General features: G+C 53.0%; 4 protein-coding genes and 1 long non-coding RNA gene across 10 annotated transcripts in view; 3 read left to right on the forward strand and 2 right to left on the reverse strand.

Moving 5' to 3' along the window:
- The first annotated feature begins 964 nt into the window (after positions 1-964).
- Positions 965-37,310, forward strand: PC (pyruvate carboxylase). The gene is given in 22 exon segments (XM_031943622.1): positions 965-1,131; positions 15,522-15,645; positions 15,776-15,960; positions 16,040-16,205; positions 16,279-16,424; positions 16,559-16,676; positions 16,780-16,931; positions 17,844-17,962; positions 18,603-18,748; positions 18,751-18,764; positions 22,257-22,439; positions 33,227-33,371; positions 33,529-33,618; positions 33,704-33,925; positions 34,179-34,285; positions 34,529-34,924; positions 35,016-35,265; positions 35,418-35,662; positions 35,802-35,981; positions 36,104-36,352; positions 36,423-36,563; positions 36,728-37,310. Coding segments are annotated over 22 exon segments (3,630 nt in total). The 5' UTR covers positions 965-1,128; the 3' UTR covers positions 36,977-37,310.
- A 129-nt stretch (positions 37,311-37,439) lies between these two features.
- Positions 37,440-40,590, reverse strand: RCE1 (Ras converting CAAX endopeptidase 1). Of its 4 annotated transcripts, none has more exons than XM_031941689.1 (8): positions 40,299-40,587; positions 39,975-40,077; positions 39,787-39,870; positions 39,626-39,704; positions 39,158-39,325; positions 38,974-39,004; positions 38,830-38,892; positions 37,440-38,752 (listed from the first exon to the last, which is right to left on the reverse strand). In XM_031941689.1, the coding sequence occupies exons 1-8, from the start codon at positions 40,481-40,483 to the stop codon at positions 38,431-38,433; spliced, it is 1,035 nt and encodes a 344-aa protein (XP_031797549.1). In that variant the 5' UTR covers positions 40,484-40,587; the 3' UTR covers positions 37,440-38,430. The 4 variants fall into 4 exon arrangements, with proteins under 4 accessions (XP_031797549.1, XP_031797550.1, XP_031797551.1 ...); XM_031941690.1 differs by having other exon boundaries at positions 38,974-39,045; positions 40,299-40,583; XM_031941691.1 differs by lacking the exon at positions 38,830-38,892 and having other exon boundaries at positions 40,299-40,590.
- Positions 40,591-41,136: 546 nt separating this feature from the next.
- C6H11orf80 (chromosome 6 C11orf80 homolog) lies at positions 41,137-105,773 on the reverse strand. 3 transcript variants are annotated; one of them, XM_031941679.1, is made up of 16 exons: positions 105,581-105,773; positions 103,083-103,224; positions 100,934-100,987; positions 86,516-86,619; positions 59,195-59,278; positions 58,149-58,204; positions 57,864-57,935; positions 56,168-56,360; positions 52,552-52,699; positions 50,513-50,653; positions 47,899-48,020; positions 47,242-47,352; positions 44,446-44,529; positions 42,921-42,990; positions 41,348-41,535; positions 41,137-41,236 (listed from the first exon to the last, which is right to left on the reverse strand). In XM_031941679.1, the coding sequence occupies exons 1-16, from the start codon at positions 105,602-105,604 to the stop codon at positions 41,159-41,161; spliced, it is 1,671 nt and encodes a 556-aa protein (XP_031797539.1). In that variant the 5' UTR covers positions 105,605-105,773; the 3' UTR covers positions 41,137-41,158. The 3 variants fall into 3 exon arrangements, 2 of the variants coding, with proteins under 2 accessions (XP_031797539.1, XP_031797540.1); XR_004230048.1 differs by lacking the exon at positions 41,137-41,236 and having other exon boundaries at positions 41,506-41,535; positions 42,921-43,274; XM_031941680.1 differs by lacking the exons at positions 41,137-41,236; positions 42,921-42,990 and having other exon boundaries at positions 41,378-41,535.
- A 1,623-nt stretch (positions 105,774-107,396) lies between these two features.
- On the forward strand, positions 107,397-112,776 carry LOC116419758. The gene is made up of 2 exons (XR_004230055.1): positions 107,397-108,180; positions 109,461-112,776. It is a non-coding gene; the product is annotated as an uncharacterized LOC116419758 (long non-coding RNA).
- Positions 112,777-124,635: 11,859 nt separating this feature from the next.
- SPTBN2 (spectrin beta, non-erythrocytic 2) overlaps positions 124,636-138,286 on the forward strand; it is a 17,229-nt gene continuing 3,578 nt past the window's right edge. Inside the window, exons 1-26 of the mRNA XM_031943623.1 lie at positions 124,636-124,764; positions 125,634-126,023; positions 126,114-126,287; positions 126,449-126,540; positions 126,626-126,706; positions 126,947-127,062; positions 127,648-127,760; positions 127,996-128,183; positions 128,274-128,391; positions 128,644-128,802; positions 128,942-129,244; positions 129,398-129,551; positions 129,642-130,512; positions 130,765-130,902; positions 130,989-131,745; positions 132,019-132,221; positions 132,347-132,437; positions 132,909-133,055; positions 133,769-134,032; positions 134,301-134,525; positions 134,673-134,762; positions 134,849-135,118; positions 135,201-135,331; positions 135,600-135,804; positions 136,077-136,451; positions 136,607-136,637. Of these exons, the coding sequence (XP_031799483.1) occupies positions 124,636-124,764; positions 125,634-126,023; positions 126,114-126,287; positions 126,449-126,540; positions 126,626-126,706; positions 126,947-127,062; positions 127,648-127,760; positions 127,996-128,183; positions 128,274-128,391; positions 128,644-128,802; positions 128,942-129,244; positions 129,398-129,551; positions 129,642-130,512; positions 130,765-130,902; positions 130,989-131,745; positions 132,019-132,221; positions 132,347-132,437; positions 132,909-133,055; positions 133,769-134,032; positions 134,301-134,525; positions 134,673-134,762; positions 134,849-135,118; positions 135,201-135,331; positions 135,600-135,804; positions 136,077-136,451; positions 136,607-136,637 (5,815 nt within the window). The remainder of the gene's footprint in view (positions 124,765-125,633; positions 126,024-126,113; positions 126,288-126,448; positions 126,541-126,625; positions 126,707-126,946; positions 127,063-127,647; positions 127,761-127,995; positions 128,184-128,273; positions 128,392-128,643; positions 128,803-128,941; positions 129,245-129,397; positions 129,552-129,641; positions 130,513-130,764; positions 130,903-130,988; positions 131,746-132,018; positions 132,222-132,346; positions 132,438-132,908; positions 133,056-133,768; positions 134,033-134,300; positions 134,526-134,672; positions 134,763-134,848; positions 135,119-135,200; positions 135,332-135,599; positions 135,805-136,076; positions 136,452-136,606; positions 136,638-138,286) is intronic.

Here is a 138,286-nt window from a genome sequence, read left to right on the forward strand (position 1 = left end):
CCGCAGTAACCTTGTTCTTTTTCTCTTCCAGTTCCTTTCCTCTGATACCTACTTCAGAATTCCTCCTCAGAATCTCTCCTTCCCTCCTCCTTTAGGCCAGTCCCAGAGGAAGTTAGGTGACCTTCCTTTCTGCCCTCATCAACTAGAGGAAGGGTAAATGGAAGATGGCCTCAGACCTTGGGAATAAAATGGGATTTGATCTGAGCCTTGAAGGTTAATCGAACCCATTTATCTCTACAGGCAGGTTTTCCTGATGAATCTCCCCAGGTCTTAGCCCCTTAGCCCTCTGTGGCTTTGTACTTACTTCATCCATTGCCTGTGTTACTTTATCCAGGACATTTTGTTTCCTCTAGTAGAATGAGCATAAGCACCTGGAGGACAGGCACTTCCTCACTTGTCTGGGTCCCCGGTGCCTAGCATAAAGCAGGTAGGTGCTTAATTAAGGCTTGTTGAGTGTAACTGCCTTGTCTTCTCCCTCCCTTGCTAAATAATAATAGTGATTAATAGATAATGTCTGACAACTTCAAGCTCTGACTCAAAAAATCGAGCCTACAGGGGAGGGAAAGGGAGAGAGGAAATGGTAGAGAAAGAGAGGGGGAGGGAGAGGGGGAGAGACAGACAGACTGAGAGGCAGAAACAGAGGAAAGGGAGCCTGTTGTGTTGGTGCTTCCAAAGTGGAAGGGCAGAGTTCCAGGTGCCCCAGTACAGCTGGAAAAAAGCAGGGTACTTTCCCAGCCCTCCCTTCGGTGCCGGCCGCCCTGCTCAACCCTTCTCCTTGGCTGCCTCCTTGGCGCCCTTTGTTCTGGTTGGAGAGTCAATGGTCTTCCAGGGGAAGGACTTCCAGGCTGGGACTGGGGAAGGCCCTTCTGCCAGCTCGCTCTCACCCCTGACCTGGTTTTTTTTTTCCCTCTCTCTTAAAACTGACTTTGCTCAAGGCCTGACCCTCGGCCTGAGATTGGATTATGGGCAGCAACTTTCTCCTCCCTAAATCTAGGGGAGGCCTTCCAGCATCTGGGAAATCATTGAAAGGGGCTGAACCTGGAGGGAGGCAAGTTAAAAACGGACCGTGGGCCCCAGAACACCAGCCTCGGCACCGGCAGGCACCTCTGAAGACCCTTCCTTCCTGCCATGGTAAGGGGCCGGGCTTGGTGGGTTGGCGGGGGTTGTGAGGGCATCGGTGCGCCTTAGCCAGGTCTGCTGCTGCTGCCCTTGCCCGCTCTGCGGCTGGCTCTCTTCCAGGATCTCTGGAGGTGAGAAGGCATGTGTGGGGCAGATGAAGCCTTGTTTATTAGGAGATCTGGGCCAAGGAAGGGTGGTAACTGCTGTGACTCTAGCTGGCATTCAGAGGGCTTTATCCCCTCCGAGGCTGATCTGCAGGGAGCTCAGGAGCTCGCGCTGCCAGGAGACTCCGGGTTAGTGGGAACAAGAGGTCGCTGTGGGATTTTAAAGCCTCATCATTGGGAGAACAGGCAGCAGGGAAGTGAGCTTTGGGCCGGGCGGCCACACTGTGGCCTTATTAGGAGGCCAGTGGCCCTCTGAGCCTGCTGCGGCCTCTGATAGTGACTGTCTGGTTACCCTGCGAACCAGGATAGGAAGCTGAGGAAACCCTGGGAGTTTTTCCCCAAAAAGAGAATGTTTTTTTAAATCTTGTAGAATCACAGATGGCAGAACTTGCTTCGTTAGTGACAGAAGAGAGCTAAGGGCTGGTCCCCTATCTCTGCTGAAGGGAGATGGGGGGACACAAGCAGCCGGGAAACAGGGTGAGCTCTCTGACTTGTCCACAGCTCAGAATGGCTGCCTTTTCACCGGGGGGAAAACAAACTGGCCACCTACTCCTCGTCCGGGTCACTCTGGGAAGGACAAGCTGATAAAGGCTTTCCCTTTATCTCTCACTACAAATTAACATGGCTCTGGGGGACAACTGGAGGAGAGCAACTGCTGGGGCTGTTGGGTGTGATGAACACATTGTACCCCCTAGGGGCAACGTGCAGACAAGCCGCCGCTGCTGTGGGAGACGTGTTCTGGTACCTTTTCCTCTCCCTCTGACCTGCCTGAAGGCAGGGCCTGGACCTCTCAGGGGCCCCCATCACTGCACTTTGTCAAAGATTTAAGGTTTAGAACTAGCAAGAACTCAGGAAACCATTCACTCTTCTACTTCTATCATTTTACAAGTGAGGAAACGGAGACCCAGAAAAAGGTGCCTTTCCAGTGAGGGGCAGAGCACTAGGAGGCCAAGAAGTAAGGGCTGTAAGGGCTTTCTGATTCCTGTCGTTCTTACTGCTCTCCTGGTGACCTTCTTCTACCCCATACGGACACCTGCCGTGGCCTGGCTCGGTTGCCCAGATTCTCAGCACTGGGGTGGAGCACCCCCTCCCCCTCTCCCTGCAGAAATCATATCTCTGGAATGCCTTTCCCATCCTTCCAGTCACCTTGGCACTAGCATTGCCCCGTCCACCGTGGCTGTCCGGCTCCGGGCCCAGCGTGCTCGGGATGCCTTAGCTGGCATCCAGGGCTTTTCATTTTCCCTGCTTGTCCCACTGTCCCCCGTTTGCCTGTGGTTTTCTTGGTGATAGGGACCCTTTGTACCTTCCCTAAGCATCGAGTGACCTTTGACACTCAGACTGGACGGAAGCATTTGGCTTTTAGAAGAGAATTGCAGGGAAGAAAGGGGCGGATGGCAGTTTCTAGAAGGAGAAAAGGCTGAAACAGAAGAGTGACTTCAAACTGGTCAGAGAAAGTAGATGACTTCTTTGCCGTAGGGGAACAGCCTTCAATCAAAGCCTTGTTGGTCTGGTTACAACTAATTCTCCCCAGTGAACAAGCCTGTACATCAAAAGCCTTTTCCTGGTCTTTGTGTCCTCCTTGTTTCCCACTTGTTTACCCCTCAGAAAGTTAGACCCTAACCCTGCATCCCTTTTATTCTGGTCAGATGCCAGCAAAGAGCAACCATCCTGCCCCGTCTCTTCTCTCCCGACACACCAGCCTATGATATCCCAGAGATGTCCTCCAGAACTCCCCTAAATCCCCAGATCAGTCATTCACCTTAATGTGGACCCTCTCTGCAGAGGTGCTGGTGCCTCTTTATTCTGATTCTGCCCGAGCGCCTCTCCTCCGGCGGGAAAGCCCTTTGCTGGATTCCCAATGCACAGCTTTTTGGTTGCCCTCATCCAGGCCCTGAGGCTTGCCCACCTCCAGCAGAGGGGAACACGGAGGGCGGGCAAAGATCTGCCCTCGGCTGGTCTGGACCATTGCCTGCTCTCTGGCATCATTTCCCCCGTAGCTGCCGATTCCTGGAGCGGGTGTGGAAGGAGCACCCCCACACACCTGGCCTGGGCCCCTGGCACTCTCAATCTGCAGCTTTTCTCACCTGCAGAAGTGGCAGGTGAGGTTCTGGGGCTGTGCGGAAAGTGAAAGGGCTGCAGAACTGGGGGTCCATTCGGGCCTGGCGTGTGACCCTTTCCTACTCAGGCACATTTCTAGATATATTCCTTTCCCTCCCCTCCTCAAGGAGCCATCTTGTTTAAAAAGCTATGAGGAAGAAAAAGGAGAGAAAAAGACCCTTTAGTAAGACTAAGGAGCACTTGCCCCAGGCTGGCAGTCCCTGCAGTGCTCCGGCCCTCTGCCCTGGGAAGGAGGTTTCCTTCTCTCTCGTCTCAGACTGAGCATGGCCTCCGGCACTGACCTGATGCCCAGGCCGAGTGGACAGTATTTAATGAGAAGCGGGGCGGGGGGGGGGGGCTGTTTCTGAGATGTTATTGGAAGGAACGGGAAAATTGAGGGCAAAGGGAGGTGACCACAGGGACAGGAGAACGTGTCTGGAGGAGGGTAGACTGAGGCATGAGTCATCCACATGGGGAAATGAGCTGTGGCTGGTCTTTAAAAAGGAAATAGGCTTTGGACAGTCTGCCCACCCGCCTCTGGGCTGGGTTCCCATATAGACAGTCATAACGAGGGCCACTGCAAGTCCCCGATTCTCAAACAGCCTCGGGAGTACAGTCATCTGAGATGGGAGAGGAGGTCTCGAGGACGGGAGGCCCTGCCGAGGCCGCCTTGGCTCTTGGTCCTCAGGAGCTCCTGTAGGCTTTTCACCTCTGCCCCCTCTCTCATACTCAGCATTTTGGGAAGCAGTTTGCCCAGAGAACAGAACAAAGTTTTCCCACCAAGCAAAGTCCAGCATTTACTTCTGTGCTTGGGATGCTGATTTCTGGGAAAATCACACCGGAGGCCTCCCTGGGCTCGGGGGAGCCACGCCTTCTTTCTGGGCAGAGGAGTTAAACATTTAGTCGCCAGAGCACAAGGCATTTTGGGTCTAAGCCGGAGGCCGGAGAGGACAAGGCCCTACTCAGCAGCTCCTGAAATGCCGGGAGGTCCCCAGTCTGTGGCCCCAGAGCTGCTCTTGGTTAGTCTGCCCCAGGGATGTTCTGTAAAGGATGCTCCACCTAAGGGATGCCCAGGGAGCTCTGGGAAGACACTTTCTGAGCTTTCCCAGCAAGTCCTACCTCATGACCCTAGTCCTGGTGGGAAATTCAGACAAGGCTAAGTGAGAACATAAGCCCCTTCTCTTATGGGTGATTTCCCCCAAGAACCTCCAGACCCACCATCCACCATGCTCTGGGCTTCGCCGTCTGTACTCCTGGGTAAACAGATGTCGGAGGCAACATGGGAAAAATGAGACACTAACGGACAGTTGGTGGGATTGTGAACTGACCCGACCATTCTGTAGGGAGATTTGGGGCTAGGCCTAAAGGGCCTAAAACCACATGTACCTTTGACCAGGCAAAACCTCTGCTGTGTCTATATCTCAGAGGAATCAAAAAAGGGGAAAAGGCCTCACATGTACAAAAACCTCTCCAGCAGCTCTTTTCTGGAGGTAAAGAATTGAAAATGTAGAGGACGCTCATCCATTGGGGAACAGCTGAACAAAGTATAGTGTGTGATGGTGCTAGAGAACAAAGTGTAGTGTGTGATGGTGCTAGAACACGGTTGTGTTGTAAGGAACGATGAGCTTCCTGTAGGAAAAGACTTCCCTGAGCTGATACAGAAAGAAATGTCCTTGTATACATGCTATCTGGCATCGTGGTCCGCTGTGAATGGCTTAGCCGCCCTCAGCAATACGGTGACCCCGAAGGACTTAGGAGGATGAGTGCCAGCCATCCCTAGAGAAAGAAGCAGATTTATTCTTTAAACTTCCTCTATTTTTCCTGAAGTTTTTTTTTTTTTTTTTTTTTGGGGGGATGCTGTTTTCTCTCACAATGTGACTAAAATGGAAATAAGTTTTGCACAACTGTACACCTGTGTGCGCTCTTCCCTTCCCCCTGCATGGGGATGGGAGGAAGGTGGAGAATTTGGAACTTACAAGTTTTAAAAGATAATGTTCAAAATGCTTCACATGGAATTGGGGGGAAATAAAATCCAAATCAAATAATACTCCCAAAGGGCTTGGAAGATCGGTGAGGGCAGGGACTGCCTTTTTTTGCTTGTACTTTTTTTCTCAGCTCAGTGTCGTTCTCATTTTAAGACTTAATAAACTCCGGTTGACTTTAGGGGAAAGGAAACTGAAATGTGGGTCTCCATCTCATCTGGAAAGTGGAAGAGGGGACCCCGGCTAGGGGTCTCCTTGTGGTTCTGATCGCCAGAGAAAGGCTCGTCAGTTCCGGTATCCTTGTAGCAATCATTAAAACCTGAGAAGGGAGTGCTCCTGGCTTTGTTACTGCTCACTCTGGCCCCAGCTCTGCATGGGGCAGGGCCTTGTGTCTCATGAGTGAGACAGCTCAGCCCTTCTGTGGGCTCGCCCCTTTGGGAGACCCACGCGTCCTCATCTCTGATCTGTTCTTGTCGATTAAATTCCTGTCGCTAAAAGGATTTGTATTTTATTCCACAGAAAGCCCTTTTTGTTGTAAGTTCCCTCCCCTCCCCAAAAAAGTCTCTTTTGCTTTAAAAAAAAAAAAAAAAGAAAAAGAAAAAGTAAACTCTGCTTTCAAGCAAGGCAGAAATGTTTAGGCCGGTGATTCTCAGCTGCTAAACGTGTGAGCTCAAGCCAATTGACTTGACTTCACAGGAGGAGTCCCAGGGATCTGGCCCGGGAAGTGACCTTTCCGCTAACCAGAGCCTTTGCTTCCACCCAGCGGCTCACACAGAGCAGCGGCTCGGGGGCCCCGCTGACCTCTGCTCTCGCGTTTCACTTAATGGTTAACGTCAGTCTTCCTGGGGCACTTGGAATCGGCCCGACTTCCCGGGTGCCCCAGCGGCCCGTCACTGTGGAGAGGGAACTTTGCTCTTCGGCCCCTGCTCTGGGAATGGGAGTTTGAGCTGGGATCCCGGGTCTCCGAGCAGCCGCCGAGCTGGGCCTTGGGGAGTGGCGCAGGCTTACTACTCTCTGAAAACCGTGGTTGGGGGCGATCCCAAAGCCCCGAGCCCCCCTTCCCCCCTCTGGAGACACTCGTGCTCTTCCCGAGGCAGACTGTGGAGTTCTCTGACACTTTGTTAGCCTTTTAGTCATAATTCATCTGGGAATGACTCCCAGTGACCCCCTTTTTGGGGCAGAGATACTAGAGTGGTTGGCCATTCCTTCTCCATTTTGCAGATGAGGAAACTGAGGCAGATGGGGGAGCTAGGAAGTGTCTGAGGCTGGATTTGAACTCAGATCTTCCTGATTATGGACCTCTTGAGATCCACTGGGACTGTCTAGAGTGAGGGCCTGGGATAAGAAAGGCAAGTTCCCCACAGGAAAGACTTCCTCCGCATTCTTGCAGGGATCTGCCCCATCTTGGTCTCTGACCAATAGAGAGCCCCACGTGAGCCTGTCATAAAGTCATAAAACCAGCCCCATCGGCTGGTTCCTCCCCTGCTGCCCACAGACAAGCATGGGGGTCTCTCCCCGCCATATCTTCTTCCCAAATCCTCTTCCTCCCCCCGAGATGGCAAGCGTGGGGCCCCATGATGTCTGACGTGCTTCCTGATGTGCGCCCACTTCCCCGGGACTCTGGACCACCCGTCCTTGACCGCCTGGCATCCGGGCCTTGGGGCCAGGCTGAGGGGAGGGGGAGGGGAGGAACCTCCCATGGGGGGCCCCACAGCCACCCCTGGCCCGGCCTGGGAGAGGACGGGCAGGCAGAACATAAAGAGAGACGGGCTGTTTGGGGGGCTCCCAAGAGAGCTGGGAGCCCCCTCTGCGGCTCCAGGCAGACCCTTCTCTGGGTCTCAGTTTCCCACTCTGTATAACCAGGGGGAGAGCTTAGTCTTTTTTGTGGAGGGGAGTCTTCCTTCTTGTCTGCAGGGGGGCCGCCATTGCTTCTGGTGGGCACTAGGTGGCAGTGTTGGCCCTGAAATCCCCGCCCTGCTCTGCTCCTTTTCGTTGGCTCCCCTTGGACGAGGTGACCGCAGTCTGGCCGGTCTGAGTCCCCGTCCCTGTCTGCCCACACCCCGGGGGGACGTGCCGAGGGGCCATCCCTCTAATGGAGCATTAATCCCTGGGCCACGGCCAGGAGCTGGCATCCATGACCATTAGGGCCAGCAGCGGTCAGTCAGCCTGCAAGTAGGAAGGGCCTACTATGTGCCTGGCACAAGGCTGAGCTAACCTGGAGCCCGCAGAGCCTCTGCCCGCATGGGGCTGTGTGTGGGCGCCCGGGCTCTGTGCTGCCTTCCCCCTTTGTGGGCCGTGGCCCCTCCCATTCTGGGCCCTTTCCCCTTGCCCAGTTCTCAGTGGCGTGTCGCTTTCCCCAGAAGACCAAAGTGTCCCCTGACCTTGAGGTGGGCGAGGACTTGCCTCCCTTCCACGTGGAGACCCTTCCAGAAGCGCCATCTCTTTCCCTCCCGTTTGCCAGTGACGATGGGGAGGCCGGTGGGGAGGAGGGGAGGAGGGGAGCTCCCACAGCTGCCATCACTTCCCGAGCACCCCTCAGGGTGGCCCGGGCTGGCCGGCCGCCCATCGCTGGCCTGGATTTTCAGCCCCTTCCGAGGGTGCAGGGGAGCGTCTCCAGCCTCCTGTGGCCTGGCCAAGCCCTTCCCCAACTGCACAGAATAAGGGCCCTGCTGGCTCTAGGCCTGGGTCCTGCCAGGCCCGGAGAACTCGGGCAGGAGAACACGGCACAGGCCATGGGGGTGCAGAGCCCCTGTTTCTCCTGGAACCACCTCGGCCTTTTGAGTGAATATGGTGTGTGCTGAGGCCAATCCTCAGAGTGCGGCTGGGCCTGAGCGGCTGCATGGGACCTCCATCCGTGGGTTCAGGCCGGCTGCAGGGAGGGGCAGCTGGGTCACTGCAGGCGAGGGAGGCGCTGGTCCCCTTGGAGGGGCCGCTTTTGGTCAAAGCTGGGGCTCTCTACCCTCGCCCTGCCTCAGTTTCCCGGCGCTGCCCCACACTCTGTCTGAAGCACAGGGTGACGTGGGATGGCTCTGTGGCCACACTGGATGAGAGCTCGGCCGGGCAAAAACCCGAGGCCTGACAGGGGGCACAGGGCAGCCCCTCCACGGCAGGTCACTTCTTTCCCCTCCCCCCCAGGCATTAGCTCTCTGGAGAATAAGACAGGCTGGAGGAAGTGCTGGTGGTTGCCTTTCCCTCCTTTTTAGAGGAGTGCCCAGTTTTCTCCCTTGGCAGCAGTGGGAAATGTCACCCGGGGCCGGGGGCCTGCCTTCTTACCCTGAGGAAGACGTTGTAGCCATTTCTAGGCCTGTTGGGGGGCTCTGGGTCACTAGTAAGTGGAGAAAGGCAACGTTGGACAGCTCTGAGGTGCTGCTTCTTGCCTCTGAGGTTGGCCAAGATGATGGGAAAGGACAGTGAGGGGTTGGAGGGGATGGGGGGGGGGGGCTGCAGCGCGGTGCATTGTTGGTGGAGCTGTGAAGTATCTGGCCGTCCTGGGTTTGGTGACTGTGGGCCTCTTGGTCCAGCGCTGTCTCTGCTGGGTCTTACCTGGAGGACATCATAAAAGAGGGAGGGGCCCCTTTTGTAGTGGCGGGGAGCAGAGGGCGGGGGGGGGGGGTTGGCTGAGTGGGTTGGGGTGTATGAATGTGACAGAATGTGATTGTTCTGTAGGAGGTGATGGGCGGGCTCATGTTGGGGGGCCTGGGGAGACTTGGATAGACCGGGGCTAAGTGAAGGGAGCAGAACCAAGAGAAATGACAAGACTGTGTGACCATCACCCGCCATGGGCTTGACTGCTTTTGACCCCAGGGATGGAAGGATCCACGTCTGGAGACAGACCCGTGGGCCTGGGGAGGGCTGGGGCGCGCTGCTGGCACCTTTTTGTCTTCGCTGGTTTGTTTCTGTCTTCTTTGTGTTTTTTCACTTTCAAGCTGATTTTTCTTGTGTAGCATGACAAATGTGGGAATGCGTTGGGAAGAATTGCACGCGGTTCGCCTGGGCCGTACGGCTCGCTGTCTTGGGGAGCAGGGAGAGAGAATAATGTGGAATGTGAGGTTTCCGCAGGAGTGAATGTGGAAGGCGTCTTTGTGCATGTTTGGAAAAACAAAATACTATTAAAAAGGAGGAGGACAAATGTCCTTCCGCGGTGACAGCCTGGCGCGTCTGGGCTTTGGCGTGATCCTCTCGGGCTCCCATCTTGGGCGCCCTCCTGGGGGCCAATCAGATTCAAGAGTTCCTCTTCCCAAGTGCGGCCCCAGTATCCCACCACACTGATCTGCTCTGGCCCAGAAACGACAAACACAGAGATGGTCTGGACAGAGGTTAGCCTTAATGACTCCTTCCGTGGGCTCTGTTTACCAAGGTCGGCCCCGGAACACTAAGAAAACAGCCCTCACTTCTGCTGGGACCCTCAGAAACGGTCTTTATGCATAACATGTCCTGAGGGAAAGGCCGGCTTCTTCATTTGGTGAAAAAATAGAGCTCGGGCCTGACGGCCAGGGGAGTTTCCAATGGCAGCAGCCCCCCCCCCCCCCGAACTCCCAGAAGAGTTTGTTTAAATCCTCCAGATTCAGTGTGGTGCCAGGAAAGGTTGGGTCTCCCCCAGGAACGGTGGAAAGAACACTCGGATACATCAAGACACACGAAGGGTCTGGTCCTGGCCCCACCACCAGCTCTCTGTGTGAACTTGGGTTAGTTTCTGAGCCCTGGACCTCAGTTAGGTCATCTGTAAAATGGAACATTAACATCCTTCTTTCTTGCCAGGTTCTTGTGAGATAGTATGAGTGAAAGCATTACACAGATGGCCTCCTGGCAGCTTCCTGGGGGTTTCCAGACTCCGAGTCAGCCCAGACACTGGGGGCTGTGAATAAGGACCAGCCTGCAGAACACAGCTTTCTTTGGGAACGGGTTTGGGGGGGGGGGCAGGCCAACTAGAGTTTAAAAAGGGCTCCCAGTGGTCCTCCAACCCTCCTCCAGCAAGCATAGGGAGGCACTAGCTGGTTATAGCATCTCCTCCCTTATACATTACAAGAGCCTTCCCACCCATGAGCATGGCTCAGGCCAGGCTGCCTCTACCTGCAGAACTCGGCTTCCATGATGAGTAAATGCAGAGTAAGCAAAAGGGAAAGAGCCTGCCAGGGAGCGAGAGGATGTGTCTGTGCTGGGGAGACCCCAGGAAGTGGCACTTGAGCTACATTAAACTGGACAGCTGGATGGCAGGGTGGGAGCCTCAGGGGCCGAGGGGAGGAGAGAGGGGGCTTCCTGTCGGTCTGGAATGAAGAGTGTGGAAGGGAATGAATGTGAAATAAGAAGGAAGGAAGGGAGGGAGGAAGGAAGGAAAGAAAAAAAGAAAGAAGGAAAGAAAAAGAAGGAAGAAAGAAGGGAGGAAAAAAGAAGGAAGGAAGGAGGGAGGGAAGGAAGGAAGGAAGGAAGGAAGGAAGGAAGGAAGGAAGGAAGGAAGGAAGGAAGGAAGGAAAAAGAAAGAAAGAAAGAAAGAAAAAGAAAGGAGGGAGAAAGAAAGAAAAAGAAAGGAGGGAGAAAGGGAAAGAAAGAAGCTTTTGAAACCAGTACACATAGTCAAACAAAACAAATGGACACGGTGGTTATGGGCAGACCCTTGTGTCTGTCCCCTCTCTGACCAGACCTGGCGCTGTTGTCCTCGTCAGTTCTTTGCCACCATGTCCCGGATTTCAGGTTTTCGGGTCCTCACTTCACTGTGCAGCTACCCATTCATACTACCCTGGATTCTCTGGAATGGCGTCTTTCCTCATTTCTTACTGTGTAATAATATTCTGTGACATCCACATGCTCCATTCTGATTGGCCGTTCCCCTGTTATCTAAAAGGCGATCTAATCCTCCTCCCCACTGAGATTCAAGTTCTTTATTTCCTCCTTTAATTTTGTAGGTGCTTAATAAATGCCAGGTGACCCACAGTGTCCACCTGACATCATCTTCCCTCTTAACCACCTCCTCCCTCTTCCTGCTTTTTTCCTTGTTTGTTCTGGTGTCTTTCCCTGGGTGTGTATGTTCCACCTTCCTTTGTCCATTAAAGATGAGAGCGTTCCACCTGATGTTTCTCCAGCACCCCTTCTTCTGAGTTTGTATATTGTTGTTCTGGAAGAAGATCATGATGTCAGGGAGGTGATGCAGATTGAAGCAAGACAGGGCTAGCCAAGGTCACCAGCCTCATCTTCCCCTCCGGAGCTATCTGGGACCAGTGGCCAAATAGGGATCAGGACAACGGGAGAGGGCCCTGGATGCACTGGGAGACCGCGGCCTTTTTAAGCACAGGTCCTCAACAGGGCTCCGTCTGACTGATGCAAGGCCCAATCAGTGATTAAGGCCAGGTGAGAAATGAGTCTCAAGATGGCCTCTTACCTAGTAAAACCAAAGCAGTCTGGGAGAGAAGGCCCTTAGGTTTGGGGCCAAAATAGAAGCCCTTGCTATTTCCATTCACTCTGAGCCAACCAGGGCTCATATAAAATGTTTGTATATTCTTCTTCTCATACACTCTAATTGTACACACTATACCCAAGGATATTAAATCTGGGCAGTTTTCACTGTAAGATCCTAAGGTCAGTTCCCATGAGTCTTCCCGTTTCTCCAGAACCAGCCCCTTCAGTTCTTGTGGCACAGATCATTCTGTTGCTTTCCTGTGGGGACGTCCTCTTGTTTTGTAATTCTTCACAACTACAAACCAAGCTACTATAATTATTTTTGACCATATGGTATTTTTCTCCTTTATTTCCTTGGGTCACAGACCTTTTAGTGGTATCGCTGGATCAAAGGTTATGCACAGTCTAATGGTTCTTTGGGCCAAGTTCCAGATTCCTTTACAGTTTTGCCAACAGTACATTTTCCCACAGCTTCGGTCAGCTTTGCCAGTCTGATGGGCTCCGGGGCACCAGCGCAGGGGATACCTCACAACTGCTTTAATGACCATTTCTCTCGTTATTCACAGCTCTCTTTTTTAAAATACAGCTATTGCTAGCTTGGATTTCTTCCTCTGAGAGCAGCCTATGTCTTCTAACCATTTGTCAATTGGGAGACGACTCACAAATTTCAGTCAATCCCCTATGTATCTGAAAAATCAGACTTTTATGAGAGAAACATCGTCAAATTTTCTCCATATTTGCTTTCAAGTCTTCTAATTTTACCTGAATTGATTTTGTTTGTGCAAAAACACTTTAATTTTATATAATGAAAAACTCTTCATCTCAACCCTTGGTGAAGCAGATTTCCCATCTCTAGATATGCTGCACACTTTCCTCCATGTTCTTCACCATTTGTGCCTAAATCAGGTACTATTTGGAGCTTATTTTATTATATGGTATGAGCTCTTGATCTCTACTTAGTTTCTTCCATTCTGCGTTCCACTTTTCCCCAGAGTTTTGGCTGCATCGTGAGTTCTTGCCCTACTGGGCAGTCCTTGGGCTTCTCGACCATAGGTTTCCGATCTCATTTGTTTCTGTATATCGTATACCCACTTGTTCCACTGATCAACCTCGCTATTGCTTATGGCATCAAATTGTATCAATGATTATGAGTTTGTGATAGTTTGGGATCTGGTCCTGCTTTTGCTTCCTTCCTTCTTTCTGTTTTTTGGTTCTTCCAGATGAATTTTGCTATTATTTTTCTTAGTTCGGGGAAGTGATTATTTGATAGTTTTCTTGTAATGGAACTTGGCGTACCCTTGAACAATGAGCATTTCTCCATTTATTTAGAGCTGCCTTTATTTGGTAACTGGGCCCGCATCGTTCCTAAGAGTATGCATTTGACGGCCGGGTGGAGGATAAATGGCAGCGGGACCGGTTGGGAGACCAGCAATAGGCCTCTGGGCAGCTGGGCGAGACCTCAGTTGGCCAGAGGTTGGCAGGGATTCTTCATCTGCATCTATAAATTTTTTTTACAACGTTGATAATTCCAATATAATTGGTTTCCTAAATTTCTTACACATTTGATATTATTCAGAATAAAAGTAATGTTAGCCGGCGTTAATACAGCCCTTGGGATTTTGCCAAGCACATTAGGGATGTTCTCATTTGCTCCTCACCATGCCCCGGTGAGGAACACTGGGATTATGCTCACAGACAGGAACCTGGAGGCTGAGAGAAGCTTGAGGGGTTACATCCAGGAAGGGTCTGGGACAGGATTCCAGGGTAGCGTCCTTCCATTTCCCCAGACTGCCAAAGGGGCCCTTGATCGACCCCCTGAGGGAGGAGATGTTCCCATTTTACAGATGAGGATATTTTAGAGCAGAATCTGTACCTTGGCCAAGGTTACACAAGCCAATGTTCGAATGCAGGTCCCCTTGCTCCCAACACTTTTCTTCTCCTTTAGACTAAGACCCTCACACTCCTCCTTAGCTCTTAGGGACTTTAAGGAAGCAGTGGGCACTGCCTGGTCCCTAGCACACGTGGGACCATATCTTGGGCTGACTTTTTCCCTGGAAGTGGGTGAAAAGGACCAACTCGGGGGGCTGAGGAGTCCCAGCTCAGTTCCTGCAAATTCCAAGTGAAGGAGAGGTTTCAGGCAGTCCCATAGGCAGTTTTCCCTAAAGATTACCCATGGATCCTCAGGTGCCGACTGGAAGAAGAGAGGCCCCGGGAGGGCCGGCAGGTTCGGGGCTGGGCCGGAGGGCCCTAACTTGGCTCCTGACAGGAGGGAGAGGGACTCTGGGAGCTGGGCTCGGCTAGGCAGCCCTCACTGGTATGAGACCTGCCTGCTGGGGCGCTCCAGCTTCTGCCGGCACCCCAATAAGTCAGGTGCTTTCCTTTCCCTGAGCAGCCCACCCCCGGCACTATGGCTGCTGCTCAGTGGGCTCTGTTAGAGCTTCCTTGGCCTGCCTTTGGCCCCAATGGGCCCGCCATCCGCCCACCCACTATCTTCCCTCCCTCCAAGGGCTCTGGCCCCCACTGGCGGCTCTGGCTGCCCCAGGACGAGGACAGGGGACAGGAAGTTGCTTCAGCAGGGCCCATTCTCCTGATTTAACTCTTGGCCGGGACCCAGACTTTCAGTTGTCTACTGGGCAGCTGGACTTTGAGCCCTGGGGCCAGTGACCACAGGCAGATCAGGAGCTCCTGGTGGGTGAGCCCCAGGCGGCCCCCAGCCCCAGCCTCCTTCCCGGCAGAGGCAGCTCCGTTCTCTGGCCCTGACTCTGGCCCTTGGCGGGGTGAGTTCTTTGTTAGCTGGGCCCTGCTGGTGGCGGGGACAGGACCTCCTGTGTCTGTGGGTGAGTGTGAGTGTGTGAGTATGAGCGTGTATGTGAGTGTGTATGTGTGTGTGACTGTGGGTGTGAGTGGGTGTGTGTGTGTGTGTGACTGTGACTGTGACTGTGGGTGTGAGTGTGAGTGGCCCGCACACATTAGGGAGGAAGCCATCACCAGGTCCCCTCTTCCTGGTCCCTCAGTGAGCCTGCTGAGTGTTGGTGGGTCACACCGGAGTCAGCCTGAATCTGGACGCCTCTGGGTTCCTGTGGCCAGGGGACCCCTTCCTCCTGCCCCCCCTCCAAGGCTCCTGGATGCAGCTTGGCTCTGGGGCGCTTCCCTCGGCCCTGGGCCTGGCCTGTTTCAGCAGCTTCTGTGGGGGGGCTGCCCGTGTCTGGGTTCCCGGGCCACCCTCCTCTTGGACTTCCGGCGACCCTGATCTCTGACCCCCGGGAGCCACGCGCTCCCTCAGCAAACATTTCCCACGGCCCGTTCTCCGGTTAAGGCGGCGCTGCTGGCCTTTCAGTCCCTGAAAGCGAAGGGCCCCCGGGGTGGGGACCCCTGCCGGCTGGTCTGCACAAGCTTGTCTGAGAGGGCTCAGCCCCCCCACAAAGGGACTAAGGGAGAGCCGGACAGGGGTGTGGAGGCCGCTGCTGGCGCCTGCCGAGTGGCCCGGCCCCCTCCCCCCTGGCAAGAGACGCCACGCGAGGTCGCCCCCTGTAACTTGGAGGGAGGGTGTCTATCCTTTGGGAGCCCGCCCTTCCCTCCGGGACCTCTGGCAGCGCGGGGCCACTGTGGGGGCCGGCATCCCTTGTCCACTCGGGCCCCTGTGGCCGGCCCAGTGGAGACCATCGGAGGGAGGCCGGGAGGCCTCTCACCACCCGGCTCTGGGGGCCAGCCTCCTTGCTGGAGCCCTCGGCTCTGACCTCGGGCTCTCTCTCCCTTTCTCTCTCTGCAGATGTGGAGGTTCCGTCTGGCCCAAGGGGGCCTGAGGCTCCTGACTGTCCGACGTGCCTACAGCTCCAAAAGCAGCCACTACCCCGAGTACAAGCCCATCAAGAAAGTCATGGTGGCCAACCGAGGTGAGGGAAGGAGCCCCCTCCCCTCCCCCCCCCCACAGCCTGCCCCCCTCCCCCGCCCAGCCCCTCCATGCCCCCCCCCCCCCCACACCCTTCCTGGAGCAGAAGCCGAGCATCCACTTCCCCCTGGCAGGTGAGATTGCGATTCGAGTGTTCCGGGCCTGCACGGAGCTCGGCATCCGCACTGTGGCCGTGTACTCGGAGCAGGACATCGGGCAGATGCACCGGCAGAAGGCCGACGAGGCGTACCTCATCGGCCGGGGGCTGGCGCCCGTGCAGGCCTACCTGGACATCCCCGACATCATCAAAGTGGCCAAGGTAAGGGGGCGCCCGGCGGGGGCTGTGGGCTCCGGCCGCCCGCCCCACGGCCCCCGTAACGGCCGCCTTCCCCGGGCAGGAGAACCACGTGGACGCCGTCCACCCCGGCTACGGCTTCCTGTCGGAGCGCGCCGACTTTGCCCAGGCCTGCCAGGACGCCGGCATCAAGTTCATTGGCCCCAGCCCCGAAGTGGTGCGCAAGATGGGGGACAAGGTGGAGGCCCGTGCCATCGCCATCGCCGCAGGTACGGCCCGCGGGCCCGCGGCGGGGGTCTGGCCTCACGGCTGCAGAGGCCCCACGCTCCGCTCCCCCCACAGGTGTCCCCGTGGTTCCCGGCACCGACAACCCCATCTCTTCCTTGAACGAGGCCCGGGAGTTCTGCAACACCTACGGCCTCCCCATCATCTTCAAGGCCGCCTACGGGGGCGGGGGGCGCGGCATGAGGGTCGTGCACAGCTTCGAGGTACACGGAGAGGGGGCAGGGCAGAGTTGGGGGTCTCTGGGCCCCAGAAAGCGGGTCACGCCAGGGGCAGAGGGTAGGGCGGCCGGTGGGACCCAGAGCCCGGGGGAACCCCCTCTCTCGCTGCCGTGCTCCAGGAAGTGGAAGAGAACTACAACCGCGCCTACTCGGAGGCCCTGGCCGCCTTCGGCAACGGGACGCTGTTCGTGGAGAAGTTCATCGAGAAGCCGCGTCACATCGAGGTGCAGATCCTGGGTGAGTGGCCCGGGCCGGACCCTTCCCCCCCACCCCCGGCAGGGCAGATGCAGGTCTTGGGGGCACCTGAGGGGAGACTGAGCCCGGGTCCCTGCCTCCCCAGGCGATCAGTTTGGGAACGTACTGCACCTCTACGAGCGCGACTGCTCCATCCAGCGCCGGCACCAGAAGGTGGTGGAGATCGCCCCGGCCACCCACTTGGACCCCCAGCTCCGGAGCCGCCTGACCAGTGATTCGGTCAAACTGGCCAAGCAGGTGCTGGGCCGTGGGGGCTCCTGGGGGGGAGTGGAGGAGGGGAGCGCCCCTCAGTGGCAGAGCGAGGAGAAGGCCACGGGGGCCTTTGGGGCCGGGCCAAGTGCTCTGGGGCTGTGGGCAGCAGAGAGCCCCAGGGAGCCAGAAGGTCCTCAACTGCGGTTGCTGCTCCCCCTCTTCCTCTCCTCCTCCTTCTCTTTCTCTTCCTTTTATTCTCTTTCTTCCCCTTCCTCCTCCTCTTCTTCCTCCTTTCCTTTCTCTTCCTTTTCCTCTTTCTCTTTTTCTTCCATTTCCTCCTTTCTCTTTCCCTTCCTTCTCCCCTTCCTCCTCCTCTTCTTCCTCCTTTCCTTTCTCTTTCTTTTCTTCTATTTCCTCCTCCTCTTTCTTCTCTTCTTTTCCTCTTCCTCCTCCTTCTCCTCCTCTGCCTTTGAGCCTCCCTCACCCCATGAGTCCCACCTGGGCTTCCCTAAAGGGTGGTACTAATAAGCCTCCTCCAAGGAGACCCCAAAGCCAAGCCTTTCTCCTACCCCCTACCCCCTACCCCCCCCATCAGACTTCTCTGGCCTCATTTTCTGCCTGTGCCCGTAGGCCACCCCCTTGGCCCAGTTGAGCTGGCAGGGCCCTCTCCTCTTTCAGAGCCAGCGAGGGGCTCCTCCAACTCCAAAGCTGGATCTGCCCCTTCCTCAAAGCGTGTAGCCCACGCTACAATGACCGGGGGTGTGTTCCCAGCATGCTCAGCACCAGAGCAGGTGGCTCACCACCCTGCCCCCCTCCTGCTTTTCTCCCTCTCTGTTCCCTCGTGTTGAGCCCGGTGGGCACGGCAGAAGGGAAGGCGCCAGCCCGCCGATGCCAGGGGATGCCCACCTCCTCCGCCCTCTGGCTGCCTGGGCCCTGCTCACCGGGTTCCCCCCACAGGTGGGCTATGAGAACGCTGGCACGGTGGAGTTCCTCATAGACAAGTACGGCAAACACTATTTCATCGAGGTCAATTCTCGACTGCAAGTGGAGCACACGGTCACCGAGGAGATCACCAAGTGAGTGTGGGGGAGGGCGAGCCTGTCAAGTGCCAAGAGAAGGGGCCCTTGGGGGCCCGCAGCCCCACCCAAAGTCCCCGGGGTGCCTGAGAAGCCTCTGACAGGCCCCAGGCCTCTGGGGCCAGCAAGGAGCTGTCCATGGGCCTCAGTGCTGAAAAGCCTGCCCCTCCGGCCCACACAGGGGATGAGAAAGGTGGCATGGGCCTTCAGTCCCTCTGAGGCCCCAGACAATTCCCAAAGTCCGCCCATCCCAGGCAGCTGAGCTACTTTCCCCAGGGTTTGCGGGGTCGAGGGCCTGCCCTTCAGTGGGAGGGGGCTCTTGTTGGGACGGGCCTTTGGCCCCCTGGCGCCTCTGCCTGGCGCTTCCCCCAAAGAACTGGGCACAGCTGAGCAGCCTGGCAGTGTTACGGTGGCAGAGATTCTCAGAGGGAGGAGGGGGCGCCGAGTAGAACCTGGGAGAAGAAAGGCGTCATGGGGTGGGGGTGGGCACTGGCACACGGGGAGAGCTCCTTTTTTCCTTCAATTTGGCTCCTCTGGAATCTCCCGGTGCCACGGTGGGAGGCAGGAGGGGGAGGAGCCAGACTGGGGGGGCGCAGGGCGAGACCAGGCTTCCCTTCCTCACTTGGCCGCCCTTTTGCAGCGTAGACCTCGTCCACGCCCAGATCCACGTGGCCGAGGGCCGCAGCCTGCCTGACATGGGCCTCCGGCAGGAGAACATCCGCATCAACGGCTGTGCCATCCAGTGCCGGGTCACCACGGAGGACCCAGCCCGAGGCTTCCAGCCGGACCCGGCCGGATTGAGGTGAGGAGGCTTCCCTCCCCGGCATAACATAAGGGACCCAACTCTTCTGGGTGCTCCCTTTGAGCTCTTACTTCTAGAGCTGCTGCCCCGTGCCACAGGAGCCTCCAGGAAACATGAGGTCCTGCTTGGGCCCCCGCCTGTGCTCGAGCTGGGGCCACGGGAGGAGCCATGTCCTAAGCCCAGGCCTACCTTCCCGAGCAGGCGGCTCTGGGCCAGGGCCCAGAGGGGGTGCACTGCCCCTCGGAGCTGGCGAGCACGGTGCCGCCCCCGGCGGGCGCTCTGGGTTCTTCCAGGCTGAGGCCCAAGCTGGGCCAGGCTCAAGAAGGCTTGAGAAAATGCCTCTTCCTTTCTTCCTTGTGCAGGCGGGGGGCTGTGGGCACGTAGTGCGGTGTACACTGTCAGAGGCAGGGAATGGGCTGGTTACTTTTGCTGAATTTGCTCTCAAATGTTTGTTCCAAGAGTGTGGAGGAGGAGCTAGAGGGGGGAGGGACAGAGATTAAAGACAGACCAGAGGATGCCCCCCCCACCCCCCAACCTGAGGCACGTGGAGGCGCCTGGGGCCAATGGGCAGAGACGGGCCCAGTGAGTGCACAGGGGTCCGGGTGGTCACAGTCGGGCCGTCCCATCATTGAAGGGGCTCACCCGGGTAGCAGCAGCATCTGCTGCTCCTGGCCTCAGTTCTCCACCTGAATTGGGGTCACACGGAGGGGCAGAGCTGCCAGCAGGAGCAGAGCAGTAACGCGTGCCCCGGGAGCCGAGGGAAACCAGGCCGGGAGCCTGGGGGGAGGGGGAGCCCTCGGGCTGGTGGGGACAGAGGCCTCTGTCTCCAGGCTCCGGCCAGCCTGAGAGATGTGCCTGGCCCCACTTCCCTCTCCCTTCTGTCTCTCACCATGGCTAAGAATACTTGTATATTCTGGGTGTCAGCGGAGCAGCTGCCGTCCCATCTCCTGACATCTTCCCATCTGGCCCGGCCCCTCAGGGAGGAGAGGAGGCTCTGCAGAGGGACCCCGGGGCCCCAGAGGAGCCAGGGCTGGCTCCCGGCTCGGGGCATCTGGCGTGGGGGCCCCAGAGGGAGGCCGGGAAGGAGCTCTGACTGCTCCGGCCCCGGCCCCAAGAGTCGGCCTTGGCTGCACGGCTGCTCCTCCTCCTCCTCCTCCTCCTCCTCCCCGCCTGCTTCACCACAAAATATTTTTAGCTGACAGCTCCTGCGCGCACTTGAGTGCTTACCCTTAAATATTTCATTAAGTTCCTCTTTATTGAACACAACAGGCCTCTGCCCCTGGAAGATGGCGCCCAGTGCCTTGGGTGCCTCCCCCGGGAGTCACAGGCCTGACGCCCCCATGCCCGTCTGTCCTTCGGCCTCAGTCCCTGCCTTGCCCACATCCCCGAGGCCCCTCCGGCCCTTGGAAGCAGGCTTCTCTTCATCTCCCAGCCCATGAGCCCCTCTGCCCAGCCCCGAGAGCCTCTTCCTGGGCCGCCTTCAAAGGCCCTCCTTGGAGGCTTGCCCGGCCTTTTCTGTCCATCCCATTCAGACTGCCCGCCCCTGGCCCCCCTTTCTCTCTCCATCTCCTTCCCCCTCTTTCTCTTTTGTTCTCGTCTTTGTCGGGTTTTCTCTGTCCCCTTACTGGCAAGACATCCGAATGCAAAGGAAAGCGCTCCCCCTTCAGCCTCCAAGGGCCCGGCCTGGCTGGCTGTCCCCCCTTGGTCTCTGTGTGACACGGCCGACTCGGCTCCCGGGCCTTGAGGAGGGGCTGGGGAGACACTTAGAGGGGGCCTGAGCTCAGCGGGACCCGAGACACACCAGGTCCCATTGGGCCCCAAGAGAAGCGACCTTTCCCACTTTACAGAAGGGGAGGGAGAGGCTGGAACGGTTCAGTGAGTCCTCGGTCTCATCAGCCCAGTCTCATGACCTTGGCCCTCCAAAAGGCTTCCGTCCTTCCTGACCTCGGCAGCCCTGGACGCCACTGGTCACCTCTCCTGGAAATGCTCCCTCTCTGTCCCCCGAAGAGCCACTGGATCTTAGCTTCCCCAGGGTCTCTCTGTCTCTATCTCTGTATCTCTCTATCTCTCTCCTCTATCTCTGTCTCTGTCTCTCTCCCCCATCCTCTCCCTCTCTGCGTGTGCCTCCCTCTGTCTCTCCCTCCTTCCCCTCTCAGTCTCTGTCTTTCTCTCTGTCTCTCTCTCCTTCTCTCTGTCTCTGTCTCTCCGTCCCGAGAGCTGCACGCTCTCCTGGGCTCCAGGCCACTCTCTCCAGGTGCTCTGGCCCGAATTGCCCCCCCCCCCCCCCCCCCCCCCCCCCCCCCCCCCCCCCCCCCAGTCTCTGATCTGCCTCGTTTGTACTTGTAGGAGGCAGTGCCCGTTAGTGGGCGTGGAGCCTCCTTGGAGCCCTGCTTCTTAGCCCAGTGGCTGGCATGCAGTAGGAGCTTACTGAATGCTCGGGGGGTGCTCTCCTTTGCCTGCTTCCTTGGGGCCTCGGCTAACAACTCCCTGCGGCCACAGGTGGCTCTGAACCCTCCGCCCATTGCCCCGCTGGGTCGTCTCTGCCCCTTGCCCCCGTCAGCGGCGGCTCCTGCAGAACGGGCATAGACGTTGCCTTTCGCTTCCCCTCTGCCTCCACTTCCCCAGCTGTCAGACACAGCACCCGTCTCCCAGGGACCCCATGGGGTTCAGTGAGCACGCTCTGTAGTGCCCTCAGCACGGCGCCACAAGTGTGCCAGCTGCATGGGCATCCAGGCAGCGGCGGGAGCCCAGGGGCCAAAGTCCTGCCTTGGACACTTGGGATCCTCTGCCCGCCACGGCTGTAGACCCCCCCGAGGTGGTTGGCAGAGCAGCTAAAAACATATTTGTAAACAATCTGGCACGTAGTAGGTGCTTTGTGAAGGCCTCCTCCCTTCTCCCACTCACTCACCCAGCCCTTGGCACAGGGCCTGGCACCCAGTAGGCCCCTTGGGCCCGGGCTGCCCCTGGCCATGCCATGTGGAGGCCCCAGCCCAGCTCGCTCCCAGCTCCTCCCACTGAAGGCCCCCCTGTGTCTGCTGCTCCCCCCGTCACCCCACTTCTGGCTTGTGTTGGGGGCCGCTGAGAGAGCAAACAGGCGGGTACCCAGAGGCCAGCGTGGCCGGATGGGAGAGAACCCAACTGAGCAGATGCTGCCTTTGGCTCCTGGGGGGCACCGTTTTCTGCCCCTTGTGAAGCACAGTAGGTGCTTCCTACGGGCTCGCTGACTGCTCGCTGGTCCCTGGCCTGGCTCTTCTCCGGGAGCTTCTCCTCCCCTCCAGGCTTCTCCCAGGGAGGGGGCGGAGGATGTGCGGGGGCTGGGGAGGGGGGGCTGGGCACCCGGGTTCACTTACAGAAACAAGCTTGCCAAGTGTCACGAGCCAGAGCAGAGCAGAATTAACCCTTGAGGGCCCTGGAGCCAGCCGGAGCCCCTCCCCGGCACCGGGCTTTGCGGCCGGTTCCTCCTGCCCCCAGCCTTGCCCTCCTTCCCCCCAGGTGTTCCGCAGCGGCGAGGGCATGGGCATCCGCCTGGACAACGCCTCGGCCTTCCAGGGGGCACTCATCTCCCCGCACTATGACTCCCTCTTGGTCAAAGTCATCGCCCACGGCAAGGACCACCCCACGGCTGCCACCAAGATGAGCCGGGCGCTGGCCGAGTTCCGCGTTCGAGGAGTGAAGGTGAGTGCTGCGCCTTGTTCTGCGGTGGGGTCCGGGGCAGCGGCCATTGTCACGCCCCCCCCCCCCAGCCCGGTGGCTCGCCCACACTGGTCTGCTGGAACCGGGCTGTGGCTGCGTGAGTCTGACCCCCGGAGGGAGGCTGGTGGGTTCTGTCGTACCCCTGGGGGCTCGGGACGCCCTCTCCTTGGCAGCTGTTCTCAGCAGGGCCTGATGGGCACTACTGGGGGCCCAGGCAGAAGTTCCAGGGAAAGGACGCCGCCCTTTGGTTCTGTGGCTCCCCCCAGAGGCCCCCGGGGTATCTGGCTCCGGGCGTAGTTAGCGTCAGGCCCCTGCAGGCTGGGGGAGCCGACCCCCAGGGCTCCGGGCTTCCCTCGTGCACACCAGGCCCGAGGCTGCCTGCCCCTCCCTGGTGCCCACGCTGCCTGTGGGACTTTCCCAGCCGAGGCGTGGCCATACCCCACTGTGCATCCTAATGGGATTCTCTCCCCTCCCTGGGACCCCTGGAGGGGCCTGTGCTCCCCTCTGCAGAGGTCTCTGCCCTCTCTGTCTCCTTGCATCCCCTCCCTTCTTTTCCTCCTGGCACAGTTCTTGTGGTGCCACGGCCTCCCCTGCAGAGATTCACCTGTTGGCACAGCGTGCCGGTAGGAATGGTGAGGGCCTGGGGACCCCCCGGCATGTTTGCCCAGCCCCATCCTTGTAGCCAGGCACCGATAGCACCGCCTGTTGTGCCCCACGGCCTCGGTGCCCGCTGGCGCTCATCCCCACGTCGTCCCACTGCTAGATGGCACGATGGTGTCCTTGGCCCCATCTCACCATCCCTGCCCTGCACAGGGTGACTGGATGGGGGTCTTCTTGTTTGCCCTGAAGCCCTAGAAAGTTTCCCTCTATCAAGAGTCACCAGGTTGAGATAGGCCATGCCCAGGGGAGGAGGGCAGAGCAAGGTGGTCATGGCCCAGGAGCAGCCAGGCCGTCTCCGCTCCCAAATCTCTCTGGGTGTAGGGAGACTCCCCCAGATCTCCACGAGCCGGACCCCCAGGTCCCTCCCCCAGCTGCCCAGTCCCCATTCCTCTGGAGCCCATCAGTGACCACAGAGCCCCCGCTCTGGCCCCTGTTCCTTTTCCTCCCCGCTCTGTTCTTTTGAAGGCCCCGTCTGGTTTTTCCCCCATGGCAGTCGGCGTCGGGGTCCGTGTGGGTGGGTCTGGCCTCGGGCACGGAGGCAGGGGGGCAGCCAGATGTGTAAGTGTACACAGGCAGGTGGGGAGGGCCGCACCAGCCAGGTGTGCTCGGCCTGGGAAGCAGGGGGAGTTCCTGTTCCTGTTCGTGGCTGAGCTCCCAGCCCCCCTCCTGCAGATGGGATCTCAGGGAGAATCAATGGGGCTTTCAGACCCCGACTCCCTTGGCTCTGGCAGTGGCACCGGGCATGCTGGGAAGGGCACGGGCTGGCGGCTTCTCCCCCGCCATACCCCGGCTCTCCGTGCCGACGGCTCTGCCGACGGGGCCCACCCCGGCAACCTCCGCACTGACTCTTGCCCTCCTAGCGCCTCTTCCCCGCCCGGTCCCCCCGGGCCTCCGGAGCGCGCTCTCCTCCCCACACGACAAGGCCGGAGCCGAGGCGAGGTGTCCCTGGCATTTTTATTAAGAATAAAAACAAGAATCCAGGTCGGTCCCTGTAGCCCATCGCCCCACAGTGCCGCGAGCACCTCTTCTCCATGAGTTCCCTCCCCTCCCCAGGTCCTGGAGAGCGGGACGGGGTTAGGGAAAGGCTGTTTTCTTCCCCAAATTACAAAGGGGGAACTGAGGTACAGAGAGTTAAAACTGGGGTGAAAACCCAGAATCCCAACTCCTCAGCCAAGGAGTGCTCCGTCCACTCCCTGGGCCGCTCCAGCGATGGCCGCCCCGTGTCCCGAGGCCCCCTCTCCTCCAGAGGGCCCGGAGGGAAGAGCTGCCGGCTCCGGCCCGGCCCCAGCCTCAGACCACGCTCTCTTCCAGCCGCTCCCCGCTGCCCCCCGCCCCTCGGCACCCAGCCCCAAGTAAGCCGCCGTGGACCGAGTGGCTCCTGCGCGTCCAGGCTCCCCCCAGGCGCCGGGCGTAGCCGTAGCAGCCGCCCGTCTCCCCCAAGTCCAGAGAGCAGCTGCGCTGTGGGCGGGGCGGGGGGCTCCGGGGGGGGTGAGGCTTCGGGCCGGGGCTGGCGCCTCCGCCATTGGTCTGGGAGTGCACGTGGCTGAGCTTGAGCGGGAGGCGGGCGGCCCCGGTGCCCCGGCCCCGAACCAGCAAGGCCACCGTGAAGACCAGCAAGGCGGCCACCAGGACCCCCCCCACAGCCACCGTCAGGGTGCCCCCGAGCACGTGGGCCTGCAAGGCGTGGCACAGGGGCATGGCTGGCAGTGTAGAGAAGTGGGCACAGCCCAGCAGCCTCGTCGCCGTGAGGTCGGAGGGCACAGCAGCAGGTGACAGGGCCAGGAGGCAGAGGTCGTAGTCAGCCCCAGGGACCAGGTGCTTCAGCAGAAAGTGGCGGCTGGAAGCGGGGATGATCCTGTAGGGAAGGGGCAAGGTCAGTGCCAGGCTGGCCTCCGCGGCCCTGCCCTCTCAGTCTGCGCAGGGCCCCGGCCCGGTGTGCCCCTGGGGGGGACCTGGCAGCCCTCAAATGGCTCTTGTGCGTGAAGACACACAGAGAGATGCATGGGTGTGGGTATGGCCAGGGAGGGGTGTGTGTGTGTGTGTGTGTGTGTGTGTGTGTGTGTGTGTGTGCGCGCGCAAGTCAGTGAGTGACTGTATGTGAAGCTGAGAACACTCAGCTCTCCTGGGATGCTAATCTTTGCTCCATGGAATCATTGGCAGAGGCAGACAATGTGTATGTCTGTGAGTGTGTCAGTGTGAGTGTGTAGCACGAGTGTGCGTGTGCACAGACCCCGAAACAACCCCAGAGCCCCGCAGGCAGGAGAAGCATTCACCCTCGGCTCGGCCAGCAGCGCGTGCAAACAGACGCCAAGACATGGATGGAGAACGCGCCAGGAGCCCCCCAACGCCACCATGCCCTTCCTCCCTCCCCCTGCCAGCTTGGCTCCGGGGCAATCTCCCCAGACCTAATTTTCATTCCCCGCCCCAGCTTCCCCACCCTGGTCCCCTGCCCTCCCCCCTTCATCTCACCGCGGTCCCCTGCCCTCTCCCTGTCCCACCGAGCCCACCGCCCCTCGCCCTGCTCTTCGCCCAAGCCAAGCCCCTCTCTCTGCAGCTTCCCGGAGCACAGGGGCTGAGGAAGGAGGGCCCGCAGGGAGAGCGAGAGGCTCGGCGGCCGTAGAGCACGCGGCGTGGCCCTGTGGGTGGGGAAGCAGAGGAGCCGGGAGGTGATGGGAGAAAGGGGCCGCCCCGTGTGCCGGGCCCGGCCGGTGGGCTCTCACCGGTAGATGAGGGTCTCGTCCTCGCTGCTGTTGTACTGGATCTGGAACATCCAGACGGGCTCGTTGGGCCTGCCGGGGCCCCAGCTCACCAGCCCAGACGTGGCCGTCCCTCGGCCTTCCACCCGGGGCCCCCAGCTCCCGCCCTGCCCTCGGCTTGATCCGGGGCGGAGGGCCGTTCCGAGGCCGGGCCCGGCCCGGCCGGGCCTTCCCGCCCGGGGGAGGGCCCAGCACCCGCTCGACCTGGCGTGGCCTCCCCCCGCCCGCGTTGGTGGCGTGCAGGGTCTTGGGCGTCTCCGGCCCAGTCACCCCATCTCCATCCCGTTGGAGGCCTGGGCCGGGGAGGTTTCCCCACCGTCTGCGTCGGGCCCCCCAGTGCATTGGGCAGGGGTCCCCGGGCCCGACACGCCAGGCCGCTGGCCCTCCACACCCGAGCCCTGCGTGTGGCCCGGTGAGGCGGCTGCCCGGGGACTTCGCCTCGGGGCGCCCAAGTAGCGGCCGGCCAGCCCGGGCGGGGAGGCGCAGGTCTCCAGGTCATCCGGCCGGGCCAGGCGCCGCAGCCACAGCAGCTCGCAGTTGCAGTGCAGCGGGTTCCCCCCGAAGCTCAGCACCAGGGGGCTGGGGGAGGCGGCCGTGTCCAGGCCCCGCGAGAAGATGGGGTCGGGGGCCAGCGTGGCCAGGCGGTTGGAGGTGAGGTCCAGGCGCGAGAGCTGGCCCAGCTGGGCGAAGGCCCCGGGGGGCAGCGCGTCGATGAGGTTGTGGTCCAGGTTGAGGGTGTGCAGCACCAGCATGGAGCCGATGCCCGCCCAGGGCACCTGCCGCAGGTTGTTGTAGGACAGGTCCAGGTCCTCCAGGCTCTCCAGGAAGTCGTCGAAGGCGCCGGCGGCGATGCTGCCCAGCTGGTTGCCGCTGAGGATGAGGTGCTGGAGGTTGACGGGCCCCCGCAGGCTGCCGGCGCCCAGCTCGGCCAGCCGGTTGCCGTCCAGGTGCAGGGAGCGCAGGCTCTCCAGGTCGCCGAAGGAGCGCGCCCCGATGCGGTGGATGGCGTTGCGGGACAGGGTCAGGTCCACCAGGCCCGTCATGTTGCGGAAGTCGGGGGGCCCCAGGGCCTGGATGAAATTGTCAGCCAGCCGCAGCTCCACCGTGCGCCGGTCCACGTTGGGGGGCACGAAGAGGAGCCCGCGGTGGGCGCCGCGTGCTCAGAGACTCAGAAGGTTCTGGCAGGACAGAGGGGGCCCAGGGCCCCGCCCGGCCGCACAGCAGGAGGGAGGGTTGGTAGGCCCCCGGCGGGGAGGGAGGCAGGCGCCGGCCCGCGCCGTCCCTGGGGAGCGGAAGGCGGGAGTGGGGCGGGGGCTGCGGGGGCTTCCCCGCCCCGCCCCCACCCTCAGAGCAAAGGGGATCCCAGAGGCCGGACGGGCTGGAGCCCGCCAGGGGGGCTCCCCGGCAAGCTCTGGGGCGGCCAGGCCACCCCGGTCCCTCTGGCATCCTAGACTGGGTTCGGCCTCCCCGCCCGGCCCGGGGTGGCGCCCCCCCTTTCCTTTCCCTTTTTCTCCGCCCTTCCTCTGCCCTCCCTCCCTCCCCACCCGTGGCCCCGCCCCCCCCCGCCCTGCCCCCTCCCTCCCTGCCCTCCCCAGGTCCCCTGCTCCGCCCCCGCCGCCCCTCACCTGCGCTGTCCTGGCGGGACTGCCCCTCCCTCCGGGCTCAGGGGCTGCGGCGGCTGGGCCCGGGCGGCCAGGCGGGCCAGGCTCCCCAGGGGCCTCCCTGCCGGCGCCGGAGCGGGGGCGGGGGGGTTCTGGGGCTGGCCGGCCCCCCGCACGGCTCGGCCTGGGGTCGGCCCTCCCCGGCGCGGGCGGGCCCCGGCCCCTCCTCCCCCTGGCTCGCTCGCTCCGGCTCCGGCTCCGCTCGGCTCCGGGCGCGCGGGCGGGGGCAGAGGGCGCGCGGCGCGGCCACGGAGCGCGCGCACTGGGTGAGGGGCGGGACCGCGCCAGGATCCACCCGTGCCGTGCCGCGCCGAGCCGTGCGTGCCAGTCACAGCCGCCCGCCGTCACCTGGCCGCGCACCTCCCGCCCCGGCCCGCGCCGCAGCGCCCTGCGCCCGGCCCGGGCCGCCCAGCCCCGCGATCGCGCCCGCGCCCGCCGGCCCGTGCCGCAACCTCGCAGCAGCAGCGGGCCCCGCCCGCTCCCGCCGGCTCCCGGCCTCCGTCCGTCCGCAGTCAGCGCCAGCGCTCCCGGCCCGGCAGCAGCGGCAGGGAAGGCGAGGGAGGGCGCCCGGCGCCCCAGCAGCAGCCAGGCCGCGTGCCCCAGCCCGCACGCACACTCCTCCAACTCCCTCTTGAAGGTCACGATTGTTCTGCATCACTGAGTCACGTGGTGGCACAGCCAGGGCTGGCTCACGCACGTTCCGCACCGCCCGGTCCACGTTCCCCAGACTTTTGTTCTCCTCTCCCTGGCAGGTGACACCCAGGGGTGGGGCTTGACCTGCCCCTCGCCCCGGCTCTCCCTCCCTGGTCCCCAGCAGTGTGCCCAGGCCCTTCCTGTCTGGTGCGGCTGCTTTGGGAAGACTTAGAAATAGCAGGGAAGGAAGTGAGCGGGATGCTGAGGGGCCCTGGGAGCGGCCCAGCTGTTCTGCAGACGCGGGAAGGGGCTACTCAGGTGCCTCCCACTGGGCCGCCCACCCCCGTCTTACAGGCTGGAGTCGGAGCGTTAGGAAGGGAGAGAGGGGCGGGTGCAAGGCGCGAGGCTAGCCCGCCTTTGGCTAACGGACGGAGACCCCCCTGCTGCTGCCGCCGTTGGGTGGGACGGCCGAGTTCCCCGTGGGACGGCCGCGTTACCGGGCGGTCAGGCCTCTTCTTCAGGAGGTTGGGTCTGCGGTGTTGCACAGCTTTATACAGTGGGCACCATGCCCTCCCCGAGCGGGGCGGGGGTCTCCCGCTGAGACGGTCCGCTTGCACTGGGGCAGACACAAACAGCCAGGGACCAAGGGATTTAGCAGACCCGGTGATGCTGGGGGGGTGGGGAGGGGGGGGCGGGTTAGTATTTTCCTCAGAGTTACTTAGAATTTTCTTTTTCTCCAATGACAGACACAGCTTTTAACGTTCTCTTTAAAATTTTATTTTGTAAATTCCCAAATTCCCCCCTCCCTCCTCCCCAGACGCTAAGCAAGCCGAGCCAGGTTATACCCGTGCAGTCCCAGAACTCGTCTCCACATTAGTCTTTTTGTGGAAGAAACCTCCAACTAAAGCAACAAAGAGTGAAAAATTGTCTGCTTCCATCTACACTCTTGCCCGTTCTTTCCCCGGAGGTAGATTGCCTGTTGGGGGGGATTGTCTTAGATCATTGTATTTCTGCACTGGGAGAATCATTGGCCCAATGTAGCTGTTACTGTGTACTATGTTCTCCCGGTTCCACTCACTTCAGTCAGAATCCGTTCCTGTCCGTCTTTTCAGGTTTTTCTTACCCCTCCCCCCCCATCCTACCTTCTTACACAGTAGGCTTCCATCGCATTCATATACAACTTGTTCAGCCCATTTGAGCGACATTTCCTCAGTTTCCAGTTCCTCCACCACAAAAAGGACGGCTGTGAACATTATTGCACATGCAGGTCCTTTTCTCTGGTCTCTAGTGACATTGGACTAGCATGTTTATTACTTAAAAAAAAAAAAAAAAGGCCAGGGGCTCTCTCAAATGTCAAAGACAGACCCCCCCCTCCTGGCAATGACCTCGGTTCATTTGCCTTGGAAGAGCCAGAATTCTGTGCATGGCAATCAGTCTACTCCAGCTGACAGTGAGAATGACTATTATAACTGGAGGCTGACAATATTACAATGAGGGTCTTGAGGTCTATGACTTGGTCACCCAAGTTTTAGTCACAGACTCATCAATTTCTATTTCTAAAGGAGAATCCACATTTCCCAGACCTGAGTAACCACCACGAGCAGGAATCCGTCTGTCGGCCCAAACATAGGATTTCTTTTACTGTCTGATTCAGGCTTAGTCTGGGGAAGCTTTACCTGGTTGATTCTGGATGAGGAAGTAGAAAAAGTGGGAAAACTTTGGTCCTGATGCTGCGGGAGAGCACTTGCTTTGGAGTCGGAGTGGGAGCAATTGCACAGGATTCTCCGAGTCAAAGCTTTATTTTGCCAAAGCAGAACAAGAGCAATGAGGCCTTTAACAAAGATACTTGCTCTTAGAAAGTATTTTCCCAATTTCCTGCTTTCCTTCTAATTTTGGGTTTGTTGCTTTTGTTTGTACCAAACCTGGATATAGCCAAAATTATCCATTTTACATCTTGCAAAGTTCTCTGTATCTTGTCTTAAATACTTCTCTTATCCATAGATCTGAGAGGTAAGCCATGCCACGCTCTTCTAATTTGTCCATGGTTATCACTCTTTGTCTAACATAACCCATGTTGATTTTGGGGTACCGTGCGAGATGTTTTATACCTAGTTTCTGTTGTATTGTTTTCTAGCAATTTGTCAGATAATGTATATTTGGATCCTTGGGTTTATCAGACACTGGGGTACTACGGTCATTTACCACAACATACCGAGTACCTAATCTATTCCACTTATACACTAGTATATTTCTTAGTTTGATGATTGACACTATAAAAATAGAGTTTGAGACCTGGTGTGGCTGAGTCACGACCTTCCTTTCCATTTTCTTTCTTTTGCTTCCCCAAATATTCTTGACCTTTTGTTCTTCCAGATGAATTTCATCATTTTCTAGTGCTATAATTTTGTTTGATTGGTATGGCACAAATTAATTAAATTAATTTAGGTAGAATTTTCATTTTTATTATATTGGCTCAGCTAACCTACTAGAGACATTTTAGGAACTTATTTTTAGAAACGAGTTTTTTTTAGTTTCTATGTCTATCACAGCATTGGGAGAGTGATGCTCCTACTTGATTTTTTTTCAATCTTTAATTTTTTTAAATTAACTATTATTTTCAATTCCAAAATGTCTCCTCTACCCCCCCGCCCATTCATGAAGAAGTGTACAGATGAAGTCAAGTAAATCATTTTCACATGTTTTGTTCTAAAAAGAAAAGAAAAGAAAACCCAAGGAAAAACTGTTTCCCTCTGCCTTCTGAGTCCATTAATTCTCTCTCCCGAGGTAGTTACAAGTTTTCCTCGGGAGTCCTTTGGAATTCTGATGGATCATTGTATCGGCCAGAGTTCTTAAGTGTTTCACAGTTGATTATGGTTACAATATTGCTGTCAATGGTGTAGATTGTTTTCCCTTCTCTTCATATTTCAGTTCATACAGATCCTCCCAGGTTGTCCTGAGACTGGTCCTTTCATCATTTCTCATAGCAACATAGTGCTTCATCACATCTACTACTCAACTGTATTCAGTCACTTCCCAACTGGTGAAATTGCCTCAGTTTCTAATTCCTTGTTTTGGAAATCTAGAGAACTGGTGCCTCAATTTCATTAAGATCATAAGTTTATTGCTTGGAGTTATCTTGGTGCTCTAGTCGAGTGCCCTCATTTTAGTGATGAGGACCCCAAGTCTGGCCCAGTTCCCATCATCCCACTCTATCCTAATAGAGCTTTGACAATTTTCCTGCGTTCATCTCTCTCCTTTTGGCTGAGGCAGTTAGGGTTAAGCTGACCACACAGCTCGTGTCTGAGGCTGGACTTGAACTCTGGTCCTCCCTCCTGACCTCAAGGCTGGCCCTCTGTCCACAGCGCCCTCTGGCTGCCTCTTTCGTGTCTCTCTCGCAGCACAGATCCTTCGCTTGGCCTTGGTTTGGCCGGCCGTCACTCTCCTGGCCTTGGTCTCTAGGGGCATCTCCCTTTTTCTTGTCTAGCATCGCAGGGATCGAAGGGTTGGGTGGGGCCCATGTTGTAGAAGTGACGGGTCATTTATTACGCTCTAAACAGTTTTATTTTAAAACGTGGCGTGATCCAACAGGACCGTGTTTGTTTTCTCCTGCTTTTTATTGTTTTGCAAGGCGCCCCTGCTGATAAGTCTCCCACCATCCTCTTTCTTTGGAAATGACTCCATTTTCCCAAGCAGGGTTGCTCAGGCTGCCGTGCCGAGATCGTGCGGGCTGACTTGAAGGGTCTCCAGGCCCGCCTGGCCTCCTGGTTGTGGCGAGCGCAGCCCCGGGGTCTGCGGGACAGAGGCTGGTTCCCAGGGAGGTCTCGCTTTGTTTTACACCAGGCCGCGGGCAGGGCGGGGTCCCGTGCGCTGTAACTGTATCTGTAGCTTCTGGTTGGGGCAGAATGTATCTCGTTAGTTTCCTACTTTCTCTTAAAGAACCAGCACCTTTCGCTAAAACCAGCTACAACGTTGCCACCCCGTCTCCTGGCAGGCGCCCAGAGGGGCCGGAAACCTGCGTCTACAGAAAGGGCCCAGGGTCCGAGCTCGGGACCTCTCTGCAGGGTCTGCTTCTTTCTCCCTGGCAGAGGGGGGCAAAGTCAAGGGCCCTCCGGCTGGCCTGGGGCGGGGATTGGAAGGGGGGGGGGGGCCCCCCCCCCCCCGGTTCTCCTTGAAAGGGTAGGCTTTGCCCCACGGGCGGGCCCAACTGCCAAAATTTGGTCCGCCTAAAATCCCAAAGATTTTTTTCCCAAAAAACCCCAGGGAAGTTTCCCTCCCCCCAAAAGGCCCCTGGGCAAAAATGTCAAGGGTCTGCCCGGGGGGAAAACCCCCCGGGAGGGTGGACCCCCGGGGGGGCTTTGGGTTGGGTGACCCCGGGGGGGGCCCCTGGGAGGGGAGCTTCAAAATGAAGGCCCATCCACCTGCCACCTGAGGGCCCTTCCCCAGGAAGGGTTCCCCCTGCTGGCCCTAAAACCCTTTACCCCGGGCCCCGGGAGGGCCCCACACTTGGGGTTCCCCCGGGGGAAAATCCCAAAAGGGAAAAATTTAACCCTGGGGAGGCCCACCCGGGGGGGGGCCCCTGGGGGGGGAGGGGAGTGGCTCACTGGGGGGGCCTTTCCTGGGGGGGGGGAGTTCTCCACCCAAAATTCCAACCTTGGTTCGAGCCTTTTCCTCACCCGGATAAAACCAGGCCAGGGAAAGGAGGGTCCGAGAGGCCGGGGGCAGGTGGCTAACCTGATGTCTCCGAGCCTCGTATGGCAGGAGCATGGCTGGGCTCAGAGGGCGTCACCTAGATCCCGGTTATTCTGTGGCCCCAAAGGCTCCCAGACCCTCCGGGCCCCTCCCTTGGCCCCCCATGCCCAGGGCCGAGGCCTGCCCCGGCCGCCATTGGTGTCGGGGTTCTTTCCTTGGATCGGACAAACCGGCTGAGGCGGTCAGACCAGTCCGGCCCGTTTGATTGGGGGGCGGGACGGCGGCACCCCTGGGGCAGCCCTTCCCGGGGGCCGGGGCTGTCCCTTAGCCGGCTGCCCAGTGACCCCTCCCCACCTCCTCTGTCCTGCAGACCAACATCCCCTTCCTGCAGAACGTCCTCAACAACCAGCAGTTCCTGGCGGGCACCGTGGACACCCAGTTCATCGACGAGAACCCCGAGCTCTTCCAGCTGCGGCCCGTGCAGAACCGGGCCCAGAAGCTGCTGCACTACCTGGGTCTGAGCTCCCAGAGCCCCCATTCCCCAAGTCGAGGCGGGAGGGCTAGGAGATAGCACGCCCCCCGCTCCCTGCCCAAATGCTCTGCCCTCTTGGTGTCAGCCTCCGTGACCGCCCCTCGGGCCCTCCCCTGACCCGGGTCCTTCTCTTTGCTCAGGTCACGTCATGGTGAACGGTCCTCAGACTCCGATCGCTACCAAGGCTACCCCGAGCCCCATCGATCCCATCATCCCCCCCGTGCCCATGGGTGAGTCACTCGGCCCGGCCCGGCCGGGCCCCTGGGAGGGGGGACCGGGACAATCCGGAGGGACCTGACGCTCCGTCCTCCCCAGGGCCGCCTCCGGCGGGGTTCAGGGACATCTTGCTGCGGGAGGGGCCGGAGGGCTTCGCGCGCGCCGTGCGGAACCACAAAGGGCTGCTCTTGATGGACACGACCTTCCGCGACGCCCACCAGTCCCTGCTGGCCACACGCGTCCGGACCTACGACCTCAAGAAGATCTCCCCTTATGTCGCCCACAGTTTTAACAACCTCTTCAGTGTGGAGAACTGGGGGGGTAAGAGTGGGCAAAGGACCAGGGGCTCGGAGTTGGGCACAGAGCGGGAAAGAAGGGGGGGGGGGCCAAGGCTGGGGCCTTCAGGAAGGCCGTGTAGGGCTTCATCTCAGAGCACACGGGGGCAGTCGGGCCAGGCGGGCTTGTGTGTTGGGGAGACGGGAGGGGCCGGGCCCCAGCCTCCTGTGGCCGGCACGACCCAGCCAGGAGAGGGTGGGCGAGGGAGAGCTCCGTGTCCGGGCCCCCCTCCCCCCAGGGGCCCGTCGCGTTTCCCATGCCCCTGTAATTTGGGGGCCCTTACAGGAGCTCAGGGAGCTCATCCCCAACATCCCCTTCCCCCCACCCCACACCAACACCCCACAAGTGGCTTTAAGGGCCAACAACCACTGGGCCCCAAAGGGGGGAGCAGGAAACGGCTCTTCCCCTCTAGGGGTCAAAGGCAAAGTGCTTTGAGTGGAAGGAAGAGGACCCACGGGGGGCCCATGAGCCCCCAGGGGAGCCCTCTCTCCTCAGCATCCAGGTGGTAGGACACCCCCCCAGGATGGTCAGCCTCGGGCTGTGCCCATCCACGCCCACCTCTGACCCTGCTCCAAGCAGAGCCTTTAGGGGTCTTGTTGCCCCCCCATGGAAGGTCAAACTGGGCAACTGGGGCTGAGCTGCCTGGGAGTTATAAAGGCAAACCTAAAGGGGGGTGAGGGCCCGTGGGAACGGGGGAGGAGAAGGGGGCCCCCCCCCTCAGCCCCTGCGCCCCCCCCCCCCAGGTTCTGCGAGGTGGCCAAGGAGAACGGGATGGACGTGTTCCGCATCTTTGACTCCCTCAACTACCTGCCCAACCTTCTGCTGGGCATCGAGGCGGTGGGCAGCGCGGGGGGTGTGGTGGAAGCCGCCATCTCCTACACGGGCGACGTGGCCGACCCCAGCCGCACCAAGTACTCCCTGAAGTACTACACGGACCTGGCAGAGCAGCTGGTGCGGGCGGGCATCCACATCCTGTGCATCAAGGTACCTGGACCCCCACGCCCCCCTCGCCCGCTCCCCGACCCCGGCCCTGCCTGGGCCCTCCCGCCCACCCCGTTCTCCTTCCCCCCCCCAGGACATGGCTGGCCTCCTGAAGCCGGCGGCCTGCACCATGCTGGTGGGCGCGCTCCGCGACCGCTTCCCGGACCTCCCCCTGCACATCCACACCCACGACACGGCGGGCTCGGGCGTGGCCAACATGCTGGCCTGCGCCCAGGCCGGGGCCGACGTGGTGGACGTGGCGGTCGACTCCATGTCGGGGATCACCTCCCAGCCCAGCATGGGGGCCCTGGTGGCCTGCACCAAGGGGACCCCGCTCGACACAGGTAGGGGCGCCCGCCCCGGCTTCCCTGCAGGGAGGGGACACGGCCAGGGCCTGGGGGGGCAGCGAGGACCTGGGGGGATGGCGAGGGCGGGGGCATGTAGGGAGGAGCCAGGCCCGTGGCCCAGCTGCCGGCCTCTCTTCCCGCTCCCCCAGGGGTGCCTCTGGAGCGGGTGTTCGACTACAGCGAGTACTGGGAGGGGGCCCGCGGCCTGTACGCGCCCTTCGACTGCACGGCCACCATGAAGTCGGGGAACTCGGATGTGTACGAGAACGAGATCCCGGGGGGCCAGTACACGAACCTGCACTTCCAGGCCCACAGCATGGGGCTCGGCTCCAAGTTCAAGGAGGTGAAGAAGGCCTATGTGGAGGCCAACCAGATGCTGGGGGACCTCATCAAGGTGAGCCCCGGCCCCTGGAACCGGAATGGGCCCTAAAAATGTGGGGACGGAGGCTGGGTGGGGGTCGCGGCCGAGGCTGGGCAGAAGTCACGGCCCGGTCCGGGGACCCCTCCTCAGCCCCGGCCCCTCTCCACCCCAGGTGACGCCCTCTTCCAAGATCGTGGGGGACCTGGCCCAGTTCATGGTGCAGAACGGGCTGAGCCGGGCCGATGCCGAGGAGGGCGCCGAGGAGCTGTCCTTCCCGCGCTCGGTGGTGGAGTTCCTGCAGGGCTACATCGGCGTCCCCTACGGGGGCTTCCCCGAGCCCTTCCGGACTAAGGTGCTCGGCGGGGACAGGCGGGGAGCAGGCGGGGGGGGGAGGGGGGAGGCCGGGGTGCCTCCTCAGGGCCAGCGAGCCTCCCGAGGGCCGGCTGACGCCGCGGGGGCCCCCTCCCTCCCCAGGTGCTGAAGGACCTGCCCCGGGTGGAGGGCCGGCCGGGCGCCACGCTGCCCTCCCTGGACCTGGGGGCCCTGGAGAAGGAGCTGGAGGAGCGGCACGGGGAGGAGATGACGCCAGAGGACGTGCTCTCGGCCGCCATGTACCCCGACGTCTTCCAGCAGTTCAAGGACTTCACCCACACCTTCGGGCCCCTCGAGTGCCTCGACACGCGCCTCTTCCTGCAGGGGCCCAAGATCGCCGAGGAGTTTGAGGTGAGAGCGCGGGGCTCCGGGCGCGGCCCCCGGCCCGGCCCCCCCTCGCCCTGACCCCCTTCTCCTGCAGGTGGAACTGGAGCGGGGCAAAACCCTGCATATCAAGGCCCTGGCCATGGGGGCCCTGAACCGGGCGGGGCAGAGGCAGGTGTTCTTCGAGCTCAACGGCCAGGTGCGCTCCATCCTCGTCAAGGACACCCAGGCCATGAAGGTAGGGCTTGGGCCGGAGGGAGGCTGGGCCGGAGGGAGGCTGGGCCGGAGGGAGGCTGGGCCAGAGGGAGGCTGGGCCAGAGGGAGGCTGGGCCAGAGGGAGGGAGGCTGGGTGCGGGGGCCGCGAGGCTCTCTGTGACCCCGCTCTCCCACCTCCTCCGGCAGGAGATGCATTTCCACCCCAAGGCCCTAAAGGACGTCAAGGGCCAGATCGGGGCCCCGATGCCCGGCAAGGTGATCGACATCAAAGTGAAGGAGGGGGCCAAGGTGAGCAAGGGCCAGCCACTGTGTGTGCTGAGCGCCATGAAGATGGAGACTGTGGTGACGGCGCCCATAGAGGGCACCGTCCGCAAGGTCCACGTGACCCGAGAAATGACCCTGGAGGGGGACGACCTCATCTTGGAGATCGAGTGACCCGCTTCCTCCCTCGTCCCCAGTGCCTTAGCATTGGAGGCCCGCTCTCCCCCTGGTTCTTTCGCAGACGCCGCCGCCCGGGAGACCCGGGCTGCGGGAAGGGGCAGCTTGCGGCCCATCGTGGCCACCCCGGGGACCAGCTGCTCACGGTCAGGGGACCGAGAGAGGGCCCCCCCCCCCGCCTTCCCCGCCACGTGCAGGACGCGTTTCTTTGCCAAATGGGTGCCCTCTTTCTCCGGGGGGAGTGGGGGTCCAGGCCAGGAGGATTGGGGGGACGAGAGACCGCCTCGTCTCAGCCTCGAGAGACTCACTCAATAAAGCCGACTGTCATCTCCTCGCTGCCTGGTCCTTTGCCCTCTAGGTCAGCGTCGGGCTTCTGGATCATGTGTGAAAAGGGGCGAGAGCAGCCGTGTCCCGGGCTGCACCGAGAGCCCCCCGGGGGGGGGGGGGGGGTGGGCCAGAGGGGGGGGGGGGGGCGGCAGGAAGCAGGGTTTGGCCAGAGGAACGTGCGAGGACAAAACAAGCGGGGCTTCCGACCCCACAGCCGGGGGGCTTGGGGACCTGGGCCTGGCCCCACAGGGAGGGAGGGGCCCCCAAGCTCCCCCGCATCAGAGCAATCCCGAGTGTAGACCTCTCAGAAAGGCGGCCGCCCTGTCCCCTCCTCAGGGAGCGGCCCTGAGGGCCAGAGGTGAGGGGGTGACTCTTCAGGCTGTGTGTCTGGTCTGTCTGGGAGCTTCGAGCTGCTCTTCCCCCTCCTTGGCGCTGAGACCCTCTGCCTGACCCACAGATTTCCTGATCGGGAGGGGCCCCAGAGGCTGAGTCCAGCCCCCTCCTCACATACAAAGTCACCTGACCAGCGCCCATAGCTAGAAAGCGTCAGAGGCAGCTCCGAGTCCGGCACGGGCAGTGCAGGGCGTCTCAGAAAATGGTCAGGGCTGGGGGGGGAGGGGTGTCATAATTCTAAGCCGGGCTCATCTTTCCTGAGCTAGGGACGGCAGCGGGTACCACCTCCCTCCCCCACCCCCCAGTCCCATCTGTTAGCTCTGCGTGGCTTTGGCCAAGAGCCCCTCCCCGTGCTCCCCACGGAACATGTCTGTGGGGGGATGGGCCAGTGTCCGGGGCTCAGCATACAGCAGGTGCTTAATAAAGGCTGAAGGAGCCCCTTACTCACAAGCGCCACCCTCCAAGGAGGCTGTTCCCACATTTAGCCCCATTTCAGAGGAGAAAAGCCGAGGGCAGGCAGCTGACCTGTTCTGAACCCGTGACCCTGGGGTGGGGGGACCCCTCCCCATCCAGCTGCGAAAGGTCGGCCCTGACTCTGGGTTACCCAAGTTAAAACTCTTTTAATATCTGAATACAAAGCCCGATGCAAAAACGAGGAGGCCGGGAGGCTGGGGGGGCCGAGGCCCGCCCCGGAGGCTGGGATCCCCCCACCTTCTCTTGGTCCTTGGGGTTCAGCTAGCTCCAGTTCCTAGCCCCCCGCCCCTCACCCCCCCTCTCTCGCCGGGAGCCCCGAGAGTCCGCAGGGAGGGAGCCGAGGTCAGGAGCACAAGGGGCCGGCTGAGTCCCCAGCCCGGTCCAGGAGCAGGCAGAGGGGGAGGCTGCTGTACAGCCTGGGCTCGGTGAGGGGCTGCAGCAGCAGGACGAAGAGCGCCACGCCCAGGGCGTAGCCCAGCAGCAGCGGGCACCTCTGGGGGTGCTCCAGGGCCGCGCACACGGCCGGGAAGCCCATGTAGTTGCAGAAAGAGTGACAGAGGACCGGCCCGATCAGGTGACCTGGGGAGGGGGACAGTGGGGTCAGCGGGCCAGAGCTCGGCGCCCCCCACCCGCCCCCCTACCCGGGTCACACCCACCCGTGCGGATGAAGAGGAAGGCCGTGTACGCCCCGAAGACAGCCGTGTAGGAGAACTGGAACGCTGCAGGCAAGGGGGCTCCCGGTCAGCGGGCGCCCCTTCCCGGCCACCCCTCCCCCCCACGACAGCCCCCCCACGCCTCACCAGCCGACAGGAAGATGCTGCCCACGCTGCCCTGGCGGAAACGCAGCTGTTCAATCACGTGGTGGAAATGGGCTGGAAGGGAAGGGGGCGACTTGGGGACACCCAGGCCTGCCGGCCCCGCCCCCCGCGGGGAGAGCCTGCTCCCGGGGCCCCAACCCCGCCCGGCCCGGGGAGGGAAGCTCACCGACGCCAAAGAAGAGGGGGCAGGTGAAGACGGCCGGGCCCAGGCCCGTGCAGGGGGCCAACATGGGCAGCATGCAGGCCCGGAACACCAGCTCCTCCGTCAGGGGGGCGATCACCTGGTTGCGCAGCCAGCGCATGTCCGTCAGGCATCGCGCCCAGGCCTGGGGGGCTGGGGAGGAGGGAGGGCGTGAGCCAGGGGCCCCCCGGAAGCTACCCGGGCTCCCATGGTCCTCCCCCCACCCTTGGGGCCTTCGGGAAACACGTTAGGTTTGTCCAGTCAAGGAAGTGCTGTGAACTTTACTGCACCCATTTCCTGGGAGGGAAGACCGAGGCCGGGGATGGCAATCTGGAGCAGTGCCGAGCCCGGATCCCGACCCTCCTGGGGCCCTAAAGGAACCAGCTCACCCCATGCCCATGACAAAGGGGAAACCGAGGCCTGGCTCCAGCCCCCGGCCCCGTCCCCACTCACCCAGGGCTACCTTCAGTCCATTGGCCAAGTCCCAGGGACAGTCCAAGGAGAGCTGCATCAGGGGACCCAGGAACAGGATCTGGGGGAAGGCATGGGGGGGGGGGTCTCAGTAAGGGGACTGCCTCAGCCCGCCCCCGCCCCCGCCCCTACCCCGGACGCACCATGGTCAGCAGCAGCGGCAACAGAGCGGCCGGGAAGATGCCCTCCAGCCTGACGCCCATCAGAGTGAACAGGGATATGCCTGGCTGAGCCCCAAGAAGAAGGGGCGTCAGGCGGGCCCCGCCCCGAGGCCCGGCCCCGTGCCCCGCCCCTCCCACCGCCCCCCACGCTCCCTGGCCCCGCCCCGGACCTGGAGGCCGGTGAGCTCTTGCCAAAGCAGCACGCAGAGCGGGGAGAGGCTGGACACCACGAGGACGCTGGTGAACCTGCGCTTGATGACCGCAGGATGGTCCCTGGGGAGGGGGCGGTTAGTGTGCGGGACTCTGAGCCCCACCCCCGGGCAGAGACCCCGCCCCGGGCAGAGACCCCGCCTCGGGCAGCCTCCTGTCAGTCCCGGCCCCGCCCCGGAAGGCTGTCATTGAGCCCCGCCCCTAGCCCCACCAGCACCGTCTCCTGCTCCGGAAGCCCCGTCAGCCCCGCCCCGTTTGCGCAAGTCCCGCCCCCCGCGCCGCACCTGGGCAGTTCGCTCTTCCACACGTAAAGGCTGCCCACGTAGGAGCAGGCGAGGCTGAGGCAGGAGCACACGGACACCCAGCAGCACAGGCCAGGACCCGCGCCGCTCAGCGCCGCCGACTCGGGCTCGGACGCGGGCCCAGACACCGACAGCAGCCGCAGCCCGTCGCCGCCCAGCGCCGCCATCGCGCTCTGTGCCCGGAGCCGCCGAGTCCGGGGCGGCGTGCACCAATGACGCGCACCCGGCGACCGTTCAGGCGGCTCCAGCAGGGTCCCCGGGACGCGCAGCGCAACGTCACGACGTCGCACGGAGCTGCGCCTCTGCGCCCTTCGGGCTCCGCCTCCTCCTCGCTCGGGCCCCGCCTCCCCCCGGCTTCTGCCTCGCCTTCGCGTTCCCCGAGACCCGCCCCCTCCCTGACCCGCCCCCGGCCCCGCTTCGCTCCGGCCCCATCCACGCGCGCCGCCGCCCCGCGCCGCCCCCGGGCCCCATCCGACTCGGACTCGGACGTCGACCCGGACTTTGACTTGGAATACTATCTGGCCCCGCCCCTCCTCCCGCCCCCCAGCCCCTCGTCCCTCCGGCTCCGGCCCATCCGTTCCGAGGCTCCGTCCCCGCCCCCGCTGTCCTCCAACCCTCAGTTCAGCGTCCACCGCCTCCTGCCCCTGCCGGACGTCCGGTCTCCCTTCTCCCCGGATCTGCCCCCCTCTCCCCCCGGCTCCCCGGCCGCGCCCACCTTCCTTTGGCCCCGTCTGCGCATCCCCCGCCCGCGCTCCCCGACCACGGACCGGCGCAGCGACTGACAGGAGCGGCTGGGCTGGCGGGCGCCTTTATTGCAAAAAGAGAGGGCCGGGGCTGCCCCCCTAAGGTCCGGACCCAGACCCCGGGCCGGCGCTTAACCACTCGGACAGGTTGGACACCTCCTGCAGCCATAGCGTGTCCTAGGAGGAAGAGAGACAGGGAGGCTCTCAGGGGCCTCCAGCTAGACCCGCTCCCCGGTCCCCTCCCCAGGGGTCCCCTCCCTCCTCCTCCTCCCCCCCCCAGCCTGTTACCTCCCCGAGGGTCTCGGGGCTGCCGTTGCCCTTGGCCTGGGGGCAGGCGGCTCTCGTTGCCATCGAGCTCTGAGTGGCTTCCCTGAAGCCCGGCAGGGGCGGCCAGCCGGCAGCCTGGGCCTTCCTCACCAGCCCTTCTCCTGGGCAGCACTTCTTGGGGCTCGGAGCCCCTCCCGGACAGCAGCTCTCTGGAAAAGACCCCAGCCCTCACCCTGTCTCCGGGGCTCAGGCACCTGGGGCAGCATGCAACCCTCCTCCCTCTTGTACCTTTCCAAGGGCTCCCAGGGTCCTCCCAGCACCCCATCCAGCCTCGCTTCCCCTACCTCGGGGCCCTCCACCTTTGCCCTCTTGGCTTGGCTTCCTCCCTCTTGGAAGGGTCCGGGACGCTCCCCCCAGATGTTGCCCATTGCTCATGGGCTAGATCACCCTAATCCAATATTCTAGTCTCCCCGTTTCTGAATCCATCCCCCCCCTCACCCTTTCCGGCCCCATCACCACACTCAGTCCCAGATATTCCTGTAGAGGACAAGCTTCCCGTATCATAGCCCAATTGCACCTTCTCTGCACCTGCAGACGCTGAGAGCTCTCTGACCTGACCAGGAAAGTCACTAGCCATTCTTCCCAGAGGCCACTTGGCAATGGGGAGACTAAAGGAAGACCAAGTCCTGTCCTCGGGGAGCTTACACCATGAATACCCCCCTGGATCCAGGCCCCCCGCCATTCCCTGAATACAAATCATCTTGAGGGGGTGGGACCGGGAAAGGCTAGTGGGAAGAGAGCCAGCTGCAGCTGAAAACGAGGGCCTTTGAGAGGTGGTTGTGAGGGGAAAGTCAGGGAGCGACAGACAGGTCAGATGTGAGGGATTCTGGGAAGGCGGCCTCCTGGGGGTTTCCATGGCCTAAAGCCTGCTGGCTTTGGGCCTTACTGATGGAACTCTACCCCGCAGAAGCGATTCTCCTCCCCCGCTGGTTAGTGACTGACTGGTATCCCAGGCGTGGACTTCGTTAATCATGAATGTGTATAACTGTGAGTTGTTAGGGGATGAGCCTCCAGACAACATTCCTACTACCAAGCACTTTTTGCTATATAAAATATACTTTTGGTGGATGCCTTTAAACTGTGACTGCCCTGGTAACTTTAAAGTATGGACTGGTGGCAGGCTTTTCAGAGCACACGGGCCACCCTGGGCGTGTCATTCAGTGATGGAGGCAAGACAGCGAGTGGGAGACCCCCCGCCAACACACAGTCCCTGGGAACCAACTGAATTTAGGGATTCTTTTTCTAATCATGTGGCTTGTGGTCTGGGAAGCTTTGAGTTTTGGGATGACACTTGTGCTAAGGGGGACCCAGAATGGTCACTTTCAGAGCCAAAAATGGGGCTGCAGCCAAGAGGGCGGCCCACCAATTGGGCACGGTGTCCCCCATGCCTGCAGCTGCCGCCTTCCCCGCGTCTGGCTGTCTTTTCTGCCCCAGAGGACAAGCTTCCTCCCACAGCACCCTGAGAACACTTATTGGGACTCTGATCACAAGTAGAGAGAAAGTGTGTGTGTGAGATGCACACCCAGACCCTCACCTGCCAGTGGCTCCTCCAGGCTCTCCTCCCCGTCCTCCCTCTCCTCGGTGTGGCTCGGCTCAGGAAGCAGCTGGTCAGAGTCAGAACCCCCCCCATCCCCCCATGAATTTAGCCCAACAGGCACAGGCCCCGGTGAGGAATCCCCTTCCCAGAAGTGTGGGACATGGAACGGCCACCTCAGAGGCCTCCCATCATCCTCCTTGAGAGCATGGCTGGAGCTGCACCTCTCCTGGGGCCGCTCTGTCCCCCTGGGTGGCAGGTCACCCGATAGCCTTTCTTAGCTCAGGAAAATCGGCTCCCTCTGGTCCGAGGCAGGGGTCCCTCCTCATTCCCAGAGGCCCCAAGCCCTTGCATCTGCAGTGGCAGAGAGGAGGACCTGGCTCGAGTGCTGTCCCTGGCACCAGATGACCAGCCTCTCTGAGCTAATTCGGAAGGCTCCCCCCCCCCAAGATCCGGTGCTGCCCGCCACAGCATCAAGGCCAGGAGGTCTGGGCACGTAGGGAACACTGGAGTGATTGATGGACCCCCTCCCTTGTGGGGTCCATGAGAGGGAAGGGAGAGAACCAAGGAGAATGGGCCCATGAGTGGCCACTTGTGGGCCCCAGCTAAGAGAGGCCATGGCTCTCTGTGCCCACAGGCCTCCAGTTGGAAGGTGGAGGGGATGGCACGGACAGCGTGAACAGCAAATTCCTTTCTGACCTTCTCTGCCTCCAGGAAGCTCCCTCCCTTCACAGAGCCAACCGCTTATTGGGAAAGTGAGCTCCAACTCCAATTCTGAAGGAGGGGGCACGAAGCAGCATGTGCTGAGCAAATGAGTGAACCTCTCACCCTGACCCCCATCTCCTCTCAGACCCTGGTGGGGACAGCCCAGGACCCATGTCCTGGGTCATCCTGGGAACCTGGGGCTGCCCATGCAGGAGCAGCAGCTGCTGGAGACCCAAAGGGAAAGTTATGACCCCCAAAGTCACTTCAGCAGCAGAGCTGGGGGCCAGGAGGGGTCCCCAGAGCTGCGTGGGGGCGGGCATTGTCTGACTTGGCCCAGGACATACACAGGCCCTTATCAAGTGCTTTTGCCCTTTCTCCTGGCTTCCTTCTAGCCTGTCTCACCCCCCACCCCCACCCCTTTCTCCCAGCTACTCAAACTGAGAAGCTCATCCCCTGCTCTTCTGCTTCCACCCCGGAGGCCCGAATAAATTGGGAAAGCTGCCTAGCATTGGCCACCGAGCCGGTGAGCACATAGTGAGACTATAGGTGCCCTGGTAAGGGTCAGCAGCAATCGCAGCCCCTTCTTCCAGGGCCTTGTCAGGAGAGGCAGAGGCAAAGGGATTCCTGGACGTGGAGCTGCAGTTCTAAGACATCACCACCAGAGGTCAGGCCTGGGCCGTGAATGAGCCAGCCTGGGAGGACCAAAAGGGGGGGGGGCCTTGAGGGGCTCCCGCAGCCCAGCTGTCACTGGGCCGCACTCCCCACCTTCCGCTCTGCCTGGCCCCCTGGGAGGCCGGGGCAGGGCCTCCCGAGAACTCACTTTCTTTGGGTACAGGAAGCGCCGGCACACGGTCTGCTGGAAGGTTTTGTGTAGTTTCTTCCCAAACTCCTGGGTATCGGCTGCCTGAGGGACCAAAGGCGCAGTCACCCACTGTCCTGGGGGTAAACCAAGGCCAGGGGCCTTGCCTGTGTAGCAGACCAGGAGGCTGCCCCGGTCTCCCTTGGTCCCAAGGGTTCCCCCCATCTTTCCTCTCTCCATCACTGCTGCCTCCGGTTCCTACCAGCTGTCTTCTAAGCACCTGCCGTCTGCCCCCCAAACTATGCCCTCCCCCGGGGTCAGGGAGCAGCTCCTCGTTCCCAAAGCTGCTGGCCGAGTCCCTGAGGATGCCCCCCCCCCCCCGCCATGGACTGTCATTTCTCAGTGTGTGTCCATCCCTTGGGGCTTCATCCTTGTCCTTCTGTCCTTTCTGCGGGCTCACCCTTCGGCTGCCTGTCTGCTTCCACAGGTCCAAGGTCATCTCTCTAGACAAATCCCCACAGCCAGCCCTAACCTCTCTCCCAAGCTCTGGTCCCTTCCCCGACGGGCCAGGCTCCGGCTCTGGAGGTCACAGAGTGGATACGACCCAGATGGAGCCGCCCAAAGTCCCCGAGCTTCCCTGGGCACACCACCGTGCCTGGGTCCCCGGATGTGCTCTCGGCCTTTCTCTACTCTCCCTCACACAAGTGCGGCCCCCTCCACGCACATGATGCCCCTCTGGGTCTTTCTCTCCTGTTACCCCACAGTGGTCCAAGGGCCTCCCGACCCTGGCAAGCTCCCTCTCTTCCCACAGAGCCGGAAGACTGAAACCTCCAACCTAAGGGGCCGGCCCCATCTCTTGGCATCTGGGCAAGCTGTGCCCACTCCTTATTTAGGACTGAACAAACAGGTGCACCTACTATGCGCCAACCCTAGGAGACACAAAGCAAAGCATCCCAGCAATTCTATCCCGGGGAAGACAAAGATCCCCGCCCGAGCCAAGGAGGGCAGGTTGGAAGAGAGAGGGCAGGTTGGAAGAGGGAGCACAGGCCCAGGATGCCACCAGCTATCTGGGGAGGGGGTGCTGGGGAATAAGGCTAGTGACAAGAAAGGGAGGTGGGGGCTGCCCCAACAGGCCTAAAGGTCGGCACTTTGTTCTGGAGGTGAGAGCCAGCCCCATAAGGTGGGGGGGCAATAAGCAGGAGACAGGGTCAGGAAAGCCAATTTGGAGGCCGCGTGGAAGAGGCTTCTCAGGGGTGGAGGCTAGAGCTGATGGACATATATTAAGTTCCTACTGTGTGCCAGGGCTGTTTGAGGGGCCGGGACACCAAGACAAAAGCAAACCTGTCCTGGTTCCCAACGCAGATGTTCTTTTGGCTGATAAAAGACCAGGTCATCTGGGGGTGGCGGATGGAGGGTCTGGCAGCCAGCGGGAGGGCGCTGGAGCCGACTTTTAAAGGAAACAAAGGATCCAAAGGAGCAAAGGAGGGAAGGGCAGCTGGAGCCGGAGCTCCAGCCTGTGCTCTGGCTGGAGACTGGAGGAGTGGGAGGGAGAGCAGAGGGCCAAACACCAAGAGGAGCCATGTGGGACCGGGCTGCCAAGGGCACAGGAAGCCAACAGTGAGTCTGAGGAGGAGCATCCCCGCAACCTTGGCTTGCCAAAGCAGGTCAGGGCCAGGCCTTGATCCCATCGCCTCCTCTGGGTCCTTCCCTGCTGCCTGATTGCTGTCAGAGCCCTCCTCAGGCCCCTGCACCACCATCTATCACCCCAAGTTTCCCCACGATAAGGGGTACAGGCCTGGCAGCCAGCCCCCTCCAGTCCTCAACGGCCTCTGCTCCTCCTGAGTCCGGAGGCTGCTCTCGCTCCTGCCAATCCACCCCTTTTTTTAGGACCCTCAGTGGGCAGACCCTCCACCCCAAGCCTCCTGACGTGGCCATGCCCAGCAATTCTGCCCTCACTCTCCTCCTCCTCAGCGCCCCCCAAGCCCATGACTCCCAGATCCAGGCCTAGTTCTTCTCCAGATAATAAAAGTAACATTTCTGTAGCCCTTCATGATTCTGAGCTCACTTGATCCTCGCCCCCATCTTATAGAGGCTCCCACACAAGGAAGTGGGTGTGAAGTTCTCAAAGGGGCCAAGGCCCAGAAGTCGGGGAGGGGGCTGGGGAGGAGGAAGGAGAGGTTAATGAGAGCAGGGGTGGGATGAGGTAGGAAGCAGGTGGTGAGGAGTGACAGAGGCTGAAGAGAGGGATTGGGAAGGAGAGGGGGGCAGAGGAGCTTGCAGGCATACATCCCCCACACCCTCTACCTCTGTCTCTGTCTCCATCTGTGTCTGTCTCTCTGTCTCTGTCTGTCTCTTTCTGACCAGGTGGAGGAGCAGCTGCTTGGTCCCCAATCACTTGAGTGGCTCTAAGTGTTTTTGGCCGATCCCTTCCCTAGAGCCCTGGGTTTTCCTAAGCCAATCCCATTCCCCGTCCTTCTCTGTTGCTGTTGGGGGGGCGCATCCGCGGATTTGCCGATAAAAAGCCCCCCTGCACCTGCCCCCACAGAGCTGCAGTGACTAGGAGCTTCCTGACTGGCTGAAGGGACCCAGAGCGGTTCCATGACATTAACGACGCTGCCTAAATGCTGGAGGGCTGGGAGGATTCACATCAAAATGCTTTAAAAAGATCAAAAATCCTTCCAACAAAAGACTGGACGCCAGGCCAGCAGAGCTCTCAGGGCTCCAAGTGCGGCTCCCCAGGAGTCCAAGGAGGGAAGTCACTTGGCCAACATCCCACTGTGTCTCCCTCCAGGATGCCACAACCACCTTCCCTGCTACCTGGAGGGTCTGGAGGCAAAGGGCCCGAAAGCCACTGTTGGTGCTGCCAGCCACGACACTGAGGATGGAGCTCACGGCCACCGGGATGGACGCCTGCACCTTCTGTCGGGCCTGAAAAGGACAAGAATAAGGGGAGAGGGCTGCAGGGGTCAGCACCCACGTGCTTCTGCTCAGGGGCCTCAGGTTGGGAAAAAGGACCAGATGAGAGAGAAGAAACATCTGCTCACTGAGGATACTTGGAGATTCAAGGAATCCTGGGAAAGTTCCTGCCCTCAAATAACAGCCCGAACAAGGAGGACGTGGATAATACAAGACACACCTGATATGCAGGAACAAACATTGGCCAGGTTTTGCCATATTAGGGCTCTTTTTTGCCCTGAAACAAGAAAGGAAATACCAAGAAAACAGGACAAAGAAATCAAACTGGCAAAAGGAAGACTGGGGGAGATGGAGAGACAGCAGAGGACGAGGAGCCGGTAATATACAGCAACTGTGTTCACAAGCCCTCCATTGTGCTGGGGTGGGGTAGAAGGGGGCAGGCCCAGCAAGGTTCATGGTTCAGTTTCCCAGCCATGGGCACCTCCACCTTGATCACTTGAGTCTGAACTTCCCCTCCAAGAGAGAAGGGGAAACCGAGGGAGGACGTCTCCCTCTTACCTCAAGGGCTCGGTGCGGCTGCCTCGAAGCCTGGTCCACAGCCCCCTGGACGGCATCCTGCACTAGGCTGTGGTTCTCAAGTAGGATGCGATTAAGATGTGTCAGGAGCAAAGACTGCCTCCCTAAAAGGAGAGAGAAGACTAAGAGCCCCGACCTAGGATGAGCCACCGAGTTCGTTATTCAAACATTTTTTCAGTTTAAGTGATGTCTTTGGTTTTCCCACCAATCCCCAGTGATGTTTCCTCCCCCACCCTTCCCTTCCTTGTGACAAAGAACAGTTAAGAAAAAGCATCTAACCCAGAAATAAGGTCTGACAGTAAGTGTGGCGTCTGACAATAAGTATGGCCCATCATACCCAAAGCCCCCCAGCTTTCTACTTTTAAAGGCAGGAACTAGTCCCGGCCCCTACACTGATGATTCAGGTCCATTTTGCGACATGTTAAGCGTCACCTCTATTTCTGTGCCTGAATTCTGGGCAGCCCAGCTCCCCGTTTCAAACAAGTCTCCCACAGTTTTCTCAATCTCATCTCTGTGATTTCTTAAAGGTCAATAGCGTCCCTTTACATTCATGCATCATTTCCCAACTGAAGAACCTGCCATTTACATCCAATAAGGGGAAAGGAAGGAAATCAGCATTACTTAGCACTAAGTAATATTATCTCATTGACCCTCACAACCCTTTGAGGAAGGTGCTATTATCTCCATTTTAAAGTTGAGGAAAAGGTAAATAGAATTTAAAGGATTTGCCCAGAATCCCACACCAAGAGAATGTCGGAGGCCAATTTTGAATTCAGATCCTCCTTCCTAGGGCAGGTGGGTGGAGTTGTGGATGGATCCCAGAGCCTGGAGTCGGGAAGACTTTAATATTCCCGAGTTCAAATCCAGCCTCAGACATTTCCTAGCATGTTGAGCCTGAACAAGTCACTTTGTCCTGGTTGCCTTAAAAAAAGTTTTAAATAAAATATTAGCAAGGAGACTACAATAATATATAATAAAGACCATACAAGATGCTTTGTTATTGGCCTAAAACTTAATGAATATCACTTAGAACCTCAAAAACTTGGGGTTGTCCCAGCTCAAGGTCTCCTTCACACTCTTGTTTTAGGGAGAAGAATACTGAGGATCACAGTGACCTGGTTACACAACTGCCAGGCTGCCAGCAGGACTCAAACCCAGGATCTCCGAGATTCCATCGCCCTTAAGCATACAACGTGGGTCTGAAGGCGACTGGGCCACGGCCTTGCTGATCTCAGGGTCTCTGATATCCTCAGGAGGGTCCTCCCTCCACCAACATGGATCCCAAATCCCTCTAAAATTGCAGAGAGCTGCAGAAACTGAAAAACACAGCCCCCTGCCCCCCACCTGCAGGTGAGCCTCTGACTTTGGCAAGACCAGTCTTTGGCAACACGATGGAAATCTGCCCCTTTCTAGCTTACCATAGGAGCAGAGCTGGAAAGCCAGAAGGACCGTGGGAGGGCAGTGGACCTACTTCCCTAAGGTTACTGACGAGGAAATGGTTGTCCCCAGGGCAACACAGGTTCTAAGTGTTGGAAGCAGGATTTGAATCCAGATCTTTTTCAAGTTGATGGGGGATCCCTGAAACTGTCTTCCTTGAAACTGTCCTCCTTGACCTTTGGGGTGAGCCCTGAAACTCTCCTGACAAGGACCCACCCTTCAGGGCAGTTAAGTGGTTCCATTAAGATTGGCCCAGGACCCCTCCCTAATACTTAGCTCAAATTTAAGTAATCTCATTCAGTTGGAGATCTAGCTTTCTATCACCCCTACTGAGCTGAAAATTGGCTCAGGACCACTCCCAGCAAGTAGTCTCATCTAGCCCTAGGGGCAGTGACAACACTGAAGGAATCTCATTCAACTGAAACCTCAGTTTCAGATTCCTTATAAAAATGGGCAACTTGGGGCTCATTTCTTCACAGAGGCCCCAAAGCAGGACCATACCAAGCCAAGGGACCTCTCCTTGGCACAGCTGCCTGCGAGAAGCCCTGCCCACTGAGAAGAGAATTAACCCCTCTTTATCTCTGTCTCTCTCTGTGCCAGGATTTCTCTGCTAGACCTTCACTTCTCTGTTGGACCTCGCCACTGAGGAAGTCGGCCTCCTAGCAAAAGCTGACTTCTCAGAGCCAATAAATTTCTTTTTGGGTTCATGATTCTTTCACATTGGACCAGAAAGGGTTCCCACAACTCTGCCCTGTGCCAAAACCTCATCAAAGCCAACAAGCATTTATTAAGTTCCAACTTTATGCTTTTAAGTATTGGGGATTCAAAGAAAAGCAAAACTCAGTCCCTGCTCTACCAGCTCACAGACTGTCAGGGAGCTGAGGACGCAGGGAAGACAGAGGCAATGCACCAACAACTGTGTACAGGGAAGCTCCCTATGAGATAAGATATGGGAGTGTTAGAGGGAGGGCATGAGCTGGAGGAGGACTCCACTGCCCTTGGGAAAACATAGCAGTTCAATGTATCAAAGAGAACTGGTTTTCAAAATGCCAGAAAGTCATTTAATCCACTTGGCAACGTCTCTGCTGCCGCATCAGGAACAGAGAGAATCCCGGAGACAAGGCCCTGTCATCGGCAGACAGTGCTGACCTCCACCTACCCCAGGCCTCCGACAGCTGAGCTGGAAATCCACTGTGGAAATCCACCATGAGAAAGAGCAGCAGAGCTTGTTCCTCCGAGTCCTGGGGCTGGCTTTTGTCATGGGACTCAACGCAATAACTCACATCGGGAAGAACCACATCTAAAGGACGAGATCGGATGTGACATTTTAAGATAAGCAACGTTTTCAAGTATCCAGGGTTAAAAAGTTTTTTGTGGCATTGAACCTTACGCTGAATGGAACAGAAAAATGGAGGCAAATATAGGGGAGGGGGTGGGGGAAGGAGGGGAAAAGTTTAACAAAAGGTTTTGCAAGGGTCAGTGGTGGAAAATTACCCATGTATATGTTCTGAAAATAAAAAGCTTTAAAAAAATAACTAAAAAATAAATTTTTAAAAAAGAAAAGAAATATGGAGGCAAGTCAGCACCCTTTCTGGGTCCTGCATCTAAAAGATAAAGTCAATAGCACCTCCCAGCAGAATCCATGCACAGCAACAAAGTCACTTGGTCCAAAAAGCAAGGAAGGTCTAAAGCAGCTATGGTGGTTAGGGTCACCCAGAATAGAGACTGAATACCTAAAATGCTACAGGCCCAAGATCCCCTGGCCCTGGGCCCAAGAACTATGCAGAACCAGAAAATCTTTCCCAATGTGGTTGATGTCCTAAGAACTGAGTGCGTCCAGGCTCACCACCAGACAATTCAGAACATCCCCCCAGATTGGAAAAAGGTGGAAAACAGGAAAGTTTGAGAACAAAAAAGCAGAGAAAAGCCCCTGGGATTTGCCTAAGTGACCTCTTTGTCATTCTAGCCTTCTGCAAGGCTATTCCTCTGAGACCCACCCCTCTCAGGCTTGTCATCTTAAGGCCAAACAGCCATCCACCAATCGCAAACACCATGAACTTATTCTTTATAACCTTCATTTCATTCTGAAATAGCTGAAAAACTACTGGAAAATGGTCTCCTTAAGATCACTTCTCCGGCCAAGCCTCTGCCTGTCTCTTTTGGACACTTTCCTTCCCCAACATGGCAGCCAATGCCGGAACATCTCTCTTTCCCACAAGTCACCACAATCTGCTGGATCCAACCGTCCCAGCTCCCCTTTGGATTTCAGGCAGCTAGAATTTCTATAATATTGGAGCTAAGAGCCCGGAAGTCTCCCTGACCCAGCTAATTCACTTCCACATCCCCATTACTTGGAGAAGCAGATAGCTTGGTCAGTTTTTATCAGAGCTCTGCATTCTGCACATGGGTCTGCATGGAATTGATTGATTCCAACAACCCGACAGTCAGAAGCAAGTTCCGGCTATTAACAGTAAAAGCCTGTGATGCCATCTTGCATTTTATCTGCTTAGCTGAGTTAAGACCCTTTTGTTTGTGGTCCTCCTTTTTAGGCTTGAATCAGCTGGCTAAAATGGGACCCCAACTTAAAGAGAACAAGAGCTTAAAGGGAATGTGGAGTCATCCAGACCAATCCAAACGAGGCCGAGGATGCTCCCTCCAACCCCTCTGGCACATGGTTACTCAGGCTCTAGCTGAAAACTTGTCTGGGAGGGTGCGAAGCCTGATTGCCGCACCCCCCTTCCCATCCTGGGGCCTTCCCAGTTACTGCTACAACACTGTTCCTGCCATCCAGCCCACCGCTCCTGGGCCCACCTCAGGGGGCCCTGCATGACAAATCTACTTGACAGCGCCTTTCCTCATAAGAACGTGGCTCCCTTGGAGATTAGGGCAAACATAGGGCTCTCTTGGTAAGCTCAAGAGGAGGATATAGGTGCACTGACTCTCCCCCCACCCAGTGAACAAAAGCAGCCCCAGAAATGAATGGTAGACTAGTGCTATGTTAGTGCCATGTTACTTAGAATTTTTATATACTTTGATCTCCCCATTTTGCTTCACCATTTGTTCCAAGTGGGTGGCTTGAGCCAGGCTCTTTGATCTAACAAGCCAAAAGGACTGGGCTCTACTTCTGCCCACCCTGATCTTCTCCAATTCCTCCCTTCCCTCTTCCTGTCACTAGGTTTATTCAAGAGTGAGCTATACCTTCTTCCAAACTGACATTTGAGTTGGGTGCTGCACACAAGTGATATTTCTTCCAGTCGAAAAGGTAGGAATTATCACTGAAGACAGTTAATTGTAGCTCCTGATTGGGAAATGTTAGAGGCAGACCTGAAGGTCCATATAGAAATACATATGGTAGCTAAAGAAAAATATCAAATTTTGTTTTCTAAATCCCCAATATTAAGAGGGTTATAATATAGAAATATTCTGGTCCATACTTCCTGTAGCTTTAACTGGGTAAATATAAGACTTAACCACTTTAGGCCTCAGTTTCCCCATCTAAAAATGAGTTCTTTGTTCTAGGCTTCCCTCCAGTGCAGTAATGCTGGACAGTCATATCATTCTGTACTGGCCTTTCCCCAACTACTGGGGAGTTATGGCCTCCCAAATACCCTCAAGCCTTTGTTTGGGACTCGGGGTGAGCTAAGACCCTGGTGTCTGATCAGGAGCATCACTCAGGTGTGCTTAGGGAAGCCCAACAGCTGCCTCTCAGCCCTCTGCTTTTGTCTTTTGCACTGCCTTCCACGGACCAGGGCAATACGGATGAGAAGGAGCAAGATCTCCTCTCCTCGGCCTCTCATGTTTTCTTATAGAGGGAACTTAGAAAAAGGTGTTTCCTGTGAGCGTGAGCATAACAATGACAACGTGGGAGGAAAGGCCATCTGAATCCCGTATGAGAGCTTCAAGCACTTGGGGGACAGGCAGTTCAGTGACCACATACACAAAAGTGAAGCAGGTAAAGAAAAACACCCACAAAGGGGGAGTCTGAGTGAGAGCAACCAAAAAAGGAAATCCTGCGGGATCCCTGGATCCCTTCGCTTATATGTGAACATTTCTATAGGAAATGGTAAACTGAAGTCTAGCCTGCAAAGGACAGACAACCTGTCTAATGCTGCCGTGGACCGTTCAAACAGCTTCAAAGACCCATCTCGGGGCAGACGTGGCTACTCTGCTCAGACCGCCAGGCCTCTATGATACGGGAGAAGCCGCTTGAGGTTGCAGCAGACACTTAATTCCCTCAGACTGGCCCCATCCAAACCAGTGAGAGCTAACAAAGGTTGGCTTCTGCCAGCCTGGCTTTTGGAATCCCTGAGCCCACTCCATACCTCAAAGTCCAGGAGCACTTCTACTCTTTTTTTTTTTCCTAACAAATTTACAAGACAGTTGAGAGCTAAATGACCTGCCTGGGGTCACACAGCTAGTAAGTGTCAAGCTAACTCAGGTCCTCCAGACTCCAGAGACAATGTTCTAACCAATGCACCATCTGGCTGCCCCCCGGAGTGCTTCTTTCTGGTGCCCCCAAATCAGACTTGACCCCATTTGTCTAAAGATGCTTCACTTGCAGTTGGATCTTGTCAATATGTGCAAAGCCCTGTGCTGCAGCTGCAGTCTGGGCCCAGCTTCTGCCCTCTGTTTCAATCCCTTCTAAAAGAAGCTTTGGTTTGGGTCTGAGCAGAGGCTGGATAACCACGTGTCCCTGCCCACCCCTTTCCAGGGTCTCTTTCTAGGCTCTGCCTCCTGCCTAGAACAGTAGGAAGTCTGCCTTCTGGCCAACAGCCCCAGCTCAGCCACTAAACCTTCATAACCAAAGGCCAAGCGTAAGCCAAATCCTTGGCTTGCATCACAGACACTCAGGGCCAAAGGCTCTTTCAGCACCTCATGCTCCCTTACAGAGGTTGAACCCGGCTTGGAGGCCAAGCTGGGCATTGGGGTCTCCTGGAGCAGAGAAGTAGAAAACCTGCTTCCTCAGGCCCCTCAATGTTCTTCCTCCAAGGTTGGCAGGAGAACCTGCTCCCAAGGGTTAAAGAGCCCACTCTGTAGCTCCGAATGCTGCCCTGTGGCCTCCACAGTCTGGAAACCCGAGGGCCATTCCCAGGGCCACAGAGTCGGCTCTTTCCAGACGCCTCAGAGCCTTTGCTCTCCAGCCTTGCCTGCCCAACTTCACTGTCCAATTTCACATTCGTCTTCAATTCTATAAGCTTCCTCAGATCCTCAAATCTCCCCTCAAGACCTTAAGCTTTCAGCCCCTCCTCTTTCTCGCAGACATTTCCAAGAAGTCAGCCCATAGATGACCCAAAGGGCACCCAGAAGGCAGCATCTCTGAAGGCTCAGCCCTTCCGATTTCTCTCTGAGGACCCCAAAAGCAACAAAAGCATCATCAGCTTTGTCCCCACTTCCCTCTTAGATTTGATAACTGCTGGGCCTCAAACCGTCTGCAGGCCAACCCTCAGGAGATCCGTGCGGACAGTAGCCCTCCTTGCCCTGCCCTGCTCCTGTGCCAGGTCTGGCCACGGGCTCTGGATCAGGCCATGAGCTGTCTGCCAGTCTCTCCTCCGGCTCTTCACCTTCTAATCCACGTCTTGGAGAACAAGAATCTTTTCTCTAAAACCTTAAACATAATCTTAATGCCTCTTTCTTGCTCTGAAATCTCCAAGGCCTGCCAGTTGCCTTCTGAATTAAATCAAAATTCTTCCCACATGCATTAACTGTTCCTCCTTCCCCTTGCGGGTGCCCTCATTTTCTATTACACCCAGGTTCAAATTCTCTGCTTTGGTTGGGCACCTGCCAGACATGTTGGAGGTCACTGAATTGCCTGAGGAGGGCTGATTGTTAAATTTTCAGTATAAACATTTACACTTTTGAAATCAGCCAGTGCCCGATTTGTTGACTGTCCAGATTTTAATGTTTTATAAATAATGTTTTTTATAAATATATATATATTTAAATATAAATAATATATATAAAATATAATGAAGACATATTATACTTAATAATGGCTGCATTTGGGGGGCACCTAACGGCTAAGTCTTTGTTAGCATAACCCCAGTGCCTCTGTAACTTCTGCCTCTGAGCTGTTTCATGTATCAGTTCATAGAATTACCTAATGTGAAACTGAGAAAAGGAATGAATCTTGGAGATAACATAATCCAACCCCCTCATTGTCATAAAACTAATACGGCGCTTTAAGGTTTACAAGGCACATCAGTGACTTGTGTGCGTATGATTCTGATTTTAAAGCTTTGCTAAGAGATCAATCTGTGGCTACTGTCCCATAGTTCCTGGAGGCTAGAAACCCTGCTTTAACCTCACACACAGTCGTAAAGCTCTGCAAAAAAAAAACAACGTTGCTGCTTGTTTGCAAGTCCAGCCCTAGAGAGAAACACTTCCCAGAAAACACCAGTAGGGGAAATTGGGGGGGCCCCCTTTACCCGATTCCACCAGTGTCCTGTCCTAGGCACCTCTTAACCTTCTCTCACATAGCAAGTGCTAACGACAGGCTTACTGATTACAAATGACATAAAATCATTCTAAGTGGGAGGAGTTTTCCTCATGTCCTAGGGATGTGGGGTAACAACTACAACAAAAAAGGATTTGAAATGATTTCGATATGGTCCTAGAGGAAGCGAGATGCCCTTATTCCCCTATATGTCACTGGTACCCCCCCCAGAGTCTGTGTGGAAGAGGGACTCCCCCAGAAGCAGAGCTTGGGTGGCCCGAGTGTCTAAAGTGCCAGTGCAGCTGCCGGCGGCCTTCTCAGGCCTGGGAGGACTGATCCATCGCCAAAGACAGTCTGTCCCCTGCATCATTCAAAGGATATGGAGGCTGTGGAGATCCTGCTGGTCTGGTTGGGATGGAGCTTGTGGCAGGGACACAGAGCAGCTGCTGGAGTGAGGGTCAGCTCCCCCAGTACGCCCATGGCAGGTTCCTCATCAGGAATGACAAGGGCAACAGGATGACCCAGAACGGGGTGGATTCTGCTGCAGACTTGTCGGGCCCCTGAAAATCCCTGCCTGGTGACAGAAAACAAGAAAGGCAACGTGTTAGGGCATTTTTCCCCTAAGGATATGGCTCCAAAAAACCCATTTGTGAAGCTCCCTCTAAGCGCTCAGACACACTCATATACAGGCCCACACAGCTACTCTACTCATACCCTCACATATACAAGTGCACACACAACACTCACACACATACGCACTCACACATCCCATTCTCTGCCTGTGGTCGGCTCAGTTGGCTCAGTGCCCCACCGAGGGTGCCACCAATCTTGGTATTGTGGGGATGGTCCCGCCCCCCTTTCAGATTTCTTCTGAGAATGTTTATACTCCGGTGGGCTGCACCGGAGGGCCTGTGGGGTCCCTCCTGCCTTGGAGGCCCCAGGAGCCCAGGCCCTGTTCCTGCCAGCACCACCAGCAGCTTCCCTTTCCCAAAAGGAATGTCTGCCCTCTCCACCACCAGCTCTGTTTTCCAAGCAGTGACAGTCGGCGGGGCAGTTTGCATGAGCGCCCACAACCCGCTCGGCCGGCCAGAGTCAGGCTTGGGAAGGCCCCTGAAATAACTTTGTCTACACAGTATACACCCTCAGTCCAGATGCTTTTTATGTCGCTGGGAAAATTCCATCTCCTAAGACGCACAGGCTAAGTCAGATCATCTCCTCTCCTCAGGAAGAAGCACATTGAGGGTAAAATTAAGTGGCTACTCTCCCACTAACAAGTCTGTCCTATAGAAGGAAATGTCATCGAGGCCCTTTCTTCCCTCTGCCTTAAACCACTTTCCTCTCAGCACTGGCTCAAATAATTGCCTGAGGGCAGCTCAGTTAGGAGAAAGCTCATGGTTCAGACCTGAGAGACTCCAAGAATTTGGGAGAAGGGAGGGGAATAGGCATTTATACAGCACATATCATGTGCCAGGCACCAGGTTAAGCACTTTACAAATCTCTCATTTGATCCTTACAACCACCCTAAAAAGTAAGTGCTGTTATTATCCCCATTTTGCAGCCGAGGAGATCGAGGCAAATAGGTTAGGTGACTTGCCCAGGGTCACACAGCTAGTGTCTGAGATCAAATCTGAACTCAGGACTTCGTGAGTCCACAGTCTACTCCTGTGACTTGTGCAGGGCCTCCTCGGTCGGCACATGTCCCCTCTTTAGAGAGATCTGAGGGCATCCTCACCAGTGCTCTCAGTACCAGGACCAAGAGGATGCCCCCTTGCCAACTTAGCTCAGCAAATCCTCCCACAAGAGATCAGACACATCTCTGCCCTAGAGCTTGAAGAGTAACACAAACTCTCACCTCAGAGTGCTAACTGTGATACAGTCGGGACTGGGGGTGAGAAGCTGCACTAAAAAAGCCTTCAGGGGCCACAGCCCAGATTTTAGGTTTTCTAACTCACTGAGGGTCTTGGCAGGGAGGAGGGCAGCACTTCCATGAAGTCAAACTGCCAAAGGCACCTCCCATCCCAAGAACCTTCCTCTTTCCCAGGTCACAGATGGGAGAGAAACAGAGCTTTTCCTTCACCTCCTATAGTGGTGCTGATTGGTGAGCAGGCCAATCCCATTTAGCAGCTTCGCAACAGGCTCCTTCTCTTTCCTGGGAAAGACAGACACGAGTCAAAGCTCCAACGGGTCACCAGCCAGCAGCTCCCACATCTCGTTCCAGCTCACAGCAGAGGCTCTTGGGCTGCCACCTCACAAGATTCTTTCCACATCCTGGTCAGGCTGGTGACTGGTGAGCTGTGGGCGCAGGGGCTACTTGTCAGGGCATGAGAAATGGCACCACCTCTGCTGCCAGAAAGGGCCTTACCCAAAGGTGTCCTCGGAGAGGACTCCATTCACCTTCACACACAAGCGGAATCTGACCTGCAAACAAATGAAGCTGGAGTAGAGCAAAGGCTGACAGGAGACGACACCTCCCAGCCCACCCACAGCGGCCCCCCTCACGACACAAAGCATTTCCAATCCAATCCAACAAAGTGCTGTGCGCTAGGCCCTGGGAACAAAAGAAATCCAACAAGATGAAGGGAACGGGCATTTATTTAGCACCAACTGTGTGTGTTGGGCACTGGACCAAATGCTTTTTACAATTATCTAATTTGACCTTCACAACAGCCCTGTGAGATAGTGCTGTTATGATCCTCATTTGAGGGAACTGCGGCAGACAGAGGTTAATACCTTACTCAGAGTCAGACAGCTAATAAATGTCTGAGATGACATGTGAACTCTGGTCTCCCTGACTCCATTGTTAACTGTGGGTTAGGGCTGGGGGAAATTGGGAAGGACTTTCCATAGGAGTAACATTGATGTGGGTAGAAGCTGTGTATAGAGGGCACAGGGGTAGCTTATGCCAAAGTGCCAGTAAGGAAGACCAGGAGCAGCAGCTAAGCAAATGGGGCCTAAGCTGGGAAAGGTGGGCTGGAGAACACGCAGGCAGATAAGGAGCAAGGGGCAAGGAAGGGAAGAGTCCGGAAAAGATGAATTCAAATCCAGTCTCAGAGCTGTGCGACCTTGGTCAAGCGACTTCACCCATCTGCCTCGATTTCCTCAAATTTAAATGCAGATAAAAATAGCATTCGTCTCACAGGTTTGTTATAGGGATCAATGAGATACTTATGAAGAGCATTTAGCACAACACTCGTTCCCCTCTCCCTCTTAGTAGGGACTCTTTCTAAGGTACACTGAAACCAAACCAGCTCAAACTAAAAACCAGTAGCATCTCTAAGACACACAAACAGACCCTCCTATTTTCAACCATGGAGAATCTCCAGCAAAAGAGATGACTTTCTCCTCCCCCCACCTCCCGCAGCCACTGCCCAGTTGCCCACAGCAACATCATGCTAATCAACATGTTACCTTTGGGTGCACTATGCTGGTTTTGTGCAAAAACTGCTTTATAACCAGACAATCTGTCATCAAATTTGCGGGCTTTTCATCAACCTGTTTAAAAAAACACACACAATAGTCCAAACCCTCAGATTACAAATGTGCCAACATATGGCGCTGTTTCTTGGACGAGAATGAATATTTCACATGAAGCTGTTTGAACATTCAGAGAAAAACAAAATTAAAACCATTGGGGTGGCAAAATGAGAAGGCAGGCAGAGGCTGACAGATCCCTGGAGGAGGGAAGGCCCTTAAAACCTCTTCTCAATAGCTTGAACCTGACACATTAAAGGCAAAAGGTTGCTTGCAAAGTATGTAAACAAAGCCATGATTGAGGAAGATAGTCCTCTGGGGTAGAGAAGTAATATGAGAAAATACTTGTAAAGCACTTTACAAATCTTAAGATTATCTATAAATGCTAGCTGTCATTAGTAGATAATGGACTGAAGGAAACAATGCTTAGAAACAAGATCTTCCTCCTGGTTCACACAGGAGCTGATTCCTCCCAATGTTTTAAATAAATTCCCAGAACTAGCTGATTGGCTTAAAAGGCCTAGTTATTTCTCTGCCTTTCAAACATTAAAAAAAAAAACAAAAAAAAAAACCACACAAAATATAAATTGGAATAGCATTAAGAGGACCTTTAAGCTCGCTTAGCCCAACTCCTAATTTTTACAGATCAGGAAAATGAGACCTAGTGAAGCGTGTCCAACATCACCCAGTTCTCAATAAAACACAGCTCTGAAATGCGTAAAAAGACAAGGGAAAGAGTCAGGGCTAGGAAACATAATGAAAGTCCCCGTTGGGGAAGAAGGAATGTCCCAAAGCAATCTTGTGGCTAAGTAGGTCATAAAATCTGTGTTTTTCTTATGGCTCTCATCATGGAGGAGCCCCAGGGCTTTGTAAATACATGGCTAATCATGAAAGGAAGCTCGTGAGGTTGCCAGGTAACATGTAACTAGGTTTCCTTTTCCAGCTTTTTTCTTCTTTTCCCCAGCAAAGAGCCCCACTCTACATTTCCTAAAAGTATTCTGCTGCTGGAACAGCTTGGGACACCCCCTTCCTATGGGCAAGAAATGCTACTGGCACTAGGTACCAGGTCCCCTAGAAAGAAGCGGTCAAGTGACCCACGGCCTGGATTCTCTGCCCTCGCTGTTTATAATTATTGCCGGTGTTTGCCGTGGCGAGCCATGTTGCTAATGTGATTGTTGTTTTCAGACTTTGGACTAGCCTAGTGATTTCCATTTGTTTTGAGCATGAATACCTCTTTCTAAAGTCAAAAAACTTTAGTAATTAGTGTCTGAACTATTTTTGAACCATTAGTATAATTGAGGAAATAGATGAACATTTCAGTAACATTTTTAAATGATTTTGTATTAATCACAATATTCACAGACATTTGAAAAACATTGCTACGCATTATAAATATACATGTGTATATGAGGGACATTATTCAAATTATAGTCTATGTTTATCATTCTGAAAATGTTGGGGATAAAGATGGATGAATGACAAATTTATTGTGTGCCAAAGCCTTCGGTTGTCAAAATGACCATCCTTGATGTGTACACGGATTTGATAATATCTTAAAATAATTCCCAGGGGAAAAGTAGTTCCCAGGTAGATAATAACTGGTTTTTACTCCTGGGATATCTACCAAGTCCCTCCTGGCCACCTGGCAGTCCTGAGAAACAGCATGCTTTGGGGTTTTTCTTGGCAGAAGAATATTCTAACCCATTGCCCTACAGCGTGGCTAATGGTCAGACTCTAGGAAAGCAGGTGGCCCTCGGGACATGCAGGGCCAGATTAGGAATTCTACACTAATGGGAAGGAAATCACATTCAGGGTGAGAGCACAAGAGCCATATTCATCCAGCCAATAGCAGCCCACCGGCAGAGCTGTCCTTCAGCACCGAGTCAGTAAACAGGGTCAGGGTCTAATCAGGTGTTAGGCCTGTGGGTAACAGCAGACAATGGGGATGGGCCAATGACAGTTGGACTTGCCCTTCTCCTTCCTTTCTACCGTTTCAACACAAAGGGTCCATGAAGGGCGGCTAGTTGGTGTAGTACCAAGTAGGTGAAGTATGACCCGAGTTCAAATTTGACCTCAGACATTTAACACTTCCTGGCTGTGTGAGCCTGGGAAAATCGCTTGATCCCAATTACCTCAGCAAAAAAAAAAAAAAAAGGGGGGGGGGCGGGGGAATCCATGTGTTCCCTGAGGATTAAAAAGGCCAGTCACTGCTACTCTGGGAAGGCGCAGCTCTCCCAAATCTTATCACTATTCTATAACTGACTGTGTGGCCCTCAGCAAGTTGCTTTACCTCTATGAGCCTCAGTTTCTTGCTTGGTAAAATGTGCTTATACATTCAATTCCTACCTCACAAGTATGGCTGCAGTCAGAAAATGGCAGGTGCTTTTCAAACCTTCACATGCAGAACTTGCAGAATACAAACTTACACAGGAATTAGGTTAAGATACACGTCATCCCCGTTGTCCTTACTGCTATGGGGCTGTCCTACACATGCTTTCAGTGAAGCTACAAAAGATTCCAACTCCCTTCTAAAAAGGGGTTCTTTAATGCCATCGCAATAAGGGCCTGCAGGACCTTCCTCACTTGTTCATCCGAGTCACCACCACATCCAAAGACTTCAACAGGGACACACAGGCTTCGAAGCAGCAATTCAACAACTCTGGGGACAGAGTCAAGGTCATGGTCATCAAAGACAGGGATATACAAAGGCTATGGGGCTTGGCTTCATCACCTTCCCCAGCCTGTACCAAGGATGGCAGGCTGGTCAGAAATGGATGAGTGACAGATCAAAATGGACCATGGGGGAAAGGTAATTCCTTTGGTAGCAGAGACGGGGTTCTGGCTACTCCAGAAGGAACTGTGACAGGGATCATGGCAGGACAAGTAGGGAAAGGGAACACGAGTACAGAAACTATTGTGGCAGAGGCCAGGGCGATGATGACTGTGCCTCGGGAGTCTTGGAGGGGGACACAGATGACAACCAAGCTGACCTGGGCCATGCAACATAAACATTCTGACTCTAGCTGGTCCTTACTTGCAACATCAATTTTTACAAAAAATTTTTGGGGACCTTACTAAAACAATTCCTTTAGAACAACTCTCCCCTTCTTGCCCCTCCACTGGTCTCTTCTACATAGGGCACGTGGGATATTCAGGGAAGACTAGCACCTCTAGCGTAATGGCTTCCCGAGCTATTTTCAGGACTGCTCTTCCACCTGTGGTGCCCAACCCATCCCCCAGCAATTACCTGTGCTTCAAAAAGCTGTAGCACACACAACGGTAGTCCCACCCCAATAAAACCATTTTTTAAGCAGATAGATCAAATCAGGTAAGGGTAACTAACAGGCCTCAGACCTCTTGGTGAACTTAGGCGGTGTCTACCCTGAACATCTGAAGACTTTCCTCGGCAGAATGGGTAGATGAGAACAATCTGTTCCAACAGCCGTGAAGGCGGCTGAACGGGATGCCATGAAGTGCTCAAAGCTCGCCCAGTGCTCGAAGACACCAATGTCTTCTGCTACATCTCAGGCTACTTCCAGTCATTTTGGCTTTTTTCTTTTCACTGGACTTTAATGACTCATGAAGAAAGAGTGAGGCTGATGACTTTGTGCAGCTCTGCCTCCCTTAAATCCAATTTACGCGTGAGTCAAGACAGCACTCTGTTATGTCACTGGTCCTCTTTAAAATGAAGGACAAACAAGAAATTTGCTATGTGCTGGCCTGGAGACATCTAATAAGATGATCCACATATTAAGAAAGCTCCAGTCATTCTTAGGGGTTTTAAAATCCATTTGGAAGAGTTATTTGTGCCTCTAGATAACACAATCAAGCTCCTTTTAGTTTATAGACTTTCTGGCCTTAGCTTAGTTTTGCTTCAGCTGAAAAAAAATTGGCCAAGGCCACAATAATGGCCTTGCCTTAGCAAGCAGGTGGCTAGTCTCGTTGGTCTGCCTGACTTAGGAATAAACGTTTTTTGCTTTTTAATTTTTATTTTCAGTTCCAAATGCTTATCCTCCCTGTATCCCTTCCTCTACTCATTGAGAAGGCAGGAAATATGATACCCATTATACAGATGAAGTCACGCAAAATATTTATCTATTGGTCATGTTGCCAAAAATAAAGAGAAAAACACTTCTAACTGCACCCCAAGGTCATCAGTGCTCTATCTGGAGGTGGATAGTATTTTTTCATTAAGAGACCTTTGGAACTATCTTAAGTCACTATATTGATCAGAATAGCTAAGTCTTTCACAGATAATTATTAATATTGCTATCACTATATAGATTCTTTTGGTTCTCTTCATTTTATTTTACATCAGTTCATAGAAATCTTTTCAGATTTTTATGAAACCATCCCCTTCACTTTTTCTTATAACACAATAATCTCATCACATTCACACAGCACAACTTGTTCAGCCATTACCCAACTGAGAGGCATCCTCTCAGTTTCCAACTTTTTGCCACCACACAGAGTTAGAGTTTTGCACACATGGATACAAAAAAGTCTCCTTTCTTTGATCTCTTTGGGAGAATAGCCCAAATAACAGAATTGTTGAATTAAAGGATCTGCACCATTCAACACCTTTTAGGGCATAGTATCCAAATGGCTTTACAGAATGGTTAGACTAGTTCCACAGTTCTACCAACAGGGCATTAATGTATTTGTCTGCCCACAACCTTTCCAGCATTTGTCACTTTCCTTTTCTGTCATATTAACCAATCAGGTGTGAGGTGGTACCTCAGAGTTGTTTTAATTTTGATTAATTTTTAATGACAGAATTGTTTCCATATGGATATTGATAGGTTGGGTTTCTTTTTTAAGTCCATTTATTTATATCCTTTGACCATTTGTCATTTGGAGGAAAGAAGGTATTTTAAAAAAATACTAATCCTTATAAATTCTCTAAGGATAGATCTGACTTATCATGAGAAGTTTTTGAAAACATTTGTCAATACCTTTTTTTTTTTTTTTTAAATTTGAAGAGGAAGCCTTGTATTTAGGCTATGCTAAGTAACAAGGCAGATGAAATAGTTTCACACTGATAGTAACACTCCAAAGCACTTTTATGATCTCCTAAAGGCTATTTATAGGCCAAAAACTAAAAGTGTTTCTCAAGTACTAAGTGCTGACGGAGCCGTGTTGATTAGAGTGATAAGGACATGATCCTGGAGAGAAGAGCCAAACACCTCCAAACTGTTCTCAACAAACTATCATCAAAATCAGTGCTGAACTACACCCAGCAAAAGAACTCTGGGAGATGACTAAGAACAGTTACACAGAATTCCCAATCCCTCTATTTTTGTCCACCTGCATTTTTGATTTCCTTTACAGGCTAATTGTACACCGTTTCAAAGTCCGACTTTTTGTACAGCAAAATAACCGTTTGGACATGTATACTTATTTTGTATTCGATTTATACGTTAACATATTTAACATGTATTGGTCAACCTGCCATCTAGGGGAGGGGGTGGGGGGAAGGAGGGGAAAAATTGGAACAAAAGGTTTGACAATTGTCAGTGCTGTAAAATTAAAAAGCTATTAATATAAAAAAAAAAATCAATGCTGAAGCTACTGACCATATACCCTCTCTAGCTGAATTCCCAACTGAAGAAGAATTTTGGATGCCATTAGGCTCCTTTTGTGTGGCAAAGTGCCTGGTGCCTATTCCAGGAGAGATCTACAAGGCCCAGGGAGTCCATTTTTGTCCTTCTCTATGAAAGTAAATAGATTGTGTCCTGTGACAATCATTGGTGGGGTTTGGGTCTCTCTTGGTCACTGCTGACATGATTTTTGCCAGAGCCCTTCTTAATTGGCTGATTCTTCTGGCCTGGAAGATGGTCACCTACCTGAGAGCTAGTGTGGTTTCAGAAAGGGCTAGGGAATGGCCAATATGGCATATGCAGCCCAACGATTCCAGTGTTGGTGTTTTTGTTCTTTAAATATAATAATAGTTCTCTCTGGGAGAAAGCAGGTTTCTCAGGGAGGTTTTCTGGAGGCAGCCTTAGTTTCAGTTACAAGTAAATAATTACTCCAAAATCGCAGCCAGCTGATAAAAGTTCAGATCTTTTATTGTGTCCTTCAATATAGCCCAATTAGCTCAGGCCTCTCTGCTTGGTTCCAAGAGCTCTTGCAGCTTTGTCCTTGGCTTCTGCCTCTGCTTTCTTCAGCCTCCAGCCAGCACCAAATTGGAAGATGCAATGAGTCTCTCTTGCCTCAAAGAGGGGCTTGTGGGCTTCCCCCCAGAGTGCTCCTCTCTGACCCCTGGGAATGTTCCCAAGTAACTCTTTCAAGTGGTTCACTGGAGCTGTATTTATGCTGCTTCTCCGAGAGTGGGATTGTGGGATATCTCCCAGCATGCTCTCTGACCCTAAGAACTTCAAGGGAGGTGTGAATTCAGATATCTCTTTCTAAACCCTGAAATCTCCCAAACATGTGAACTCCAATGAGTACTTAAATATTTCTTGCTTGTATAACTCTCTAAAGGTGTCAACACAAGCATCGTTTCTATCAGTTGCACTTAGTACCTTGTTTCAAGTTCTGGCCCAAAATATCTCCTTCTAAGATCAAATCAATCATATTGAACCATGCTAAATTAGATAATTATTGTCTCTATCAACTCTAATGGCTTAACACTTTGTAAAGATTCCAACATTCCAGGAGAAATGTTAGGACCTGATCTAAGACCTTTGACTCTGTTGGTCATGGAGGTCTGTGGAAGATAATGGCCACATTTGGTTGCCCAGAGTTCATCAGTACTGTACATCCATTTCAAGATGGATGTGCTTGCCCAGGTTCTGGATAATGCACAATGCTTTCAAGTTTTCCCAGTCACCAATGGAGTGAAGCAAAGTTGCTTGCTTGCTCCCATACATGTTTTTAGCATATCATCAGACACCTTCAATGAGGATGAAAATGGCACCAAGTCAATACAACACCAATGGCCAATTATTTAACTTCAAAAGGCTGCAAGCCAAGACTAAAGTGAAGGGGGAAGAGGTGCGTGATTTTTTTTGCCTGCAGATGTTTATGTACTCAATGCAACAAAACAGGGATCAATTCTCTACTGCTAACGCTCATTTTGCCCCAATAATTATATTGGCTCAAGAAAATATAGGGTCTCTGTCAGCCAGCACTACACCATCCATCCACGGAACCACTGGTTGCCAATAGAGAAATTCTGAATACCGTGGCTATGCTCCCTTATCTTGGCAGTATATTTTCCAGGAATATACACATAGATGATGATATTATTGCACACATTGCCAAAGAGAGCTCAGTAGTTAGAGGCTCTGAAGTAAACTGTGGGAGAGAAAATGTATTAGACTGCCTACCAAACAAAGTCTACAGGGCCCCTGTGCTGACCTCACTATGGCACGCCTGTATAACCTAGACAGTATACCTGCACCAAGCCAAGAAACCGAGCTGCTATCGTTTGAATTGTCTTAGGAAGATTCTGAGGTTCACTCACCAAGCATTTAAACTGTACTGCAGAAAGCGTAACCCTAATGAGCTGTGCACATTGTCTGAATGCCAAACATATGATTACCTAAAAAGCCATTTTGCCCAGAATTCACACAAGGCAAGCACTCACACTGAGTCAGAAGAAGTGACACAAGGACACTCCTTAAAGTCTCTCTGAAGAACTTTGAAATGGATTGTGAGACGTGGGAGACGCTGGCAAAGAACCAGCCAACATGGCCTTCCCACATTAGAGAAGGGTCTGGGCTCTATGAGCAAAGCAGAATTGCAACAGTTCAAAATAAATGTGAGATGCCCAGGTTTAGAGACATCTCTACTCCACATATTCATGAGGATTATTTGTGCCTGATTTGCGGCAGAGCCTTCCCAGTTTGTATTGGTCTGATCAATCACAGTCGTACACACTGTAGCTTGACTCCAACATAGCAAAGCTGCTCTTCAAGAATGGACAACCAACCATTTTCAATCAGAAAGCAGAACAATGGAAACAATTTTTCATATATTTTGGAAAATAATTTCTCTAAATGTTAGTGATTAGACTCTTACAAGCCTCTTTTAACCACTCTTTCTAATGATTTCCCTTCCTACTGGTCAAAAGTGAATTTTAAGAAATGCTTCATTTAATCAAATAACTAAAAGGGTCTTCTACTCTAGTTTGATCATTATCCTAATCAATTTAGGGAGAATTCTTTCCTGGGTTTATTTTTTAAACATCCTAATTTATTATTTTCATAAATTCTTTTTCTTTTAAAATTTTAAGTTCTAAATTTCCTCCTTCCCACTTTCTCCCCCATTCACTGAGAAGGCAATATAACATCAATCACAAATATGAAGTTACACCAAATATTTCTATATTAGTCATATTTTTTAAAAAGCAAGAAAATAAAGAACATCCTACTTCAATGTGCACTTGAGTTCATCAGTTCTGTAAGGGGATAGCATTTTTTTTTTCATCATGAGTCCTCTGGAATTGTCTGGGATCATCATATACATCAGAGTTGCCAAGTACTTCATCATATCACTGATCATCATTACAACATTGCTATTACTGTGCACAAGAATCTCCTGGTTCTACTCATTTCACTCTGCATCAGTTCATACAGTCTTGTCTTTTTCCCCTTCTATAATCTCCCCCCCTCCCATTTCTTATAGCACAATCATACTCCATTACAATCACATGATACAACTTATTCAGTCATTCCCCAAATGATGAGCATCCCCTTCATTTCCACTACATAATCACAATTTGTCCCTTGGAATATCATTCCAAGCCCTCTGTTCTTTTAATTTGGAGCCTGTTAAATCTTGTAACTGTGACTCAACAGTATTTGATTTATTTCTTTCTGGCTGCTTGAAATATTTTCCTTTTAACCCAGGAGCGCTAGAATTTAGCTAAAATATTCCTAGTAGTTTTCATTTTAGGATCTCTTTCAAGACATGGTCAGTGGATATTTTCAATTTTTTATTTTACCCTTCTAGGTCTAAGACACTGGGGCCGATTGCCTTTATGATTTACTGAAATATGTCTAAGCTCTCTTTGACTATAGGTTTCAGGTCCATAGTCCAATAAATCTAAATTGTCTCTCCTTACTCTATTTTCCAGGTCAGTCATTTTTCCAATGATATATTTCAAATTTTCTTATTTTTTTCCATTCTTTTGACTTTGCTATTTCTTGATGTCTCAAGGAGTCAATAGCATCCACTTGCCCAATTCTAATTTTTAAGCTATTATTTTCTTCAGTGACATTTTATACCTCCTTTTCCATTTGGTCAATTCTGTTTTGTAAGGTATCTCTTTTGGGGATATTTTTGATGCCTTTTTGCCAAGTTGTTAATTCTCTTTTCATAATTTTCTTTCATCAATCTCTTCCCCCCCTTCCATTTTTTTCCTATATCCCTCTTATCTCTAACTCTTCCAAGAATTCTTGTTGGATTTCGGTCCAATTAGAATTTTTTTTAAGGATTTAATTGTAGCTGTTTTCTTCTGAATTTATGTCTTGGTCTTCCCTTCCATCATAATAGCTTTTTATGATCAAATCTTTTTTTTATATTTTTGATTTTTTCCAATCTACTTTTTTTTTTTTTTACTTTGAACTTTATGTTAAAGTTGAGCTTTAGAGATGGGGAAGCAATGTTCTAAACGTCAGGCCTTTTCACACTGCTGTTGTCAGAGCTAGTTCTGAGGAATCTGCAAATTTCAGGTATTTATTTCTAAGCTGGTATGATCCCAGGAGAGATATGGCCATTGCCCTCCATGGTCCTCATTATTCTGATCTTTACCCAGGAAGGGCCCTTGATCCCTTGTTGCTGCAAGCACTAGTACTCCACTTTGCTTTGGTAATATGACCACAGCCTCTGCTCCCTTGTGATTGATCCCCAAAGCTCCTCTCTACTCTGGAGTTGTCACCCAAAATTGAATATGTGTAGTAAATTTGTCAAATAGCGTAAATTGTACCCAGTAACAATAAAGGTCCTTTGAACATTCTTTCTGACCAGCTGTTTGAGCTCCTTACCATCTCTAGACTGAGAGCTTCAGAATCTGCCACTGTTCCCACATTTGGTAAGTTATTTTTAATTGTATGTTGCTATGGGCTCTGAACAGGCCTTCCCCCTGGTGCTACAGACTTCTCTTGCTAACCTCTTAAGTTTCCTTGGTCTACAAAAATGTTCCACCTGATCTTTTGTTGGCTATGCTGTTCCAAAATTTGATTTGAGGCAGCATTTTAATAAAGGAGAATATGGGGTGAATTTGGCAGGTTGTCTGCCTCTAATCCACAATATCTGGCAGGTATCTTGCTTTAAGAAAGTTGTTAGTTCTTCAAAAATGATGATATAAAAGATTTCAGTATTGGACCTTCTTTCCAAATTGATATTTTGAAAGACTGATAAGGTTTCTCATTCACAAGAATCTAAAGCCTTCAAATGAGGACATTTAGAAATTATGATTTTGTAATATTTTAAAAGGAGAAAGTGAGGGGATTAGTATGGTTCCGTACCTCCAGATGGGTCCTATGAAATGCCTAAGATCCAAAAGTGGAATCAAAAGACCTCCTAGGCAACAGTTATATGAATTCAGCCAATAATATTTTTAAAAATAAGCAATGAACAAATTGCTGCATAAATCTGCAGGAGACATCTGCAGAAACATAAGGGATTCTGATAGCAATGTGAGACAAGTCACCATTACTAGAAATTACAGCAGTGCTATACTTAAGGAGACTGCACTTAGTCACCTACATAAAGGGCAGCTAAGTGTTCCAATGGATAGAGCCCTAGGCTTGGAATCAGGAAAATCTAAGTTCAAATTCTGCCTCGGACACTTACTAGTTATGTATCCCTGGGCAAGTCCTGGGGATAATGATAGCACCTCCCTCCCAGGGTTCTGTGAAGATGAAATAATAATTGTAAAGTGCTTAGCATTTTATTGTATTATTGTAAAATGAGAAAAACGGAAGAGAAAGAACAAGACTCATGACAGAACCTTGGGAAACACCCATAATTAGGGTACATAATATATAGATGAAGAGCTAGTAAAGGAGACTGAAAAGAAGTAGTCAGACAGATTGGAAAAGAATCAGGAGAGAGCAGTCTCCTAAAAACTCAAGAAAAAAATATTCCTTTGGAACAATATCAAGGGTCATCAGAGGGAGAAAAATAAAATCAAGATTCTGTGAATGGTTGGTTGTGTTTCAGTGATACTGACAGAAGAAAAAAAGGAAAACTCAGAGGGGAGAACATCCCAGAGGAGAGGGTGGGCCGCAACAACTGGAACAGTAGGTAATGAAGGGCTTCAAAAGCCAAATTGCATTTTGTATTTGATTTTGGAGGCACCAGGGAGCCACTGGAATTTTTTGAGTAATGAAGTGACATGATGATAACTACATTTTTGGAGAATCCCTTTGGTGGCTGAATGGAGGATAGACTGGAGTTAAGAAAGACCTGAGGCAGGCAGGCCCACCAGCAACTACTGCAGTGGTCCAGGATGAAATGATAATGGCTTGTATCAGGATGGGGACAGTGCTGGAGGAGAGAAGAGGACATAATTGAAACATGTTGGGAAGGTAAAAATCAATAGAGGTTGCAAAGAGCTTGGATATGCAGGATGAGAGACAGTGAAACATCCTAGATAACTTAAGATTGTGAGCCTGAGGGACTGGAAAGAATGTTACAGCCCACTAAACTAACAGGGAAGATAGAAGATGAGGAGGGTTTATATACTGCATTGAAGAAGTCTATTGGACATCCAATTTCAAGACATCTAAAAGGCAGCTGGAGCTGGAAAACTGAAGGTGAATAAAAAGATTAGGGCAGATTTAAGAACCATCAGCACAGAGATAGTAATTAAATCCATGGGAACTGATGAAATCACCAGGTGAAATGGTCTAGAGGGAGAAGAGAAAGCAGCCAAGAAGGATACCTGAGGGATACCAATGTTAAAGGGCATGATTTGAAGTAGGAACCAATGACCAAAGGAGTGGTCAGATAGGTAAGTGCAGAACCAGGAGAGAGCTGTTTCCTGAAAACCTAGAGAGAAAAAGAGTGTCAAGGATAGAATGACGGACAGTGTCAAAGGTTGCAGAGAAGCCAAGGAGAATGAGGATCAAGAAAAGCCCATTGCACTAAAAGATCATTAGTAAATATGGAAAAAAATTAAGGTGAAAGATTAAAATCAAAAGCAGGATTATAAGGAGTTCAGAAAAGAGTAAGATAGAAAGTGATGGCTCCTACAGTGGATAGCCTCTAAAGTTCAGATACAAAGGGCAGAAGACAGACAAAAAGATGGACGTAAGGATGAAATGGGAGCTTTTTCAGGATTGGGGAGATATGGGCATGTTTGCAGCAGCAAGAAATGAGCCAGTAGAGAGGGAGAGTGAAAGTGAGACTATGGGGATGACCGAGGGGCCATCTGTTGGAGGAGAGTATGGAATGGGATCACTTGGGCCAACAGAGGGCTTTGCCTTGGTCAGAAGTCAGGCCACCTCATCATGGGACAGGGGGTGAAGGAGAGAGGGCTAAAAGGCGTCTGGGGGATAAGAGATGAGGAAGAGAAGAGGACACTCACAGCAAATAGCCTGCTTTTTTCTGCTAAATATGAGGCAAGGATCATAATTGAAAGAGTGGTAGGAGCCATGAGAGGTCTGAGAAGGGTTAAGAGTCTGGAAGAGCAGCTATGGAAAGTGGGAGAGGGAGGGGTAAAGGAGGTAGAATAAGATTGCCAGGAAGCAGTGAGGGCCCAGTGGGGGCTGTGCAATACAAAACTGCACAAATACGGGCAGCCAAGGGATAGAGCACTGGGCCTGAAGTCCAGAAGACTTGAGTTCAAATCCAGTTTTAGACATCTACTAGTTGTATGGCCCTAGGAAAGTCACTTCACTATGTTTGCCTCAGTTTCCTCACCTGCCAAATGAGAGAGAAAAGGACACAGCCAACCATTCTAATATCTTTGCCAAAAAAAACCCAAAATGGGGTCTCAGAGTCAAATATGACTGAAAATGGCAGAACCACAGGGAGCCCACCCAGAATCCGGGCACAATGTTCCCACCTATGTTCAGCAGCACATTTGTAAGAGTGAAAGACAGTGGAGGGATCCCAGGTGGAGGCTTGGCAGGGCATCATCAGCAGTATTATAAGGGGATGAGGAATTTACTGAGGAGTTGAGCAAGGGAAAAGAGATGACCAGGGCAGCCTGGGAGAAGATCCAAGGACAGCTGATGGAGGCCACAGTGTGGATGAAGAACAGGGTTATATGAGGGAAGGCTGGGGGACAGATGGAAATCCAATAGAGATTACAGTCAGAGAGAGGGATTTCCCAATTCCTGAACGTGGGAGAGGCACATTTGTGGGCAATGGCGAGATAGATGATGGCAGGATGATCTCTGGATCTACCTGTGATGCAGTGGAGGAGCAGCTCCTGGGAAGTGAGCGGGTGGAGCAGATGAATGGCTCAGACATTTGAGGGACAGTCAGGGTGTGTGTTGAAAACTGCTGGAATGAGGTCAGAAGTTGGGGAGCAGAGAAACATTGTGAGCCAGGTATCAACTGAGGAAAGAAGGGCAGTGACAAAGGGCTCGAAAGACAATAGCTACCAGGATTTTGATTGGTTGGTAGATATAAGAAGCATGGACCTCAAAGGAAGAGAAGCTATAGAGTGAAAGAGGGGGAGAGAGAAGCTAAAAGTGACAGTGGGGAGCATGGAGTCTCTCAACTCCCCTGCCCCAACCAATGACCTGAGGAGAGCGAGTCAAAGTGCACCTAGGAGTAGAAAGGGTGGTCAGGAAGGTTGTGTCATCAGGGGGAGCCAGCATTCAACAAGAGCCAGAAAATAGATAGATGGATAGATAGAGAAAAAGATTTAAGAGGAGGAAAAGTTATTATGGTACAGGTACTCCAGAGGGCACAGTAGAAGGGCCAGGTGGCACTCAGATGAATTTTAAGATAGGAGGGTGGAGGGGAAATGGAGATGAGGAATAAGGAGCTGGAGCATGGTAGGGGATTTGGAAAATGATCAATAGGAGTTCAGTCACTGAGATGTGAAAGGTATGACTAAGGCTGAAAAGGTTTGTCACTGAGGGGAGGGGGCCACTCCTGAATCCTCAAAGGACAGGGAACAAAGACGGGAGGTCTTAAGTCAAATGGAGAGTTGTTCTTCTTTACCCAGGAGGTTCTCCGTACCATAGCTGGGAGGCTGGGCTGGCAGTAGGTGGAAGCAGCTTGTGCTGGGCTGGACTGAAGTGATTGGCTTTGGAGCAAACAGACGATATCTGGTCCTGCCCCAACAGCCTTATCTCGGGAACACAATGTGCCTAGGAGGAGAAGGGAGGCACAAGATGGCCATCTCTACGCAGGGGATTCGCTGGTTTCTATATCCATCCCTCATCTCTCCCACCATCAACTGTCTACTGGACACATCAAATTGGATATCCCAGGAGTATCTTAAACTCAACCTAAAACTAACCTTGTTATCTTGCCTTCTAACCACACTTCGTCCAAACTTCTGTTTTCTACAAAAAAAAAAAAAAAAAATCCCCTTCTTTTCAGCATCTGGGGTTCACAATTTCAGTAATGTCCTGGCCTCCTTGTTCTCCCATCCTCCACATATCCAATAATTGCCACATTTTGCCATTTCTACATTCTCAACATCTTTTCACTCCCATCTACCACTTTGGCTTCAGCTCTCACTGCCTTCTCTCCTCAGTTTCTCCAAATTTTCTAATTGGTCTCCCAACCTCCTCTGTACACGTGGTGTAAAAAGTCATTCTGCATGATAATGTCTCAAAAGTTGTGACTCTCAAACCAGTGGTTTCAGTTTGTAAACAGTCTTTGTGCTATTTACTATAGCACTTGGCACACTTAAAAAAAACTAGTCAGGGGAAGATTGCAGGGCTCCAGACTCCGGGCCCAGCTACGCTGACCAGATGAAGTCCTAGCAAGCCCACAGATGTGAGTCTGGCTACAGAGGGTGGGGACCATGCCAGCTGAGGGCACTCCCGGGAGAGAGGAGTCATGGGTTTGGGTTCCAGAGAAAGGAGACCTGAAACTTGCAGCATCAGAAGGGACCACAGAGAGAGCAAGAGCTGGCGACAACATTGCCTTGGTCACAGCTCAAAGATGGAGAGAAGTACCAAGGTCAGGCCCTCAGAGAGAACTCGTGAAACGACAACACAAAACATCTGAAGCCGGAGATATTATTCCCCCCTTCTAACTTGGGATTAGAGCCTGACTTTATTTTGACAGAAAATAAAATGTTTTTATATTACATGTGTATGTTTGTATATGGATATGTATATGGATGTATATATGCAAAAGAGAAAGAACCAATCATTGACAGCTACTAAGGTGATAGAAAAGATCTAGGTTCAAACTCTGAAGAAGATGGTGAAATTAAAATAGTTTCTTTTATCTCAAAGTAAAAAAGCAAATAGTCACAAGCCCAAAGAGTTTTTGGAAGAGCTTTAAAAAGACTTTTAAGATTAAGTAAGAGAGGCTAAAAAAAAGTTAGGTTTAAAAAAAATAATAATAATAATGCAAGAAAATCAAGAAAATTATAAAAAGAAAAGTCCACCAATTAAAAAAGGATCCAAAAATTAACAGAATAAAATAATTCTTTAAAAATTAGACGTGGATAGGGAGGGGGGAAATCCTTTATAAGACACCAAGAAATAACAAAAAATCAAATAGATAAAAGAATGTGAAACACCTCATGAGAAAAACAATTGAATAAATATGATGAGCCGGATGGATGATTTCAGAAAAATCTGGAAAAGCTATCAGGAACTGATACAGAGCAGTGTCAGGAGAACACTGTACACGCTAACTACAATATCACATGATGAACAACTGTGAATGAGACTTGGCTATTTTCACCAATACACTGATCCAAGACAATACCAAAGAATTTCTGATGAAAAACTGACCTGCAGAACAGATCAAGGAGAAGCAATATAAGAATTGCTCAACTATCTCTATCTGTATGAACAACAACAACAACAACAAAAAAAGAGTCTAGATATTATATTTTAAGAAATAAAAGTTTTAGAATGAAAGAACAAAATAGAAATAGAAAAAAAAATCTACTCATCACTACCTGAAAGAGATCCCAAAATGAAAACTCACAAGAATACCATAGCTGGGGCCTCTAGTTGGTATAGTGGATAAAGCACCAGCCCTGAAGTCAGGAGGACCTGAGTTCAAATCTGGCCTCAGACACTTAATACTTCCTATTTGTGTGACCCTGGGCAAGTCACTTAACACCAAGTGCCTCAGCAAAAAAATAAATAAAAACAATAAAAAAAGATCATAGCTAAATATCAAAATTATCATGTCAAGAAGATACTACAAGCAAATAGAAAAAAAATTTTAAATACTACGCATTTATTGTCAAGATAATACAAGATTTAGCAGCTTCTATATTCAAAGACTGAAGGGCATGGAACAATATATCCTGAAGAGCAAAAGAACTGGGCTTGCAATCAAAAATAACTTACCCAGCAAAAATGCATTATCCTGAATGGAAAAAAATGGTTATTTAATGAACTAAAAGAATTTTCATGTGTTTGGGAAGACCAAAAGTAAATGGAAAATTTGATCTACTAGACTCAGCAGAAACATTAAACATTAAGGACCAATTATAAAGGATTTAATAAGGTCAAAGTTTTTACTTCTTATAATGGAAAATATTATGTATGGTACCTCTTAAGAATGTTATCATTATGTGAAAGAACATATAGAGATAGAAGGCTTGGGATTGACTTGAGTATGATGGGATGATTCTAAAAATTAAATTTGGATAGGGAGAGGTAAAATGGAACAATTATTTGTTACAAATAAAGTGTGAATGAAAGAACTGTTACTGTGGAAGCAGAAATGGGTAGAGAGCTGGTAGTACTAGAATTTTATTCGCATCAGAACTGTATCTGATAGATAGAAATAATATACATATCTAGAAGAGTACAAAAATCTTCTTAACTTACAAAGAAACTGGAGAGTGAACGGAGAAGGTAAGGGACAAAAGTTTAGAAGGCAGAAAAATTAAAAATAGGAGGAGAAAAGAGGAGAGAGGATAAGAGAAAGATTCTTAAAATAGTTGCAGGTCAGGGAATCAGTGGTTAGAAGTCGATTAGATGTTTGAGGCAGGATAAGGGAAAAGGATAAACTGATGAAAAACAGGATAGAGGGAAATATTCAAATAGTAATTATAATTTTGAATGTGAATGGGAGGGACTCGCCCATAAAATGGAAACAGCAGAATGGATTAAAAATCACAATCTATGTTTACATGAAACATTTAAAAATTGGAGCTACACAAAGAGTAAAAACAAAAGGTAGTAGAATTGATTGTGCTTCAGTTGATGTAAAAAAAAAAAAATCAAGGGTAGCCATCATGATCTCAAAGTTAAAGCTTAGAAGAGATAAAATGGGAAACTATATTATGATAAACAATACCATAAATAATGAAACAATATCAATATTAAACCTATGTGCACTAAATGCTAGAGCACCCAAATTTTTAAAGGACAAGCTAAATGAATAACAAAATTATGTACAATAGTGGGGAACTTCAATCTTTCCCTCTCAGAACTAGAAAAATCTATCTAAAAAATAACTAAGAAGTCAAGGAGGTGTGTAGAATCTTAGATAGGCTAGACATGACTAATATCTATAGAGAACTGAATGGGAATGAAAAAGAATACATATTTACAAAAATTGACCATATATTAGGGCTTTCATGGTTAAATGCAAAAGTATTAAATGTATTCTTTTTATATCATAATGAAATAAAATTACATTTAATAAGGAGCTATGGAACCATAGATTAAAAATTAATTGTAGATAATAATCTAATCTTAAAGAATGAATAGATTAAACTGATGTTCAAAGGATATGAACAGAATTTTCAGATGAATAAATTAAAACCATTTCTAATCATATAAAAAAGTGTTCTAAATCACTATTGATCAGAGAACTACAAATAAAGATAACTCTGAGATACTACTACACACCTCTCAAATTGGCTAAAATGACAGGAAAAGATAATGACGAATGTTAAAGGGGATGTGGAAAAACTGGGACACTAATACATTGTTGGTGGAATTGTGAACGGATTCAGCCATTCTGGAGAGCAATTTGGAACTATGCTCAAAAAGTCATCAAATTGTGCATACCCTTTGACCCAGAAATGTTTCTACTATCCCAAAGAGATCTTAAAGGAGGGAAAGGGACCCACATGTGCAGAAATGTTTGTGGCAGCTCTTTTTGCAGTGGCAAGAAACTGGAAATTGAGTGGATGCCCATCAGCTGGAGAATGGCTGAATAAATTGTGGTATACGAATGCTATGGAATATTGTTCTGTAAGAAACGACCAGCAGGATGATTTCACAGAGGCTTGGAGAGACTTGCATGAACTGATGCCGAGTGAAATGAGCAGGACCAGGAAATCATTATACACTTCAACAACAATACTATACAGTGATGAATTCTGATGGACGTGGCCCTCTTCAACACTGAGATGATTCGGATCAGTTCTACTTGTGAAGTGAGGAAGAGAACCATCTACACTCAGAGAGAGAACCATGGGAACAGAGGGTGGACCACAACATAGCATTCTTACTCTCTCTGTTATTATTTGTTTTTTCTTAGTTTTTCTTCTTCTTCCTTCTTGATCTGATTTTTCTTACACAACCGGATGGCTGTGTGAATATATACACATATATCGGATCTGGCATGTATTTTGGCATATTTGGCATGTACTGGACTGCCTGCCAGGTGGAGAAGGGAATGGGGGAAAAAAGGGGAGAATTTTGGAAGGGGGTTATGCAGGAGTCAATGTTGGAAAAATTACCCATGCATATGCTTTGTGAATAAAAAGCTTTAATTTTAAAAATGTAAGCTTATTTGTTTAAGCAGGAATCATTATTTGACTTTTTGTTTGCTCCCCCAGTATCTAAAACAGTAACTGGTATATAACGGGCATTTCATAAAAATTTGTTCGCTTGTTCTCCAAATCCCCCTACTGCAAAAAAAAAAAAAAAAAAAAAAAGACTGTGAAGGGCTTTCAGTGTGGTCTATTTTCCATTAGGTTTGGGAAAAGATAAGATTGGGAGGGGGGCAGGTTGAATTTGAGAGGTGATTGGGAAGCACAAGAGCAACATTATCTTCAAAGCATAAAGATCAGTGTCTCTGATGCCTTTCAAACACCCTAATTCTCAGCTTGAGAAATCTTGTGTTAGGTCAGTTCTCAAGATCTCTTTTGACCCTATAATTATAAGCTCTTTAAAATTCAACACCACTTTTCTCATCTCCCATAAATCTAAGCCAAGCACTCCTTTCTCCTTCCTTCGTTGAGAGATTTTCCAAGCTGCTTCATATTCCTGTTAATTCTTCCTGTTAATTCCTCTTAAACTTCACCAAATCACACTTTAACATTCATTGTGTCTAGATCATTATCTCTATGAGAAAAATGATGATGAAATATGTTTTTATCTGAATAGGATGGGAATGCCAGCATTTGTGACCAGGGTTAATATTTAAGAAGTAAAAAAAATGTTAAGACGACATCTTTTGATTCGTGTAGAAATTGGATTTAAGTGAGGCAGAGTTGCACAAAGTAACCAGCCTCACTCTTCTAAAGTCCCAGTCAGGACACTTGATGAGGACTCAGGCTGCAGTGAATGACCTCAGGGTCTTTGATGTCTCACCAAGCTCTAAACACTCCACAAAAACTGCTTCATTTGCCTTCAGGGCCACTGGAACGAATTGTTCTTATCCGCCCTTTCTGCCAGGGGAAGTCTTTATGTGGGGGTAGACATCCCCCAACTCACCATATGCCTGTGAAACCTGGAGAGGCTATCAGCGCCATGCCAGGAAATTAAATTGCTTCCATTTGAATTGTCTCAGGAAGATCCTGAAGATCACTCAGTGGGACAAGACACCAGACACTGAAGTTCCTTCTCCAACTAAACTGCCCAGCATTCTAACTCTGCTGCAGAAAGCACAACTCCGCAGGGTTGGCCACACTGTTCAAATGTCAAACGTATGCTTGCCAAAAAAAATTATTTTATGGAGAACTCACACAGACCAAGCACTCACAAAGTGGTCAGAAAAAAAGCAGTACAGGGACACTCTCAAACTTTCTTAAGAACTTTAGAATCGATTATATGACACAGGAGATACTGGCTCAGCATGGCGTGCTCTCAAAAGAAAAGGTACTGTGCTCTATGAGCAAAAAAGAATGGAGTTAGCCCAAAAGAAACTTGAGATGCACAAAATTAGAGCATCCCCCCTTGCAAATGTTTATATGAACTATTTGTGCCAACCTATGGCAGAGCATTTCAAGCTTGTATTGGTCTGATCAGCCACAGTGGGACACACTGTAACTCGACTCTAACATGGTGATATCACTTGGTCCTCTTCAAGAACACAGGACAACCACCAACTTAAGAAGTGCTTACTGACCTGAAAGAATCAAGATGCAGGAGACTCTGGATTAGAAGAATAGCTACAACTGTGTGGAGATGACAAAATGACAAGACAAAGCTTGATGTTTTTGGACAGCATGAGGTTTTAACTGATATGGTAGTCAAACACGACTGAACAAACAAAAATATCTGCAGGAAAAATACACACACAAAGAGTATTTTCCATTTTCAACTATTAATCAACGTGGCATTGAGTATTTCTAGAATAAAGGAGTCCTTATACTATTGCCAACTAAAAGGATATCTGTCAACTCTTTGATGATGATGTAAAAGTCAATATTAAGAAGAAGGCCTTTCTAGAAAGAGAAGACATGTGTCCAGTGAACCTAAGGGATTGCCATCTCCATGGAGACAAGCTTCTGGTTCTTCAGAATCGGGCTGAGGACATTCCTCCAGAGAACCCACTGTCTGAACAGCCAAATGACCGATTAGCTGTAGGCTCCGCCTTCACTCTGGATGACTTCTCACGACCACCACTAACAAATATTTTGAGAACCTTTGTTTTACTTTCCCTCTGTCTCTGTAACTACCCTAGATCAGCAAAAGTACACATCCTTTTTTCCTAGTCTTTTGCAATTATCTTTACTATTCAATATACCTTTAAAGGGGATAAGTCACAATAGGAATCCTTATTTGATCAGAACTATCCTTATGCCTAAGATCTTAAGAAGTCTTTTATGTTCAGTCTGCTAGAAATGGCTACCAAGCCTTCCTCAATGTTGGATGCATTTAAATTTGGAGATTCCTACATATCCCCAACTCAAGTCCTCCACTACTGTTCTGAATTCTGTCACTGAAAGGATAACCATGGCCACTGTTAAATAGATCATATTGTGTAGCATAATCTTATTTCTTCTTCACAACTCTGTGCTATTATTTTCATTCCCGTTTTAACAGACTTGCTTAGATCACCCAGTGTCTTAGACAAGATGTGAACTCAGGTCTCCTTGGCTGCAAGAGTAGCATTCTGTCTACTATACCACTCTATTTGTCCTTAATACATTAAGGATAAGGAGGAGGTGATACAGGGCTATAAAAAGAATCCTGGACCTGGAATCAAAGTGAGATTCACTTGGAGTTAAAATGCAGCTAATAAACTTCTTGGCTACAAGATACCAAGCAGATCTTTTCTTCTTTCTGAGCTGTTTCTTATCTATATAATGGGAATGACAATTCTGCTAACTCTTTAGCAGAGCTGTGGTGAAGAAAGGATTTTGTAAATTTTAAGCCATTACAGCAATGTGAAATATTATTATTAACAAATATCAAAACAGGGATCGATGCTCAAAGATCTTATTAACTTTTTTCTTCAGAAGTTAAAAATGCAGTTTGGGTAGAAGGAGAGATGTCAAACCTTTTTCACAGAACCAAAGAATCTCAGAGTCTGAAAGGACTTTGGAGATAGCCAGCGAGTCCAACCTTTTCAATTTATAAAGAAACAGTTATATAATAAGCAGCAGAAATTAGATCTGAAACTAGCCTACTGAACTCTAGACCTGTTATAGGCCAGAACTCTGAACTTCAAGTTGTTTCCTTTGTTTCAAACAAAGGATTCTTACAAGGTACTAAGTCAGTGGAATTGATAGATACAATAGTTATCTAATTTAGCGTGGTTCAGTATGATTGATCTGATCCTACAAGATGTTATCTGAAACAGAATCTGAAACAAGGCACTAAGTGGAATTGAGGAGACAATAGTTAAATCTAGTTTAGCATTGATTTAATGGTTTCCTACTGATATGATTGGTTTGTACTCAGTGTGGAGCTTATATGCTAGAAGCCTCCGCCAGAGAGATTCAGAGACATGTGGACAGAAGGCTGGAGGCTGAAGGCTGGAGCACAAACCCTTGGACTCTGACAGATTCATCCCATCTCACACCACCTTGGTGGCAGGCTCTCCTCCTTCGCTTCTCCACTGAAACCAAGACTCTGGAAGGCCTCCAGAAAACTAGCCGAATCCCAAGTGAAGGAGAGAAGACTTTGAAAGAGATAATAAAGGATTTGGATTTTAACCCTTAACTACTTGTGTGATTATTGAACTGAAACAAAGGCTGCTCCTGGAGATCCCAAGAAAACCTCAACAGAGAACAGGACATTTTAGAGAGAACATTACATAGACCCAGTGCTCCTGTCATTGTACTAAGCTACCTCACTCCTCCCTGTGCTATTCCTCACAAATAGTCATCTATATGGAAATTTCCAATGAGAGGGGACCTAATTTCCCCCCAAGCAGCCCCTTCTGCTTTTGTAGAGTCAGATTTGCTTGAAGAGTTTTGCTCACAAATTACAGACCACTTTTCACACAAATTAAGTCTGATCTAACCAATTGGAAAAATATTAAATGCTCTTGGATAGGGTGAGCAAATATAATAAAGATGACAATATTACCTAAACTAATCTATTTATTTAGCGCTATACCAATCAGACTCCCAAAAAACTATTTTAATGACCTAGAAAAAATAACAACAAAGTTCATATGGAAAAACAAAAGGTCAAGAATTTCAAGGGAATTAATGAAAAAAAAAAATCAAATGATGGTGGCTTAGCTGTACCAGATCTAAAATTATATTATAGAGCAGCAGTTACCAAAACTATTTGGTATTGGCTAAGGAATAGATTAGTTGATCAGTGGAATAGATTAGGTTCAAGGGATAAAACAGTCAACAAATATAGCAACCTAGTCTTTGACAAACCCAAAGATCCCAGCTTTTGGGATAAGAACTTACTGTTTGATAAAAATTGCTGGGAAAATTGGAAACTAATATGGCAGAAACTAGGCATTGATCCATACTTAACGCCGTATACCAAGATAAGGTCAAAATGGGTTCATGACCTAGGCATAAAGAATGAAATTATTAATAAATTAGAGGAACATAGGATAGTTTACCTCTCAGACCTGTGGAAGGGGAAGGTCTTTATGACCAAAGCAGAACTAGAGATCATTACTGATCACAAAATAGAAAATTTCGATTATACCAAACTGAAAAGTTTTTGTACAAACAAAACTAATGCAGACAAGATTAGAAGGGAAGCAATAAACTGGGAAAATATTTTTACAGTCAAAGGTTCTGATAAAGGCCTCATTTCCAAAATATATAGAGAATTAACTCTAATTTATAAAAAATCAAGCCATTCTCCAATTGAAAAATGGTCAAAGGATATGAACAGACAATTCTCAGATGAAGAAATTGAAACTATTTCTAGTCATATGAAAAGATGCTCCAAGTCATTATTAATCAGAGAAATGCAAATTAAGACAACTCTAAGATACCACTACACACCTGTCAGATTGGCTAAGATGACAGGAAAAAATAATGATGATTGTTGGAGGGGATGTGGGAAAACTGGGACATTGATGCATTGTTGGTGGAGTTGTGAACGAATCCAACCATTTTGGAGAGTAGTTTGGAACTATGCTCAAAAAGTTATCAAACTGTGCATACCCTTTGATCCAGCAGTGTTACTACTGGGATTATATCCCAAAGAGATTATAAAGAAGGGAAAGGGACCTGTATGTGCACGAATGTTTGTGGCAGCCCTTTTTGTAGTGGCTAGAAACTGGAAACTGAATGGATGTCCATCAGTTGGAGAATGGCTGAATAAATTGTGGTATATGAAAATTATGGAATATTACTGTTCTGTAAGAAATGACCAACAGGATGATTTCAGAAAGGCCTGGAGAGACTTACACGAACTGATGCTGAGTGAAATGAGCAGGACCAGGAGATCATTATATACTTCAACAACAATACTATATGATGACCAGTTCTGATGGACCTGGCCATCCTCAGCAACGAGATCAACCAAATCATTTCTAATGGAGCAGTAATGAACTGAACTAGCTATACCCAGAAAAAGAACTCTGGGAGATGACTAAAAACCATTACATTGAATTCCCAATCCCTATATTTATGCACACCTGCATTTTTGATTTCCTTCACAAGCTAATTGTACAATATTTCAGAGTCTGATTCTTTTTGTACAGCAAAATAACGTTTTGGTCATGTATACTTATTGTGTATCTAATTTATATTTTAATATATTTAACATCTACTGGTCATCCTGCCATCTAGGGGAGGGGGTGGGGGGGTAAGAGGTGAAAAATTGGAACAAGAGGTTTGGCAATTGTTAATGCTGTAAAGTTACCCATGTATATATCCTGTAAATAAAAGGCTATTAAATAAAAAAAATAAAAAAAAAAAAAAAGAAGTTTTGCTCACATAGAACTCAATTTCCATCCACTAGCGCCACTTTTGTCCTTAGGAGCCAGAGCAAAAATGCTTAATTCTTCTTCCATATCCTAACCCATCAAACACTTAAAAACAGGTATCATCTCCCCCTAAATCTTCTCTTCCTATTAGTCAATCCTACTCAATCAGTTGGTTGGTCTGGTCTATGGGAATTGGTGCTTAAAGCCCAGATATTCTTGATCTGGTTCCAGTCCTTGAAGCATACACAGATCTCTACTTGGACTTGGTCTTTAGAGCACATGATGATCTTCATGCTTTCTGTGCAACTACAAGGAAACTTTGGGGAACTGGTTTCCAGCCGTCAGTGACAGACACAGTTGGTACTGGATAACAAAAAGTTTTCTAATCAACAGAAGAGCCAGAAAAATGAATGATTCAGGAGTTACTGAGCCAGAACTGACTGCACATAAGTAAGGCATGAACCACCCGTCTCTCAAGTTTTTACTTTGACAACTCCAAGTGAGAATTGCTTTGAGGGAAAGGTAACCGGGCAAATACCCCCACTTGGCCATCATGAGTCTATATGCATATGGCATCTCAGATGCTACTGAGTTTTATTCTTTCCTGATATTAAGAAAATGTGTATTTTGAGACAGTCTCAGGTGAATCTCATTCACCTGTCAAGAATGACATTGATTGAGGCAAGCAAAATAGTTGTGGTCAATGACAGAGGGAGTCTCTACAGGTAGCTATGCAAGGATAGTTATCTAAGGATGGCAGCAACTTCAGGGATGGAGATCCTTTTTGGAAGAAAGTACCATCTTTGGATTCAATAGAGGCAGTGACCTTCAGAGCTTAGTAGAGAGCCACATCTAAGGAAAGCTCCCTTCCTCAAAGGGAGCAAAGGGTTTGCTATAACAAGAAACTGGGAGATGTCCATTTGACATGTACTCTCTCCCCATATCTCTCATCACAAGTGTATTTCAAGCTTGTGCCCTCTTTTCCCAGGGAATTTGTGTAAATGACGGGCGGGGACAGTACTCTCCCAGCTTGTATCAAACTGTTTTTGCTTTGGTTTCTTAGTAAATGCTAAGGAATGGAAGCCCATCAATTGGGGACTGACCAAACAAACTGTGATACATGAAGATAATGGAATATTACTGTTCTATAAAAAATGATGAACAAGCTGATTTTAGAAAGGCTCAGAAAGATTTACACAAACTGATGCTGAAAAAAAAAAAGCATAACCAGGAATACATCGTATACAGTAACAGCAAGATTGTGCGATGATCAACTATGAAAGGCTTGGTTCTTCTCAGTGTCCAGTGATCCAAGGCAATTCCCAAAGACTTTGGGCAGAAAAGGCCATCTGCACCCAGAAAAAGATCTAAGGAGACTGAATGTAAGTCAACACATGCTATGTTCACTTCTTTTTTCTGTTTTTTTTTTTTTTATCTCTCCCATTGTTCTTCCCTTTTGCTTTGATTTTTCTCTTCCAACATGATTCATCAAGCAATGTGTGTTAAAAATAAACTTGCTACAATTTTAAAAAAAATAGTAAATGCCTTTTCTAAAAGTTATTAAATTAGTTTATTGTAAATGGGAAGCACATCATCTGGTACTATTATTACTACAAATAATATCAGAAACCACACGCCTTTACATGACAGAATCCTGAGAGTAACAATGGCATCCACTGTTTAGGGCTGGGAAGGTGAGAAATGTTATGAATGAGAAAAGGCGAGATTTGACAAGTGATTAGATGTGTCTGGTGATGGAAAATGAGGAGTGGAGGGCAACAATGAGGCTGCAAAATGGGAGAATTATGGAAATGTCACCACCTCTTAGAGAAGCAAGACAGTCTGGAAGAGGAGATTTTAGGGAGGGACTTGCACAAGCAGAGTTTGAGATCTATTCTGAAATGTCCAGTAGGCAACTGCTGATATAAGCCAGGAGCTGAGGGGAAAGAGAACCTAGAGACCTCTGCAGAGATATCAGTGAAACCTGTGAAGGCCGCTGCAAGGGAGACTGAGGTAAGATCAGAGTCTTTTTGTGTTTGTCAAGGACTCCTGAAGCAATCTGGAAAAAAAAAAAATCAATGGACTCTCTCAAAGTAAGGTTTTAAAAAGCATAAAACACATGGGATTATAAAGGAAACCAATTATACTGAAATGCAGTTTAACAAAATATCCTTTAGGAGCACCTAGATGGTACAGTAGATAGAGCACTGGCCCTGAAATCAGTAAAACCCGAGTTCAAATCTGGCCTCAAATGCTTAACATTTACTAGCTGTATTATCCTGGGCAAGTCACTTAACCTCAATTGCCTCACCAAAAATAAGGCTTAAAAAATAGACAAAAAATATTTTAAAAAATAAGATGCCATACTCCATGTGTGTGAGGGAGAGACAGACAGAGAGAGTGTGAGAGAGAGAGCGTGTGTGTGTGTGTGAGAGAGAGAGAGAGAGAGAGACACACACACACACACACGGGACTAGGACCAAACTGAAGAACACTCAGTGAGGTGGAGTGATACAAACAACAGGCTACTGATCATTATAATCACACCTACTACTGCATTTCCCAAAATCATCACAAAGTACTACCCAAACTTGCCTCAAATTTCATTTGGAAGGACGCCAACAGGTCCTGGGAACAGCGAGCTTCCTCTGAAGGCCAAGTCAACTTCCCAGAGAATCCTGACAACAGTGACTGAATCTCTGTACAAGAAGAAAAAAATAAAATAGGAAAAAAGTTTGGCTAAACACCAGGGTTTCAGGATAGGCCTCTTATAACATCGATGAAAAGTCTTCTCTAATGGGAAGGAATAATATGCACATTTTTACCATGGTCTGAAAAATGACAGCATCAGCATATTGCAACAATGTGTGTACTTCCTTTATAGCCACATTTATTTAATCAATTTCTATTTTCAGTTAATGGCTACAAGGTCACGTCCCAGTGCCAGAAATTTTGAGAACTGATAGCCAAAGGGATGATTCACTCCGATCAAATTTTTAACTTAAGAAGCACATTTATAGCAGTATGCTAGCCAAATTTAATGCTTTTAAGTTGGGAAATATGAACAAAGATAAGAATACCCCCAGAGACTACACTTAAGCCCACTCAGTGACAGCAAAGTCCTTAATGGATTATCTTCAGCACCCATTCTTTTCTTCAATTTGTGGATTATCCACTTTATTGACTGGCTCCACATCAAACCTCTTCTTCTTAAAGGCACAAATCCGTCCTGGATGACCAGTGGAAGGCAGGATAAAGCCAAGAGCATCAGGGAAAAAAAAAAAAAAAAAAAAAGAGCACATGCCCCTAGTTTCTAAAACTAAATGTAAATGATTTAATTATCCATTTATATATTATCAACACTCTCTTTTCCATTAGTATAGATGATTGATTAGATTATATATGCAATTAAAATCTGAAATTTTAACAATGACTAAGAAGTGCTATGCTACCATAATACATTAATAATCAAGTAACAACTTTACCTTGAATTTACAATACACCTTTCTCATGAAGAACTCAAAATAATAAAGCCTCATTTCTTTTTCCAATTACATGTAAAAATAGTTTAACATTCATTTTTATAAGATTTTGAATTCCAAATTTCTTCCCTCCCTCCTCTACTTCTCCCCTGCCCAAGATAGCAAACAATCTGAAAGAAGTAACATATGCACAATCATTTTAAACATATTCTCATATTAGTCATGTTGTGAAAGTCAGGGAAAAAAAAAGGGAAAACCCATAAGGAAAACAAGCTTACAAAGAAAAGGTAAAAATGGTATGTTTCAATCCTCAGTCTCCACAGTTCTCTCTTGCTGGATGTGAATAGCATTTTCACCCCAAGTCCACTGGTATTGTCTCGGATCACTGTGTTGCTTAAAACTAAGCCTAACATAATCTTTGTTACTCTGTGCAATGTTCTCCTGGTTCTGCTCATTTCCCTCAGCATCAGTTCCTGTAATTCTCTCCAGGCCTTTCTGAAATCATCCTGCTGGTCGTTTACCGAACAATAATGTTCCATCACATTCATATACGATAACTTATTCAGTCATTCCCCAGCTGACGGGTATCACTCAGTTTCCAGTTCCTTGCCATCACAAACATATTTGTACATGTAGATCCTTTCCCCTTTTTCAAGATCTCTTTGGGATACCGACCCAGTAGTGACACTGTTAGATCAAATAAACCTTATTTCAGGGAAATGTAGATATGGCAAGAGCTAGATTCAATTTTATACATATTTATTAAATTCCTACTATATAGATAAATAATTTCATTTATTTGATTCAATCTTAGAAGATAGAAGTGACTGGTAGTCAGTGACAAAGGTCCCTCATCAACTACTGTCTGTGACTAGTGAAGCTTTTTGTCCATGTCAAAGGGAATTTGAAAAGATCATTTGGCCTTTCCCTCATAACCAGTCTTTACTATACCACAAGTGGTGCTGGATATGGAAGTTGTCATTCTTAGTTTTTCAAATAAGAGCATAGAAACATGAGATATAATTCATAACACTTAGTTGTGAGGATCAAAATGGGCTAAACCCTTCTTATTTATTTCAACTCTTTATCCATTAGAGGTGGATCGCTAGGTGACGGACGCTGCAGAGCATAAGAGTCAGGAAGACCCGAGTTCAAATGTAACTTCAGGCACTTATTAGCTACATGACCCTGGATAAGTCACTTAACCCTGTTTACCTCAGTTTCCTTATCTGTAAAAGGAGTCGCCAAAGGGCGACTACACTCTAATACCTTTACCCAAAAAAACCTCAAATGGGGTCACAAAGAATTGGAAATAACTGAAACGGAATGTGTAAGGAACTGTTTAAAGGATTTGGGGACACAAAAGTAAAGTAATACATAGTTCCTGTCCTTAGAGAAAAATTAATCTCACAGAGATAAATCTTACTTTTCTTAAAATTAGACTGTGGTGTTTGTTTGTTTTTTTAACCTAACCCAAATATCTGAGAAAGAAGAGTAGGATTATAGCAGACTGAATTATAGAATTCAATGGGGTAGATGAGAAGCAAGTAAATTCTTACTCTATCACTGACTTATTTTCTGGCCGTAGGCAAAATTTTATGATTGAATTTGCCTCACCTATAAAATGGGGAAGCTCATTTCTGATTTCTCCTTCTCCATAAAAGCAAGATGCCTGCTTAAGGATTTTAAAAGTTTTCTGAAAATATTTGTAAAGAATTCTGAATTTAAATATTAAACTAAAAATAGTTTTCACTGAATCATTCAAAAACTCAGACAATTAGAATGTGAAGTGTTAAGCAAACATAGCCGAGTCGAGACTATTGGGCCAGATGTGCAAGAAGGTCTCAAGTGGTAATATCTCCCTTTCTTCATCCATTAAACAGTTAGAGGAAGGGATACAAGCAGGAGAAGAGAAAGGAGATAAAAAGACAAGGTAGGAATGACAATCTTTTTTTTTCCCTCTCCTTGAGTTGATTCTTCAACAACAGATAGAAATTTAATCATCATTTATAAAAACTGAAGAAACAGATTCAGAAGAGAGACATTTCCAATGATTATGATTATTTAAAAACAACAATGAAACTTGAACATAAAAGATATCAGGAGATAATAAATAAGCTGTTATATTATTTTGCTAAAGTTTGTTATTTTCTTTTCAAAACGTAAATAGATCAGAATGTGGTTTTATTCTTTATCTTATTTATAGCTGTTGTTTGTTACACTTACCAAATTATTTACATTTCAAAAACCTTATCATACTAGTTAGTTTTCCTCTAACTTTCCCAAAACAAAATCATTTTGTCTCCAAGGGACAATGTAGCAACAAGATTTTTTTTTAGTGTGGTTTGGTTTTTTTGTTTTTTAAGAAAATGTGGAGACTCTGAACATAAACCAATTTCAATGAGGGTAAAGAGAAAATACAGAAGTAAACTAAATTCTGTGAGTTTTGGGTTTTGTACCCAGTGGACATGCTGCTTTGCCTTCTCTAAGAACTGTGTTAGGGACATGCCAGCATCCAAAGGATACCCACAATGATTCTCTGCTTCTTGAGGAAGCTTCCCAGTGATGTTCTGACCCCTGATGCTCTGATCCAAGTCCGGTAGAGTGATGGCTGGATTTAAAGACTGAGGATTCAGAGTAGGATATTGGCTTTGACATGGACTGACTCTCTGCCTGGGTCACCCTCTGCAAAATGAATGAGATCAGACGACCTCTGCAATTCCTTCAAGCTCTAAATAGATGCTATTACCATCCCATCCCAGAGGATTCTACCACAACTCTGGGAACACTGAGAAAAGAGCAATTCAGGACCACTCATGCCCGAACCTGTTCATTTATTCCCACACATCCCAGAAAGCTGTGGGTAAATTCATTCTTGCTGCAACTCTAAGTGCAAGATAGCATTTCAGCAACAGCTACACCGCGATGACCCCACTATGATGTCATGCCCAGAAAATTATGGTCCGCCCAATGACAAGTACTTCTTCTAAAACTTCATTTCAGAAGTCTGACTCAGGGCCAACACCTGATTAACAGGCGTGGCTGGCTTCTTCTCAACATGCAGCGCCCAAGAGCTATGTGGTCTTCCATGGCGTGACCCTCCAGCTTTCAAACACTATGATGTCATTGTATTCTATCAGTGGAAAGACCTGCACCTTCCTGCTCCTTGAGGAGAACAGTCCTGCTGAAGACCATGGAGACTCTGTGGGCCAATGGCACTGACCAAGCAGGCTAACTGTCCTTAGGCTTGTGTGTCAGCTCTCCAATGGGAAATGACTCTAGATGGGCATCAGAGAAGGAAGCAGGAGAGTTTAACCCAATGGATGGCACAGGTATTAAAGACAAGTGCCAAATCTTCCTTCTTTATTCCCTTCCAGGGTGCAGTGGAGAGAGGATGGCACAGGCTCTCTCAGATGCAGGTAGCAAAGGGGCAGAGATAGACTAGGACAGTCCAGTGGCTGCCCGGCTGCCCAGCTGCTAACTCAAGCAGGAAGGCCCAGGGGCACAATCCCCTGCCACAGACACTTGCCAGTGCAGGTGTCAAGTGGCCAGGTAGGGCATGGGGCTCTTTCTAGAAAGCTGTTCTATAAACTTCTATGTGCCCCAGCCTCTATGCTTCTCACCTATGGACCTATTATGATCTTACATGCATGAAATAAAATACATGGGACCACTAAGGAAGTCAGTTCTATTAAAATAAAACAAAACTTTATCCCACCCAAGCTGAGGAATGCTTTTGAAATCAATGAACACTATGTTTAAAAAAAAAAAAAAAAAAAAAAAACCTCTTCAAGCACAGGCTGGAGAATGGTGAAGCTCTTCCCCTCTTCCCTAAAAGCCTTAGGGCCAACTATGGCTCTTGGGTTTGGGGTCTTTGCCCCTCTCCTCAGACCAAGCCACCCTGTTGCCTTTCCTCTCACCACCTGACAGCCCTCAGTTGTCAGGAAGACTGGAAACTGAATTTTGCATCAGGTGCTTTCCAATCTATAGACTGCTGACTCCAGTTCAAGCGTCTTAGCTCTATTTTGTACTTTATAGTCAGTACGTCTATTTGTTCTATAATATGATTTAAATTCATCATATTTGTCATTTCACATGACAGACCATGCCCCCTTTTGAGGGCAGAGACTCTCCTTTCATTTTAGCTTGCAACTGAGGCATGGAGCCAAGCTTATATTATTAGGATTGGGCCTCCCACGTGGTAGGTAAGGAAATGGTCATCAAGTCTGACGACTACAGAGGAGCTGAATTTAGTCACTGGCCCAGAAACGGCAACAGACACTGTACTTTAAAGTGAGAGGTTACAAAGCAGACTCCTCACACAGCCTGGTTAAGTATCTTCAATTGCAAGGCTCTGAGGGAACCCAAAGGAGAGTCTGACCTCAAGGAATTTACAGGCAAAGGAGAAAGGGCAGGACATAAATAACTTTAATGACAAAGCAGGATATGATTAATAAAAAAACAACAAGCAGGTTGTAAGAGAAGTCTAAGGAGCATGACCTGAAGCCTTCATGTCCTGCTTCAACCAGGCTGAGTGTCAGGTGTGAGCGGGCTAGACTGGGCAGTCAGTCCTCTGCAATAAAAACGCCAGCTCACACAGACCAAGTAACAGGTTCTTGACTTTGTACTCCCGGCACTCAATACGGAATCTGCCCCTGACTGGGCTTGACATCACATTTATAAGTTGTTGAGCTTTTTCATGACCCGACCAGGGTTTTCTTAGCAGACAATGGAGGGATTGGCCATTCCCTTCTCCAGCTCATTTATAGATATGGAACCTGAGGCAAACAGGGTTAATTGTTCAAGGCTGGATTTAAACTCAGGTCTTCCTGACTCTAGGCCCAACGCTCTATCTTCTACTGTCTCACCTAACTCTACATTTTATACACACATACACACACACACTTTATAGACGTTACCTCCTTTCTCAATGGTCACAACAATCCTCTTGGGGAGCTACTAGTTCATTTCTGAAGCAGAGAAAACGAGGACCATAACTTATTCAGCCATTCTCCAACTGATAGGCATCCACTCAGTTTCTATTTCCTTGCCACTACAAAAAGAGAAGCTACAAATGTTTTTGCACATGGAGGTCCTTTCTTCTTTTTTATGATCTCTTTGGGATACAGGATCAGCAGAGACCCTCCTGGATCAAAGGGTAGGCACAGTTTTATAGCCCTTTGGGTAGAGTTCCAAATTGCTCTCCAGAGTGGTTGGATCAGTTCACAACTTCAGCAACAATATATTAGTGTCCTGGTTTTTCCACATCCCCTCCAACATTTTATGATTTTTCTTTCCTATCATATTAGTCAATCTAAGAGGTATGAGGTGGTACCTAAGAGTTATCTTAATTTGCATTTCTCTAACAGTGATTTAGATTATTTTTTCATATGACTACAGATGGCTTTGATTTCTTCATCTGAAAATTGTCTGTTCATATTTTTTAACCACTTATCAACTGGGGAATGACTTGTGTTCTGATAAATTTGACACAGTTCTTAATATATTTTAGGAAAGAGGCCTTTATCAGAATGGCTGCAAACATTTTTTCCCAGCTTTGTACTTTCCTTTTAACCTTGGTTTTATTGATTTTGTTTGCGCAAAACCTTTTTAATTTAATGCAAAGTTGTCCATTTTGTATTTCATAATGTTCTCTAGTTCTTTGACCATAAATTCCTCCCTTCTCCAAAGATCAGAGAGACAGATTATTCCTTGTTCTCCTAATTTGCATATGGCGTCACTCTTTATGTCTAAATCATGTATCTATTTTGACCTTATTTGGGTATGGGGTATGAGATATAAGTCTATGCTGAGTTCCTGACATATTATTTTCCAGTTTTCTCAGAAATTTTTTTCAAATAGTGAGTTCTATCCCAGAAGCTGGAGTTTTGGAATTTATCAAATACTAGATTACTACTGTCATCTAACTGTATCTAATCCAGTCCATCATCACCCACTCTATTTTTTGGCTAGCTGCTTTGATGTTTTTGATGACTGCTGATTTATAATTCAGTTTTAGATCTCCTACTGCTAGGCCACCATCCTTTGTATTTTTTTTTTTCACCAATTCCCTTGCTATTCTTGAGCTTTTGTTTCTCCAAATTAATTTTTATTCTTTTTTCTAACTCTATAAAATAATTTGAGGCAGTTTGATTGGTATGGCACTGAAAAAGTAGAACAATTTAAGGAGAACCCTCACTATCATTTACTAACTTTGATAAATGCTGTTAGAATTGGATATGGGGTCTACATACTAAATTTAACAAAAATCATGTAAACTCAGCCTTAACAATACTTTCTGGGTCCTTTCTGCTGAGATGCAAGAGTCCCTATCCAGGTGAGAAGTGATGATACAGAATACCCTGCTCTTGGGGATGGTGGCTCTCACTGATAAGAGAGCAAGATCCTTGAACACAAATGCTGTCTGGGTTTTGTCTTTTAATCCTCAGTGCCCCAGCACATTAATAAATGCTTTCCAACAAGCTGGAGAAAGAAGGTGGCCAGAGGAAGAGCAAAAAGAGGAACTTCTAAGAAAGACTGAAGGAAAGATATTAAGTCCAGTAGGAATCCATGTTAATCTTCCACATAGGATTTCCTAATATCTTCAATTGCTAATGTCCTCCTTCCCTGCCCATCTCGCATTTAATTACCTAATGTTTATACTGCCTTAGATTTATTTGGAACATATACATGTTGTCTCCCGCCAGGACAACTGTCTTTATATCCAGAGAACCTAGCAAAGTGTCAGGGCCATAAGGTAGGTACTTAACAATTTACTGACTGATAATGCTAACTATTTATTAGGTTAAAACATCTTAGGGAGGGTTGGGAAGGGTGAGGGATGGATTTAGAATCAGGAGACCTGAAGGTACCTCTTGGCTTTTCCATTTATTACCTGTGGGAACTTAGGTAACTCAATTTTTCTGGGTCTCGGTGGGCTTCTTACATCACTGGAAACAGATGGAGGAGACAATCATTACTAAGTCCCTTTAAGCTGTAAATCAACGTGATTTCAGAAAGGCCTGAAGAGATTTACATGAACTAATGCTGAGTGAAATGAGCAGGACCAGGAGATCAACAATACTATATGAGGATCAATTCTGATGGACGTGGCCATCTTCAACAATGAGATGAACCAAATCAGTTCCAACAGAGCAGTAATGAATAGAACCAGCGACACCCAAGGAAAGAACTCTGGGAGATGACTAAGAACTACTCCATAGAATTCCCAATCCCTCTATTTTTGTCCGCCTGCATTTTTGATTTCCTTCACAGGCTAATTGTTCACTATTTCAAAGTCTGATTCTTTTTGTACAGCAAAATAATTGTTTGGACATGTATGCTTATATTGTATTTAATTTATACTTTAACATATTTTACATGTATTGGTCAACCTGTCATCTGGGAGAGGGAGTGGGGGGGAAGGAGGGGAAAAGTGGGAACAAAAGGTTTGGCAATTATCAATGCTGAAAAATTACCCATGCATATAACTTGTAAATAAAAAGCTATATAAAAAATAATAAAAAAGTTGTAAATCAATGATCTTGTGCCTTTTTTAATATTCAAAAGTATAATGATTCAGAGAATAATTTTGTAAGAAAGCAAAAACTATGACAAGTATGGCTACTTGTCTTCTTAAGGAAGAGGCAAGATAAGAAGCCAGATCTTGTGAATACAGTGTTCTGTGTCTGACTCCTGCTTTGGGAATGGTGGGAAAAGAAGATCAAATGGCTTGTACTGGGTCACACAGATCCTATCAATAAAGCTAGAGGCAAGATTATCAGCTGGGGGAGAGAGAAGATGTGTCTTGATAAAAACAGAAAAGATCAGGGGTTCACAGATGTTAGAAGTGAAAGGATCAATAAGAGGCAATGGGCAAGGAAGGCCCAACAGGGGTAAAGAATGCCATGTGAAATCGCAGGAGAGCCGGTGCATACGGCTTGATGACTTTACCTGAAAATAGGGGGCTTATCCAAGGTTCTTGACTAGTGGGTCAGGAAGAGCAAGACGGGGAGGAAGGAGTTAGAGGGGGATAAATGGCTGACCATGAGAGGCCCAGGTCTGGTAAGAAGGAAAATGAAAAGTGGTGACAGATAAAGGACTGATGCTCACAATAAGGACAATGAGTGAGGAGACAAGTAGAGCCAAGGGAAGATTTACAAAGTCAGATCACAGACTAATAGATTCAGAGCCATAAGATTCTTAGATGGCACCTGGTCAGCTCTTTCTGCCTTGTGCTGGGATAGATCCAAAAATTAAATAAGATAAGGCCTCTGTCTTCATCCAGGAACAGTGAAAATGAGATGTAAGAGGGTCCTGAACATCCACTTTAATTCAATAAATACTGATTAAGCTCCTAAGTGTGTGGCTACAGTTGGTACTAAATACAGACGCATTCAGAACATGCCAAAATAGAAAAGTCTTTAAGGAGATTGCCAGGTGGCAGTTAAGGTGACTGTGAATTGGGTGTTAAATAAAGCCAATGAGGAAAAGTACATCTTAGATGTCCCTCTGATGCCTCTAGAAAAGCTGGCTGTGACAGAGAGGACACTGGGCTGCACTCAGAAGCCAGGCTTCCCTCTGGGCCCCATTTTCTCATCTGAAAACCAAATTCACAGATAGGCAATGAGATACAAAAGAAACAATGAACAAGAAGCACTTTCTAAACCCTCAAAGATGACACGGCTCTGTCAGCTTTCACTGTTCAGTCTAATTTCACTCGGCCACTTAGAAATGAGAGCTGTCTATGGTCCTGTCCCCTTCAATACCATCAGGCCTCCCACGAGAGATGACATCCTAGCAAAGGAAATGAGACTGCTTAGTGGTAAATCCAGAAGGGAGGCAGAGTTAAGAGTCTAGAGTTGAATTAGGTAGCCATAGGTGGATTGATGGCCTGGCTTCCTGCCAACTGGGCAATAGCTACAGTACCAAGCTTCTGTGCCAGAGCAGATGAGAGACAGGCAGATGCCCATCAACCAACTGCTTAATAGAAACAATAGCACATCACTTGCCTCCAGCTGGCATAGAACCAATTTCTAAGGCCTCCAGGTGCCAATGCCCCTGACTGCTCCTTTTTCCTCTGTTTTCCAACAAAATTCAAAGGTGTGAAGATGGAGAGAATGTGGCTAAAGTTGGAGAAAATCATTCCTGGTCATTTTTTCCTCTTTACCACAAATTCTTAACATACCTCCAGCGGCAGTTAATTAAGTGAACATAACTGGGGTGAATGTGAGAAGCATGAAGGGGAAATAAGAAGCAAGAAAGCCTTTGATTTTCTGTTTCATCTTCTATGACAGGATAATCTTCTGAAGTCCCCGACATGCTGACAAACATAACGAGAACTCAGAAGCTTGAGGACTGAGTGTGATCCGCAGCATTTAATGGCTAACACAGTATCTTAGGATTCAATTCCTCATCCCATCAATGAGTTGATAATGAAATTAAATTATAGGAATGGTAATGACATTCATGAGAGTAAGATAAAAGTTTACAAAATGAGCTCCAGGAGGAAAAGGATTCTCTCACTATAAGGGCAGCAATATCTCAGGCAAAGAACAAGCTCTCTCAGATTCCCAAGTTCGACACTGGAAGTTTCTCATCCTCTGGTAAGCAGGCCCCAGCCTGTCCAACCTTGAACCACCCAATGCACCACTCCTAGCTTCCTAGGCCAACAACAAATTAAGTTAAAAATAATAAAAAGAGCTTCCCCTCACTTCCTGCAGAAGGGTGGAGTGCAGGGGGGAAAAAAAGGCAAGCAATGAATTATTCAAAACGGACACCTTCAGCCAACCTGCATACACTACTACTTCAAGGGTTAATATACTAATCCAGCCTGGTACACAAAGGAAGGCACACTCTTCTCAAATCTTGGAAAAACCATCTTAAAAGAGAGTTAGCAGTGATTAGCAGACAAAAACCCTCCAATAACTAGAGCACACCAATAATAATTAATAGTGAAATGAGGTAAGATACAAAAGGTAGAGATGGGGAAAAAACAGGTCAACAAAACAATAAAACCAACAACTTTAATATCTAGTCTTACCAAGTAGATATTTGCGACGAAGGACCCATTCTGGTGGGTGGCCCAGAACAACAGAAAATGTATACCCAAAGACAGAACTATGAAATTAATCAATGTTTTGATAAATATAAATATCTATTCTTCAAAATAGCCACTTCAAGGATGCTCTCCTGACCCCAAACAGTTTTGGGAACTCTTGAAATTGCCTTCTGGACCAGTTTGAGACATTAGAAAAATGAGTCAAATCTTTTACGATCACACCTTGTTTACACCATCTGTCACTGTTACCCAATCACAACAAATACACAATCAAAGAAAGCTGATTAATGAACCAATGGGAAAAACCTTTGAAGTACTATACATCCTTCTAGACATTTATCTCACCCTTCTTCCAGTCGACATCTTTATCTGAATGGCCATGGCAGATTCCTTACCCACTTAAGTGTTCTGTCTAGCCTCTCCTCTATATGAGTTTAATTAAATGAATAGAAAATTAAAAACTGCTGTGGGCAGTTTGCATCTAACAATCAGGACCTCACAGGACCACTCTGGATTGATAGGTTATCATAAAATATCCCAAATCAACAAATCTTTAATAAACATGTCCTGTGTGCTAGGTGTGATAGAAGACTACAAAGGAAAATGATTCTGACTTAAGACTCATATCTTAATATATATATATACACACACACACACACACACTGTGCAATTCCCAGGTTCTGGGTGCTTAACACAGTGAGAGTTCCCAATCCTAGGCCATAAACCAATTACTCCATGCCTTAATATGGGGCATCCAATGCTGCTCTGGCCAGCCTTTTTGGGACCGGCCTCTTCAAACTTAGCAAGGTTCAATCCTAAACAATAACACCATATTATTTATTGCAGGTGACCCCTAGTTACTGTCTTTTGTGGTCAGGAGCATCTGCCAGAGTCTACAAACCAATAAGAATCCAGAATCACTATTCTACCACAGGGGATCACCGGAAAACAACCTTGGTAGAGGAGTAGATGATATAATATAAATATTATATATATAAAATGTTTTAATTAATTAAATAACCAGAAAACAATATAAGTCAGTTAATCAAGCAGCAAGTATTCATTAAGCATGTGCCAGGTACACAGTATACAGACAAAAATGAAAAATCCTGTCGCCAGGAAGCTTAAGTCTGTTGGAGGAAAAGGAGAAAAAGCAAAAGCAGGAAGAAAAGCAAGTTGAAGAGAAGATTTAGATACATTAAGTTTGAGATAAAAGTGAACAACTAAGTAAACTATTCCAGCATACAGAGACACATGACTAGAATTCCTGAGAGAGGTTAAGGTTAGCTACAGACAGTTATGAGTCTGGAAGAAGAGTCCAGAGTTAAAGCCCTGAAAATGGGTGATCTCTGTAAGGAAGAGAGAAAGCTACAGACCAGGCCACTGGTGAACACCCATATCTGGGAAGTGTTGTCATACAGGAGCTACCTGACGGTGGCTACTGGAAATCCAACCCAGAATGGATTTCCTCTTATGAGAGGATGATACAAGGAGACTGACAGGCAGTTACTGTTCTCTGACCTCTCTCCTCTGCCTCCAATTTATCTCATTCCCAATCTGCAGCACCTGTGTCAATAAAGACTGGCCTGAAACTCCTTCAGAGGTTATGATTCACAGCTGTGGAGGCTCTCGGAGAATTGACCTGTCCCTTAACAGGGAAGCAAGAGGTCAAATAACAATTTTGGAAGACAGAATTAGAGGAACAGAAAAACAAAAAAAATTCCATTTCATGAAACCTGAATCAGTTAAAAAAAAAAAATCCAGGAAACTGACCTTGCATTCTATAAAATAATCTGAGGCTTCTTGGGCCAGAAAAACTTGACATAACTTCGAGAATGAAAGCTACAGAATAACAAGATGACCAACTGGATGGCTAGAGCAAATCAGTTTCCTCAGAGCCAAGTTTATTTAACTTTCTTATTCCAGGCAAGGTTACAATAAAACAAAAAACTCAGATTTATTGCAAACTTTAGGCGAGACTTAGAAACTTGCTGTTTAATGAATCAGTCACCAAAGTTTGTAGTGAAGCTAATTAAACTGGGGAGGACTAATGAATAAGTTATTTTAAAGTACTTTCACATTAAATGTCACAAAAACACTAAATAAAAGGGCTGATGATGCAAATAAGGCAGCACAAGCCCCATTCCTAAGAAACAGGATTTAGGTCCAAATGAATGTGAGCAGAGAGCAGGCACAGAGTGGGAGGGAGGAGGGAGGAAATTTGGACCCAGGCCAAGGGCTACTAGAGTGTGATCCCAGTAAATCAGTTAATGCTCAGCATGTCACCTAACCCCAATTCTAACCCTAACAGCACACTGGTGAAGGCCTTTCATTATTCATCCAAAATGTGCTGCTTTTTAAAAAGCCCGAAACGGGAAAACATGACCTCCCTTAAACAAGACCTCTTCTGGTGTTATTTGAAAGGTACTTTCAGCTCAATATAAAATAGAAATATATAAAAAAATATAAATATATATATATATATATATAAAATATAAAAAAAATAAAATATCAAAAGAGTGTGATGGTAAAATATCAAATCAGGTGACTCGGTAGTGTGATGGAAAGAGTGCCCACTCAGGCCAGTGTTCTCCAGCGGATCTGCTTCTCTCCTGTACTAGCCATGTGGAGATAGACAAGGCATTTCAAGCCTGGAAAACAAAGGGGTATGACCTGTATGCCCTTTGGGATCTCTTCCAGCCTTAGATCTGTGATCATATTCAGTATCACATAGAGGAGACAATACTGGCCTTGGGAGTAAGGGGAATCTATGCAGAAATCAATCCCATCTCATACACTATGTAGTCTGAGATAAAACCCTAACCTTACTTTTCTGCTCCTCAATTTCCTCATCTGTGAAATCAAGAGAGGAATATGATGATCTTTAGAGATCTTAGGGTTGCTTTCATCTCTAAATCTATGATCCCATGATCCAAAGATTCTTTATTCTTCATTGCAAGGGATGACCCCTTGAGGAGGTAGGGAAAACGAAAATGAGCCCATAAGAGCTAAAAATACAAATGTTTGAGAAAAATCTCTCAGTTCCATCAGCTTTCAGTTTGTTTTCAAAATAAAACTCAATGAAATAGAGAAATGAAAAAGAAAACACATTCTTAAAACCTTAGATCACCCCTCCTTTAGAATACAGTAAATAAGCAAAATGCTGCTTTTATTTTAGCTACTGTCATCCAACAGACATGAACTCAACCTCAACCACTGTGAAGGAGATAGGAAGGCAATTAGCTCCATTAGCTGGATGTCACATCTGGCAAGAACATGACTTAAGTTCCTCACAGAGGCAATTCTCTGTGGAGCTCAAAATCAGTAAGACAGTTAGACTCTCTTAAGACAATCAATTGTCAAGCTGCCATTTCAGACAATCCTCATCCCACAAAATATATAAACAAAAACAGAAGGATCAAAACCAGAGCCCACTATTAGGGAGACATTCCTTTGGAATCTGTTCTTTACCTTTTAGGAGCTGCTTGGTCACGAAGTCATCAGCCGGGCTTCCTGTAAAGGCAACTGTAAGAAATACACAAAGTATCACCAAAAATGGAACTCTGAAACCGATTCTGTTTAAAGCATCAAACTATATGGACACAGATTAATTATAAATACAAGAGATGGCTAACATTTTTAGGCTCACATAGGTAAACTGTTAAGTAAAAATCCAAATACATACTCTGAGATATGTATCTCCCATGTACAGATTACAAACATGGCTTTAAACAGACCACTGTTGTGAGGAGGATTCCTGATGGTTAATCATTAATTCAATATCTTAATTGCTTCTTTCAGACACTGAATTGAAAACAGAAGACTTACAGGAAAACATGTAGCCAGCCCTCAGACATTTCACTCCTGACATACCTCTCCAAGATAATGGCCAATTCAGGGTCTGGGGCCTTTATTTTCAAGTTATAAGGTAGAAAGAAAGTTAGTTAATACTTATGAAACAAATTCATAATTTATGTCTCTCTACAAGCTTGACTTTTTCAGAAGTAAAAGGCAAACTATTTGATGAGATTAACAGGGAAAGTCTCTGTTACGTACTCAAAGTTAAGCTAAGGCCTAGATATTTAAAGGAGAAAAGCTGGCCAGCTTCTAGGTCCTTAAAATAATATTATTACTAGCTAACATATTTAACACTCTAGCCTTACTTGATCTCATCTGAGTCTCACAACTGGCCAAAATAAATGTAGTGAAGATGTGACCATCTCTTTTATAAATGAAAAAATGAGAGAGGCTAAACACCTTTTCCAAGATCATAGAGCTAGTAAGTAGCAGTCACGATTCAATCCCCATTCTTACTCCGAAGCTACTGATTTCTCAACGTTTTTTAGTAAATAATCCCAAAATAAATTCTACAAACCCCAAAAGACTCGGGCTCAGGTGATAGGGAACAAGAGTGGAGAAGAGAAAATTCTTGTTTGCTCCACAGTGATGTAATCTGAATTCCATGTTCTTGTTCAGGCCCAGGTTAGATGAGAAGACCTTAGAGAGTCCTCCCAGCTCTGAGATTCTGTCCCTATGTTATGTTATCATCACAATGTGCAAAAATTACACTCCATAACTCCAAACAGCAGGTTACCTGCTTTGAAAGGCATTAATGAATATATATATATATATATATATATATATATATATATATATGTGTGTGTCAAAGTTTCCTGGTATTACCAAGAAAGAACAGAGAATATACTAAATTCCCAGTTCTCTTTGGGTAGATCATTCCATTAGGGATAGCTGCTGCCCATCCTGGGCTTTCCAACCAGATCATACAGGTTTCCCAGCCACTGTTCTACAATCACACCATTCATCACATCTCCCTCACCCCTAAGAGGGGTGCTCAGTCAGTTAACAAGCACTGATTATGTGCCAGGCACTGTGTAAGGGCTGGTGATACAAATAAAGGAAAAAACAATCCCTGGATCCCATTCTCCATTCGATATTCTGGTCCTGGAACTACTACATAACACATATTACCATCATAAGCATTTCTTCCTAAAATATAAAGGAGTTTAATCTGCAGTCAACTTTACCTCTGCTCCTATTAGATACCTGGGGAGGAAACCAAAGAATGAATAGTAATGAACTGTCAATCTCTTGAGGGTTAAAGAAGCTTATAACTGTTTGGGTCTGACAAGTGGTACAGACCCAAACTTGTGGAACACAGAGCAAAGCAATGGGGCAGGAGACAATGATTCAGAAAGAGGACTAGGCAAACTGCAGGCCTCTGAAAAATTTCATGAGCTCAAAGATGTCCTCAAGCTAGCTCAAAGTCAAGGTGATCAATGTGTAAGCTGCTCATCTATCAACTCTTCCTTCTCCCTAAAGTTTGCCCTTTTTCTAAAGGAGCCCTCCAAGTTAAATGGCTGAGGCAAATGATCCTATCCTGGGTCATCTGAATATCCCATCACCAAGTATCTGCTCAGTAACCATTTCAGTGAGATGATAGTCTGAATCATGAAACAGTCACAACTATCTAAAAAAAAGAGATGCAATTCAAGGCTGACTTAAGTTAAAAATCTCAAAACAAATTTTAACAATTATTGTAACAAAATAAAATATAAAATAGCACCAAACATAGGAACTCAGCTCCTTTGGGTCAACTTACTGGCTGTCACATAATGAAAAGGATTTGCTTGATGTTTCGAACTTTTTTCTTCTATGGAAATAAACAGCTCCCCTTCCAAAAATGCTTCCCGGCTTACTTCTGCTGCTTCCCTTTTCCAGTGAATAATTATGTACTTCAGAATCTGAAATGGTCACAACTCAGAGGAAGGGCTTAACTTGTATTGAACATTAGGGTAACAACAAATGGTACATTAATACGTTTTCAATAAAATTAAACTAATAACATCTGGCATTCAGGTGCTGGTAATAACAAGTACTGCCTGTTGTTTGAGCAAGTTCTAATGATATCTGTTCCTGAGCAGAGATGGTGTGTCTGAGCAAAAGAGCCACCAAAGGAATAGAGACATAAAAGACCTTATTTATCTTTCCTAAAGTATAGGAAACAGAGCCAAATTAATTTGTATTAAAAGTATGTCATGAGCCGGAAGAAAGGAACTGAGAAATTCTTTTTCCTGCTATTAATTATGGGCAATACAGATAATAGGAAGGGTTATGATTATCAATATTGTTTCTCTGAATCATCTTAACCATCCCTAATGAGTATATTATAATTAGTCACTTATTCTCTTCCACAGCATCAGTTCATTTGCACTGAACATGAGCTAACTCCATTTTTGAAGAAAGACCATGGCTATAATTTCTGGATCCTTCTTGATTTTTCTGATTAAAACACTGATTCTTTTAAAAATACATTTAAAACAGGAATAGAATTTTCAGTACTGTCACCATTTGTGTAATATGTTAAATTTTTATACTATGAGACTGAGATAATAAAAAAGATAAATTACCACCTTATTTTATTTTTTGCTTTCGTTAGAACACTCAAAAGAAGACACTCCAACAAGGCAAAGAGGTCAAAACTATTGGAGGAAGAAAGCACATTGCCCAGATCTGCCTTCTAGCCTATGTGCAAGCCCACTGAATTAATCCGTATGCAGCACATAAACCTTGAACAGGGCACTGAAGACAGTCAATGAAGGGAAATGGCTCCCAGAATGAACAAGGAAGAGGTTAGCCAGCGTATGTTCTATATATTATTGTCAATGATCTCACAAGCCAGTTTTTTGAAATTTCTGTATTCTTACTCCTTATGACTGCAAATTATGGGTTCAATGTGATCTATTGGAAAGACATACAGTCATGATCAATTATGACTCACCTCAAGAGGTGAGTGAGCATAAAGGAAAGTAGCAAAGGAATGAGACCCCAAAAGGAGGTTGGTCATTCATGTTGGAAGAAGGCTAAGAGATAACGATCGGGTATCAAGAGACTGAAGGAAGGCCTTTAAAGTTCCTAATAAAGACAATACAGAAAAACACAAACAGAAGAAACGAACGGGATAAAAAGTCACAAATAGATTTCAGTTTTTACCCAACCTGGGTCATTAATCCATCAATGGAGAGTCCTTTATCAACGCATCCCACTTATGATTTCTGAAACAAGATTGTAAAAGGACTTCTCTGGTTTTCTCAATTATTTAAAAAAAAGAAGCAGCAGCAGCAAGTTAAAACAATACTCCTATTAGAGTTGGCATGAATGATGAGAAGGAAATTATGCCTTGTAGAAGTGTAGACTAATAATAAGTCAGAGACTGAATTTAAGGAAGATAAATCTAACAAAATTTCTAAGAACTTTAGTGAAAACAGGAAGGAGAATCATCTTCAGGCCCAGACATTGGTCCGCATCCTACAGTTCAGTTCAAAAAGGAGCAGAATCAAGGCCAACTGAGGAAGATTTAAAAAACTTAAGGAAGATCAGGGCCTTGAAGTGGCAAACAGAAGCTCACAAAGGAAAAGGTTAGCAAAGCAAGGTGAGAACACTAGAGCGAGGGAAGGGTAAAGCAAGATGAGTGAGTGATGACTGGGACAACTGCAGCGAAAATGATAGCACACTGGTGTAAAGCTCAAAGAAGGGGAGTCAGAGGGGGTCGAGTTCTTCTGACTAAAAAGAGGGAAGTTGATTTTTAAAGAGATAACTAGCTCTGAAAGTCGTAGCCAAGAGTTCTAGAGGTGGACACAAGTGACTTTTTTTTTTTTTAAGAAGGCTTAAATGGAAAGCCTGAGGATGGGCACAAGCTTTCTGGAAAGGCATCTGGGATTGGGCAAATAAAATGGCCAAACCATCCCCATCCCCCTCGATGAAGTCACTCTTTTCGGTAATATGAATAGCGCCCCTTCTGGCGGCACATGAAGCGACGAATACCCACGGCCTGGGGGCCGGGACTGCACACGCCACCAGGCGCGAGGGTTCTGGGAGAAGCGATGACGTCAGAGGGAGGACTGGCGTCGGGGCTGGGAATACAAAACCCTGGCCCGGAGGCGCGCGCGCACTCGGCGGCTCCCCAGGCCTCAGTCACTTCTCAGACTTTCTCATAAAACCCCGCCAGGGAGTCACTGTAAGGACGAAGAAAGCCCGCAAAAAGGGCCCCCGCCCCAGTCCTCCTCACGCCGCAGCAACCGCCCGCCGCGCCACCGTCACCTCACACACGGCCCTCGCCTCCATCGCCCACGACCCGGCCGACGCCTCCGCACGCGGGCGTCTCTCCCGCCGCGCGCCCGCGCCTGCGCACCCGCGCCTGCGCACCAGCGCCCGACTCCGGCGCGTGCCCTTCCGACGCCCCGCCCCGAGGCTCGGTGCGCCTGCGCCTTCGGCTCTTTCTCGGCGAGGCCGCCTCGCCTTCTCCCTCCGCCCGCCCGAGCTCCAGACGGAGGCCGAGGCCGAGGCCGAGGCGGAGGCGGAGGCAAAGGCGGAGGCGGGGTAGGCGGGGCCGGAGGAGGCGGGGCCGGAGGGAGGCGGGCCGCCCTCGCAACTCCACCCACAGCCTCGCTCTCCGCGGGCGCCTCGCTGACGGATCGCGCCGGGCCAGCCCTGGCGCCGAGGGGCCCCTGCGGGCTGGGCAGGATGGCCAGGCGCCGGCCGGGCTGGCTGGCTCTGGGGCTGCCGCAGGCGGCGGCCGGGGACGAGCGGCCCCGGAGAACCGGCGCAGCCCATGACCTCGTGACCTGTGTGACCTGTGACCCGTGACCCGCCGGCAGGTGCCAGGTGAGGAGGCCGCGCCCCTGAGGCGGGAGGGGTCCGCAGTGTCCCTGTGCGCGCTTACCATTCGGTACCTTCCGACGTGGGCTCGGTGCGCTGCTACTTCCGGGACGCGGGACTCTCCGGTTTCTCGGTCAGTGAGGGACTTGAACTCGTGCCCCCTCGGAGGTGTTGGCTCTTCGGTACTCTGCGGCCCTGGGGCGGCTTGGGGGGATGGGGGAGGGGGGAGAGAAGGGGGATGGGAAAGAGAAGGGGGATGGGGGAGGGGATGGAGGAAGGGATGGGGGAGGGGAGAGATGGGAGAGAGAAAAGAGGATGGAAGGATAGAGGAATGGGAGACGGGGGATGGAGGGAGGGGAGAAAGGGATGAGAGAAGGGGATGGAGGAGGGGAGAGGCAAGGAGAGGGAGGGATGGGAGAGAAGGGGGATGGAAAAGGGACGAGGAAAGGGAATGGAGGAGAGAGAAAGAGGGTTGGGAGCAGGAGGGATGAAGAGGAGGAAGGAAGGGAGAGAGAAAAGATGGAGGAGGATGGGAGGGTAGAATGGAGAAGAGGGGGAGGGAGGGAAGGGAAGAATAAGAGGATGGAGGGATGAGAAGAGCTAGAAGGGAGGAAGGAAGATGGTGTAGAGCATGGAAATGGGAAGAAGGGAAGGTGACATGGAAGGAGGGGAGGAGGGAAAGTAGGAGAAGTGGTGAGAGAGAGGAGAGGAGGGCTGCTGGAGGGGGAGGGTGGAGGGATGGTGGGATGGATGAAAGAAGGGAGGGGAGAGTGGGGTGGAGAGATGGGAGGCAGGAGGAGGAGGGGGAGGGAAGAGAGGGGGGAGCAGGGAAGCTTCTGGAGGCAGTTCTTAGCCCTGGTTTCTAAGTCTGCCCCTGGAAAGGAGTCACGGGAAACTTGTATGGGACCCCTGACACTCCCCCACCCCAAGGTCTCAAAGGGGTCTCAGGGAGGAACTTTGGGGCTGTGGTGAGGAGCAGGCGGGAGTCTGTGCCAAGGCGGCCGGGGCAGCGCGAGCTCGGCTTTCTTGGTTATTGATCTTGGCGCCCGATCCCTGCCCAGCCCAGAACTGGTACCGCCTCTCACAGAGATTCTGGACCAGGGTTCCCAGCCAAGGATTGCCCAGCTTCTTCTGCACCCCTGGGCTCTGCCTGCCCTGGGGGGAGGGCTCGTGGCATGTGCCCTCACCACAGGCTCTGGATCTGGCCCAGGCTCAGGCGCCTCCCGGCCTCTAAGTCCCGGCCCTCCTGGCGGCCTCTTTTGGTCCTGTCGATGACGGGGATGATGGGGCAGACCCAGAGAGGGAAGGCGCCTTCGGAAAGCCCCTGCTGTGTGCCAGGCGCCTTATCTCCTGGCAGGCAGGCGCCCCTGGGATCCCCATCTTACAGAGGAGGTTGTGGGACTTCCCTGAGTCACCCAGCCAGTAAGTGTCAGAGGCTGGATTGGAACTCAGACCTTCCCCTCTGCAGCCCAGGTCCATGCCCTGCCCAAGGGAGGTGAGGAGGCTTCCCCAGCCAGCTGGAGCCAGAACTCGGGCTCCCGAGGCCTGGGGTGCCGTCTCCCAGGTGGCCCTGGCCCAGCGTGGGGCGTCCAGCCCTGAGGACTCCGCCCGCTCGGCTGTGGGGTGGCCCCGGGCCCAGCAGTGACAGAAGCAGCCCGGGCAGCAGGGGGCATGCAGGGCTGGCCCAGCCGGGCCCCCTCCTCCGTCGCTTCAGAGCCCCAGGTCACCTCCTGGCAGGAAGTTCATATATTGTCACTTCTTGACAGTTGGAGAAACAGAGGCTCCCAGAACCACATAGTTGGGACAGGATTTCTCCAACCCCGTTTCTGTCGAAACTCTCCCTCTTTTTGTCCTTGGCCCCCCCTCACACGCCCCCTCCCATTTGTGCCCTGCTCCCCCAGCCTTTTTCCCCCACAGGGTCCCCAGAGGAGAGACTGAGGCAGGAAGGGGTCCTGGAGGACATGGGCCAGGAAAACCAGGGTGAGCCGGGCCAGGAAGTGCTCCATCTCCCCACAGGAGTTGGAAGGAGTTAAAAGAATCAGGTCTGAGCAAAGCCTGCCCCCCCCCTTCATGTAACCGGGTTTCCTGAAATGGAGCAAGTCCCAGATGCTTCGCTGCTAATCACATCCCTGGAAATGGGGCCAGGATGCCCAGATTAGCTCAGCCCCTCACCTTCCTGAGGCCCTCTCCACCCGGAGCCCAGAATCTAGGGCAGTCGAAGCACCCGCCTTTCCCTGCTTTGCTCTTGGGGTCGGGATGGGGGGACTATTTCCTGCCAGGAGGCATTATAGGGGAGCCCCTCAGGGCACTTAGGCCAGCAGGTGGGGAGCAGGGACCAGAAACTCTCCCCTCATTGAAACGACGGACGCCGCAGTGGGCTGGTCCTGACGGGTTCGGCTCTGAGTTCTCGGGCAGCCCAGGCCCCCTGTGCTCCTTTCTGTCTCCTCCATCCCCAGCTTGACCCTGACTCGGAGCCCATAAGGAACATTACCAGGAGCTCCGCTCTCTGGGCTGGATTTTGTCCATGGGCAGGGCTGGGTCTCTCCCGCCGTCCAACTGTCTGTAGCAGGGAAGGAGGTGGACCCTAGAAATGTGCAGGCACAGAAAGTCTGGCCACACGTCACCCAGGAAGCCCGTTAACCCAGAGGCCAAGTGGGGAGCAAGTCCATTAACTGGGCCAGAGCCGTCTTCCAGCAGATCTTGCTCCAGAAGCCCGAGGGAAGGTTGGGGACCAGAGCAGTTTCCTCACAGAAATAGGGTCACAGAGAGTAGAACCTATTGGGGGTGTTCTTGGCAAAGACACTGGGGGGGGGTAATTGGGGGAGGCAGCTCATTTTACAGATGAGGAAACTGAGGCAGACAGGATGAAGTTGCTTGCTCAGGATCTCCCAGCTGTCAAGTGTCTCCTCAGGAAGGGAAGTCCTCCTGCACCACCCAGCCCTTTGTTGCGAGCCCCAGCCTCAGAGGCAGATCTGCCCTTCAGTTTGGCATGGCTCCCTCTGCCATGCTAAATGATAGACTTTTCTTGAGAAAGCCGGCACTGAGGGGCAGCGTTACTGGGTGATTGGGAGCCGGTTCTGCTCCTTGTCCGGTTGCTCTGCTCCCAGGATCCTCATTAGGAGGGTCTGTCCTGGGGATTTCATTCATGGGGGGCACTCGTGGGGCAAGAAGCTCTTCCCGAAGCTCAGAACTTCTCAGAACCTTGGGGAGCCGCCCAGTGCCTTGGGGGAGGGGGGAGGGGTATAACCAGAGGCGGCTCTAGCCACTCGGCCACACTGCCTGCCTCTTAGAGAATGCTCATCCCCTCGATGCTTTATCCCAGGGCTAGGATACGGCATGAGTCAGATCTGCAAAGGCATTATTGAGAGAAGGCAAGAGAAACCCTTCAAAAGCTGGCCATGGCCAACTGTCCTCCCAAGGGGCACCTGTAAGCCGGCCTTTCGTCACTTGGCGGTATCTAAAACGCGCGAGGAGGGGCTTGTGTCCAGTGTCATGATTGCACTCTTTCATTAAATGGAAAATGGTGGTGACCGAGACCCCTTCCTTTACCTTGGATGAAGCCCGATTCTCCCACCCTGGCTCTGCTTGTAGTGAGACAGGCTGGCTTTGAAGTCCATCCTCAGGACGCTGGGAAGTCACCATCATGGTCACGATGGCCAGATAAGGCACTGGGGGCCAAACGCCTGCTCTGGGGTCACCCAGCTGTCGGGGGCCTGCGCTCTCCCCGGCCTGCCCCACAGCCGCCAGAACCGGCGCTCCAGAGAGAGCTGGGGCCGAGGGTGTGCTGAACAAGCATGGGCTCAGCCTTGTATACTCTGAGAGGCAGTGCAGCCAAGGGCCCCCAAGTGGGCCCCGAGGTCAGGAAGCCTGAAGTCAGGAGGCCAGCAGTCAGGAGGTGTGAGGTCAGGAGGCGTGAGGTCAGGAGGCCCCAAGGTCAGGAGGCCCCTGGTCAGGAGACCTGAGGTCAGGAGGCCCCGAGGTCAGGAGGCCCCTGGTCAGGATGTCCCAAGGTCAGGCTCTGCTGCTGACACTCCCTGGCTCTGACTCTGAGCAAGGCCCTGCTTTGGGCCTCCAGCCCCTGGGGTGCTGCAGAGGTGTCGGCAAGGAGGGGATTGTCAGTGACAGACCGGGGCCAGGCCCCTTTCCATCCACTGCATGATTTCATTCCATTCCCACACCCCTGTGAGCAAGGAGCTGTGATTGGAGCCTGTTTTTTAAATGGGGAACTGGAGGCTGAACCCCACGGGCCGACTGTGCTGTGGGGAGCCCTCCCTGCTCGGGGGCACGGCGGGAGGAAGCCCTGCGCCCATCCTCATTCTCCTCTGGGCTCCTCTGAAAAGCCCCGGAGGACAAAGCAAAAACAGGTCAGAGTGGGCGGAAATCCAGATGAACAAGGCCATGGCCAAAGGGCCTTATCCGGGCTCACGCTTCTGAAAGAGCGGCTAAATGCACTCCTGGCTGTGGCTGGGGGAGGGACTCGCCTCCCTCCTTGGTTTTGACTTGGCTAAACCAGGAGCCCCCAGAGTCATAGCCGGTGTGTCTGAGCCAGATTTGAATCCGGCTCTTTCTCCCTTAATCCCAGCCCTGGCTCCATGGAATCTTGTTTGTCCCCTTGCTGGGGCCCGGATGAGCCCAGGGGGGTTCTGGGCCACCTCCAGCTTCAGAGAGCAGTGCCAATGGCCACCAGCTGTCAGCTGCAGCCGCTGCAGGCCTGCTAGTGCCGCCGGGGTCTGACCCCTGGGGAGTCTCCGCGCCTCTTGTCCGGGGGCTATTCAAGGCTTCTTGCTGGCAGGGAGGGAGTCGGGGATGAGCCGGGGGCAGAGCTGTTTTCCAAGGTCCCCTATGTGTCCAGAGCCCCGTGACTGGACTTTGTTGAAACAAAGAAACGCCATAGAACATTGTGTGCTGGGAAATCACCGGCCTCCTTGGGCTGGAGATTAAGCCCTGCCTGACTCACTCCTTGCATTAGAAATCACTGCGATTTGCGCCGAGTCCCAGCCTGCACCAGGTGGACAGCCAGGACTCTCAGCTTGTCCTGGGGGCTCCTTTCAGGGCCCAGCTTTGATCCATACTCCTGGCCTGCAAACCGTAGTTTGGGATCAAAGATTGATCGTGTATGGATAAAGAACATTGTGAATCCCAACTGGTCCAAAATAAATGGCTCCTGACGAATCAGCTTCAGTTTCTGGTGCTTCACCTGAGCTCCTGCTATGCCCCGGAGCCACGGTGGGCTGGGAGAACCTCCCCTTTCTGGAGGAGAAGCCAGGACTCCCCTCGTCCTCAGTGGCAGCTTTGTGTTCTGTGGCTTTCTGCCAGAGGCACCTCCTTGACATGACTCCTCATCTCAGACTTGGGGTCACTGGGCCTTCAGTTCGGAGTCGCTGGGGTGGCGTCATCCTTCACCCCCAAATTTCCAGCCTAGAGTCCTGGTGGAGCCAGCAGGAGCCTGATGCTGGGGGGGGGGGAGAAGGTGATAGCCCCACATTCACATCGCCACCTTGTTTTCCCTGGCCTGGGAAAGCTTTAGTGCCTGTTACGGAACAGCCTTTCCCTTGTTGTGCATCAGAACCACTAAACAAAGCTAATTCCCTCCAGGTTAAGGAAAATATGGCAGGACATTTCAGATAGATTGTCCTCAGGAAACTGCCGCCTTCTGATTATTGAAATGAAATGTCTGCAAATTCAGGGGTTTAGCCAAAAGAACTCCTAAGGGGAAGTTCTGGTAAGATCTCTAATAGTATAGATGGGTATAGGATATACCTTTGAGATCATCTGGTGCAGCTGTGTGGAGCCCAAGGTCCCCACTCAAGGCCGGGCTTTGCCTTTGTGAATGGTGACCTCTGAGGCACAGAGGTTCCATTGCTAGAGCCCTTCACACTTCCCAGGCCCTGGGGGTAGCTGGGCAGGCCCTCCCTGCCCGGGTCACCCCTCTCGGTCACCCTCCCTGCCCAGGTCATCACCTCTCTCTGTCACCCTCCCTGCCCAGGTCACCTCTCGATCACCCCGGCCTCTAAGGTGTAGAACTTGGAGGTGGCCGGCGGTTCCCGGCGTGCACTTGCAGCTTTAATTACCCTGCCTCCCTCAGATAAAGGTCAGCAACACAAAAGCTGGCTTATGTGCGGATGGAACAAGCCAGTTCAGGTCATCTCCACGCTCGTGTCTCTGGCCCAGATCTTTTTAAAAATAAGTCTGGTTGTGCTGAGCCGCGCGCCCTCGGTCTCGGCTGGCCTGGTTTGCTTGGCTTGGCTCGAAGGTGTTGTGGTGATAAACAGTTAGGCCGCACCCGGGGCTGCCCCCGGGACTGGGCGAGACCCCCCTGGGCAGCCGCCGGTCCGGGAGAGCTTTATCGGGGGAGGTTTGGCCACATGTGGCCCCAGCAGGAACTCTGGCCTCGGAGCGTGTTGGTGGGTTAACGGCTTCTGACCTGACAGAGAGATCCCTGGGAAACATTAGGGGCACAGAGCTTCCCTCCTTGCTGGGACTTGAATGGGGGAGGGGGACGGGCCTGGTCTCCCGCAGGGTTCCATTGTCAAGGAAGGTTATTGCAAAGGCCAAGTTGAAAGCAAGATTTCGCCCCATCGTTGTCCGGGTGCTTCATGTGACCCACCAGGGCATCCCCGGAGGGGGGGAGGGGCACAGGAATACTAAAAGATTAAGAACCACTGTGGCGGCCCCCCCCCCCGCCCATCCTGTTGGTTACCAGAAGGAGAAACATTGGACATTAAAGGCGTTTGGGATTATGATTCCTTAAGCCAGGAGCATCAGGCAGAAAGCTTCAGCCCTGGGCAGCCGTCTGAGAGCCCGCTCCCCAGCTTTCATTGTGCGGCGCCCCCCCCAGGGTCTCCCGTGGCTCTTGCCCCCTGGGAGGTGGTCCCGGAGCCGGCTGGGAGCCGGGGGCCGCTCAGGAGCAGGAGCAGGCTCTCCGCAGCGGCCGCCGCAGGGGCTGATGTCAGCGCGCGCTGTCCCAGCCCAGAAATCTGGGCCGCCTGTGGGCCACAATTCCCCGAGTTGATAAGTGGGGCTGGGAAGCTGCAGCGAGCGAGGACAGGTCAGAGAGGCTGATTGATGGGAAGGGGGTGACTTCATGGAAGAGCAGCCGGCCCGCCCGGACGCCCGCGATCTCACGGGCAGGAGAGCGGGAGAAGGGGGCGCCGAGAGGAGCCGGCCGCCCGAGGAGGGCTTGGGGGACCCCAGACGGCGCCGGGGGAAGGCTTCACGTAAGTCCCCCGGGGCTGGGGGCCGGCCGGCGCGGGTTGCCATGGCGCCGGGCCGGGGGGCTGGGCCGGGGCGCAGCGCGGCCGGCTCCAGATGGTGCTGAGCGCCCCGCATCCCGAGGGAGCGGGCGGCGGGCGGCGGGGGGGCGGCTATTGTCCTCCTTTGCCCGCCGCCGCCGCCGCATTCCTGCTGCTCGCGCCCGGCCCGCGCGTCCCCGGCGCCGCCACGCGCCCGCCCCCCGCGCCCCCCGCGCCCGCCGGCGGCTCGCTGCCAGCCCCGCGCGCCCTCCGCTCCGCTCCGCTCCAGCCTCGCGCGTGTGCCCGGCCCGCTGCCCGGCGCTCCGCTCCGCCTCCTCCCCGCCCAGCACCGGCCACCAGCCCCTGCTGCCCCGAAACCGTCCCATCGGCTGCCTGCGCTCGCGGCCCGGCCGGGCCTCCGAGGTAGGGAGGGGGGCGGCCGGGCCGCTTTGTCGGGCCGGGGAGGGGGGGCGGCCGGGACGGGGCCGCCGATGAGCTCCGCTTTGTGCAGCGGCCGAGCCCCAGCTGGCCGGAGCCGGCCGGGGGCGGGGAGGGGCGCGGGGGGCCGAGCCAGCGCCGCGCGGGGCTGACCGGGAGGCTTTTTGCAGGTGGCCCCGGGGTTGCGGTCCCGGGGGCTGGGAGGGCGCGTGCGGCCGCCCTCCGGGAAGGGGGCTGGGCCGGGACCCCTCTGCGAGGGAGCCTGGGGCTTGTGCCGTGGGGGAGGGGGCTGACTGGCCGCCCCCGGTGCCGGCGCGCGTGCATCTCGGGGCCTGCGCTCGGCCCCCTCGGAGCCGGCGGCCGGCGTTGTGGGCAGGCCGGGCCGCGGTGGGAGCGCGGCCGGCCCCCTCTGGGGCAGCAGCTGAGCCAGGGGCACCAAGGAGCCGGCGAAGGCTCGGGCGTCTGCCGCGCCCCGCCGGAGAGGGGGGGGCTGGGCATGGTCCCTCCACCGGGGCGCCGCTGCCCGTGCCGGGGCTTCCGGCGTTCCCTGCTGGGCACCTGGGCTCCAGTTCTGGGAATTCTCCCAAACCGCCCCCCCTCCCCGGGCTCCCGGGGCAGCTTTTCCCAGACGCAGGTTCGCCCCTGCCCCGACCTGCTGCCCAACTCCGGGAGGCTGTTTCAGCAGCCGCCCTCCCCCACCCCAAAGCAGCCCGGGCCAGGAGAACCGGCCGGGTCATGCTCCTGAAAGAAACGTGGGCAGGGAGCTCCAACTTTGGGGCCTCTCGGGACTGAAGGCTTGGGGAGGGAAGGGGAGAGGCTGCGGAGCAGAGGGCATCCACCCTCCCCGTCAGGCCTCGCAGCCCTCCCCTACGCCGTCCCTGCCTGTTCCCTTCCTCTTCCCACCTGCCAGTATCCAAGCGAATAAAAGAGGCCCTTTGCTTCCCAGCTGGCTCAAGCCCTCTGTGCTCCTGCCGGGCCCTCCCCCTGCTCCCCACCTCTCTTAGAGCATCTAGTCCTCCCTGGTGCTGGCTGCCTGGGTCCGCCGTCCCCCCTCCCCCCAGCTCCTCCCTTCTGGTAGGGATCCCATTTTAGACTTCCCAAACTCCATTTCTTTCTCCTTGTCAGATATTCCTGGCTCCGTTTTGGCTCAGGATGTCTCTGGCACATTCCATCGTCACTCTGAATCTTGCAATTGCCCAGACAGAAATTCTGCGCCCATTTGCCGAGGGGACTGAAAGACTAAGATCTGGCCCGAGCCCCAGTTGCAGGGGCCCCCCAGCTCCCGCCTCGGCTCCCCTGAGCAAGATGGAGCAGCTTGCCTTCCTCCTGGCACTCAGATTCCCTTTGCCCAGCTTCAGTTTCCTTCCACATAAAGTGGGCAGAGCAGCACGTTAGTGCTCACCCCAAAGGGTGCTGGGAACCTTGCATGCACGCAAGTCGGGGCTACTCCCCGCTGGCCTTTTCTCAGAACCGGCCTTCACCCTTTCCATTGATTATCCAGTCACTCCACAGACACTTAGCCACATACGCTGGGCCAGGCAGTGAGAGAGGCCACCAACCCCAACTCTGCCCTCAAGGAGCACGGGGAGGGGAGCTGGGGCACAGAGGAGGAGCTGAGAAAATGCAGTGGGGGCACCCGGAGAGCTGCGATGGCCAAGAAAGAACTGAAAGTTGGAGCAAAAGTATTTTGAGGAGAGGGAGAGAGAGAGAAATAAAAGAGAGACAGAGGAGAGAGATAACCAGAACGAGAAAGAGAATGAGAGAGAAATAGAAGAGACAGAGAGAATGAGAGAGAAATAGAAGAGACAGAGAGAAATAGAAGGGAGACAGAGAAAGAGAATGAGAGACAAATAAAAGAGACAGAACGAGAGAGAATGAGACAAGAGAGAAAAAAGACACAGAGAAAGAATGAGGGGGAAAAGAGAATGAGAGAAAAATAGAAGAGAGAATGAAAGGAAGAAGAGAGACAGAAAGAGAGATAAATGGAATACAGAGAGAGAGAACGAGAGAGAATGAGACAGAAATAGAAGGGAGACAGAGAAGAGAATGAGAGAGAAGGAAAGAGAAAGAATGAGGGGGGAGAGAGAACAAGAAAGAAATAGAAGTGACAATGAAAGAGAAATAGAATGAGAGACAAATAGAAGATAAAGAGAATGAGAGAGGAAATGAGACAGAAATAAAAGAATGAGAGAGAGAAGGAAAGAATGAGGGGAGAGAGAGAAATAGAAGAGATAGAATGAAAGAGAAGAGACAGAGAAAGAAAGAGAACAAGCGAGAGAAGGAAAGAGAGAAAGAATGAGGGGGGAGACAGACAGAGACTGAAAGCAACCGACAGCCTTTTCCCTAAGGCTGGGAGGTTGGCTCTCTGGCAAGGCTGGCCACGAAGAAGAAAAAGAAGAAAAATGGTGTCTGCAAACAGGAGCCCGGGGACGTGGAGGAGGGGGGCACACACGTGGAAGCTCAGAGACGGGGTGAGGGGTGCACTTGGCAACCCCAGCATCAGCCTTGCCAGAGAGCCAACCTCAATCACTGGGGTGTTGTTCGGGTGGAAGTGTGCCTGAAACTGCCAGGAGGTGGAATTAGCTGTGGCTGTAAGAGTTTAAGCTACTCAGTCCCAGCCCCGAGGTTGATGGCTAAGAATAAGGTGCTGGTGATCCTGTAATCTGGATTAGCCGGTGTGCCCTGGCAGAGTCCGCCCAGCGGGCGGTTTCTTGAGAACCACCCACCCGGGCGACGCACAGGCCAAGGGCCCCTAGAAGAGCGGGCATGTGGTTCGGGGAGGAGGGATAGGATGCGGGCATCCTGGGAAATGGGAGGACGGGGCTGAAAATCCAACAGTGAAAGCCAACAATTTTTCTCGGATACAGGTTTAACCCTGCCCTGCATGCTGCCTGTCATTCCCACAGAGAGCTCAAGACATGTAAACACAGGCACAGAAAGAGCTTGGGACTGCCTGGAAACAGAATTTTGTGAGGAAAAGCCAGAGCTCTGAGTAACACGCATCCAAGGGGGCTCTGGAAGCTGGAGAAGCAGGGAGCCGAGGGCCCGGGGACGTGGAGGAGGGGGGCACACACGTGGAAGCTCAGAGACGGGGTGAGGGGTGCACTTGGCAACCCCAGCATCACCCCTGGGAGACCCCAGCCCTGTTGGGGCGGAAGGGCTGCTGGCGGGTATTACTAAGGAACCAGCATTTGCCTCGTTAAGCTCCTGCCGTGTTCCCACTAGCTCCGTGCTGGGCGCCAGGGAGACAGGGACAAAAACCGGGGGAGCCGCTCCCCTTAGGGAAGCCACGCGCTGCTGGCACCAAACAGCCCCGAACACAGATGAGGAAATAAAAAACCACAGGTGAAGAAAATTAAGTAAAGGTCAAAATGATTAAAGGTCACGTAGGGAGCCTGGTGAGGGCACTTGCTCAGAAGAGGGGAAATCAGGACAGGCTTCCTGTAGGAAGTGACACTTCAGGGATCCCAGAGGGTAGAAGTGAGCAAGCCTTGCAGCGCCAGGAACATGCAACCGCTCCTTAGCGGGCGCTCCACATCCAGTGTCTCATTTAATCTTCACAGCAGCCTTGTGAGGGTGACCTTTTTACCACAGAGAAAACCAAGGTGAGTGACCTGACCAGGATCATGGAGCTATGGAGGCCCAAGGCAGGATTAGAACTCGGGGCCAGACCTGGCCAGGACCCACAGGGCTAGAGCTGATTGGCTCTTGGGGCCAGATGAGGAAAGCTATGATGCTGTGGTCGGGGGCTGAGAAGCCACTGGGCCCCAGGACTTCCTGACGCCAAATCCGGATTCATTGATATCTATGTTTCCATCTCGTGGGTATCTGTGGTTGTTCCCAGGGGGCGGCAGCTTCTTGCAGGAAGGAGCTGACTTGTTCTGGTCTGAGCACGGTGCTGGGCGGGGGCCCTAGGGATGCAGGGCTTTCAGGGCCACAGGCGTTTGAGTTCCACCGAGTCACAGTAGGGAGCCATGGGGGCTTCTTGGGCGCCGAGGGGAAGCGACCTGGCCTCTCTGAGTTGGGAGTTGGGATGTCTGGGCCCACTCGAGTCCCTTGTGAGCCAGGGGGAGGGTCCTTCTCCCCTCTCCAGGGCCCTCCTTCTTTCCTCAGCCCGTTGCAGCAGAGCAGGGCCCCCAGCAGGAGCTGCTGCAGAAGTGTCCCGCAGCCAGGTTTCCCCTGGCCTCTGCTTCTCTGCTCTGAGAAAGGGAGCAGAGGAGGGAATGAGCCCTCTGCTTGATGGGTGAAGGGAGACAGCCGGGGTGGGGGGCGCCCACTCAGGGGCCCTAGGCACACAGTTAAGAGACGAGACCGGAAAGCTGTGTCTCCAAATCTGGGGTCCTGAGGCCAGAGGAGCATGGGGTTCTACTGCTGTCAGGGAGACCAACCCTAAGCTTGGAGTGGTCATTGCTCCAGAGTTCCAGCCCAGCTTCAGCCACCTAACCCCCTGTGTGAGCTTGGGCAAGTCACTTCTCCAGTTGGAACCTCAGTTTCCTCATCTGTAAAATGGAGAGCTCTCTGCGGCCCTTTTTAGCTCTCAGCATGTGGGTGCTCTTAGAAGTTAGACCAGTTCTGGGGAAAAAACCAAACCAAAACAAAAACCAGAGCCAGGGTTGATGATTGACTGACAAGAGAAAGACAAAGTTTCTGTGGAGGAGTTTGGGGGCGGGACCCAGAGCAGCCGGTACTAAATGGTTTGTTGGAGGGAGGGTTCCTTCCAGTGGGAAAGACTTCTTGGAGGGGGCCACGTTGGAGCCTTGTAGGGAGATCCAGGAGTGGGGGTAGGGGGCAGAACACTCCAGGCTTGGGAGAAAATGGGGCCAGGGCATGCTCTAAACCCACATGTGAGAGGTCCTGGGAGAAGGACTCTGGGAGGCCCTGTCAATAGCCCCACAACAGGAGCCCCCAGGGAACGGCCGGCAGGGAGAAACGGCACAGGGCTCCTCTGGCCCACCCAGCGGGCGCCCAGAGCCCCAGCCTTGGGGAGGGGTTTTTCCAGGAGCAGGGGGGGGCAGGTCAGCAGGGTCTGACCCCACTGGGGGCCACCCCTGCCCCGCCTTCCACAGATGGAGCAATCTCAGTCCTAGCACTGGGGGCAGAACCAACCCCCCGTAGTCACTGGGCCGGTGCTCAGAACTTCTGTAGCCATAGGAGAAGAAAGGGCCAGCTCACTGAGCTAATCCAGAACCCCAGGGGGCCTTGCAGGAGACCTAGAAACTGGAAGCTCTTCCCCTTCCAGTTGGGATCTGTCAAGACCATCACGGGGCTCAGGGTGGAACAAGGCCAGAAGCCAAGGCGGGGTCATGGGTGGGGGCTAGTCTCCCCATCCAGACACAGGGGCAGGGCCAGATAGAGCTAGAGCAGGTGGAGGGGTGGGGCCTGGCACAGGCCCTGAATCCAGACATTATTAAATATTTATTTATTGTTAAATTATTAAATATTTAAATAAATAATTATATTAAATAATCCTGAGATTAGAAACATGACTAAATAAAAAAAAAAAACCTAAACAGGGGCAGCTAAGGGGCGCTGTGGATGGAGTACCAGCCCTGAAGTCAGGAGGACCCGAGTTCAAATGTAACCTCAGACACTTAACACTTCCTGTCTGTGTGACCCTGGGCAAGTCACTTAACCCCAATTTCCTTAGGTGTGTGTGTGTGGGGGGGGGAAATTAAATAAAAAAACCCAAGACTAGACCCAAAAGGAGACAACAAAGGCAATTACCTTCAAGAGTGCCTGCCTGGAAGACATGAATTAGGTTAAAAATTGCAATTAGACCTCCTGGGAAGAATAATAAAAGGAAAGAAATAGCTCAGCACACCCTAGAGAATGAAGCAAACAGAATTTGGTGTTTCTATGACATAGCAAGAAATGTTTAAGGCAAAGGACTGAAAAATTTAAAAATTTATAAAATATCTACCATCAAAAACAATTGACCTGGAAAACTGGAGAAATAATTGGAGACTCATTAGACTCTCTGAAAATCATGACAAAAAATAAATTGAATATTATAATATTCATTCTATTATATGAAATCGTAAGATTTCAAGGAATCATAAAAGAGAACTGCCCAGATCTATTAGAAGAGGACAGATTAAAAATTGTCATGTCCAAAAGACGCCCCAAATTGTCAACACTTAGAAATGTCACCGGCAAGATCCGTAGCTTCCAGGTTTAAAAGAAATACCTGAGTAAATAGCCAGAAAGGAATTCAGGTGTCAAGGAAGCACAGCCAAGAGCACACAAGACTATGATACAGCCACCACCAAGGAGAAAAAATCTTGGAACGTGACACTCTCAAAGGAAAAGCGTACAGCCAAAGGCACGGAGGCAGGAGACAGCTGTGATTGAACGGAACAGCTAGTAGCCCAGTTGCCTGTCATGTAGACGGCATGAAGAAAAGGAATGCGTAAATGAACCTAGGATGAGAGGCCGAGACCAGGATGTAAAGGGCTTTAAGTACCAAATAGAGGTGTTTGCAATTCATCTTAGAGGCAATAGGGATCTAGAAAGCTTTTTTTCATCGAGCTCTAACTTTTAAAGGGAATTTTCAATAGAATTTAATTTTCCAAATACATGTAAAGATAGTTTTCATTTTTGTAAAATTTTGTGTTCCAAATTTTATTCCTTCTCCCCTTACCTCCCCCTTCCCCAGAATAGCAAGCCGTCTGATGTAGGTTAAGGGCTTTAAATGCCAAATAGAAGTGTTTGCAATTTATCCTAGAGGCAATAGAGATTCAGAGAAGCTTCTTTTTTCTTTTCCTTCTTTCCTTCCTTTCTTCTTTCTTTCCTTCTTTCCTTCTTTTTTCTTTCTTCCCTTCTTTCTTCCTTCCTTTCCTTCTTCCTTCCTTCCTTTCTTTTTTCTTTCCTTTCTTCCTTTTCTTTCCTTCTTTCCTTCCTTTCCTTCCTTCCTTCTTTCTTTCTTTCCTTTCTTTCTTCCTTTCCTTCTTTCTTCCTTCCTTCCTTTCTTTCTTCTTTCTTTCCTTCCTTCTTTCCTTCTTTCTTTCTTTTTCTTTCTCTCTCTTTCTTTCTTAGCTTCTTGAATAGAAATAGGGCTTTTGGTTGGATATTCCTAACCTGAAGGACTCCATCAGAGTTTCTTTACTTTTAGACTTTCCAAGGATTGGTTGCTTCCCATTCAGACTTCATAAATAGATAGATCCATCATGTGAATTCTCATTGCTGTCAATCCCATGCCTCCAGCACCCTTTGTTCAGAGTGATTCAACCCTCGCCTGATGGTGATTTCTGTGTCAATATTTATAGATCAAATTCAGAGGGTACAGGCCTAGGATCTGTGGTGGACTTGGGGGAGAAAAAGCAATCTTAGAGCTCTCTTCCCTGCCCAGGCTTGGGTAACCCTCTGCTGACAGATGAAATAGGGGCTTCCCAAACAGCCCTGCCTCATAAGCAGTAGAATGGAAGGGATCAGGTCCCTAACAAAGAGAGTCACCTGTCTGCCTGTGCATGCTGTTGTCTGATATCTTCCCCACGTCCCACACAGCCTGTTCAAATGACAGTCCTTTCTCTTTATGTTTCCTGTTACCCTGGCTCCAACTTTTTTTTATACTTTCAATAGTATTTAATTTTCTAAATACGTGTAAAGCTACTTTTCAACATTTGTTTTTATAAGAGTTTGTGTTCCAAATTTATTTCCTCCCTCACCTTCCCCAAGACAGCAAGCAATCTGATAGAGATTAAATATGCGCAATTCTTTTAAAATATTTCCAAATTTGTCATGTTGTGCAAGAAAAATCAGACCAGAAAGGGAAAAAGGGGGGAGACACCGGGCTGCGATCCACATTCAGTTCTCTCTGTAGAAGCAGATGGCACGTTCCATCACAAATTTAGTGGAATTGCCTGATTGAGAAGAGCCATGTCCAGCACAGTTGACCGTGACATAATTGTTTTTACTCTGTTCAGTGTTCTCTGGTTCTGCTTGCTTCACTCAGCAGCAGTTCGTGTAAGTCTCTCCAGACTTTTCTGGAATAAGCCTGCCCAGCTCCAAGTTTGGTCTCTTTCTCACGTTTGGGCAGCCTTGGGGCAGCGCTGAATCATGAGGGTGGGAAGAATAAGGTCCCAAATTTGGGGTTTGGGGGGTACCTCCCTGGAGCCGACTTGTTGCTCCATGGCTCACCCCGACACAAAGCTTTCTCCGAATCCCCTTGGGCTGCTCGTGTGAGTCGCCACCGCCATCACCCCTTCTCCTCTTCCTCAGATCACTTCTCTTTACTTATCTGCCGTCTCCCAGCTCCATAAAGGCAGGAACTGTTTTCTCTTTGAGCGCTAGAATCGACTGTGACATGTGGCATGTATTAGGCCTTTGATCCGTGTTTGAATCAAGTTGATGGTTCATATTGGACTTTTGTTGGGACCGTCTGATGAACTAGCAGGGGTGGAAAAAAATCCAAGTTTGTTTTGAAGAAAAAAATATTTGTTTGAGTCAAGTCCTCAATAGCTCTGGCAGGACCACAGAGGTCATAATGTATTGACTTATCAGCATCATAGGCCTGGGATCCTAGAATGAATGTTAAAAATATTTTTGCTCGTAATTGGGGGGAAAAATAAAACATTATTTTAAAAAATCAAAGTAAGGACAGATCCTCCACAGATTGTAGGGCTAAGGGCCTTTGGTTTCCAGTTCTTCTTGCCTGTGGGAACCCCAGGTCCATTGGACTCTGGGGACTGGGCTTTCTCCAGTCCCAGAAACCTCCTGGAGCCACCTCCTCACTGCTTTGCCCCATGGAAGAGTTGTCGCCCCCATCCCTCACCTTCTGGGTTTTCTGTTTTTTTCCTCTCCTTGGCCCCAGTGGCCCCTCCATCCTTGTTTTGGTGGGGGCCCGAAGGATGTTTGTTTTTTGGTTTAGTATGATGATGATGAGATGATGAATGACACAGAGATGACTGCTGCAAACAGATTTAAAGAGAATTGGGAGGCTGGGGATGCAGGGATGGGGAGATGGGAGAGAACAAATAGATGGAGGGAAAAGGGGGAAAGTGAGGCCCGGGAAAGGTTGATAAACGGGCCCTGGTTTTAAACCAAAGTTTGGGGGCCCTGCCGGGGCCCGGGGGGTTTTGTGGGTTTGGGGCAATTGGGGTAGGAGGGGGGAGTGTCCCCGGGTTTCCCGCCGGCCCGGGTGGGTGCGCCCTCCCCGGGGCTGGGGATGGGGGCCGTGGTCCTGCTTGGCGTGGGTCCCTGGGGAGAAAAGCGGGGGGCGTTTGGGTTTTAGCCGGGCCTCCCGACAGGGGCAAGTTTCGGGAATTTTGGGGGGGAGGGGAAATCCTGAAAGGGCCCCGGGGGGTGTGTTTCCCGCTCCCTGACCTGTAAGAAAGGAGCCTTAGGGGTGGGCCCAGTTGGGTTTCCTTCCCCGGATAGGGATTTTTCCCCTTACCCTTTTTCCCGCCCTCCCCTCAATAGGTTGAGGGTTTTTTCCCCGTTTTGGTTTAAAGCCGGAGACCAGTTGGAGGGGGTTTTGTTTTGGGGTGGTGACCCCACCAAAGTACCCTTTCCCCACCTGTTTTGGTTTTGGTTTTGGGAGAGCAGGGAGGTCCAACAGGGGTAAGTCCAAGGAGACGTGGGAATTGTTTCCTTGTGCCAATTGGTTTGTTTGTCCTGAGGTTGGAGCCGGGAGGTCAGGGGATGGGAAAGGGAGCCCGGGGTGGGTTGGCTGTGGCAGAGTCGGAGCAGGGGAGCCCGGGTCCCAGGTTTTCGGTCTGGTCCGTCTGTCTGCTGGGGAGGGGCCCAAAGCGTGAGGGCCCCAGGCCAGGGCCGGGCTCTGCCAAGGGAGACAGAGGTGGGTGGAGCAAGAGCCACAAAGGGGTGTGTGTGTGGGGGTTCCCCATTGCCCTTCCCAAACCCCAAAGGGAAGGGGAGGGGTTCCGGGCTGGTGGGAGGTGGGGGTGTTGGAGGCTCTCCGCTGGGAAAGCCTGGGAGAGGGGTGGGGGGGAAAGGGGAGACCAGGGCAAGGGGTCCTGAAGAAGGGGGGGTGGGAGGGGTCCCAGAGGAGGGGTTGGGGTGAGGGTCCCCCAGGGGCCCGGCCCGCCCCAGTCGGCCCCCCCGCCCCTGCCCTGAAGTTGTTGAGTTCTTGTGCCTGCCAGCCTACCAGGTGTTTTGGGGGGAGGCAAGAGAGAGAAGCCAGGGGGTCCTTGTGGCCCGCCCCGTAAAAGACCGGGTTGATGAGGGGCAGCCACGGGGTCAGGGCAACATGAAGGGAAGGGCTGGGCGGGCCTGGGAGCCTGGGGTGCATGAGGAGGGGGGGCCCCGGGAGCCCCGTCCCCGCCGCCTTATTAACCCTGCCCAGACCGGTGAGGGGCCGCCGCAGTGCAGGAGGGTCCCGGCCGGGGTGGGGAGGGAGAGGGTGTGGGGTGAGTGTGTCTGTGTGTGAGAGTGAGAGAGAGTGTGTGTGTGAGAGTGAGATTGTGTTTCTGTGTGTGAGTTTGAGAGACAGTGTGAGTGTGTGTGTGAGATTGTGTGTCTGTGGCGGGGGGGGCTATGCTTGTGAGTGTGTGTGAGCGAGAGTGAGAGATTGAGGTGGGCGGGAGGTGATGGTTGTGACAGCGGGCGGGGAGGGGACAGAGAGGGGCTGACTAGAGGGAAGGGGGGGACCGGGAAGGGAGAGGAGGGAGGAGGAAGCGTTTATGTGGCACCTGCTGGGAGCCCTTTCCAAACGCCACTAAGGGTTCCCCGGGCTGTCGGGGGAAGGGCCCCGTTCCGGTCCGAGGGCAGGAAGGCGCCCCAAGAATAGCTGGGGGGGGGGGGGAGTGGGGGCTTCCGGGTGTGGTGGCTGACTGTGGGTCAGGAGACACTGGGGGAGGAATTGGGGGCGCCATGTGCCCCGCTGCCTTGGGACCCAGCCCTGCTGCCGGACCCCGGGGGAGACGGGGGGGGCGCGACCCAGGTTCCCCGGGGGCCCTGGGGTGTTGGGGCCTGCGGCTTTCCGGCCCCCTCCCCTTCCGGGTGCATCTGTTGGCTGGCTTTTTCCCTTGTTCCCCGGCTGCCTGGTCCGCCCAGCTGCGAGGGGCCCCGGGGCCCAAAGGGAGAGGCAGAAGGGGGAGGAGGACAACTCGGGGGCTCTGGATGGGGAGGGTCATGGGAGCATTTCAGTGCAAGCCGGGCGGGGGGGGGGGGGGACCAGGATGTGACAGCTGGGACCGTTAACTTAGGGGGAAGGGTCCTTGGAGGGGAAATTGAGGCTCAGAAGTGAAGGTCAGAGAGCTGGGAAGGATTAGGGCTGTGTTGGGTCCCCAGGGCACCTCGTGGGCACTCAGACCTTGGAGAATGACTCGAGGGTGACCCTTGACTTTACTTCCCCAACCCTCAAAGACAGGGAGGGGCTCGGGAAATAGTGGTGTCTGGAACCAGGCACTCCGCATGAAGCCCGGGAGAGGGCATCCGGGGCCCACAGCTGGCTGGCGCCCTCCTCCGGGACCTTCTGACCACACCCTCCATAATTGGAGGGCAGAGACCTTGACTCCTGGGCCTCAAGGTGTGATTATCCCCATTTGGCAGATAAGGAGACTGAGGCTCAGGAAGATGAATGGCCTCTGCTGACCCAGGGCACCGGCTTCCCATGTTTCTCCTGCTCCATTACTCCTCCCTTGGTCTCTCCATGAAGCTTATTCCTTTCCCCTTCAATCATTTTTATTTACAAGATCATCCACAAACATTTATTAGGTGCCTGCTGCACGCCAGGCACCATGCAGGGCACTGAAAGTGGTTTCTACTCTCAGGGAGCTTCTCTTCTGTAGAACTGGGGGAGATGGACACACAGAGTCAGGGGTCTGGGGTTCAGACTTGCCCGACCACCAAATGAATGAGTCATTTAGCCGCGTGCTGCCGTGGGGGCCGCGCTTGGGACCCAGAGGGATAGTTGTCGGGGGCCACCCCCGCACCGAGCCCCATCAGAGGCCCACTCAGGGTCCCAGTCTCTTCTTTTCCAGAATGATAGGGCTGGGCCCCCCGGGTGGGCTGAGGTCCCCGCTGACTCCTTGGGGGGCACGGCCCTGGGGTTGGGGTGGGGTTGGGATGGGCCGGGCCGCTGCAAGCCCCTCTTGGTGCCCACAGATGAGCGGGAGGCGGTGCAGAAGAAAACGTTCACCAAGTGGGTCAACTCCCACCTGGCCAGGGTGCCGTGCCGCGTGGGCGACCTGTACAACGATCTGCGCGACGGGCGCAACCTCCTGAGGCTGCTCGAGGTGCTCTCGGGAGAGATGCTGGTGAGTGCCCCGGGAGTGCCCCTCCCCCCATTGGGTCTCTGGGGAGGGGGAGCGCCTCGTCCCCCCACCTACACCCTCCCTGTCCTACAGCCGAAGCCCACCAAAGGGCGCATGCGCATCCACTGCCTGGAGAACGTGGACAAAGCCCTGCAGTTCCTCAAGGAGCAGAAGGTGCATCTGGAGAACATGGGCTCCCACGACATTGTGGACGGCAACCACCGCCTGACGCTGGGCCTGGTCTGGACCATCATCCTCCGCTTCCAGGTACCCTCCGGCTCCCCCCCCACACCGGTGCCCCCCGTCCCTCCCTAGCAGGGAGGGGCCCCCTGCATCTGAGCCAGTCTCCACCGTGAGCGCCCGCATCGAGGCCCGGCTCGGCCCCTCCCGCCCCCTTCCTCTCTCTGAGAGCCCCCTCCGCCCCCCAGATTCAGGACATCAGTGTGGAGACCGAGGACAACAAGGAGAAGAAGTCGGCCAAGGACGCGCTTCTGCTCTGGTGCCAGATGAAGACGGCGGGGTGAGGAGAGGCAGCTCCGGGGCTGGGGTGGGAGGGGGGCAGCAGGAGCCCCCACTGACGGCTGCTCTTTGGCCCCCGCTCACAGGTATCCCAATGTCAACGTGCACAACTTCACCACCAGCTGGAGAGATGGCCTGGCCTTCAACGCCATCGTGCACAAACACCGGTGGGTGGGGAGCCCGAGCAGGCTGGGGGGGTGGGGGCTGAAGGAGGGCCCTGGCTGGACAGCAGAGGGATAGGGGCGGGGCAGGGAGCACAACAGGACGAGGCAGGGTGGGAAGCACGGTGGGACAGGGGCAGGGCAGGGAGCATGGTGGGATGGGGGCGGGGTGGGGAGCACGGCACCTCAGGGAGGGCCCGCCCCACTTTTCACACTCTCGCCGGTCCCTCTCCCCACTCTGTCCAGGCCAGACCTGTTGGAGTTTGACTCGCTGAGAAAGTGCAACGCTCACTACAACCTCCAGAACGTCTTCAACCTGGCCGAGAAGGAGCTGGGGCTCACCAAGCTGCTGGACCCCGAAGGTGGGCAGGAGGGGGACGGCCCCTGCTATGGCCCGTCCCCCAGGCCTGAGGGCTCGTGCCCCCACAGGCCCCAACAAGGGAGAGTTCTATGGGGCGGGAGCGTAACCAAGGCCGGCTTCCCCAGCCTCCTCCCAGGCTTTCTGTATCCCGACGCTGCCAGAGCCGGGGCCCCTAATGCAGCCGGGGCCCCTAATGCAGCCGGGCCAGCGAAGCCGTCTCCCCATGGGGGCCACGATCGCTGGTCTGCCTGGCCCCGCCCAGCCCCGCTGGGCCACATCCCTCTGGGTCCCGCTGGGGTTCCAGAAGGCTGCAGCGCCCCGGGGCCCCCCGGCCATGGCCGAGGCCGGCTGACGTCCTGGTGACGCCAGGCTCCTTCCCTGAGGCTGTCGGGTCCGTTGCTTCTCCTCTGAACCGCTCAGGCTCTGGGGCTGGGACAACAATCTCTGCCCCGTGACCTTTCTACCTGAACGGCTTAATTGCCAATTTGACCCACGAAGGCCACCTGGAAGGTCGGGCTTTCTCAGGAGGTGGGGGCAGGAGGGCCCCGAGGCCCCACTCACGGACACGGGCCCTCCTCTTCCCCAGATGTGAACGTGGACCAACCTGATGAAAAATCCATCATCACCTACGTGGCCACTTACTACCACTACTTCTCCAAGATGAAGGCCCTCGCCGTGGAAGGCAAGCGGATTGGCAAGGTAGGCCCCGGGCCAGGAGGGGCCCCTGTCCTGGGAGGGGACCCTGAGCCAGGAGGGGACCTGGGCCTGGAAGGGGTTGAGGCCTGGAGGGGGCTTGGGCCAGAAGGAGGCCCTGGGCAAGGAGGGGGCCCAACATTGAGGGTGGCCCCGGGCTGGGGGGGCTACGGGGACGGCTTCTGGGAAGCGTGGCACTTCCTGCCGGGGTCGCAGACGGTGAAGGCGCCTCCCGGCCCAGGTGCTGGACTATGCCCTGGAAGCCGAGCGCCTGGTGGAGAAGTACGAGTCCCTGGCCTCGGAGCTGCTGCAGTGGATCGAGCAGACCATCGTGACCCTCAACGACCGGCAGCTCGCCAACTCCCTGAGCGGTGTGCAGAACCAGCTGCAGTCCTTCAACTCTTACCGCACCGTGGAGAAGCCGCCCAAGTAAGCCGGGCCCCGGCCACAGGCGGGCCACAGAGGGGAGCCCCCCGCGCCCGGGCCCCGTGGCCTGAGCTCCCTCATCCCTTCTCCCAGATTCACCGAGAAAGGGAACTTGGAAGTTCTGCTCTTCACCATCCAAAGCAAACTTCGTGCCAACAACCAGAAGGTGTACGCCCCGCGGGAGGGCCGGCTGGTCTCGGACATCAACAAGGTTGGTCTGCCCGACCCCCACCCGCTCGGCCTGGAGTCGGCTTCCTCGGGCTCCTGGCAAGCAGCCTAGGTCTCCCCTGAATGGGCCAGTCCTGGGACCCTGCGCATCCCTCCCTCCCCTCCGCGTCCCTCCCCCCCACCCCTCCATGTTCCCCCCTCCCCTCTGCATCCCTCCCTCCCTCCCTCCCCTCCCTCTGTGTCCCTCCCTCCCTCCCTCCCGTCCGTTGCCGCTGACCAGGCCCGGCCCTCGCAGGCTTGGGAGCGGCTGGAGAAGGCGGAGCACGAGCGGGAGCTGGCGCTGCGCACCGAGCTGATCCGCCAGGAGAAGCTGGAGCAGCTGGCCGCGCGCTTTGACCGCAAGGCCGCCATGCGGGAGACCTGGCTGAGCGAGAATCAGCGCCTGGTGGCCCAGGTCAGTGGGTCAGGAAAGGGGCCAGGGCGGGCGGGAGAAGGGCCCCCGGGATCCCTCAGGCACTGGCCGTCTAAGGCAGTCGGCTGCCGGCGGGGGTGGGGGGATGCAGGGGTCTCAGGGCTCCTCTCCCACCCCACAGGACAACTTTGGCCTGGAGTTGGCGGCCGTGGAGGCCGCGGTGCGGAAGCACGAGGCCATCGAGACCGACATCGTGGCCTACAGCGGGCGCGTGCAGGCCGTGGACGCTGTGGCTGCCGAGCTGGCCGCTGAGCGCTACCATGACATCAAAAGGGTGGCGGCCCGCCAGCATAACGTGGCCCGGCTGTGGGACTTCCTGCGGCAGATGGTGGCGGCTCGGCGTGAGCGGCTGCTCCTCAACCTCGAATTGCAGAAGGTCTTCCAAGACCTCTTCTACCTCATGGACTGGATGGAGGAGATGAGGGTACGTGGGGGTGCAGGGCCCAGGGCGGGGACGGAGGGCCAGGGGGGACCCAGACCCCACGGGCCAGAACGGCTGGCTCTGGTGGGACCAGGCCCAGCCCGCAGGCCCGGCGGGGGGAGGTGCCAGCCCCCACATGCTGTGTCTCCGTGCCAGGGCCGGCTGCAGTCTCAGGACCTGGGCAAGCACTTGGCCGGGGTGGAAGACCTGCTGCAGCTGCACGAGCTGGTGGAAGCCGACATTGCCGTGCAGGCCGAGCGGGTCCGGGCCATCAGTGCCTCGGCGCTCCGCTTCAGCGACCCCACGGCAGGTGAGAGGCCGGGGGTGCCGCAGAGGGAAGCCAGGGGCCACAGAGAGTGCGGGGACACTAAGGGCCCCTCCCCTCTGCCCTCCTCCGCAGGCTACAAGCCCTGCGAGCCCCAGCTGGTGTCCCAGCGTGTGGAGGCCCTGCAGCAGAGCTACGAGGGCCTGTGTGAGCTGGCCGCCACGCGCCGCGCACAGCTGGAGGAGTCGCGCCGCCTCTGGCGCTTCCTCTGGGAGGCGGGAGAGGCGGAGGCCTGGATCCGGGAGCAGCGGCATCTCCTGGCCTCAGCCGAGCCCGGCCGGGACCTCACGGGCGTCCTGCGCCTACTCAGCAAGCACGCGGCCCTGCGGGACGAGATGAGTGGCCGCCTGGGGCCCTTGCGGCTCACGCTGGAGCAGGGGCGGCAGCTGGTGGCCGAGGGCCACCCAGGAGCCAAGCAGGCGGCGGCACGTGGGGCTGAGCTGCAGGCCCAGTGGGAGCGCCTCGAGGCCCTGGCGGATGAGCGGGCCCGGGACCTGGCTCAGGCCTCCAGCCTGCACCAGTTCCTGGCTGAGGCTCATGACATGGAGACGTGGCTGGTGGACGCCCTGCGCCTGGTGTCCAGCCCGGAGCTGGGCCACGATGAGTTCTCCACCCAGGCCCTGGCCAAGCAGCACCGCGCCCTGGAGGAGGAGATGCGCAGCCACAGGTCCGCCCTGGACGCGCTGAGGGAGCAGGCCGCGGCCCTGCCGGCCGCTGTGGCCCAGGCCCCCGAGGTGCAGGGCTGGCTGCCCGCGCTGGAGCGCCGCTACCAAGAGCTGCAGGCGCGAGCCGGTGAGCGGGCCCGGGCCCTGGAAGCCGCCCTCGCCCACTACACCATGCTCAGCGAGGCCAGCGCCTGTGGGCTCTGGGTGGATGAGAAGGAGCAGTGGCTCAACGGGCTGGCCTTGCCCAAGCGCCTGGAGGACTTGGAGGTGGTCCAGCAGAGGTAAGCCCCCCACCTGGGACCCGACTTGCCCCTCACGCCCCCCACACACCCTCCCTGGCCCCTCCCCGCAAACTTTGAGAACCACATGAGTGACGGTTAGCACCTGACCCAGGGTGGACAGCAATGGATGGGAACCTGCCCCTGCCTCTCCTTTCCAAGCGGCCCTGACCCCCCAGTTCCTGGGGCAGGGGGAGAGCTGGGCCCGGGTACTGCCAGTCCCAGGAGCTGGGCCTCCGCTCTTGCCTTGGGCAGGTTTGAGACTCTGGAGCCTGAAATGAACGCCCTGGCTGCCCGGGTGGCCGCGGTCAACACCATCGCCCAGCAGCTGCTGGAGGCCGAGCCGCCCGGCAGGGACAGCATCCTCGCCACCCAGAAGCAGCTCAACCAGAGGTGAGGGCCTGGGGACGGGGGCGGGGCAGGAGTGGGGAGGGGGTGCTGGGGGCCACGCTCACAGACAGCCGCCCCCCCCCCCCAAGGTGGCAGCAATTCCGGACTCTCGCCGATGGCAAGAAGGCGGCCCTGACCTCCGCCCTGAGCATCCAGAACTACCACCTCGAGTGCACGGAGACCCAGGCCTGGATGAGGGAGAAGATCAAAGTGATCGAGTCCACGCAGGGCCTGGGCAACGACCTGGCCGGAGTCCTGGCCCTTCAGCGCAAGCTGGCTGGCACCGAGCGGGACCTGGAGGCCATCGGGACCCGAGTGGGGACGCTGGCGCAGGAGGCACATGCCCTGGCCGCCAGCCACCCTGCACAGGCCCCTGCCATCGAGGCCCGGTTGCATGAGGTCCAGGAGGGCTGGGAGGGCCTGCGCGCCACCATGCGGCGCCGGGAGGAGTCACTGGGCGAGGCGCGGCGGCTGCAGGACTTCCTCCGGAGCTTGGATGACTTCCAGGCGTGGCTGGGCCGGACCCAAACCGCTGTGGCCTCTGAAGAGGGGCCGGCCACGCTCCCCGAGGCGGAAGCCCTACTGGCCCAGCACGCGGCCCTGCGCGACGAGGTGGGGCGGGCCAAGGGCGAGTACGGCCGCCTCCGCGCCGTGGGGGAGGAGGTGACGCGCGACCAGGCCGACCCCCAGTGTCTCTTCCTGCGGCAGCGACTCGAGGCCTTGGGCACCGGCTGGGAAGAACTGGGCCGCATGTGGGAGAGCCGCCAGGCCCGGCTGGCCCAAGCCCACGGCCTGCAAGGCTTCCTGCGGGACGCTCGGCAGGCCGAGGGGGTGCTCAGCAGCCAGGTGAGACGGTGCGGGGAGCGAGGAGGGGGCGGCAGAAGTGGGGCCGAGGGTCCAGGCCGGCCAGGAGAGAGGAGGCGGGGGAAGAAGGGAGCCACAGCTTGCTGCGTTCCAGCTCCCTCGCCAGTCAGGGAGGGGGAGGGCAGGCCGGATGCGGAGGCCCCTCTCGCACCTGTGCCCACGCTGCCTCCTCATCCCCAGACTGGCTCCTTTCCCAGAAGCCCCTACCCAGGTTTCCCAGGCCCGAGCAGCTGCTGACTTCTCTCCTTCCCCCAGGAGTACGAGCTGTCTCACACTGAGATGCCAGGGACCCTGCAGGCGGCCGACGCTGCCATCAAAAAGCTGGAAGATTTCATGAGCACCATGGACGCCAATGGGGAGCGGATCCGGGGGCTCCTGGAAGCGGGGCGCCAGCTGGTGGCAGGGGGCAACATCCACGCAGAGAAGATCAAGGAGAAGGCAGATTCGATCGAGAAGAGGTGGGTGGTCCTGGGGGGAGAGGGGCTGGTGGAGGGGATGGGGCAGGCCCGGTCACCCGGGACGGGCAAGGGATCCAGGGGTCAGGGGCAGGCCGGGAGGTGATGGACAATCGGCATCCTCACAGGCACAGCAAGAATCAGGAGGCCGCCCAGCAGCTTCTGCGCCGTCTCCGGGACAACCGCGAGCGTCAGCACTTCCTACAGGAGTGCCACGAGGTGCGTTGCCAGCCCCCTCCCTCCGGGTGCGCAGTCACTCTGTCCACCGCTCTGACCACTCCCCAGGGCCGGGCCTCCAGGCTCTGGCCGTGTCTCGGTGATCTCCCTGGCGCCCCCTGCTCCGGCAGGGCCCAAGAGCCTCCTGGCTGTCTGCAGAGCCGCTCCTTTTCCCACGTCTCCCCCTCCCGCCTCCAGGGCCCGTGCCCAGAACCGCCTCCCTCCCGAAAGCCCCGGGGCCTGTCAGGGCTCAGTGCTGGGCCCTCCCCTTCTCCCCAAACGTTAGGCTGGGCCTTTTGGGTGCAGATTTGTCCATCCTCAGATTCCCCCCCCCCCCCACGAGAGGCCCCTCGCCTCCTTGTCCGTGTATGTGGGGGAACCGGGCCCAGGGCTGTGGCTGTCCTTGTCCCCCCTCTGCCGGCCTCCCCGGTCCCCCCGGCTCTTCCTCTATGACCCTTTTCCTGCCGGGTCCAGTTGACGCTGTGGATCGACGAGAAGATGCTGACGGCCCAGGACGTGTCCTACGACGAGGCTCGCAACCTGCACACCAAGTGGCAGAAGCACCAGGCCTTCATGGCCGAGCTGGCCGCCAACAAGGACTGGCTGGACAAGATCGACCGGGTGAGGGGCCCTCAGGCTGTGGGGGGGAGAGAAGGGGGGGCGTGCACTCATCTGTTACCCTCTGGGGAGCAGGCCTGGGGGGGGGGCCTGTTGTCCCGCTTTACAGGGGAGGAAACTAAGGCTGGCGGCGGTCCTGGAGTCAGTAAGGGTTGGACCATCCGGGGTCAGACCTGGGCTCCGCCCACTTCCCCCCTGAGCCCGGTGCAGGTGCTCCCTGAATGCTTAGTCCCTCCTTGTGGCCAGTGAGGGTGTGGCAGGGCAAGCGTGGCCCATCTCGGGTGTCCGGCCTGGGGGCCCTGGGGGGGGCGGAGGGCGTAGCCCACGGGGGAAGATGGGAGAGCTCAGCCTGAAATAACCGGGGCCAAGAGGAGGTTTGGCGGCTGTGTCAGGCAGTGGTGGGGGGCAGGAGGGGGGTGGGCAGATGGGGGGAGTCGGTGGCTGTGTCCCCCAGGAGAGCTGGAGGGGATGTTTGTGGGCCACGGCACACGGGGGGCAGTGGGGGGGATTCTACAAAGCAGTGAGCTGGGGCGGGCCCAAGTGGCAGAGGGGATGGCCCTGCCCCCTTGTCCTGTGCCCCTGTGGGTTTAGAACATAGCGGAGACCGTGGGAGCTGCGTGAGGGGCCTTCTCCCGGGGGCCTCTGGCCACCCCCCGGGCCCGTGTCCCAGCGGCCCTGATCCGGGCGGGCATTGAGGGCCAAATCTGCCGCCCCAGGAAGGGAAGGTGCTGACGTCGGAGAAGCCCGAGCTGAAGCCCCTGGTGGGGGAGAAGCTGCAGGCCCTGCACACGCGCTGGCAGGAGCTGGAGGAGACCACGCAGGCCAAGGCCCGCAGCCTGTTTGATGCCAACCGCGCGGAGCTGTTTGCCCAGAGCTGCTCGGCCCTGGAGAGCTGGCTGGGCACGCTGCAGGCCCAGCTGCACTCGGACGACTACGGAAAGGACCTCACCAGTGTCAACATCCTCCTCAAGAAGCAGCAGGTGCCCCCGGGGCCCGGGAGGGGGGGCAGGGAGCCAGGGGGGCCTAGCAGTGGGGGAGCAGAGGGGTATGGGGGGGCCAGCAGTGGGGGGGGAGCGGGGCATGGGGGGTGGAGCAGGGCATAGAGGGTGATGGGGGGGAGGGGCATGGGGGGGCCGGCAGGATGGGGGCAGAGAGCGTGGGAGGGACCAGCAGTGGGGGAGCGGGGCATGGGGGGTCCTAGCAGTGGGGAAGAGGCCCAGGCTCACATTTGCACCCTGGTGGCCGCAGATGCTGGAACGGGAGATGGCCGTGCGGGAGAAGGAGGTGGAGGCCATCCAGGCTCAGGCCAAGGCGCTGGCCCAGGAGGAGCACGGGGCGGGAGAGGTGGAGCGCACCTCCAGAGCCGTGGAGGAGAAATTCCGGGCCCTGTACAAGCCCCTCAAGGAGCGCTGCAACCGCCTGCTGGCCTCTCGCGAGCAGCACCAGTTCCACCGGGACGTGGAAGATGAGATCGTGAGTCCTTGGGGGGTCCCGGCTGGGCCTTGGGGAGCCGCCTCCCCCGGGGGCCCTTGGCCGGCTTCACGGCCCCCACCCCCGGAACGTCAGGGGCCCCGCCGCCCTCGCCGGCCCCCCTGACGCCGCTGCCCCTTCCTTCCCCAGCTGTGGGTGACCGAGCGGCTGCCAATGGCCAGCTCCACGGAGCACGGCAAGGACCTGCCCAGTGTCCAGCTCCTCATGAAGAAAAACCAGGTCCGTGCTTCCCCGGGGCTCCAGGGCTGGGCTGGGTGGGCCCCGGGGCTGCCAGGGCCCCACGGTGCCTCCTTCTCCCCGCACAGACTCTGCAGAAGGAGGTTCAGGGCCACGAGCCCCGCATCGCGGACCTGAGGGAGCGGCAGCAGGCGTTGGGGGCGGCCGCGGGCCCGGAGCTGGCGGCCAGGGTGGCCGAGCTCCAGGAGCTGTGGAGGCGCCTGGGCCAGGAGCTGGAGCAGCGCGGGGCCCGCCTCCGGGACGCACTGAGGGCCCAGCAGTTCTACCGCGACGCCGCCGAGGCCGAGGCCTGGATGGGGGAGCAGGAGCTGCACATGATGGGTCAAGAGAAGGCCAAGGTGGGTGTGGGCCCCCCTCCCTTACCTCCCCCATCCCCTCCCTCGGTGCCCCTCCCTCACGCCCCTCCATTCCCTCCCCCAGGATGAGTTGAGTGCTCAGGCAGAGGTCAAGAAGCACCAGGTCCTGGAGCAGGCGCTGGCTGACTACGCACACACCGTGCACCAGCTGGCGGCCAGCAGCCAGGATATGATCGCGGCCCAGCACCCCGAGAGGTGAGGGGTCTGGGGGCCTGATGGGCCTGGTGACCTGTAGATGGAGACCCCGAGGGGGAGTGAGCCATGTGACCCCGGGCCCGCCCTGCAGCCCCCTGGGAGCATCTGAGCTGGGCTTTCCCGAGGGTCTGCCTGGGGCAGGGAAGGAGCCGTGACCATGAAAGTGCCCCTGTGCTATGACTGGCACTGGAGGGGGGAGAGTCTGAGGGCCCCCGAGAGCTTTTGGCCCCGGGTCGTCCTTCACCCCTGGCTGCCTTCCCCCCTGCAGTGACCGGCTGACCATCCGCCAAGCCCAGGTGGAGAAGCTGTACGCCAGCCTGAAGGAGCTGGCTGTGGAACGGCGGGCACGGCTGCTGGAGCACCAGCGCCTGTGCCAGCTGCGGCGGGACCTGGACGACCTGGAGCAGTGGATCCAGGAGCGGGAGGTGGTGGCCGCCTCGCACGAGCTGGGCCAGGACTACGAGCATGTCAGCGTGAGTGCGGGGAGAGGAGGGTGGGGGGGGGGGGGGGGGGGGGGGGGGGGGGGGGGGGGGGGGGGGGGGGGGGGGGGGGGGGGGGGGGGGGGGGGGCAGCCCGGGGGATCAGCGGGGCTGGGGGGCGCTCCCACACTCCCTGGAGGATATGACCGTGACCTCTCAGCTCCTTCTCGGCCATTGTGGGGCAGCCCCCCCGAGAGGCCCCGGGCAGGGGCAGAGACTGGGGGCTCTCCCCGGGCCGCCCGTCAAGGCTGCACTTCTGCTCCCAGATGCTGCGGGACAAGTTCCGGGAGTTCTCCCGAGACACCAGCACCATTGGCCAGGAGCGGGTAGATGGCGCCAACGCCCTGGCCGACGGGCTGATCGCGGGGGGCCACGCTGCCCGAGCCACGGTGGCCGAGTGGAAGGACGGGCTCAACGAGGCCTGGGCCGACCTCCTGGAGTTACTGGACACGCGGGGTCAGGTCCTGGCCGCCGCCCACGAGTTGCAGCGCTTCCTGCACATGGCGCGCCAGGCCTTGGCGCGCGTCCAGCACAAGCAGCAGCAGCTGCCCGACGGGGCCGGCCGGGACCTGAACTCGGCGGAGGCCTTGCAGCGACGGCACTGTGCCTATGAGCACGACATCCAGGCACTGAGTGCCCAGGTACGCCCCTGGCCCCCTCCCCACCATGTCCGCCCTCGCCCCCCACGGAGGCTGGGGGAGCCTGAGCTTGTCGGGGTGGGGGGCGGGGCCGGGGGTGCTGGGGGGGGAGCACTGGGGGAATGGCCCCCCTTGAGCCTCCGTCTGGGGTCCCGCAGGTACAGCAGGTGCAGGACGATGGGGCCCCCGGCCCCTTCCCCCCCCCCGGGGCCCACCCCCCGGGGGGGGGGGGAAGGGGGCCCCGGCCGGGGAAGGGCCCCCCCCGGGGGGGACCAAGCCCCCCCGGGAAAACCCAACCCGGGGGGGGGGGGGGGCCGGGCCCCCGGGGGGGGCCCCCGGGGCCCCCGGGGGGAGGGGGGGGGGGGGGGGGGGGTTTCCCCGGGGGTTTGGGGGCCGGGGGGTTTCCCCCCCGGGGCCCGGCCCCCCCCGGGCCCCGGGGGGCCCCCCCCGGGGCCCGGGGGGGAAAGGGGGCCCCCTTGGCCGCCTGGCCGGCCCCCCCCAAGGGGGGGCCCCCCGGGCCCCCGGCCCCCAACCAAACCCCGGGCCCCGGGGGCCCCCCTGGCCCGGGGGGGGGGGGGCCCGGGGGCCCGGGGAAGGGGGGGGGGGGCCCCCCCCCGGCCGGGGCCCCGGGGCCGGGGGGGGCCCCCCCGCCCCCGGGAAACCCCCGGGGAAAAGGGGCCGGCCCCCCCGGGGGAAAAGGCCCGGGGCCCCAAACCCCCGGGCCGGGCCCCGGGCCCGGGGGCCCGGGGGAACCCCTTCCTTGGGCCAAAACCCCAAGGGGGGGGCCCCCCCCCCCCCCGGCCCCCCCCCCGGGGGGGGGGGGGGGGTTTGGGGGGGGCCGGGGGCTAAAAAAGGGCCCTTTCCCCCCCGGGGCCCCAACCCACCGGGGGGAAAAGGGGGGCCTCCGAAATTTGGGGGGGGGGGGGGGCCCCCCGGGGGGAGGGGGCCGCCCCGGGGGGCCCCCCCCCCCCCCCCGGGCGGGCCGCTTTCCCCCCGGGGGGGGCCTTGGGGGGGGGGGGGAAAACCCGGGGCGGAAGGGGGAAAAAGGGGGCGGGGGGGGGGGGGGCCCGGGGGCCCGGCCCCCCGGGCTTTCCCTTTCCCCGGGGGCCCCGCCCGGGGCCGGGCCCACCCAAAAAAAGGGGGGAGGGGTTTTGGGGGGGGGGGGGGGGGGGGGGGTTTTTTTTGGGGGGCCCCCTTTTGGGGGGCCCGGGGAAAGGGCCAAGGCCCGGGGGTTGGGGCCCCCCCGGGGGGGCCCCGGGGGGGGGGTTGGCCCCCCCTTTTTTTTTTTCCCCCCGGGAAAATTGGGGGGCCCGGGGTTTCCTTTTTGGGGGGGGTTTTTTTTGGGGGGGTTTTTTTGGGTTTTGGTTTTTTTTTGGGGTTTTGGGTGGGTTTTTGGGGGGGTGGTTTTTTTGGTTGGGTTTGGGGTTTGGGGTTTTGGGTTGGGGGGGTTTTTTTTGGGTATGGGTTTTGTTTTTGGTTTTTTGGGGGTTTTTGGGGTTTTGGGTTTTGGGGGGGTTTTTGCTTTGGTTTTTTGGTTTTGGGTTTTGGTTTTTTTTTTGGGTTTTTTGGTTTTGGTAGGGTTTTTGGGGGGGTTTTTGGGTTTGGGTTTTTTGGGGTTTTTTGGGGTTTTTGGGGGGAAAAGGGGGGGAGTGTGGGGGTTTGGGGGAAAAGGGGGGAAAGGGGGGGTTTAAAGGGGTTTTTGGGTTTTTTTTTTTTTTTTTTTGGGGGGGTTTGGGGGGTTTTTGGGTTTTTTTGGGGGGGGGAAGGGGGGGGAAAGGGGGGGGAGGGGGGGTTTTTTGGGGGGTTTTTTTTTTTTGGGGTTTTGGGGGGTTTGGGGT

The sequence above is a fragment of the Sarcophilus harrisii genome, chromosome 6 (assembly GCF_902635505.1).
Source record: "Sarcophilus harrisii chromosome 6, mSarHar1.11, whole genome shotgun sequence".
In the NCBI taxonomy this organism is placed as follows: Eukaryota; Metazoa; Chordata; class Mammalia; order Dasyuromorphia; family Dasyuridae; genus Sarcophilus; species Sarcophilus harrisii.

Bases quoted from the DNA above. Each gene is read 5' to 3' on its own strand.
- C6H11orf80 (XM_031941679.1), bottom strand. From the start codon at position 105,604: ATGGAGGCGAGGGCCGTGTGTGAG. The intron at 58,205-59,194 runs GTAACATGTTGA...ATTTGTTTGCAG, and splicing joins CCAGCATAGTGCACCCAAAG to GTCAGATTCCGCTTGTGTGT. The intron at 56,361-57,863 runs GTGAAGGAAAAG...TTCTGTCACCAG, and splicing joins AATCAGCACCACTATAGGAG to GCAGGGATTTTCAGGGGCCC.
- RCE1 (XM_031941689.1), bottom strand. From the start codon at position 40,483: ATGGCGGCGCTGGGCGGCGACGGGCTGCGGCTGCTGTCGGTGTCTGGG. The intron at 39,326-39,625 runs GTGAGTGGGGAC...CCTCCTCCCCAG, and splicing joins TGGACTGAAGGTAGCCCTGG to CCCCCCAGGCCTGGGCGCGA. The intron at 38,893-38,973 runs GTGAGGCGTGGG...CCTTGCCTGCAG, and splicing joins CAGCATCTTCCTGTCGGCTG to CGTTCCAGTTCTCCTACACG.